The sequence below is a fragment of the Pseudophryne corroboree genome, chromosome 9, assembly GCF_028390025.1.
Source record: "Pseudophryne corroboree isolate aPseCor3 chromosome 9, aPseCor3.hap2, whole genome shotgun sequence".
NCBI lineage: Eukaryota > Metazoa > Chordata > Amphibia > Anura > Myobatrachidae > Pseudophryne > Pseudophryne corroboree.
Window position 1 is genome coordinate 163,325,811 of NC_086452.1, and position 144,179 is coordinate 163,469,989.

The following is a 144,179-nucleotide window of genomic DNA, read 5'->3' on the forward strand; positions in this document are numbered from 1 at the left end:
GCCTGGTTGATTCTCTCTATACCAGCCCATCTGCGCAGGTGATGGTTAATAATATTCCCTCCCCTCCTTTTCTCCTTGAAAGAGGGACTAGACAGGGATGCCCTCTTTCTCCCCTTCTTTTTAACATTGCTCTAGAACCCTTCATACGATATATTCTCAACTTACCCACCTTTCGAGGCATTAAAATTGGCAACAGGGAGATTAAGCTCATGGCGTTTGCAGATGACATACTTCTGCTCACCTCCAACACACGACAATCGGTTCTGGCGTTACAAGATGCCATTGACCGCTTTTCCTCCTTCTCCGGTTTCTCTGTTAACTTTGACAAATCGGAAGCACTAGCCATATTTCCACAGATCACCGTAGGCTGGGATCCTCCCTTCCCATTCCGCTGGGCCCCCACCCACATCACTTATCTTGGAGTCCATCTTCCTTCTGACCCTACCAGTTTATACTCTGACAATGTCCACCCCATTCTCAGTAAAATTCAGACAGAACTGACGCTGTGGCAAACTTTACCCCTTAATCTGTTAGGACGTTGCAATCTAGTAAAGATGGTTAGTTTCCCTAGGCTGCTCTATGTGCTGCAGATGATACCCATCATGCTTTCAAAGTCTGATGTCTCTCTCCTCAACTCCTCGATCTCGAAATTTATTTGGGCTAATAAACGACCCAGGATACGTTTTTTTAAACTATCCCAAACAATAGAACGGGGGAGTGAATCTGCCGGATATAGAGCAGTATAACCGTGCTTGCCTTCTCCGTTTCGCCATGGACTGGCTTCATGGTACGTCTATCTTCACTGACTCATTGATTGACTCCCAACTTTGTGCCCCTCTATCTCTTAGTTACATTCTCCATGCAAACAAGTCTGATATGTCTACCCTCCGCCTAGACAACATTCTCCTGACCTCTACTATCACGGCGTGGAGGCTATTCCGCAAATCTCTCAAGCTACAACATACCCACTCACTGTTTCTCCCTTTCGTTGGTAACCTACGATTTCAAAAAGGGCAGGCCCTTATCCCCTTTACTAATTGGCGTGCTTCGGGCATTACATGCATTGGGGATCTCCTTGATTCTAACAAAAAAATACTTACCTTCACAGAGGTGTCAGCTAAATATGGAGTTAAACCCTGCCACGACTTTTATTTTTTCAGGCATCACATTATATACAATTAATTCTTTCACACCTCACTGCCTCGGACTTTGTTAATTCCCTGGACGCACTTTTACGCTCGGGGACTTGTTCCATCTCAACTATATACGCCCGCATACGCACAGAACACATACCCACCACAGATCTAGCTCAAGTACGAACATGGTCCACCCAAATCCCCTCTATGTCCCCTGAGGCCGTGATGGATAGCTTCGCGGCTTCCCTCAAACTTATCCCAGCTAGCTTATACCAGGAAATGTCCTATAAGATATTACACAGAGCCTATATATCACCAGAGAGGAGCCATTTGATGGGCCTGTCCGACTCTGCAAAATGTATTAAATGCTCTTCACCAGTGGCCGATCTTATGCACTGCTTTTGGCACTGGCGCCACATCCAAAAATTCTGGGCTGAGCTACACGCCTACGGAACTGCCGAGTTGGGCTTGCACTTCCAATGCACCGCCTCTTGGGCTCTTTTCGGTTTTGTTTGTGATCAACGTGACCTCCCCTCTCAGGATCGAAATTAGTTGTAATCCTCTCAGCGGTGGGCAGGAAAGCTATTCTTCAGCAATGGATATCTGATACCTCCCCCACATTACCTTTAGCTACCTCTAGACTGCTATTTCTATTTACGATGGACTGGCTGGAGACTTCCCTTAACAAGGAAATATTAACCCCCACTTTGTTTCACTGCTGGCGACGATTCATCAACACACTACCTACTCCGACAAAAATGGCTATTAAACAAAGCTTTCATTGCACCACCTGGTATGGACATCAAATTCTTGCAGACAACCCCCCCATCTCTTTCCCATAACTGCCCCCCTTCTCCTTCCTCTCTGTTCTCCCTCTCTCTCTTCTTTCTACCACCTTGATCTCAAATGCCTACACCAGACCACTGCGCCCTTTTACCTTCCTTCTCCTACTACTTGATTCTGGATCTCTATCGTCTACCTACCTTTTCTTGCTATGTTGATGTCTCCGTGGATGGGTCGGCGGTCCCCTAGCCCTGGCAGGTACTACTATTGTTGTTGTTTTTATTGTTATTATTTTTCTGTTGGTTTGTTATTTTTGGATTCAGCGCCCCCCAAAGGGGGAGGCGCATTAGTATGTTTTATTGTTTTTTCAAATTTTCTCCATATCAGGAACACGCTTGTTGCTCTACTATACCACCGGTTTTATTCATTTTTTCATTTGTTGTGTATTACCTTGTTACATGTATCTAGATGTTCTTATATAGAAAATGAAAAATATGAGGTTTTTTTTTTTTTTTTCTTCTATTGGATCCCTACCTTTTTGTATATGTCTGTCTAGATGACCAATATGATCCTACATACAGTTGGACTATATGTCCCTACTTGTCGTTGTTTATTGTATTTTCTGGACCTCAATAAAAAATATTTTGGGGGAAAAAAACAATCACAAAAAAAGTAAAAAATAAAACTTTTTTTAAAAACAAAACCAAAAAAACAATTGACACACACACCCTGGCTTGTTACTAACCTGACCAAAGGAAGTTTGCAGAGTATGCTGAGACTGTCACGGCTGCGGCAGCTCCAGCAGCCACTGGGTTCCCGCTGCGCTTGGTACATCCAGCAGAGGGTCCTTGTTTGGGCACCAATTTGTAACAAGTGACCTTCCACCAGACAAGATGCTGACACAGTTGTAGGGAAAAGCAGTCTGTTTACTTCCACAGCACAGAAAACAGGTCTTTATCACAGCAAGTTTACTGGTTACCTTAACCAGGTACCGGTTCACAAACAGCATATACACAAATCTCAGGCTCCCTGTCTCTAACCTACTGACCAGCCCTGTATCGCCTGGCCACTTGTTGGCATCAGGAGCCCTGATCCCTTGCCCTAATGAGCTTTATGAAAGTATGGCACAGGTGTACCTGATTGCTGGGAGCACTTGCTTCAAAACCTGTACCGGATCTGCATGGATGGGATCCCGACCAATCTCTCTCCCATCCAAACCCCAGGGATCCAAAACCGGCTGTGCTATGGCCGAATAACAACCTGCTTTGTCCTAACACCTCCCTGTGGCTTCCTCTTGGTCCTGTCCTAAACCCAGGTCACTTTAGCCCGGTGCACCCGACCTGTTGTGCTCTGTTCTTCAAATACCCGGGGTGGCCTCTGGACTGGACTGCCACATTTGATTTTATAAAATCTCACAAATTTGGGATCACGATGGTATCATCTGCAACAAGAGGTTTCACTTTGGACAGTTTGTTAGAATAGTGAAAATGAGAACTATATATGCCTGTTCATTACTTTTATTTATCTCCTTAAACAAACCATTTGATTTCTATTATGTACAATGTCACAGGATCTGATTTATGTTTGTACATAAATAATAAAGCAAGCAACTGAGCAAAACCATGCTGTCCAGCAGGTGAGTTAGATGTAATATTTAGACTTGGGTTGGGTGTGTACAAACTGAAATCTAAATTGCAGTATAAAAATAAAGCTGCCAAGTATTTGTGGGCTACATGCAAAAGCAGCCAGTATTTACCTTACACAGAAAAAATATAACCCATCCAAATTTAGATCTCTCTGCACATGTTACATCTGCCCCACCTGCAGTGCAACATGGTTTAGCCCAGTCGCTTGCTTTTTACTGTACTTATAAACATGAATCATACCCACAGTATATTAATATTACATCAAAACAAGAAAATTAATTCATGAACCACATTAAAGAAAACCTAAAAGATTCAGAATTTGCAGTTACTCTTTATGTTGCTGAGAACTACTCATCTGTCACGCAGGATGGCCCAGAGCTATCATTGGACCAGTGCTCAAGCTAGAATTCTGCCATTTGCAGTGCATTACAAGGGAGAAACAAAACTTGGCATCTTAGCTATGTTGTTATTTCAGACTGTCGAGAACACAACACAGTCTTAAATGTCTTTGAGAAACCAGCAAAAAAGATTTTCTACTTCTCCGATGGGTCAGCCGCACAAATTAAGTACAAGAAAAACTTTGCCAACTTATTCTCTCACAATGATGATTTTAGTATAGAAGCAGAGTGGCATTTTTCAGTGACTGCTCATGGTGTAGGTGGCACAATGAAGAGGTTATAATTGCATAACCCGTCACAAATACCGGAACATCAAAGAGTTTTTCCATCTGCGCCAAGTCATCCACAATTCTGCTAATGCAACAGTCTGGAAGTGATCATCGCTGAGTTCAGAGATCCACCTGAAAAACGCCTTGGCATGCCTGGGTTTTCACAAACAAACACACAAAACACCATGTTTTCCCTCCTAAAGGCTGGCTTCCTGTCAATCAAAATACGACTGCATTGTAGAACAATGCATTCACAGGATAAATCACACATTGTGGTTGCACACGTGCATGTGAACGCTGCACATGCACAGTCGTTTGACAATCGTCCGGATTGCATGTTCTCAATTTTGCGATCCGTGCTGAATAAGGTCCTATGGCAACAAATGGTGTACTTATCAGCCTAACATTTGGGGGTATTCTTTACACCCATGGCAACAGTTATTATACTAAATGTAATTGATTTTAGAGATTGAAAGGTAGAATTTTTTGGGAAATTGTGTTGATTTGATATAGAATGACCCAGTCATAAAAAAATGGCTGTTTAACAGGAATGGGAGGCAAAAGCTGAAGCCCAAACCAGACAGAGGAGGGGGCAATCGGAGGCGCATGCGTGGCTGGCCAGTGTGAGAATATAGTAAATGTGTCTGTTGCTGCTTCAACATGTCTCTGTTTGAGGAGCTCTTTAATTAAAATTTTAAAATTGTATTATCATTATGTCAATATGGAAAGTGAATATAGTTTGTAGAACATCGGACGCTAAAAGAATTAGTTTATCCTGCAATAAAGAAACTGACCAAGAAAGAGAATCTCAATTGTCACAGAGAAAGAATGGCTTTACAAAGATTTCTCCTATGCAAAGCCAGGGCGGGTCGCTAGTATAATATAAACACTCCAGCTAATTCTTGAGTGTTATTCAGCTCAGTAATACACATACTAAATTCATACTTGCCTACTCTTCCAGACATTGTGGGAGACTCACAATTTATTCCCCACTCCCCCAGGAGTAGACATATCTCCCACATCACGCCCGTTTCCTAATGAAGTGGGCAAGATGAGGAGATTGCGATGCTGTATAGTGGGGGTATGGCTAAATGACGCGAATCACATAATTTTAGCTCCATCCCTTACCCACAGACCCACAAATCAAAGCATTTTCCATGATGGGGGCAGAGCATCGAACTGTCCCCAACCCCAGAAGCGACCTTCCGGAGAAGAGACCCCCAAAAGTTAGTAAGTTTAACTAAATTTATATTAAATACAGGAATTATTTATTCTTTAAAGTTAATTGGCTCATCATTAACACTTAAATTCACAGATATTTGATTACTGGTTCATCTAACAAACCATTGAAATTTGTTATTTTACAGATTTTTGATCATGCAAAACGAACTTGGTTGAGCTTTGTAAAGAATACAATAATCAGTAATATGGAAATCACAGTGTACCATATGTCTAGTGCTAAATTCTCTTATTTGAATTTGTTATAAGTAGAGGTAGTTTTAGATAATGGAAAGATTATAGAGACTGAGTATTTAGCTATTGATTTGTTCATAGAGTCTTCCCATATTGTTTGTATATAGAAATCATAATAATTTAAAATATATGTAGTTTGAACTCCCAATCAGCAAATATCCTTAGGTAAATAACAGTCTTCCTTAGCTGTGTCACAACATTCACATTTTACCATATGAATCCCATATTTTAAATGCACAGTTCAGGGACCTCACGAACACCAGGTGCATAGTATACAGCGTAAGTGGTGCCCGGAATTATCAAATCAGAGGTCGTTATAATTGGGTCCACTGGGCCAACAAGGAAGATTCAAAAGATAAAACAAATCTCATTGCTAGATAATTTTCACAAATCTGTTAATTTATTTGTCTTTAAATCTGTGTCCAATTCCCCTTTCTACTACATGACTTGGGGGAAATGAGTTTTCCCTAAAAGATGGTATTTGCTAGCTTTCATGTCTGCATGTAGATTTTATCCTTGCATACACATGTATACGTGTAGAAAAACAGGGCATTAAATCAGCTAATTACAGAGTATTAGGGCTATAGCTTTGTTCAGATGTTTGGACAAAATATCTCTGACATGGCAATGTCTCTTTGTTATACAGTCCCTGTGGTTCTCTGTTGCTGTTATAACCATATGTGACATTTTAAGTAGAGATCATGAGCAAAACATTGCAACCAAAGTGGCTCTTAAGGGAGGAACTGGAGGAACTGTTAATTGTTTTTATTGGGAGATGCAAACTTCTGCCAAATTCCAAAACACTTTTAACTGGTGCCATCTTCTTAGATTAGGCTCTTGCCATGAATTAAATGCTAATGTGCCAGAGTCCTTAGGAGTCAGGTTTGTTGATGGCCACTGTATATATTTACCTGCATAAGATACAGTTTCTTTTTCTACATGATTTTTATGTTTTGTTCCAAGCCGGCAACTGATTGTACAATCAGCTGAGTGGGAAAAAAAATCAATTAAAAGTTTGTTTTAATATCCTCACGTATTATTTTTAGTTGAAGTAACACTAGATGATATTAATTATGTTTCCTTTTTCTATCACTTTCTTTTATTACTTAAAACTTTTCAATTAAATGATTTAATTACCGTGTATTTAACTTTCACCAGATTCTTTTCTTTGTAGCTTTGAGTTTGCACTACGCTCTTAAAAGAACTAATAATTATCCAGATGAGGGGGTAAATCCTGTTAATGAACAAATTAAAGTTCAAACAGTTAGCCGGGTTCCCTTATTAATGCTCCTTTCATAACAGTAATAATGTATACTTTCTCTATAAATCCCCCAGCTCTTGTTATTAAGCTTTTCAATGAGACCTTACAACTTTCAACCTCTTGTCATTTCAAGGCAGAAAAAAAAGAAAGACTTCATAAGCCACTGAATTGTTCTTAAGCTTTTGCATTTGTGTTTCTAAAGGGAGAGGAAAACTTAATGTGCAAAATACTCATTGGTCAAAAAAGTCCTTAAGTCCCAATACATAACATGATCAGAGGTCTCACATCTACCCACTTCTAAAAATACCCACATATACTCATGCCTACTTCTATCACTTCATTCATGGGGTTGATGTATCTAGCAGTCAAAAGAGTGGAGAAGTAGATCAGTGGAAAAGTTGCCCATAGCAACCACTAAGCTTCTACCTATTTTTTTTAAAGAATGTACATGATAAATGCAACCTCAAAGCTGATTGGTTGCTGTGGTTTACTTCTTCACTGGTCCAGTTCTTGATATATCAACTCCTGGACCCTCTTGTCATTTGGCTGTGTCGGGGACTTGGGTTCTTGTCTAGCCAAACCTTACATTAGGGTCTCTATTGATGGTTGGACCTAAATATTCTGGTGCCGACATGCCCCTCCATCCTTCAGCACAGGTAATGCTGATACTGTCTTTCTATATGTGCAAAGACAATGCTGGAGGCAAGACAGAGAAGTTTGTCTCCCTCAGCAGTTACCTGCAAAATAACCTATTGTGTAAGTGTGGTGGTGGAGTATTAATGTACCATACTGGGGAGTATTAATACAATGTGCTGGGGTATTAGTTTAATGTGAGGGGTATTATTATAATGTAGTGGGCGCTGATAATATGCTGTGGGGTCTGATGGGAATATTAAATGAATGTGGTGCTGTTTTGGACTAGTAACAAAATATATAGGACTATACATGTGTTGTAGTTGAGGATGAGGACTATTTATTTAATAGACATTTTCTTTTTATTAAACGTAGAGGCTATTAATATAATGTGTGTGGGGGGAGGTGGGAAGAATGTCTGTTTTTTAAATTGTAAATGCTTTTAATGTAATGTTCAATAGTAAAGCGCAACAGGATATGCTGACACTATGTAAATACATTTTCATCAAATGTGAGTTTTTTTTTAATTATTAAATGTGAGTGTTGTTGATTTAGCATTGGACATTATATGTAGGAGTATAGGCTAAGATACCAGTGTGAGCAGCAAGTACTGTAGTTAAAGCTGCAAGAAAACCATCTGCCAATTGTCCCTATTCTGCTGATTTGGCACAATAGGAATAAGGGAGAGTGGAGGCCATATGTCACAATGGCAAGAAACGTGGGGGGCATATCTTGCGAGGTCAGAGTAGGGGGCATATGAGAGAAGGCAAGTATGTGGAGTACTGCCATTTAAACAACCACTGGGTATGATGACTTGTATACAGTGAATAAAGACAAAGGGATCTGTATAAAGAATTGCCAATGCTAGATCAGTTTCAATACAAAGGGGCATATGCCTAAAAAAATATATGCAGGTTGTTTTCAGGGTGTACCCATAAATTTTACGTGCCACCCAGTTGTATGTAAATGGAAACTGTGACCCTCTGGTTTCGGTTGTAGGTTTCTATGGAAGCTTCTAAAATGCCACATTTTCCAGGCTCCTGAATGTGAAGCATTTCAGGGCTTGTCCCCTTGTAGCTTATGGGCTACAGTTTGAAAAATGACCAGGAGAGGCTCTCCTTGGCAATGGGTGCTTTCACATTTACAGTCTTATGACCTTGCAGGTGCAGGATTGCGGTGTAGTCCTGAACACATAAGTAAAGTGACTTCATTAACAATCACTTTACCTTTACACGCTGCAGCAACAGTGTGTCTCAGTATGTGGCAGGAGTGTTAACAAGCATCTACAATTTATTTCACAATATTAAAGTCACTAAATCTTCTGGGGGCCTGCAAGCTTCTAACTATACACTTCAAAGGGGAGGTGGGGGGGGGATTGTAGGAGGAGCAAAAAATGAAACAGGAGGGCCAAGTCTAGCTGAGGCAAATAGATGTTATTGTAAGATCTTAGATGATAGGCTGCCAATGAGATGATCAGATAAAGTGAGTGTGGACATTATTATGTGAGTACCAGGGTTCACAAACCTTCTCAAAGTATTTAGAGGAATTTCAGATGATACTTAAATTCCAAAGTTTCCACTAGGCAATGACTTGACATGTGACAATTGAATGTGTTGAATCAATTTGTTTTGCTGACAAGTATCAGAGGTACATTAAGCAGCAGAAGAAAATATCTAAATATCTAAAGCAGAATATTGAAGTTCACAAGCCTCAGTATCAGACTACTAATTTCTCGCCAAAGGGCAAGAGCCAAGGGCACTACCATCATATGTGAATGTGCTATCAGCGCAGCATTCCCCCCAACATCTTAATTCCAAGATAGCTCATGAGGGTCTTTGTAAGCCAGACCAATGGAATGCAAGTTAGGTAATTTAAATATATATTGCCATTTGCAAGCATTGGGGAAAACTCCAAATATTTAAAAACTGGGGGAAAGTTTGGATTGAATAGGATAACAATTGGGCTAGAGGATGTTGAGAACCCCTAAAATTAGTTTGAGCCATCCTCAATAGTAAGAGAATGCACACTTACTGGGTAGTTACTAATTTAGATCTGGAACTGCATGGGAGCCAAAAAAATGAGCAAGTATTGGTGTCTCTCAATCTTCTCAAGATCATGAGAACCAGACTCTGTTGGAAGTTGGATTATTATTTGAATTTAGTGGAAATATGTTAAATAAATGTAAAAAGGTTAAGTGGAATCTGAATTACAATGTTTGTTAGAGATAGAGTAGCTCATCTCAATATTTTACCAATTAATTACAATCCATAAGATGTAATATTGCTTACAATTTCTATGTCTGCTTCAAACTGAGAAAGCGATTATGGGAAGCTATTATTTATTTATTTATTTATTAACAGATTCTTATATAGTGCAGCAAATTCCGTTGCGCTTTATAATTGGAAATAACAATGATATAACAAAACTGGGTAATAACAAACAGTCATAGAGGTAGGATGGCCCTGCTCGCAAGCTTTCAATCTATAGGGAAATAGGCATGGATACACAAGGATAGGTGCTATCTATTGCACAGTTGTCCACCAGATTGCAAAGGTTCTGTATGATATGGTCATACAGCAATGATGAACCAGGGTTGAGAGGTAGAATGATAAGACGTGAGGATATGTGTGGACTGTGCAGAATGGATGCAATTTGATAGGAAAGTTTATGAAAGTTATGTGGGCAGTTCTGGAATATGATATGCTTGCCTGTAGAGGTGAGTTTTCAGGGAACGCTTGAAGGTTTGGAGACTAGAGGAGAGTCTTATTGTACGTGGTAGGGCATGCCACAGAGTGGGTGCAGCCCGATGAAAGTCCTGCAATCGTGAGTGGGAGCGAGTAATGAGTGTGGATGAGAGACGCAGATCTTGTGAAGAGCGAAGAGGTCGGGTTGGGAGATATTTTGAGATAAGCGAAGTGCTGTACATTGGTGTAGTTTGGTTAATGGCTTTGTGTGTGAGTAAAAGTATTTTATATTGAATACGGTAGAATACAGGTAACCAATGGAGGGACTGACAGAGTGGATCTGCAGACGATGAACGTCTAGCGAGGAAGATTAGCTTGCAGCTACATTCAGAATGGATTGTAGTGGTAGTCTAGTTTTGGGAAGACCAGTTAGGAGACTACTGCAATAATCAATGCAGGAGATAATGAGAGCATGGATTAGAGTTTTAGCAGTGTCTTGTGTACAGTGTGGTCGTATTTTGGATATGTTTTTTAGATGCATGTAACATGATTTTGAGACAGATTGAATGTGGGGAACAAAAGTCAGATCAGAGTTAAGGATGACACCTAGGCAGCGAGCTTGTGGGGTAGAGTAGATTGTCGAGTTTTCAACAGTGATAGAGATATCAGGTTGGTACCTACTATTGGCAGGTGGAAATATAATTTACTCTGTTTTTTAAATATTAAGTTTGAGGTGGCGAGATGTCGTCCAAGATGAAATGGCAGAAAGGCATTCAGTGACACGGCCCAGTGCAGATAGGGACAAATTAGGGGAGGATAGGTAGATTTGAGTATCATCTGCGTACAGATGATACTGAAATCCAAAAGAGCTGTTTAGTTTACCAAGAGATGAGGTATAGATAGAGAAAAGCAGAGGACCTAAGACTGAGCCTTGTGGTACTCCAACTGAAAGAGGTAGCGAAGAGGAGGTAGATTCTGAGAAGCGAACACTGAAGGAGCGATTAGATAAGTAAGACAGGAACCAAGAAAGCGCTGTGTCTTTAAGACCTAGGGATTGTAGTGTTTGTATGAGAAGAGAGTGGTCAACAGTGTCAAAGGCAGCAGATCTAGAAGAATAAGGAGTAATGGCCTTTAGACTTAGTAGCAACCAAATCATTAACAACTTTAATAAGTGCTGTCTCTGTGGAGTGTTGGGAACGGAAGCCTGACTGAAGTGGGTAAAATAAATTGTGCAAGTTAAGAAAGTGTGTGAGTCGAGTGTAGGCAAGTCTCTCAAGTAGCTTAGAGAGACAAGGGAGCTGAGAGATAGGGCGGTAGTTTGAGAGTTAGGGTCAGAACTTAGTGTTTTTTCAAAATGAGAGTAATCACTGTATGCTTGAAGAGTGAAGGAAAAATACCAGTAGAGAGAAATAGATTACAGTTGTTAGTTAAGGTAGGGATGAGCACCAGAGACAGAGCTTTACTTATTTGTGAGGGTAAAGGATCAAGAGGAGAGGTAGTAAAGAAGCAGGATGAGAAGAGTGGGATCAAATAAAGAGAGAGTGCCAGAGGGTTCAGGTAAAGAACTAAGCAGGTCACAGGCTGGCGAAGAGCATACCATTTCATCTCAGATCTTATCAATCTTCTCCTTGAAGTAGGAAGCAAGATCTTGTGCCTTGATAGTGGCTGGTGGGGTAGCTGAGGGAGGATTAGGAAGTGATTTATGTTACGTTCCTGGTGCTCAGAACTAGAGAGATGTTGCGTAGGGAGTCCAGAGCACCAGGACGTGACGCTGAAATAAGGTGTGGTACGGAAATAGCCCCTAGCACCCTACCTCCGTTGTTTCACCCGTGTGGTCAGTTCACGCCTGAGTGACTATGGTTTCTTGGGCCCACGGCAGCCGCGTTTGAAGGGCGGATTAGGTCTGCCCAACTCCGATGCCCCCAGGTCTTAGATTGAGACAAGGCGTGAACCGAGACAGGATAATAACAAGGGGACCTCTAACTAAAGCAAACAGAAAGCTAGGGGCTACTAACTACCCTAAAACTAAATATATGTGCGGCACGCCGCCAAAGGAAAAGAACAACAAAAGATACCACTGTCCACACCCCCACACGGCACCGTCGTGTACCGGGGAGGACAGTGAAAAGCGGAAACCTCTGCAAAACCACCAGAACAAAATAAACACAAGGACTAAGCGGCCTAGGCCGCAACACGTGGCAGAAGCCGCTACTCACGAAACCGGGAGAGAACCCCAATAAGCGAGAACCCCCAGATGACTGCAACAGGTTCACTTGGACTGGAAGGATTCCCAGGACCGGCTTCAGAACTCCAGGACTCGGGAGCAGGATCGACCAGATACAGCTGACCAGAAACAACCGTTGCAAGGCAGGAACAGCATACAGGAAGCTATCACCGGCGAGGCTGCAGTGTGCTGGCTCCCATAAAAACGCCCTGCTGGCCAATGACAGGAGGGCCAGCAAGACCAGCCCCCAGACCCTAATTTTTAGTTGCCGTGCAGCTGCCCTGCTGCACGAACAACTAATAAATCTTATCTGGCAACGGGGAACGCGGTCCGCCAATGGCGTCTCCGTTGCCATGGACCCAGCGGCTGTGGACGCCCGGCGTCCTAGCATTGCCAGGGACCCGGCAGCTACAGTACGCACGGCATCCTGGCGTTGCTAGGCGCCGGGCGGGCAGGGAGGGAGGTGCAGCGGCCGTGAGCGTCGCTCGGAAGCAGACCGAGCAGCGCCGCGGACCGCGGCACTTAACAGTACCCCCCCTTGAGGAGGGGTTAGAGAACCCCTAAAGCCGGGTTTCTGAGGAAATTCCTGAAAGAATAATCTCTTAAATTTAGGGGCATGTAAATTGTTATCCAGGACCCAAGACCTTTCTTCCGGGCCATAGCCTTTCCAGTGAACCAAAAAATAAAGCCGGCCCGAGAAACTTTGGAATCTAAAACCTTCTCTACCAGGAACTCTTGTTGCCCCTGAACATCCACCGGAGGTCTACCCTGGGAAGTCTTCCGAGGGAATCTCATGGAAGAAATATATTGCTTCAGAAGGGAACAGTGAAAAGTATTGCCAATATTGAGTGATTTAGGCAAACGTAGCCGAAAAGCAACTGGATTGACCTTCTTAACGATAAGGAACGGTCCAATAAATTTGGGTGCCAATCTAGCCGAGGGTTGTCGGAGCTTGATGTTGCGGGTTGACAACCACACCTTATCTCCCACCTTGAAAGTGCATGGGCGTCGGAACCTATCAGAATTTTTTTTTTCTCGGAAGGCAGCCTTCTTAAGGGCAAGGTGCACTTTTTTCCAAATCATTCTGAGATGGGAAGTTAAGGTCACCGAAGAGACTGGAAAATGAGGGTAAAAAGAATTGGCTCTAGGGTGAAAGTCCAAGACCGAAAAGAATGGGGACTCCTTGGTGGAAGAATGACAAGAGTTATTATAGGCAAACTCGGCCAAAGGAAGAAATTCAGACCAATCATTCTGAAGTTTGGCCGAATATAGCCGTAAATACTGTTTTAACGACTGATTAACACGTTCAGTTTGTCCGTTAGACTGTGGATGGTACCCAGATGTTAAAGAGAGTTTCATTTTTAATGAGGCACAAAAACGTTTCCAGAAACGGGCAATGAATTGTGGTCCCCGATCAGAGACAGTATCCATGGGTAAACCATGGAGCCTGAAAACATGTTGGAGAAACAAAACTGCCAACCCTTGAGCAGAGGGTAATCGGGGGAGAGCAATGAAGTGGGCCATCTTGCTAAAACGGTCTACTACCACCCAAGTGACTCGAAACCCAGCTGGAAGAGGAAGGTCCAACACGAAATCCATGGATATATGTGACCATGGCCTGAGAGGAACGGCTAGAGGCATGAGTTGCCCGACCGGCAACGATCGAGATACCTTGTACTGAGCACAAACCTGACAGGAACGGACAAATTCCCTTACATCTTTAGAAAGATTAGGCCACCACACTGAGCGAGAGATTAACTCCAAGGTCTTAGTGATACCCGGATGACCAGAAACCTTATTATCATGAAACTCAGCTAGAACAGTGCCTCTCAGAAATTCAGGGACGAAGAGACGATCTGCAGGAGTGACATTGGGAGCCTGCTGCTTAAGCTGGACTAGCTGTGTAAATAAATCCTGTGTGAGGCCAGCCCGGATGACAGACGATGGGACTATGGGGGTAGTAGCCGGGTGGTTATTGTGAACCGGAAGAAAACAACGTGACAGGGCATCGGCTTTCGTATTCTTGGAACCGGGCCTGAAGGGGATGATAAACCTGAAACGAGTAAAAAACAGCGCCCAACGTGCCTGTCGAGCATTAAGCCGTTTAGCTGACTCAATATACTGCAGGTTCTTGTGGTCAGTAAACACAGTAATGGTATGCCTTGCTCCTTCCAGCCAGTGCCTCCACTCCTCGAAAGCCCATTTAACTGCCAACAATTCTCAATTACCAACATCATAGTTGGATTCTGCGGAGGAGAATTTTCTGGACATGAAGGCACATGGGTGTAATTCCCAAGACTCCGGGTCTTCCTGAGAGAGGATAGCCCCCACTCCAACCTCTGAGGCATCTACCTCGACAATAAAGGGAAGATCCGGGTTAGGGTGTCTGAGTACTGGAGATGACACAAAGGCCTGTTTCAAGGCCAGGAAGGCAGACTTGGCTTTAGGCGACCAATTGGAGGGGTCCGCTCCTTTTTTAGTCAATGCCACAATAGGAGCAACCAAATCTGAGAAGGTATGAATAAAACGCCTATAATAATTTGCAAACCCTAAAAAGCGCTGAATTGCTTTTAAGTTCGTGGGTTGTGCCCAATTTAAGATGGCCTGGAGTTTTTTTGGTTCCATGAAAAACCCCTTTGGAGAAATAATATACCCCAGGAAGGACACTTCTGTGATGTGGAAATCACATTTCTCCAGTTTGGCGTACAAATGATTTTCCCGTAACTTCTGAAGGACCAGTCGCACATGGGTAATATGTTGTTCAAAGGACTCAGAGTAAATCAAAATGTCGTCTAAATAAACGACTACGAACTTTCCTAGAAAGTCGCGAAGGACGTCGTTAATGAGATCTTGAAATACAGCAGGAGCATTAGACAGCCCAAACGGCATCACCAGGTATTCATAATGTCCCGACTGTGTGCTGAAAGCCGTCTTCCACTCATCCCCAGATTTAATTCGGATGAGATTGTAAGCCCCTCTAAGATCGATTTTGGAAAAGATAACGGCAGTACGTAGCTGATCAAATAGTACAGAAATCAGTGGCAAGGGGTTGGTGTTTTTAACAGAAATTTTATTCAGAGCCCGATAATCTATACATGGTCTGAGCGACCCATCTTTTCTCTCAACAAAAAAGAACCCTGCACTCAATGGAGATTTCGAGGGCCTAATGAAGCCCTTCTTCAGGCTTTCCTGTACATAATCATTCATTGCCGTAGTTTCCGGCCCAGACAGGGCATATAGTCTCCCTTTAGGCAAAGAGGCACCGGGAACTAAGTCAATGGCGCAGTCATAGGACCGATGAGGGGGTAGAATATCCGCATTACCCTTGGAGAAAACATCGGCAAAGTCCTGATATTCCAAAGGAATAAGTTCTGGGGTGACAGCCGCAACCCGGACTGGACGGGAAATACATTCCTTAACACAAAAGGGACCCCATCGGGAAATCTCCCCAGACCGCCAATCTATGGTGGGATTATGAAAGGCAAGCCAGGGGTGACCCAAAACTACGGGGACAGCTGGACAATGGGTAAGGAAAAACTCGATTTTCTCCTAATGTAAGGCCCCCACTGTGAGCTGTACTGGAGGTGTGCGGTGAGTGATTACCCCATTAGAAAGCGGACCACCATCCAAGCCATGCATGGTGATACGTTTATCCAAAGGTATCTGTGGAACGCCCAAAGCCTGAGCCCAAGCAAGATCCATGAAATTTCCCGCAGCTCCACTGTCGACGAAGGCCGACACCAACGAACTGAGACTACCAAAGGAAATTTTTACAGGAACTAATAAGTAATCATTAGAGGAGATCAATTGCAGACCTAAGTGAACCCCCTCACAATTCACTTGGTCAGAGCATTTCCCTGCTTATTCAGGCAATTACGCGCGATATGTCCCTTGCCACCACAATACAAGCAGAGACCAGAATTTTGCCTTCTGGTTCTTTCCTCTGGGGTCAGCCGGGAGAAACCATTTGCATGGGCTCCTCGACGTCCCCAGGGAAAGTATACACACATGGACTAGGCCTGAAACTAGCTCCTCTTTCAGCCCTCCGCTCCCGGAGACGACGATCAATTTTAATAGCAAGCTCCATGAGTTTGTCTAAAGTCTCTGGAGCGGGGTACTGAAGGAGACTGTCTTTAATAACTTCAGACAAACCGAGGCGAAACTGACTGCGCAGGGCCGGGTCATTCCAGCCACAGTCGTTCGACCAACGGCGAAACTCGGTACAATACGCCTCTGCTGGATTTTTCCCTTGTTTAAGTGCACGCAGGTGGCTCTCAGCCGATTCTTCTCTATCAGGGTCATCGTACAAAAGGCCTAAGGACTTAAAAAAGGCATCTACAGATAGCAAGGCTACATCATGGCTTTTAGCCCAAAAGCCCAGGTTTGCGGATCGCCTTGTAGTAATGACATCACAATCCCGACCCGTTGAGACTCAGTACCAGAGGATCGGGGCCTTAAACGAAAATAAAGCTTACAAGCTTCCTTGAAATTAAAAAAATCCTTTCGGTTACCTGAAAAACGGTCAGGAAGATGCATCTTTGGTTCTGGAATCATACTCGGGGAGGCTCGCAAAAGATCTTTCTGCGATCTCACCCGAAGAGTAAGACCCTGAACCATCTGAGTGAGTTCCTGAATCTGGTTGGCCAAAAGCTGGCTGGGATTCGGTCCTAATACTGCCGGATTCATGAGGCCGAATTTCAAGGCCCACCAGATACAAATAACTCTTTTTTTTTTTGTGTGGCCGGTGATAATGTTACGTTCCTGGTGCTCAGAACTAGAGAGATGTTGCATAGGGAGTCCAGAGCACCAGGACGTGACGCTGAAATAAGGTGTGGTATGGAAATAGCCCCTAGCACCCTACCTCCGTTGTTTCACCTGTGTGGTCAGTTCATGCCTGAGTGACTATGGTTTCTTGTGCCCACGGCAGCCGCGTTTGAAGGGCGAATTAGGTCTGCCCAACTCCGATGCCCCCAGGTCTTAGAGTGAGACAAGGCATGAACCGAGACAGGATAATAACAAGGGGACCTCTAACTAAAGCAAACAGAAAGCTAGGGGCTACTAACTACCCTAAAACTAAATATATGTGCGGCACGCGGCAAAAGGAAAAGAACAACAAAAGATACCACTGTCCACACCCCCACACGGCACCGTCGTGTACCGGGGAGGACAGTGAAAAGCGGAAACCTCCGCATAACCACCAGAACAAAATAAACACAAGGACTAAGCGGCCTAGGCCGCAACACGCGGCAGAAGCCGCTACTCACAAAACCGGGAGAGAACCCCAATAAGCGAGAACCCCCAGATGACTGCAACAGGTTCACTTGGACTGGAAGGATTCCCAGGACCGGCTTCAGAACTCCAGGACTCGGGAGCACAGGGAGCAGGATCGACCAGATACAGCTGACCAGAAACAACCGTTGCAAGGCAGGAACAGCATACAGGAAGCTATCACCGGCGAGGCTGCAGTGTGCTGGCTCCCATAAAAACGCCCTGCTGGCCAATGACAGGAGGGCCAGCAAGACCAGCCCCCAGACCCTAATTACTAGTTGCCGTGCAGCTGCCCTGCTGCACAAACAACTAATAAATCTTATCTGGCAACGGGGAACGCGGTCCGCCAATGGCGTCCCCGTTGCCATGGACCCAGCGGCTGTGGACGCCCGGCGTCCTAGCGTTGCCAGGGACCCGGCGGCTACAGTACGCACGGCGTCCTGGCGTTGCTAGGCGCCGGGCAGGCAGGGAGGGAGGTGCAGCGGCCGTGAGCGTTGCTCGGAAGCAGACCGAGCGGCGCCGCGGACCGCGGCACCTAACAATTTAACTGTATTAAAGAGTAATTTGGGGTTAGAGGCTTGAGCAGAGATAAGAGTTTGGAAATATGTTTGCTTGGCAGTATCCAGGGCATTTCTATAAGAGTGGTAGACAGTCTTATATGTGAGGAAGTCACTTGAAATACGAGATTTGCGCCACTGACGTTCAAGTTTACGTGTGAGTTTTTGTAGTTGTCTTGTTAATTTAGAGTGCCATGGTTGACATCTAGGCCTACGTGGAGTGTGATGGGTAGCTGAAGCCACTTCATCAAGGGAGAGTTCTAGAGTCTCGTTCAGGTGTAATACAGCCATCTCAGGAGAGGTGAATGCAGAATTAGGTGAAAGCAGTTGTTGGAGTGAGGTGGAAAGTTCTTGAAGATTAATTGTGTTGATATTTCCGCGGGTTTGAGGAGGATTGGAGGACTTCAGCAACACAGAGTTTGAATTAACGGAGGAGAGCATGCAGGTGATAAGGTTGTGATCTGAGAGGTGGAAAGGAGTGTGAGTTCAGAAACGTGGCATAGTCTGGTGAATACTAGATCAAGGCAGTGGCCCTCCCGATGAGTAGAGGAGTCAGTCCATTGGGAGAGGCCGAGAGAAGAGGTTAGAGAGAGTAGTTTGGAGGCGTGAACAGCAGATTTTGGCAATCAATAGCAATATCGAAATCACCCATGATGATGGTGGAGATGTCAGAGGATAGGAAGTGAGGGAGCCAGGCAGAAAAATCTTCCAGAAATTGTTTGGGATGTCCAGGTGGGCGATAGCTGCAACACGCAGAGAGAAAGGAGAGTAAACCCTGATGGAATGTACTTCAAATGATGTAAATGTAAGTGATGGAACCTGTTGTAGAAGTGTATGTGAAAGAATGGGAAAGCAATAGTCCAACTCCTCCTCCTTTATGGTTACCAGGCCTGGAGGTGTGTGTAAAGTGGAGACCACCATGTGCTAGTGCTGCAGGGGAAGCTGTGTCTGATTGTGTGAGCCAGGTTTCTGTTATAGCCACATATTGAAGTTGTTAGATATGAAGAGGTCATGGATGGATGTTAATTTGTTACAAACAGAGCATGCATTCCATAAGGCACATTTTAGTGATCTGGTGAGTAATGGAAGACATGTAATGTTTATGAGGTTAGCTGGATTTCTATGTTGCTGTGAATCAGGTGAATGTGAGTGATGCAAGTGGTTGGGTCCTGGATTTGGTGAAATGTCACCAGCTATCAGAAGCAGAAGAGAGAGAGATAAATGTGGGTGTCAGAGGTTTGTGAAGGTTTTTTATGGTTAAAGGTTGTAGATGTTATTGTCAATGAGTATAGGGAAGTAAAAAAGCAAGGAGGGTTAATAAGAGGGGGAGTGAATACTTGAACGGGCAACATGTACGGAGGGGTGAGTTGCTGGGAGACTGAATGATGCAATGGCCTTTATGAATACTCCATGAAGAGCAATGCAGAAAATCTATTTTTGGTACATAGTTCGTTTGAGATTAAATCAAAGTTATCTAGGCTGAGAGTGTAAGGTTTCACTTATTAGAGTTAAAAGTTCAGGTGCCTATTTACTGGTGTTGGTCTGCTGTATGTTAACTGAGCATGACAGAGCAAAATGACAAACAGGTATGTACAGTCACATGCAAATCACAATGTAACTGGTTTTATACAAAATTGGTTGCATTGTGTTCTTAGAGGTCATGAGGATTATAGTTATAAAGATATATACATACGCTTAAATGCACAGGTGATTTTGATTGAGGATGAAAGTAAGGGTGGTTGTTTTGGTGCAACGTTGGTTGGATGTTTCCATCTGTTTTCGTCCTGCTGAAGACCTGGGTATGTCTATATTGTAATATTTTCTTAACCATTTTAAAACAACCCTTCTAAGGCAACCCTGTTCAGCCAAGCATCCTTTCTTATGAATGGTAAGTAACCATGTGTGTCTGATAGTTGCAATCAAGGCCTAACACCCCACCCCCAGTTACAGAGTATGCCATAAAACTCAACTAAAACAAACACTGAGATAGGAGTTTACCAACTATTTCAAAGTTGAAATAAAGAATCATCCTGAGATACAATATAGCTTATGATATAAAAATTGACAGTGTAGATTACCTAATATAATAAAAATATCACTGCAGCATGTATATTATAAGCAGACCCAAACTCCAAATGATGAGTGTAGATTACCTAATATAATAAAAATATCACTGCAGCATGTATATTCTAAGCAGAGCCAAACTCCAAATGATGAGTGTAGATTACCTGCAGAGAAAGGAGAGCAATTGTCACATTGGTCCAGCACAGCCCTTCAATATATGGCAAAGATACAGCCACTATGCAAGTCCTGGGTAAGTCTATATTGTAATACTTTCTTAACCCTTTTAAAACAACCCTTCTAAGACAACCCTGTTCAGTCTAGCATCTTTCCTTATGAAGCTAGCCTGAAACAGCAGGAGGTAATCTCTAGTAATTTGAATACCTAAATATTTAATGTTCTTTAAGTGCCAATTAAAAGTACTGTTTCAAACAAGCTCTCATCATAGTATCAATGTAAAAATATATTTTAGTTTTTTGAGGATTCATATATATCTCATGTGGAGTTAATATTGATTCATTTCTGTTTAAAGATTTGGTGGAAAAATTGTCTATTTCATCAATATGAGAATATGAGAATAACATTCAGCATAGATGGCAATTTTATTCTAATCATCCCTACTCTGATTCAGGAATTGCTAACATTTTGCCAGAGTCAATAAGGAGAACAAAAATCAGAGGGGAAAGGGCATCCCTGTGTTGTGCCATTAGAGTTTTTAAATGGAGCAAATTTACTCCATTAGCCAATACGATCTCTAAAGGGAATCAAAATAATGCTAGAGCAGCATCAAGAAACTTCCTGATCATGAAGGTGTCATGACTGTGGTTTTGTGAACCCGGTGTTAGTGAAGTCTGTGCGGGCGACTGGAGGACTATGTGAATACTTTCACTGACCTGGTTTGGGAGTGTTGTGGGCTCGGGGTCTCTTCCGGTGACCGGGAAGAGGAACCGCAGCAGAGATGGCCGAATCTAGGTTTTCCTCATGCAGGATTTGGTCGGCAGACAGGAAGCACGTATGGATGCTGGAGGTCTCCTGAAAGACAGAACTTGAAAAGGTGCTGAGGAATGAATTAAGGAGTACCGGATGCTGGAGACACCAACTACGCTTGTGAGCACTGGGTGTTTGGAGGCACTGAGGTGCTTGGAGGCACTGAGGTGCTTGGAGGTGCAGAAGTGCCTGGAGGCACTGAGGTGTTTGGAGGCACTGAGGTGTTTGGAGGCACTGAGGTGCTTGTAGGTGCAGAAGTGCCTGGAGACACTGAGGTGCTTGGAGGCACGGAAGTGCTGAGGCACGGAGGTGCTAAGGCATGGTGGTACTGAGGCGCGGAGATGCTAAGGCACGGAGGTGCTGAGGCGCGGAGGTGCTGAGGCACGGAGATGCTGAGGCACGGAGGTGCTGAGGCACGGAGATGCTGAGGCACGGAGGTGCTGAGGCACGGAGATGCTGAGGCACGGAGGTGCTGATGCACGGAGATGCTGAGGCACGGAGGTGCTGAGGCACGGTGGTGCCGAGGCACGGAGATGCTGAGGCACGGAGGTGCTGAGGCACGGAGATGCTGAGACACGGAGGTTCTTGGAGGCACGGAAGCCACAGGGATACGGGAGCTCTGGAGATCACAACTACAACAGCAGTAAAGATGAAACACGGCAGCTGTGGTTTTCAGTTGAGACTATGGAATACAGTACTGTGCCTTTAAGATGAACCACTGCAGCTGTGCCTTTACATTGAGACTCGTGGAAATAGTGAATATCAGTGGCAACACAAAAGTAAACCAAACGGGGTAACAAGGGAACAGAGTTTTCACAGGAACTAAAGTACAAAGGTTACCTTTAGGGAGCTCAGCTTCAAGGCTCACACAGAGCTGTGTGTTACACGAGGAACTGGCCCAGTATCCAACTCAGCCTCCCGACTTATACTTCCTGGTCCTTGGTGATTGGTGAGCAGGATTAGGTGATGCAGAGAGTCTCAGGCTGGCTTTTAGGCCTAAACTTCAGATTACTGAATTCTGCCTTACACAGGAGATCACCACAGGTGGAGCTAATTAACTATTACCTTTCAGGCAGAGAACTCAGGAAAACTCATAGTGCTGACAAGCTGTTTAACTCAGTGAGTAAAAAGACACAGGATCCGGGACAGATGGCAGGGGTAAGTCACCAAATATGAAACCTACAGTCAGGATTGTGACAGTACCCCCCTCTTCAAGGGTGGACTCCGGACACCCATCTTGAATCTTAGAGGAACTTGAGAAATTCATACAAAAGAATTTAGGACCTTCGTTGATGCCTCTTCTTCTTACGGGAACATTTGGTTTTGACCAAGGAGAGCGGAATCTCCTGTAAAGAAAAACCTTCCTTAGTAAACATGGGACCTCCCATGAAAAGAGTAGCATCATGAACTGGATCAAATTCAGAGTCTGAGTAGTCCAAGTCTAATGGAAGATATGAATCCCCCTTAGATACACAGTTTGCAGATGAAAAGGAGGTGCACTGGAGTTGTAAATTCTCTGGGCTAGGAGAGACTCCTACATGAGCAATTTTAATGGTCGGATTCTTATCGAAGGAGATTCTTAGATTATCCCTGGGAGGACAGCACAAACTTCCTTCTGCATTCCCTTTAGAGCACGATTCTTTTACCGAGTCAGATTCCAAAGGTTTAGGACTAAATTCTTTAACCACAGCATTACTAAAAGTCTGTAAGTCATGGAACACAGGATTATTACTCTCAAAAAGCATGTTGGCCCACTCCAAAGCTCTTCCTATGAATGCCAGGAACAGATATTGAGTAACGTTGGAAGGAGTTACTGCACCTGAAGGATCAGACTCCATCAGAGAGAGAAATTGTTCAACCAGAGCGGCATATTGCAATAAATCTCCATCAAAGTAAATAGGTGGTAAACCATCAGACGAAAGCTTAGAGGCTGAAACTGGAGAAATCTTTGGCTGGACGAGTAGGACTGGATTGGATCCGAGGATACTTGAATTGGCTGGAGCCAACGGAGACTGACCAGGCTGGTCCTGGAGTATTGCTGGACCGGATGGAACCGGGACGGACTGACCAGGCAGGGCCTGGAGTATTGCTGGACCGGCTGGAACCGGGATGGACTAACCAGGCGGAGCCTGGAATATTGCTGGACCGGCAGGAGCCCCCTCTTCACGGGGCTGGGCTGAGGCAGGAGCCCCCTCTTCATGAGGCTGGGCTGAGGCAAGAGCCCCCTCTTCACCGGGCTGGGCTGAGGCAAGAGCCCCCTCTTCACGGGGCTGGGCTGAGGCAAGAGCCCCCTCTTCACAGGGCTGGGCTGAGGCAAGAGCCCTCACTTCACGGGGCTGAGGCAAGAGCCCCCACTTCACAGGGCTGGGCTGAGGCAAGAGCCCCCACTTCACGGGGCTGGGCTGAGGCAAGAGCCCCCATTTCACGGGGCTGGGCTGCGCTCTGAAGACTCTCTGGCTGGGCAGCGCTCTGAAGACTCTCTGGCTGGGCAGCGCTCTGAAGACTCCCTGGGGCTGGACCCTCTTAACCCCTCACTGGGGCTGGACGCTCTGAACCCCTCACTGGGGCTGAAGACACGGACGCCCCTCCTTGGGCTGTAGACACGGATGCCCCTCCTTGGGCTGTAAACACGGACGCCCCTCCTTGGGCTGTAGACACGGACGCCCCTCCTTGGGCTGTAGACATGGACGCCCCTTCTTGGGCTGTAGACACGGACGCCCCTCCTTGGGCTGTAGACACGGACTCCTCTGTGACTCTAAATGGCTTGAACATTCTTCTCTGGACAACCAACTTGGGATAAGGTCTTTTAATCACCGGACCCCAGTCACAAATTTGAGTCTCTTTCAGAGTAGCCATCTTGATACCCCTGTCAGCAGTAGCAGGATCGGCTACTGTGGATGACTTGTAGACATGAGCACTGTGATACTGAGATTTGTCACCATTCCCTGGCTTACGAAGAATGCAGTCTTTAACAAAATGACCGGAATTTCCACAGTAAAGACAGAGGTGTAGCTCCCTACGCCGCTGACGTTCAGCTTCAGAGAGTTTGGGCCGTGGATAGCTCTGATGAACAACTTTTCCTTGCACAGAGGAAGAGACTCTATTAACTGGATGGGACAAAACAGGATCAACAACGTTGGTAGTATTCCTGAAGAGATCAGGCATCACAGAAAGAATACTAGACAAAAGTTCTTGTAACTGTAATAACATCTGGTAGAAAATCTGCAGTTGGTCAGGAGTCTTAGTGCAGAAGGTCAGAGAATCTCTGGAGAACGAATTCCGCTGCAGACACTGTGCCAATTGATGCTGAGTCGACTCCAGACCTTCCAAGCGTCCTGCAATATTGTTTAGGAGGTCCTGCGTCAGACAAACACTTTCGGCCGGGTCCATGTGGCCAGTTCCTACTGTCATGACTGTGGTTTTGTGAACCCGGTGTTAGTGAAGTCTGTGCGGGCGACTGGAGGACTTTGTGAATACTTTAACTGACCTGGTTTGGGAGTGTTGTGGGCTCGGGGTCTCTTCCGGTGACCGGGAAGAGGAACCGCAGCAGAGATGGCCGAATCTAGGTTTTCCTCATGCAGGATTTGGTCGGCAGACAGGAAGCACGTATGGATGCTGGAGGTCTCCTGAAAGACAGAACTTGAAAAGGTGCGGAGGAATGAATTAAGGAGTACCGGATGCTGGAGACACCAACTACGCTTGTAAGCACTGGGTGTTTGGAGGCACTGAGGTGCTTGGAGGCACTGAGGTGCAGAAGTGCCTGGAGACACTGAGGTGTTTGGAGGCACTGAGGTGCTTGGAGGCACTGAGGTGCTTGTAGGTGCAGAAGTGCCTGGAGACACTGAGGTGCTTGGAGGCACGGAGGTGCTAAGGCACGGTGGTGCTGAGGCACGGAGATGCTAAGGCACGGAGGTGCTGAGGCGCGGAGGTGCTGAGGCACGGAGATGCTGAGGCACAGAGGTGCTGAGGCACGGAGGTGCTGAGGCACGGAGATGCTGAGGCACGGTGGTGCTGAGGCACGGAGATGCTGAGGCACGGAGGTGCTGAGGCACGGTGGTGCTGAGATCACAACTACAACAGCAAAGATGAAACACGGCAGCTGTGGTTTTCAGTTGAGACTATGGAATACAGTACTGTGCCTTTAAGATGAACCACTGCAGCTGTGCCTTTACATTGAGACTCGTGGAAATAGTGAATATCAGTGGCAACACAAAAGTAAACCAAACGGGGTAACAAGGGAACAGAGTTTTCACAGGAACTAAAGTACAAAGGTTACCTTTAGGGAGCTCAGCTTCAAGGCTCACACAGAGCTGTGTGTTACACGAGGAACTGGCCCAGTATCCAACTCAGCCTCCCGACTTATACTTCCTGGTCCTTGGTGATTGGTGAGCAGGATTAGGTGATGCAGAGAGTCTCAGGCTGGCTTTTAGGCCTAAACTTCAGATTACTGAATTCTGCCTTACACAGGAGATCACCACAGGTGGAGCTAATTAACTATTACCTTTCAGGCAGAGAACTCAGGAAAACTCATAGTGCTGACAAGCTGTTTAACTCAGTGAGTAAAAAGACACAGATCCGGGACAGATGGCAGGGGTAAGTCACCAAATATGAAACCTACAGTCAGGATTGTGACAGAAGGTACATGAGATTATTTCAAATGTGGTTCATCTTGTGTTATCTGTGACACATTCCTGTACTACTTAATTGTGGATTGTGGATTTTGCTTCTATCTTCTGCCCTGTCCTTAGCTTGTTAACTGGACTTTACTCTTACATGATACCAGCCCTAACCTCAGATTGTTAACCGGATTTTGCTCTTGGACGCTGCTTGTCTCAGCCTTGGTCTGCTGCAGGACATCCTCTTTCAGCTATCTACTCTTGAACTTGTTTACTAACCTTGTTTCGACCACTGCCAGCCACTTACTTACTCTCTTACTAATTGCACTCTGCTGTTATCCACTACCTGCCCTGACCTTGGCCTGCAAACTAGATGTTGCACTTTATCACAGTCAGCCCTGTACCTGGTTTATCTGAACACTGTACCTGGTGCATCAATACCACATTAACTACTACTGTCAGTCTGCCTTGGTCAATGTTTTGTCAACTAAGCTTTTTCCCACAATAAACTGAGATACTAAGTTCCTACTATCTGTAGCATCCAAGAACCTGTAAGTAAATTGAACTGTATCAGAAAGGTGTCTTGGTTTATTTGAAGATTTTGTGATGCGGTTTTAGGATATGTATTATTCCTTCACAAGTTTTTCTCCAACAATTCTGGGCTTACTTGTGTCTAGATGGAGCAAGGGAGAAATTGATCTCATTATGATGTTGCCTGTGTGTTCATTTAACTGCTAATATAGTCTGCCACATAATGGGCCTATTCTACAACAGAAAGGAACAACAGTACATTTACCCATTATGACATACAAATGACCATTCAAATCCATACACTTTTCTGTTAAAAAAGGTGAGTTGTCCCGAAATACAGTTTTCCTATGTTACAAGTCTACTTACAGGCTTCTTGCTATTTGAAGATGCTCATAAATTCCATGTGCTGTTTATCCAAATCTTTTTCATTAGAACAAGAATGTCAAATAGGTTCAACAATGTTTCAGTCAATACAATCATACTCAGGCCTGGTTGATCACATGGGAACCGGATCAATATGTATTGGAGCTTAAATTGATATATTTTTACAGTTTTGTACTATACAGCCATATTGTTATACAGGAACTGGAGGAGGTAAGGTCTACTTGCCAAATGCAATCTTATTGAAAGCTTGTGTTGGAAATGCTGTGTGTACAGGTGTTGATATTGCAGAGTTATATAGGCACACCAGCAGATGACTCAAACTATGAACAGCCCAGCAACTTTATCAGTGGTGTTGGTTTTATTGATAGATAGCAGGTACAGCCATACTCACTGTTATACACAGTTAGATGGAGCAGAGCTTGAGTGGAGCCAGGTGTTTTACAGCTCATCAGTTGGTGAGTATATGTAGGCACTGGATAGTGGTACAGGAGCACTGGAATAATTGTGTATTGCAAGTAATCGTAGGTCTCTCTGGAGCTAAGTAGGAGACTTCAGTCTCCCATAGAGTCACACTACACAGTTTCACACAGTATCAAGATGGCTCTGCACATGCTCAATAGAGATCTAGGCTAGGGCAGGAAGCCTCCCTGGAGAACAGGAAGACTGGAATCTGTGCAGTAGCGCTCTCCTCTTTTCAAACCTCACCTCTAACTATAAGCTTCCCCATGTTTACACAAACATTTTATTTACATTTTTCTGTAGTGACCTGTAAAATAAATTGGGTTAAACATGAAAAAGCATCAATTTATCAAGTGACTTTAGTTTGGCTTTATTGGAAGATAAATTACAAAAAGTTCCTTTACATAGGCCATAACAGTCTCTCAACTCACAAACTTGTGACTGCTGTCACTATCATGATTCTTGATGGTTTTCACACTTGTGGTTTTTAAATCTTGCAAAGTCCTTTTCCCTATCCTGGACTTCCTTTCACTTCAATCAGATTTTGGCTTCAGGATGTCTTGAGACTCACTGACATTGACACTGACTGATGTTTACAAATTCTTCATCATGCCTCTCAAGTGTTTTTTCAATATTTGACCCTATAGAAGACCTTTTATGTGGTTGAACTTCCATGCTAATAGTCTCTGGCTAAGCTGTATCTTCAGCCGCTGGCATGTCCACTTACACATATTTGTCCTGCATCCAACAGCTTCCAAGTTCTCTTCAGCTTGTACTGTTTCTTTATTGATAACATCTCATCTTTAAATGCAGCTTTCATCTTCTTTCTTTTGGTATATGGACATACTATAGGTAATACTTCCAAAATGTCTGAGATTTTTTACACTTGGTTTTCTCTTTGACTGCACTTCAATAGATGTCATGTCAATTGTAGGAGACTGGTTCTTGAGACAGACTGCTGTGGAAACACACAAAACTGCTTGTCTAGGTCTGCGTCCTTTAGGATGCATCTTACTCTCTTCTCTAGCCATTCACTGACACAGCTTTGCTCAGTAGTATAGGAAATGGTCAAATTATGTTCCATTCCATATTTTCTTAAGAATTGTTCCACCGCTCTGTTGAGATATTCTCCACCATTATCAGATCTCACGCCCTATTTGGCTGCTTCCAATGGAATAACTAATTTATATGGAACTGTTTAACAAAACTTTGGGCCTAATTCAGACCTGATCGCAGCAGCAAATTTGTTAACGAATGGCAAAACCATGTGCACTGCAGGGGGGTGGGTGGGGGGGCAGATATAACATGTGCAGAGAGAGTTAGATTTGGGTGGGTTATTTTGTTGCTGTGCAGAGTTAATACTGTCTGCTTTATTTTTACACTGCAATTTAGATTTCAGTTTGAACACACCCAAATCTAACTCTCTCTGCACATGTTATATCAGCACCCCCCCCCCCCCCCCTCCCCGGCTGTGCACATGGTTTTTCCCATTAGCTAATGAAATTTGCTGCTGTGATCATATCTGAATTAGGCCCATAGTTTTGAATCAAAAGCAAGACCTAAAAGCTACTTTCAGCTACAACAGAGAGGCTCTATAACGTGCCATTTTTTCCCCATGTCTAAAAAGTGCCTAGAAAGTAATATCAATGGGTTTATGCAACTCAAGCATAACTGCTTGAAAATTGAGTGCATGGAAATAAATAAATATATATTCCGAGTTGTACACATTCTATCCATACGCTTTATTTGTTATCTGTAACCATTACCACTGCTTTTACATCAGCCTTACACTGGGTAAAAAGATATGTCTGAAGAGTGAAACACCCACTCTGTAGATACACCCACTCTGAGATTGCCTACATTACAGTCCAGTTACGCTCCTTGAATTGCAAGTTAGGAAGCGTCTGGAATGCGTACAATGCTGCATCGCCCCTATTTGGGTATGCTTGGTTCCAGGTCATTAGCAGTGTGAAAACATTCATAATAGACTGCACAGATAGGCAGGGCTGGCATCAGAAATTGTGGAGTCCGCAACTGACAAATAGGCCGGCCCCCCGTCGTGATTCCAGTGCGTGTGTATGTGTTTGGAGGGGGAGGGGAGCGAGGATAGGGAGAGCAATAGAGGTAAATGGTAGGGTGAAACAGAAGTAAGAGGCGGGAGAGAGAGAGGAGGAATGGGGTGAGATGTGAGAGAGATAAGGAAGGAATAAGGGCAGACAGGAGAGAAAAGAAGAGAACAGGGGCAGATGGGAGTGAGAGAGAGGAGGAATAGGGTGAGACAGGTGAGAAAGCGAGGAGGTATAGGGCAGGTTGGAGATAGAGGAAGAATAGTAACATATTTAATGAGGTTGAAAAGAGGCAAAATGCCCATCGGGTTCAACCTGTATTCTGTATTAGCTGAGTTCATTATAATGTCCCTGCTGAAGTAATGTTTAACAACTATAATTCATGTTCCTCCCAGATTATCAATGACAATATTTTAAATGCTATAACCTTGGTTTTCTTTTTCAGTCAGAAATGTATCCAATCCATTTTTAAATGCATTTACAGAGTCCATCATTACCACCTTCTCTGGCAGGGAATTCCAAATTCTTATTGCCCTAACAGTGAAGAACCCTTTCCTACGTTGCGTATGGAATTTTCTCTCCTCTAGCCTCAGCGGATGCCTTAGTGTCCTATACAGAGTTCTTTTGATAAACAATTCCTCTGATAACTCTTTGTAATGTCCCTTTACATATCTGAAGATATTAATGATGTCTCCTCTTAGACGCCTCTTTTCCAGTGTATACATATTCAACCTAGTAAGCCTTTCTTCATAATCCAGTCCCTCTAGCCCTTTAATCAATTTACTAGCTCGACTTTGAACCCTTTTGAGTTCACAAATATCTTTTTTATAATGTGGTGCCCAAAATTGAACACAATATTCCAGGTGTGGACATACCAATGATTTGTACAGCGGCAGGATTACACTCTCATCCCCTGTCTCAATTCCCTGTTTTATGCATGCTAGAACCTTACTTGCCTTCTTTGCTGCACTTTGACATTGTATACGGTTATTAAGCCTATTATCAATGAGTACCCCAAATCTTTTTCTAATACTGTTACCCCTAGATTTTCCCCATTTAATGTGTAGGATGCAAGTTTGTTTTTAGTTCCAAAGTGCATAACTTTGCATTTTTCTATATTGAACCTCTTTCTCCATTTAGACGCCCAGATTTCAAGTTTAGATAAGTCATTCTGTAGAGACTTCACATCTATTTCCGAATTAATTACCCTACACAGTTTAGTATCATCTGCAAAGATTAACACTGTGCTTTCCAGGCCTATTTCTATGTCATTGATAAATATGTTGAACAGTAGTGGCCCGAGTACGGACCCTTGCGGTTTTCCGCTGACTACTGGTGCCCAGCTAGAGGACATCCCATTGACCACTACTCACTGTACCCTGTTATCCAGCCAGTTACTTATCCATATACAAATAGTTTTTCCTAGGCCAAGCTCCTCTAATTTGATGATCATTCCTCTGTGAAGAACTGTATCGAAGGCTTTTGCAAAATCTAAATAAACCACATCCACTTCTTTTCCCTGGTCAAGATTGTCACTCACTTCCTCATAGAAGCTAACTAAGTTAGTTTGACATGATCTGTCTCTCATAAACCCATGCTAGTTCCTGCTAATAATCTTAGCGGTCTGCAGATACTCCTGTATGCTATCCCTTATAATTCCTTCCAATATTTTCTCCACTATAGATGTCAAACTAACCGGTCTGTAGTTACCTGGATGATTTTTAGCTCCTTTTTTAAATAATGGTACTACCTCAGCTATTCACCCATATTTCGGTACCATGGCCTGATCTAATTGAATTATTGAATATCACGTATAGAGGTCTTGCTAGTTGTGACCTAATCTCCATAAGAACCCTCGGGTGAAGTCCATCTGGGCCAGGTGATTTATTAAACTTAATTTTGCTTAGTCTCTCCCAGACTACTTCTTCACTTAAACAAGTATCTAGCCATGAATCATTACTGTCACTATTGTTATGCACTACTCCCACCATCAGTTCTTCTCTGGTGAACACTGATGAAAAAAATGTGTTCAGTATTTCCGCTTTTATTTCATCATCATTTATCAATACTCTAAATTCATCTTTTATTGGACCTATGTTTTCCTTTTTAACCCTGTACTGTTTATGTATTTTAAAAACTTTTTAGGATTGGTTTTACTCTCTATAGAGATTTGCTTTTCGATTTCAATTTTAGCTGCTCTTATTACTTTTTTGCCTCTTTTATTGCATTCCTTGTAGTACTGGAATGACTCCTCCTTTCCATTAGATGCTTTGAAAGCACGCTTCTTTTATCCATTTCTTCCTTGACCACCTTATTAAGCCACATCGGTTTGAGTTTATTACTCCATTTACTGCCCATGGGAATGAATTTGTGAATATTGCTATTCTAGCAACCCTTTATTTTTTTAAGTTTTTTATTGACAGGTGGAAACAGTAACAGACATTATATGTATGCAGTACACAGTAACATGAATAAATGAATATATCAGCGGTACTCTACATTGATCAATGAAAGAGGTAAGGGGTTATACATGAAGCTAGGTAATCATATAGTGACATATCAGAAAGTATTCTTGGAACTACATATGTATCAGATACTGATGTAGGCCTGAATGAAATGAATCAAAAGGGGGCGCCAGAGTCAAGAATCTCTAAATTATACCATTTGGTATCCTGAAAACATTTCCGTAAAGCTTTCTTAATTAATGAGGGAAGAGTTAGAACATATGGCAATCAAATATTAAAGTGTTTTTCCGTTAACTTTTCTTTTTGTAATGTGGTGTTAGTCCAATCTTTGTGAAAAAGATATGAAATCCTAGGGTGTAGTAATGAAATAGGGACAGGGTTAGTAGAGATCCACTGGGAGAAGATCGTTTTTTTAGCGGTAGCGGCTAATTTGATTAATAATATGCGATTTCCTTTAGATAATATGGTGGAAGGGGATTTCGGATAAATGCCCCAAAATGCCCAGGTTTTATTCACGATAAATGGTATCTTCAGATCCTTTGTAATATACAATTGAAGTGCCTGCCATAGAACTTGTAATTTAGGACAAGACCATAGGCAATGAACAAGGTCGGCATCTGGTGAAGCACATTTAAAACAATGAGATGAAGGGGCAGCCCCAATGAGATGTCTTAATTTAGGGGTGACATATGCTCTATGCAGGATTTTCTGATGCATCTAGCAACCCTTTTAAAGCATCCCACATTTCCATAGTGTTCTTGCCATGAAACAAAACTTCTCAGTCAATGTCATTTAGTGCACATCTTAGCATACTAAAGTTAGCTTTTCTAAAGTTAAATGTTTTGGTTGATCCCTTATAGCTATGCTTCTTGACTAGGGGCAGATGGGAGAGGGTAAGAGAGAATAGGGGGAAATGGTAGAGAGTGTGGGGATCAGTATGAATTACCGGCGGCTGGTCGTCAATCTACTAACAGTGGCATCCCAGCCACAAGTATGCTGGCAGCGGGGTGAGCGCAACGAGTCTCCTTGTGGGCTCGCTGTGCTTGCCACAGGTTCTATTCCCACTCTGGCTGTTGTGGACACCCACGGGTGGGAATAGTCCTGTTGCGCCGGTATTCTGGCTGCCGGCATTGCCAGCTGTCAGGATTCCGGAGTCAGTATCCTGACCGCTGGGATCCAGACAGCTGGCAAATGAAACTAATATCAGAGTGTATGTGTGTGTGTGTGTGTGTGTGTATATGAGAGAAAGAGAGAGAATGAACAGAGGGAAAGGGAGAGACTGTGTGTGTGTGTGTGTGTGTGTGTGTGTGTGTGTGTGTGAGTGTGTGTGTGTAAGAGAGATAGAGAGAGGGGATAGGGGGGAATGGAAGAGAGAGTAAGAGAGAGAGAAGGCATAGGTTGGAAATGGGAGAGTGAGTGCATGTGTGTGAGAGAGATGGGTTAGGTGTAAATGGGGGAGAGAATGTGTTTGTGTGGGAGGGAGAGAGAGAGAGAAGGAATAGTTGGAAATGGCAGAGAGAGTGTGTTTGTGAGGGAGGGAAAGAGCGAGAGAAGGAATAGGTGGAAATGGGAAAGTGTGTTTGCATGTGAGAGAGAGATGGGGTGAGAGAGAAGGCTAGGAGAAAATGAGAGAGTGAGAAGGAAAAAAAAGAAGAGAGTGTCTTGACTCATGACTCAGCCCTGACTAGAATACAGCAGACAAGTACTCACATTGGTTGGAGCGGGGGTGGGGGGTTGGGGCGGTAAGAGGGTGGTCCTGGCTGCACTGTTTTCCTTTTTCCATGAATACCCTCTTTGGATTTGTGCATCACGTAGGGTCTTCCTCCTGCTTCACAAAGACAGATTGCAGGGTCTGGTAAGACAGGAGGAGGGCCTATTGTTTTTCACGCTATTAGTTGTAGGTACAGGGCCGGGCCCCCTTCCCCGACTCCAGGTCCAACAGTCCCTCCTTGATGGCGGGCCTGCAGAATGGTGTATATTCATTATTCATCTCTGCATCAGCCCCAGACTTTTATGTTTATTTTTTTCAAGTCATAAATCTACATTCAAAAAAATCCAACATTTTAAATTAAAGTGCAAGTTCTCTCCAGGCATTTACATATATGAATTTTGATTCTAGATATAAAATTATCCCAAACAGAGCACGCTGGGAGGTTTAGGTGCTCCATCTGACATGTTGATGCTGCAAAGTTTATTGTCCTTTTGACTGTTCCACTGCATATACCAGTATTATCAAATTAAAAGCTTCTGTCCCCTCATGAACTGAAACAACATTATTGATTGCTTTTTTCTTTCAAAGTTCTAAGTTAATAATTTAATTAATTCTCTTAATCATTGTGGTCAGCTCTAACATTTGCACTTTCCTTTATCTATCCACTGGTTACATGAAAAGCTTCAGAAACTCAGAAAATAAGAGATGAAATGGGCAACGCTAAATGTAAGTTCTCCCTGATTTGGGTGTTCTAGTTTTCAAAGGCAAGCTTAAAATGTTTTGACTGGCAAAGCAAATTAAATTATAGAACTTAATGGAACTAGTGGTCAAGGCCTAGATGACTACTAGCTTTTAGTCTGCCTGCAAAGAGGAGTTCGTGACCTTCCCCAGTAGCACAATATTGGGGGACTGGCTACTCAACAGCCTGGTTAGAAGGTGGTTAATTGCCCTGCCTTGTTTTCTTTGAGTGAGAGTTGCAGTGAGGTCTTTTTCGTATTCAACGCTGATTCCTTCCAGCCATCCACAGTGCGGTTTGATATAATCACCATGACAACCAGAATCTTTGAGCATACAAATAATAGAGACAGCGTAGACAAAAGATTAGCATGCAATGAGAAGTACAATAAGTTTCTTATTTAGCATTTAGATAACTGTCTTTCCTTCGGAGCAGGCTTCAAAGTTGAACCCAGTTTAGACCAAGAGGATTAATTCTTTCCCCCACATGCTTCATTGAATCTCTCATTACCAAACTTTGTCTGTATTGATGTAAGATTTGATTGAAGATTAGAACATTTAGCAGATTTTGCTTTTTTGAATGTATCAGGCCTTTTCAAGCACAGACCGCAGTGCCCAGTGGTCAATACCCTGACTTTTATCTAATGTCTGCTTCATTTAAACTTAATCAACTCCATCAATGAACTGGAACAGGGAATCATTCTTTGCAGTAGAATGATGATCTTTTTTTTTCCCTTAAGATAATTCTCTGCTCCTACTAGCAATCCCTCTGCATTAAACCTAAAACTGCAGAAAGGATGATACATTTCCTCTTTTATTTTTAATAAATATGATAATCAAAAGTGGGTTTGATTTTATTTAAAGTAGGATAACAGTATCACCATCAATAAAATGTATGCTTTTATCGCTTCATTGCAGTTTGTGTAAATGTATTTGGATTTTTGTTGCATGTTTTTTTTTTTTTTTGTTGTGTGTATTTTTCTCACCCTTACTGACATTAAATATTGTTCATGCCGCAAAATGATGCATCTTTGTAGAAAGGGCTCATATGTCATATCCACAGAGTGAAGCAGACCGATTGGCTTTATGAATTATCTGCCTTGTTGCAGTGAATTATTTGCACTGTTTCCCTACCAGTCAACAAGTTTCACAGGTATAGTGCAGATCAATCAAAGATGACAGAGCATGTGTGAAGCTTTTACTGTGTAAGTCTGGACCGCTTGTCCTTGCTTCTTGGCTCCGGCATCTGTATATCATTTTTATACTGCTACCAGTAGAGCAATTTCAAAAGTATTTGCAAGGAAAATGTATGTCCCCATCTGTTCGTACAATCATAAATGTGCCACCTTCAGAGGCTCTCCATTGGTAATCATATCTTTAATGATCAGCAAACTTGTGATATATAACTGTCCTCCGAAACGGGGGTTTTTGTTCTTTATTGTGATTGGCTGGAATAAATGGCTTTTCCATATGTTAGGGAGATAAAACATAAGATTAGCAGTAGCCGTTTCTTTTATTAGTAAACAAAGGAACAGTGCATTCAAATGGAGTCTTTACGTAAAATAACCTTTAATAAACCCAGTAACAATGCAATAACACTGGCACAGTGAGATGCAGAACATCATTCTTACCTGACAACCCTATTAGGTTTTTTTCTTCTCCTAGAGTAACAATGCAGAGATATTTGACAATCGTCTGCGGTTTAAGATCTGATAATTAGGAAGCTTTGTAGGTTCTATGTTTCATTGTTTTTATGTTTGTAAACTGTGTATGCTTTGAATTTGTTGCCAAAAATATTTGAAATTGTTTCATCGCTTTGTGTTTTAATGTAAACTTATGTAGTTTACATGAATTTTTTTCTTTTATGTGACCAATCCATTAAAGAGTTTAACACCTGGTTACTAGAAGGACATTTACACATAGAACAGGGGTCTCTGTTCTATTACAGCAATTGAGTAGAATATGATTTAATGTGACAATTACAGGCGCCATAAGAAATCTTACCCACCGCCTTTGTTCCTGCTGATCTCTGTGGACTGTCACAAAGCCTGCTGGGTAATAATCACCTTGAGACATTTCAAGAAGGTGTCACTTAGTTCCAGCATGTATGTGTACAGTATGTCTCTGTGCCACTGGAAAGTGAATTTGTTTCCGTGCTCACAGGGAGTTTTGGACAAGGATGTGAATAGTCCTGGAAATTGAGCTGTTACATTCTGACTGTCCGCTCACTAGCTATAATAATAAGATACATGTATTTACTCAATTCCTCCAGGAAAACACTGCCTTGGTCCTCTGCATCTCCATATCCTCCACACACATTGCAGGAAAATTACAAATTAAATACAGATTTCCGTGAAATGAGAGAAGGTTTTGTAACTGTTACTGTACTCAGGCATATAAATCATTATTATTACTACGACTACTACTATGATAATGTAATTGCACACCCAGCTTTCATTAGCATCTGGATAAAAACAAGGCAGGAGAAAGATAAAAATATCAGGCTGCTAATTACAGGGTGCCTTTATTGTCTCAAAACAAATCACGTGCCACCATATCTGGACCAGGGCGCCCAGTTATAAATTCTCTCCTAGGCCTATTATTGACAAAAAAATGTCAACTACTAATGGCAAAGATCTATTCATGCAGATTACATTAATATGGGAGGTCATTTTACTTTGTTCTACTCCCTCTTTTAATTAAATTAATTTTGGGTGGTGGACAAAGATGACACTAGTGCTGACCAAGCATTTCAGTTAATTTAGCAACAGTGACAAATGACATAAAAAGACACCCGAATCACAATTCTCGTATATATTTATTATCATAACACATTATTTAGAACTCTCTCGAGCTGTAAATAATGATGATCCCATGGTATGATGAGAGATAAGGAAATAAACTACCATTTCTATGAGAGCCATGACAAAAAGAACAGCGTACCATTGGCAGTACAGATGGGCAAATCAATTTGCTTGCTAATTAATTTGTGACTGTTTGCCCCAAAATATCTCAAAAAATAAATTCCCACTGGAAAGGCAGATGTTATAAAAAGTAAATTAGCAAGTGTCAATGAATGTCACATGGTACAGTAATAGGTACACTAATATTCTACAGACTTGGAAACCTTCACCAAATAGACCAAACAAATGGCTGTCCACAGTACATGGGATGTGAGAAATATTTTTTAGAAGAATGATAAAGTGGGCAGTAGAATAGAATAAACTGGTGGAAAGTAAAAACTTATGGCCAAGCTAAGTAGTAAAAGTAAAGGAATGCAAAGTAGAGTGATGATGGCTGGCATAAAAATAAGAATTTACTCACTGGTAATTCTATTTCTCATAGTCCGTAGTGGATGCTGGGGACTCCGTAAGGACCATGGGGATTAGCGGCTCCGCAGGAGACTGGGCACAACTATAAAGAAAGCTTTTAGACTACTGGTGTGCACTGGCTCCTCCCACTAAGACCCTCCTCCAGACCTCAGTTAGGATACTGTGCCCGGAAGAGCTGACACAATTAGGAAGGATTTTGAATCCCGGGTAAGACTCATACCAGCCACACCAATCACACCGTATAACTCGTGATACAATACCCAGTTAACAGCATGATAACAACTGAGCCTCTCAACAGATGGCTCAACAATAACCCTTTAGTTAAGCAATAACTATATACAAGTATTGCAGACAATCCGCACTTGGGACGGGCGCCCAGCATCCACTACGGACTATGAGAAATAGAATTACCGGTGAGTAAATTCTTATTTTCTCTAACGTCCTAAGTGGATGCTGGGGACTCCGTAAGGACCATGGGGATTATACCAAAGCTCCCAAACGGGCGGGAGAGTACGGATGACATTGCAGCACCGAATGAGAGAACTCAAGGTCCTCCTCAGCCAGGGTATCAAATTTGTAGAATTTTGCAAACGTGTTTGCCCCTGACCAAGTTGCAGCTCGGCAAAGTTGAAGAGCCGAGACCCCTCGGGCAGCCGCCCAAGAAGAGCCCACTTTCCTCGTGGAATGGGCTTTCACTGATTTAGGATGCGGCAGTCCAGCCGCAGAATGTGCAAGCTGAATCGTACTACAGATCCAGCTAGCAATAGTCTGCTTAGAAGCAGGTGCACCCAACTTGTTGGGCGCATACAGGATAAAGAGCGAGTCAGTCTTCCTGACTCCAGCTGTCCTGGAAACATAGATTTTCAGGGCCCTGACTACATCCAACAACTTGGAAGCCTCCAAGTCATTTGTAGCCGCAGGCATTACGATAGGTTGGTTCAGATGAAAAGCTGATACCACTTTGGGGAGAAACTGGGGACGAGTCCTCAATTCTGCCCTATCCATATGGAAAATCAGATAAGGGCTTTTACATGACAAAGCCGCCAATTCTGAAACACGCCTGGCCGAAGCCAAGGCCAACAACATGACCACTTTCCACGTGAGATATTTCAAATCCACGTTTTCAGTGGCTCAAACCAATGTGACTTTAGGAAATCCAACACCACGTTGAGATCCCAAGGTGCCACTGGAGGCACAAAAGGGGGCTGGATATGCAGCACTCCCTTAACAAAAGTCTGAACTTCAGGTAGTGAAGCCAATTCTCTCTGGAAGAAAATCGATAGAGCCGAAATCTGGACCTTAATGGAACCCAATTTAAGGCCCATAGTCACCCCTGACTGTAGGAAGTGCAGGAATCGGCCCAGCTGAAATTCTTCCGTTGGAGCCTTCCTGGCCTCACACCACGCAACATATTTTCACCATATGCGGTGATAATGGTTTGCGGTTACTTCTTTCCTAGCTTTTATCAGCGTAGGAATGACTTCCTCCGGAATGCCCTTTTCCTTCAGGATCCGGTGTTCAACCGCCATGCCGTCAAACGCAGCCGCGGTAAGTCTTGGAACAGACAGGGCCCCTGCTGCAGCAGGTCCTGTCTGAGCGGAAGAGGCCATGGGTCCTCTGACATCATTTCTTGAAGTTCCGGGTACCAAGCTCTTCTTGGCCAATCCGGAACAATGAGTATAGTTCTTACTCCTCTTCTCCTTATTATCCTCAGTACCTTTGGTATGAGAGGAAGAGGAGGGAACACATAAACCGATCGGTACACCCACGGTGTTACCAGAGCGTCCACAGCTATCGCCTGCGGGTCTCTCGACCTGGCGCAATATTTTTCTAGCTTTTTGTTTAGGCGGGACGCCATCATGTCCACCTGTGGTTTTTCCCACTGGTTTACAATCATTTGAAAGACTTCTGGATGAAGTACCCACTCTCCCGGGTGGAGGTCGTGCCTGCTGAGGAAGTCTGCTTCCCAGTTGTCCACTCCCGGAATGAACACTGCTGACAGTGCTAACACGTGATTTTCCGCCCATCAGAGAATCCTTGTGGCTTCTGCCATCGCCGTCCTGCTTCTCGTGCCGCCCTGCCGATTTACATGGGCGACCGCCGTGATGTTGTCTGACTGGATCAGTACCGGCTGGTTTTGAAGCAGGGGTTTTGCCTGACTTAGGGCATTGTAAATGGCCCTTAGTTCCAGAATATTTATGTGCAGGGAAGTCTCCTGACTTGACCATAGTCCTTGGAAGTTTCTTCCCTGTGTGACTGCTCCCCAGCCTCGAAGGCTGGCATCCGTGGTCACCAGGACCCAGTCCTGTATGCCGAATCTGCGGCCCTCCTGAAGATGAGCACTCTGCAGCCACCACAGCAGAGACACCCTTGTCCTTGGAGACAGGGTTATCAGATGATGCATCTGAAGATGCGATCCGGACCACTTGTCCAACAGGTCCCACTGAAAAGTTCTTGCATGAAACCTGCCGAATGGAATCGCTTCGTAGGAAGCTACCATTTTTCCCAGGATCCGCGTGCAATGATGCACCGACACCTGTTTTGGTTTTAGGAGGCCTCTGACTAGAGATGACAGCTCCTTGGCCTTTTCCTCCGGGAGAAACACTTTTCTCTGTTCTGTGTCCAGAACCATCCCTAGGAATTGCAGGCGTGTCGTAGGGACCAGCTGTGACTTTGGAATGTTTAGAATCCAGCCGTGCTGTTGTAGCACTTCCCGAGATAGTGCTACCCCTACCAACAACTGCTCTCTGGACCTCGCCTTTATCAGGAGATCGTCCAAGTACGGGATAATTAAAACTTCCTTCCTTCGAAGGAGTATCATCATTTCCGCCATTACCTTGGTAAAGACCCTATGAGCCGTGGAGAGACCGAACGGCAACGTCTGGAATTGGTAATGACAATCTTGTACCACAAACCTGAGGTACTCCTGGTGAGGATGGTAAATGGGGACATGTAGGTAAGCATCCTTGATGTCCAGCGATACCATGTAATCTCCCTCGTCCAGGCTTGCAATAACCGCCCTGAGCGATTCCATCTTGAACTTGAATTTTTTTATATATGTGTTCAAGGATTTCAAATTTAAAATGGGTCTCACCGAACCGTCCGGTTTCGGTACCACAAACATTGTGGAATAGTAACCCCTTCCTTGTTGAAGTAGGGGTACCTTTACTATCACTTGTTGTGAATACAGCTTTTGAATTGCCTGTAACACTGCCTCCCTGCCTGAGGGAGTGGTTGGCAAGGCAGATTTGAGGAAACGGCGGGAGGGAGACGTCTCGAATTCCAGTTTGTACCCCTGAGATACTACTTGAAGGATCCAGGGATCCACCTGTGAGCGAGCCCACTGATTGCTGAAATGTTTGAGACGGGCCCCCACCGCACCTGACTCCGCCTGTGGAGCCCCAGCGTCATGCTGTGGACTTAGAGGAAGCGGGGGAGGACTTTTGCTCCTGGGAACTGGCTGTATGCTGCAGCTTTTTCCCTCTACCTCTGCCTCTGGGCAGAAAGGACGCGCCTTTAACCCGCTTGCCCCTATTGGGCCGAAAGGACTGTACCTGATAATACGGTGCTTTCTTTGGTTGTGAGGGAACATGGGGTAAAAATGTAGACTTCCCAGCTGTTGCTGTGGAAACGAGGTCCGAGAGACCATCCCCGAACAATTCCTCACCCTTATAAGGCAGAACTTCCATGTGTCGTTTGGAATCTGCATCACCTGTCCATTGCCGAGTCCATAACCCTCTCCTGGCAGAAATGGACATTGCACTAATTTTGGATGCCAGCCGGCAAATATCCCTCTGTGCATCCCTCATGTATAAAAGTGCGTCTTTAATTTGCTCTACGTTTAGCAAAATAGTGTCCCTGTCTAGGGTATCTATATTTTCTGACAGGGAATCCGACCACGCAGCAGCAGCACTGCACATCCAGGCTGAAGCTATAGCCGGTCTCAGTATAACACCTGTGTTTGTATATATAGATTTCAGGATAGCCTCCTGTTTTCTATCAGCAGATTCCTTCAGGGCGGCCGTATCCGGAGACGGTAGTGCCACCTTCTTTGACAAGCATGTGAGCGCTTTATCCACCCTAGGGGATATTTCCCAGCGTGACCTATCCTCTGGCGGGAAAGGGTACGCCATTAGTAACCTCTTAGAAATTACCAGCTTTTTATCAGGGGAAGCCCACGCTTCTTCACACACTTAATTTAATATTTCAGATGGAGGAAAAGCTACTGGTAATTTTTTCTCTCCAAACATTATACCCTTTTTTGTGGTACCGGGGGTAACATCAGAAATGTGCAACACATTTTTCATTGCCTCAATCATGTAACGTGTGGCCCTACTGGAAGTTACATTAGTCTCATCGTCGTCGACACTGGAGTCAGTATCCATGTCGACATCTGTGTCAACCATCTGAGGTAGCGGGCGTTTCAGAGCCCCTGATGGTTTTTGAGACGCTTGGGCAGGCACAGGCTGAGAAGCCGGCTGTCCCACATTTGGTATGTCGTCAAACCTTTTATGTAAGGAGTCGACACTATCACGTACTTCCTTCCACAGCACCATCCACTCAGGTGTCGACCCCGCAGGGGGTGACATCACATTTACAGGCATCTGCTCCGCCTCCACATAAGCCTCCTCATCAAACATGTCGACACAGCCGTACCAACACACCGCAAACACACAGGGAATGCTCTGACAGAGGACAGGACCCCACAAAGCCCTTTGGAGAGACAGAGAGAGAGAGTATGCCAGCACACACCAGAGCGCTATATAACACTGGGATCCCACTATCAATGAGTGTTTTCCCTATAGCTGCTTATAATATCTATATTGCGCCTAAAATTAGTGCCCACCCTCTCTTTTTTACCCTTCTGTAGTATTCAGACTGCAGGGGAGAGCCAGGGAGCTTCCTTCCAGCGGAACTGTGAGGGAAAAATGGCGCCAGTGTGCTGAGGAAGAAGCCCCGCCCCCTTTTCGGCGGACTTTCTCCCGCTTTTTCTGTAATACTGGCAGGGGTAATTTTACATCTATATAGCCTCTAGGACTATATATGATGTATATTTTGCCAGCCAAGGTGTTATTTATTGCCCTCAGGGCGCCCCCCCCCCCAGCGCCCTGCACCCATCAGTGACCGAAGTGTGAGGTGTACATGAGGAGCAATGGCGCACAGCTGCAGTGCTGTGCGCTACCTTGGTGAAGACCGAAGTCTTCTGCCGCCGATTTTCCGGACCTGCTTCGTGTTTCTGGCTCTGTAAGGGGGACGGCGGCGCGGCTCCGGGAACGAACACCAACGTCGGGTCCTGCGGTCGATCCCTCTGGAGCTAATGGTGTCCAGTAGCCTAAGAAGCCCAAACTACCACCTGTTAGGTAGGTTCGCTTCGTCTCCCCTTAGTCCCTCGCTGCAGTGAGTCTGTTGCCAGCAGATCTCACTGAAAATAAAAAACCTAAATATACTTTCTTTCTAGGTGCTCAGGAGAGCCCCTAGTGTGCATCCAGCTCAGCCGGGCACAAGAATCTAACTGAGGTCTGGAGGAGGGTCTTAGTGGGAGGAGCCAGTGCACACCAGTAGTCTAAAAGCTTTCTTTATAGTTGTGCCCAGTCTCCTGCGGAGCCGCTAATCCCCATGGTCCTTACGGAGTCCCCAGCATCCACTTAGGACGTTAGAGAAATAAAATTGTTTACCAGAGGTACTCAAACGTGGTCCTCGATGCACCCCAACAGTCCAGGTTTTAAGTATATCCATGCTTGGCCACAGGTGACTTAATTGGTACTTCAGTCAATTTGATTTAACCATCTGTGCTGAGCCTTGTATATACTGTACTTAGAACCTCGACTGTTGAAGTGCCTTGAGGACCGCATTTGAGAACCTCTGTTGTATACAAACACATGTAATAACCTTGAGAATAATATAGACAGATATATATGTGGATTGTAAAGGTTGACTAAAGAGGAAAGGTATAGTAGAGGTAGAGTAGTAAAATATAGATGCAAATGTAAATGAAATAAGCTAAACTATATTGGATATGATGCCATATGTAAATGGCTACTGGACTTTCTGTCAGATCATCCACAGTCAGTTAGATTGGGTTCTGGTCTATCCTCAGAACTGTTATTAAATATTGGAGTTCCTCAGGGTTGTGTCCTAAGACCATTTTTATATTCCTTATATACTTCCGATTGCAAGTTAAATTCGGAATCCAACTCCATAATAAAGTTTGTAGATGATACTACAGAGGTGGGTCTGATAAGTAAGGGAGATGAGGACAGTTATAGGGAGGAAGTGAGAAGGCTGGCAGTGTGGGGAGAAAAAAAATAACCTGCTGCTAAATAGCAAAAAAACAAAGGAGGTGGTGATAGAATTTAGATAGTCCAAGAGTTCCACCATTTGGCCATTGTTATTAAATGTTGAGGAGGTGGACAGGGTTAGTGGGGTGAAATTCTTAGAAATTAATTTTACGGATAATATATCATGGTCTTCACATGGTCAGTGGTTGGAAAGGCTCAGCAACGCCTTTTCTTCTTGTGGAAACTTCGAGTAGCAGGCTTACAGAAACCTATTCTTATTAACTTTTACCGCTGTGTAATTGAGAGTTTTCTGACCTATGCAATCACGGTGTGGTATGGTAATGCCAAATGCTCTGATCGTGTTGCTTTGGATAGAGTGATCAAATCTGTGGAGAGGACAATTGGCCAATCCTTGCCTAAGCTGGCTGACGTATTCGCTGCAAGGAGTCTGTCTAAAGCAAATAAGATGATTGGAGATATTAGTCATCCATGTAATGTGTTTTTCTCTCTCTCTTACCATCCAGGAAACGTTTTAGATGTTTAGGATGTCGAACCCGTAGGTTGAGGAATAGTTTCTTCACTTCTGTAGTTATTAGGTTGAATTCTTAATTGTGCTGTTTTTACTGGTGTACTATGATATGAGTGAACTGTATGTAATTTTGCTCTACATGTCCAATGTTGTAGTGACAATAGATACTTTACTTACTTACTTCAATAAAACCACTCCTCTGGTTAAGTACTTGGACTGTTCTTAGTTGTAAGGCATCAGCTGGTATCTACAGGAGCACTACTACATCCTCAAGCCTGGACACACATATTTCTAACACCTATCACCATCTTGTGTCAGCATCCCCTTTAGATAATAAAGTAAACTCTCATGAGCAGAGCCTCCTTCTTTTTGTATTCTTACTGATGTGTCCTCATATACACTGTGGCTCAAGTCACACAAGACAGTCCTTCTCAGCACTATAGGTCCTTGGTGACTCAGCCGTACACAATAAAACTAATGAAGTAACACAGCTGTTTTGCATGCAGACAACTGTGATTTGCAATGTTTGTACATCTGTGTGAGTCTGAATCTGTACAAAAAGAGCTTCGAGCTTTCCTCATGCCAAGTTCCATTGTGCTTAACCTGCAACTTGGTGTAAGACCAATTTATGAGGGTCATTCAGATGTGGTTGGAGTAGCTATCACTGCTGCTTCCTTAGATGCAGCAGTGATAGCTCTGCATGGTAATGCAGCAGGAGACGTCTATTACATATACATGCCGCTTGCTGCAGTAGTCATCCGACCTGCATCTTAAGCATGGGATCACTCTCACACCTTTGGGCAACTTATGGCACCCAGGGGGATGTGTAAGCCGCCCATCGCAGAGGCCAGGAAATCTCTGTGTAACAACGGAGATCATTGGCCTCTTTCCACTCCCTAAAAGCCAGCAACACACCTCCATTTTAACAAACAGAGGATGCCATCCCTACATCCTGTGTCGCATTACCCATTTGCACGTCCTGTACATACGTAAAGTACTGAACTGTGCGCATCAGGGAACACATCCAACAGGACCTGAATGAGGTCCTATGTGCGGATAAAGTCACAGCCTAAAGTTTTCAATATACTGTGAGCAACTTTTTGCTGACTCTGTAATGTGAATAAGCAGGGCCGGCAACAGGGGGGTCAAAGGGGACAACTGTACCGGGTCCCAAGGATCAGAGGGGCCCCAAGTATATGCCACTTAGTACACAGCAGGTATGTGAGCAGTCTTGTGCAAATAGGACAGAGAGCTGTAGGTGGTGCGGGTGCAGCCTCAGAGTGACAGGAGCCCCAAACACACAGTGACTGTGCGGCACGAGTGTGCGTTCGCTCTTCCAGTTCCAGCTCGGTTGTGGGCAGTTACGGGACATGGCAGCAGCCCCGCTGGCCAGGATTCCCATGCCCTGCGCTGGCCTCTTCTGCTAGGGTTTGAGGGCCACATGGTACCTGCTGTGTGGTGTTCGGGTCTGAGGAGTGGGGAGTACAGCGCAGGTGAGTCTCTCCCTGGGATAAGAGTGGATTGGTGATGGGAAACAGGGCTTTGGGATGGGGTGGGGGAGCTGGGAATGCAGCATGGAGTCATTCGGGAGAGACAGACTGTGGGGTGTGTGGGAGGAAGGAGAGATATACATATTAATATATTTGTATAAATATATATATATATATATATATATATTTAATAACCGTTTGTGAGGGGGCCCCAGAGATATCACTGTACGGGGCCCCAAGATTTCTGTTGCCGGCCTTGTGAATAAGAGGCAAAATGTAAAGAAAAATACGATGCACTACTCTTTTTGGTTCTGCTGGGAGCATAGATGTGCACAGCTAATTTTATTAGGGGGTGCACTGCAGTTGGGGCATGACTAGCACCACCTTTTGGGCGTGTCTAGCACAACCTTTTGGACGTGTCTAGCACTATTTTACATTCATTCAGTAAAATAACATAATTTAATGTCACTTCTCCCTAGTTCCTAATAAGAAAGTAGATTTAATATACCCCAAAGAAATAAAATGAAACATAATGGTGCGACCCCCGGCTGGTACTGACTGTCCACTACTGCATAACCCTGAGTCCTAGCTGCCGCTGCACCCTGCCGCTGCTTACACTTCCCCAACCGATCCTAAATAAAACCTTTCCAAGAAGATAGAGAAGGGGACAGTAAAGGCTAATATACACGGGAGAGATGTGTGCTGAGCGAACCGCTCAGCACACATCTCTCCCACCGCTCAGCACAGTGTGATGTGTGCTGAGCGATGCTGGGAGGAGGACGGGGGGGGGGGTTAATTTCACCAAGCGGGTGAAATGAGCAACGTGGTAGATTGGCCTGCATGCAGGCCAATCTAGCACCAGCGATAGCGATGCGCGGAGCTGCGCATCGCTATCGCTGTAGGGGGTACACACATAGGCGCGCGCAGCACATTTTATTAGGGGGTGCACCGTCGGAGTGGTGTGTCTAGCACCGCCTTTTGGGTATGTCTAGCACCATCTATTGACGGTCAATACAATATATATATCCACCCTTGTACCAATCCTAATAAAGCAGGTACATTGTCAGATGTTGTGGTGTGCACCAAACAAACACCCCTGATGGCACTCACTGCAATTACACTGCTCCTCCTCAGCCTGGTCTGGCTCCCCCTCTCTTTCCCCTGCAAGCTGCAGCAGCTTACTTACAAGTCAGCCACTCACTGACACTGACAGTCACAGACTAGTACTGCCGCTGCTGGAAAAACGAGTGACATGTCAATGGTGCTGCCGACCGCCTGCCAGTATTGAATTTGTCTTCCTAAAATGAACACTGGCTGCATGCTGATCCTCATCAGTGGCTGGCGTTGGCATAGCATAGAAGGAGAGAGGTGGGCGTGTGGCGGGTGTCACAGGTGGGCGTGTGAGCAGCATGACGTCATCACATCGCATCACGCTGTTTTAGTACATGGAAGTGGAGCCAGGAGTTTGAAAGCCGGTGGCAGTGGCACCCTTGATTAACCCAGGCGTCCGGTCAGTAATGCAGTCCTGACAGGGTGCAGCGCAGAGGGGACAGTAATCAGCCTGCTCGGCGATCGCTGCATCAGGCATGTGAGATCGGGGTGCCAGACATTAGGGGGTGCCTGTACGCACCAGGCACCCCCCCTGCGCACGCCTATGGGTACACACGAGTGATCTGTGCTTAAAATCTAAGCAATCTAATCAGATTGCTTAGATTTTAAGCATGGATCTCTCCGTGAGTACCCCCCTTAAGGCTATGCAGACTGGATTCCCTGCATCTGCTGCATTTCCAGCATATCCAGATTCCCTGCATCTGCCTACATATCCAGGCTATCTGTATCTCCTGTACTTGTTTAAGCATCTCTAGTGTCTATGCATATCTGGATTGCTTACATCTGCTACATCTCCAGTTATCCTGCACCTGGAAACATCTCCAGTATATCTGCATATCTTGCTTCAGCAAGTGTCTTCAGTATATCTGCATTTCCTGTACCTGCAATCATCTTCAGTATATCTGCATATCCTACATATGCTACATCTCTAGTATATCTGGATATCCTGCATCTGCCAGCTTTCAGTGAACTTCATTACCTGTGTGTAACATCTACCAGCACTGCGATTTACATGCTGCACACAGACTTGCTTCCAACACTCCATGTCCAGTCCGGCCAGTGTACCTACGGTTCATCTCATCTGCTGCTGTACTCACGTCAGAGCAGGATTAAGGATATAACTTCTCCAAGCTCTTTTCTTGTTACATAAAACTCAGATTCCTGATTTGGTTTCTGGTTCAATTCTGCCAGTACTATACTGCTTTGAATTCTAGGGGTTGCCTTGCTTCTAGTGTGGGTCTCTGGTCTGATTGGACTATTATTTATCATTAGGTTTGAGGTCGCCCGGTGACCTGGTGGCTCTTGGTTCCATTTCAGTATCCTTTCATATCACCAGTCCGTGCTTCCTAGGTGTCACTAGTGTGCTTAAGCTCCTGTAAAACCTATGAGCCTTTGACCATCAAGCCTCATTCAGAATCACTCCATGAGCACACCCATATTACTTCTGCATCACGTCACTCATACGCTTATATCAGCAAGGCTCTGATACAGAATACAGACTATCTTATTCCATGACACTAACTAACTGCACCACAGCAGAGGACCCACAGGAGCCAAGAGAGTCTTTACAGCAGGAGCGGGAGAAGATCAAAGGACAAATGGCACTAGCTGGATGTGTAAGTAAGTAAAATTTACTCACTGTATGTAATGGCACAAGAAGTCATGCCAGCAAGATGGCAGCCATGCAGAGCTCTGTGTCTTTCAGACAGGAGTCCCGCCAGTCAACTCCAGGCCCTGAAGGCAGACAGACAAGAAGAAGATCAGCCATCACCATCCAATCACAATCACTGCCCCAGAAGACACCTGGTCCAGTAAGATCCCAATTGCTGGAGAAGGAGAACACAGGCCCAGGCAGGAAGCGGAGCAGAGTGGTGAAGACAACACCATGAAAACATCGCAGTGGATGAGCCCAGAGAAGCACCAGGCAGTACAGAGGACCATCAGCAAGCCAAGTCTGCTAAGCAGGGAAAATGCAGATGGGCACAATTTAAGGTACAGGAGTAAAAGACTGGAGAGTGCAGTTACATGCAACCTACTCCATGCCAGTCTAGGCGACAATCAAAGAATCAAATGCTGTAATAAGTAGCTTATAAAATTGCAATATATATTAAAAACAGTACTGATGTTCCATCAAAGATATGGTTAATTTGAACTATAATTAAAAGTAAAACTGAGTAGAGAAAAACTGGACATTTTGTTTTTACATTGGCGTTATGTATTGAGATTTGTCTGCCTCTATGCCTATATAGATGAACTTATAGATTGTAGAGGTTTGTAGTACACATTGGAAGTACACTGTAAATGGCCCTGTCACACTTGTACTTCAATTTGTTTGTGGAACTGGGTTTGAGTTTCGGGCTGGAATGAAGTCTAATGCTGATGATCGTAAACTTGATGGTCTTACTTAAGTTCTGTTCCAGAACTGGATTCACAGGTACTCTGTAAAACAGATGATGCTCTGTGTGCTGGAAGGTGCCTAGTGCAGGCTGGGACTGTACAATAGAATCAATGGAACAGCAATTAGGTTTGTGGTTGATGCTGTATGCCGTGGGTGCAGCAGAACTACAGCTAAGCAACGGACTGACACTGGTGATTCTGGACTGTAATCAGGCTTGAGCTGAACTGAAGTGGATGTGGGGCTTGGACTGAACCAGTTGGATCCAGGCTTGAGCTCAACTGTAGTGGATCCGGGCTTGGACTGAACCATACTGAATCTGGGCTTGAGCTGAACCAGACTGGATCCGGGCTTGGCTGAACCAGATTGGATACAAAGATACTAGATCTGAATGGAACTGACAATGCACTTTGGAAGGTAATTGTACTTGTATGTACTAGATACGGTTCCGGTATGAATGGTCTACGATGTTATGGTCGACAGTCATTAGGTCGACCACTATTGGTCGACATTGACATGGTCGACATGGACGACACATGAAAATGGTCGACACATGAAAGGTCGACACATGAAAAGGTCGACATGAGTTTTTTAACTTTTTTTGGTGTCGTTTTTTGCGTAAAGTGACTGGGAACCCCAATTAGTGCACCGCGTCCCCTCGCATGGCTCGCTTCGCTCGCCATGCTTCGGGCATGGTGCCTTCGCTCCGCTACCGCTTCGCTTGGCACACTTTACCGTTCCAATCGTAGTCCATGTGAATCGTAAAGTATGGAAAAGTTCCCCAAAAGAAAAAAAAGTTAAAAAACTCATGTCGACCTTTTCACGTGTCGACCTTTCATGTGTCGACCATTTTCATGTGTCGACCACGTGTCCATGTCGACCATGTCAATGTCGACCAATAGTGGTCGACCTAATGACTGTCGACCATAACATGGTCGACCATGTGAACGGATACCACTAGATACTGAGGGGTAAATTTACAAAGATGGGAGTTCTATTTAAGATAGGATGTTGCACATAGCAAACAATCAGATTCTACTGCTCATTTATCTAGCACCTTCTAAAACATAATACCTGGAATCTGATTGGTTGCTGTGGGCAATATCCCATCTTAAATAGAACTCCCATTTTAGTAAATTTACCCCTGAGTGTAGTGCTGTAGAGATTAGTTATTACAGAAAAAAGTAAGAACTGTGTTAAGGGCCCTACACATCTTGCGATCCGCCGTCGAGCTGCCCGACGGCGGATACGTCTGACGGGCAACCCGGCGGCAGGGGGGCAGTGACGGGGGGGAGTGAAGTTTCACAGTGTCAGTCACATTGCCCCACAGTGCCAGATACAATGCCCCACAGTGCCAGATACATTGCCCCATAGTGCCAGTTACATTGCCCCACAGTGCCATATTCATGCCCCACAGTGCCAGTTACATTGCCCCACAGTGCCAGATACAATGCCCCACAGTGCCAGATACAATGCCCCACAGTGCCAGTTACATTGCCCCACAGTGCCAGTTACATTGCCCCACAGTGCCAGATACATGCCCCACAGTTCCAGTTACATTGCCCCACAGTGCCAGATACAATGCCCCACAGTGCCAGATACATGCCCCACAGTGCCAGTTACATTGCCCCACAGTGCCAGATACATGCCCCACAGTGCCGGATACATGCCCCACAGTGCCAGATACATTGCCCCACAGTGCCAGATACATTGCCCCACAGTGCCAGATACAATGCCCCACTCAGTGCCAGTTACATGCCCCACTCGGTGCCAGATACATGCCCCACTCAGTGCCAGTTACATGCCCCACTCGGTGCCAGTTACATGCCCCACTCGGTGCCAGATACATGCCCCACTCAGTGCCAGTTACATGCCCCACTCAGTGCCAGTTACATGCCCCACTCAGTGCCAGTTACATGCCCAATTTAGTGCCAGTTACATGCCCCACTCAGTGCCAGTTACATGCCCTACTCAGTGCCAGTTACATTCCCCATTTAGTTCAAGTTACATGCCCCACTCAGTGCCAGTTACATGCCCCATTTGGTGCCAGACACATGCCCCACTGTGCGCCCCCCCCCCCCCCCCGGGTCACTCACCGCTTGTTGATGATATGTGAGGGGAGGAGAGCGCAGCGCCTCTCCTTCCCCTCACCACTCCAGGTCCCAGGCGGCTGTCTGGCGCTGGTTCGCTAGCCAATCAGAGCTCGCGGACCGGCAGCCAATTAGGAGCCGGTCCGCAAGCTCTGATTGGCTAACGCCGCCGGAGACTGGACACAGCAGCTGCTAGTTCTGAAGCGGCGGTGAGGGGTGGGAGAGACGCTGCGCTCTCCTCCCCTCACATTTCGGCTTGACGGGGGCGAGTGGGGCATGATGCTCTGGCCGCCAGCGGCGCCCCCCTCTCCTTGGCCTGCCAAGGCGCCCAGGGCACGTGCCCTACTCACCCTACCCTAGATACGCCTCTATCTCTGGTAGATAATTATTCTGGAGTGAGGTTTAGCAGTCAGAGACACAGACATTTGCTAAGGCTGTAGACCAGTGATGGCTATCCTTGACACTCCAGCTGTTGTTGAACTACATATCCCAGTATGCCCTGCTACAGTTTTGTTATTTGGTCATGCTAAAACTGATGCAGGGCATGCTGGGATGTGTAGTTCAACAACAGCTGGCGTGTCAAGGTTAGCCATCACTGCTGTAGACTATAAACTAGGGCGCTCAGCAGATTTCTGTAGTCAGAGATCAAAGGCCGAAGACTCTATACAATTACTATAGCTGAAGCTGAGTGGAACTGTAATCAGCTGCCTTTACAGAAGAGGAACTCAGTGAAGCAGGATTCTTTAGTAACCAGAAAACTATAGGACTACACTCTGGAGCCAGGGATTGCCGAATAGCTTGCTGTAAGAAAAAGCTTGGATAGGATATATCTCAGGGAAGAGACATGTTGCTCTCACGTTGGACTAATGCAGGACTTGCAGAAAACATGACCTGCGGGACAGGAAGAAAAGGTAAGTCCTATGGCAAATACTTCAAACATGAGGTCTGAAAGTCAGGATCATGACAGGCCCTAAGTGGATGCAGTCACCCAGTAGGCTGAGCAAAATATCATGACAAATAACCCTGTCAATTGTTAAGACCATATGAGATTAGGTGGGACAATGCACAAAGTGCCTTATTCCTTAATAATTTCCCTAGCTCATTGTGGTCTTATACCCTGGTATTCTTTGTGTGCATAAAATAGGCCAATTGTAGTGTTGATGGTTACAGTGAGATTGGTGCAATTATTTCGTGGGTAAAAACAAATGTTGCCATGCCAACTTACAAGGAACTAGGGACATTATTGAGGAATAAGGTACTCATTGGGCACACCAGTTATGGTCCATCATGATCATTGTTAATCAATGAAAGTCCTGCATTGGCTACAAAGCTGATTTTCATAATTAGTGGATATCTTGATTTGCATAATCAAGGAACAAGTATTAAGTACAAGAAAAATAACCTAGTAACGTTAAGTTATATGTTAACATTAAGTGTTAGTTACTTTTAAGAAAGAATACTATAATTAATGAGCAGTAAAGTATCAATAATACAGGTTAACTATCTTATGCCATACTTACCTACTGGAAACTCATGATTTTTTGGGTGGATCCCCAATATTCTGCCCACTTCCTAGTGAAGTGGGTAGGATGCAGAAGAAAATACTGCCTATTGCAGTGCATAGGGTTATGATAGATCCTGGTGTAGATCTAAGCCCATATGATGTAGAAGGAGTCATGGGCAATATTCGTTTGAGTATGGAGCAACATGGGTACTCTATTATACATGAGAAGATGTCAGCTTAAGACATGGGGACAGTACTACAGGCAGCATACCAGGATGGAGGTCTCATGAGCTGAATACATTTAAGACTTGTATTGTATAATGCAAACTTGAGTGAATGCAGTAGTATGAGTGATTACAAAAACAAAATTATGTCAGTCTCTTAGCAACAAACATCTGATGGAGTACAAGTAAATGATGAAGAGATTGCTGCAGTGATGTTACAGGACTTTAAGCTTGGGTTCGACTTCTTAGTTGTGGCATTGGAAGCAAACACAGCAAAGCTCACCACTGACATACTCAGAACAAAGTTATTACAGATTATAGTGCATACAAACAGTGAAAAGTTCTGCAAATTAAAGTTCCACAATTGTCACAATAGGTCAAAAAAGCAGAAGAATGGGAACCTTATGCCAAGCAAGAAATGCAACAGCAAAGATGAATCAGCTCTGAGTGTTACAGATAGCATCATAAGTAATTGTTGGTATATTGATTTGGGCACAACAAAGCATTTTAGCTGCAATGAGGAATGGGTTCACCATGTGACCCCATTGTGACCTTATCACAATCAAAAACTTACAGCTACCAAAGTTGGAACAATTAAAGCTCGCTTAAAAATTGGAATAAGAACAAAAGTCACAGAAATCCAAGACGTGCTTTATGTACAAGAGATGGGAACAAATTACTGTCCTAGAACAGAGAGGCCACAGCACTGAGTTCACTTCACTAAATGAAAGTGCATTGTGAGAAACAGAAAAAGGACATTCATGGCTACAGGCACAAGATGTCAGCAATACTATGTTCTTGATACACAGCACTGTTACGCTATGATGACAACTGAGTCACAGTCACTGGAAGTAGAAGATTTGGTCACCTTGGATATGACAATGTTCAAAAGCTATAGAACATTATGAACACAAGAATGTCTGTGACTAATCCAGGGTAACCCTTATGTGAGAGCTGCATTTAGGAAATCAAAGCCATCAGACATTTCCCAAGTCAGTAAAGAGAGCTACAAAACTACTTGAGATAGTACATAGAAATGTGTGTGGTCCAATGAAGTAAAGTCAGTAAGTGGATACAGATGCTTTGTAATGTTTATAGATGACTTCACAAGTATGACACAGGTTTACTTTACCAGAAAGAAATCTGAAGTAGCAAAGAAAAATGAAGATTTTTTTAGACTACTTGCAGAAAATCAAACCAGTAACCCCTAACATACTAATGACCCTGATATCTGATAGTAGAGGAGAATACCTAAACAGAGAGGTGGAACAATTCTAAAGAAATTATGGAATAGAGCATCAGTTGACCATTGCATATACTCCTGAGCAAAATGGTGTCAGTGAATGGGGAAAGATGAATGCTAATGGGCGCAGACCTAGACAAGCAATTTGGGCAGAAGCCATGTCCATCGCAGTTTACAAAAAAAACTAAACATTCTCCTACAGTTGCTCTAAAGCACATAAATCCTATTGAAGTGTGGTCAAAGAGAAACCCAAGTGTAAGACTTTTTTTAGAACTTTTGGAAGTAGTCTTTGTACATATAGCAATAGAGAAAAGATGAAATCTGGATTTAAAATCTGTAAATTTATCATACTTGGCTACTGCTAAGAAAGCAAAGGCTTCATATAACAGAATTCAAATACCAAAAAACTTGTCAAATCTAGAGATTTTATCTTCACGGAAACAACACAAATTGAAGAAAAGCTGGATATGCCAGGAACTGGAGCTGTATTTGAACCAGAGACTACTAGCGTGGAAGTTCAGCCACAAAAAAAGGTATTTTGCAAGATCCAATATCAGCAAGCCACCTACGAGGTATGTAAACATTTAATTCATTGAACCTCGTGACATCGAGAAGCCAAAGTCAAGATCTGAATCATGTGGATGGAAGCCCAAGAAAGAGAAAAGGATATTGCAAGATTTAAAGGCCACTAGAGTGAGAAAAATCATGATAGTGAACAAAATATTTTCAGTAGTGGTGCACAATAACCCCCCCCCCCCCCCCAAAAAAAAATGCAGCTAGTTATGTGTACCAGAGTAATACATCTAATTTTCTCAAGAAATAACGGATAGATAGAAAGAAGGTAGATACACACACACCTCCTAGCACTGGAGTGTGTGTATCTACCTTCTTTCTATCTAAAAATCATGAGAGTGACAGCAGTCCCAAGTCCATGAGTCAAGAGAGTGTTGCCATGGTCCACACTGTCATTGAGGGGACACTTACTGATTTTTTTGCCAAGACCAGTCACATGATATGATGATGATTTATCATGTGTTTAACCCAATGTATCTTAGTTCACTACAGCAAAGCTGAAATTAAATGTTTGTGTAACATAGAGAAATTTGTAGTGAGGGGATGTTGAAAGAGGAGTGTATTACTGCGCATACTCTTCATTCCGTATCCCAAGTTGGCAACTGAGATCTCTACTGGGCAGGTGCTTGGGCCATCTTATTCTTTAATGTGCATGAGAGCATCTCAGTTGAAGAGATGTCTTCCACTTAGCTCCAGGGAGACCTGTAGTAATCTGTAATCCAGAACGATTCCAGTGTTCCTGGACTACCACCCAGTTCCTACATACACTCACCGACTGGTGAGCTGTATGACACCCCACTGAAGCTCCAGTCCATGAGAACCACTGTAGCTGAACCTATCTTTCAATAAAGCAACGTCACTGGTTAAGTAACTGGACTGTTCATAGTTTGAGTCATCCGCTGGTGTCTGCCTATATAATTCTGCAATATCAACACCCGCATACACATCATTTCCAACAAGGACAACGGCATGCAGAATTGTCAAAAGAGCTGAGTCATGAGCACATTAAAAGCAAACAGACTTGGGGGGAGATGTATGAAGCAGTGCAAAAGGTGGAGTGAGCCAGTGGAGAAGGTGCCCAAGGCAACCAATCAGCTGATACTTAGAATTTTATAGAATGCACTTGATAAATATTACCTGATAAATGTTAACTCAATGTTGAATGGTTGCCATGGGCAGGGGTGTAGCGAGGGTGGCTCCGGTGGAGCGTGAGCTCCAGATGCCAGAAATGTTAGAGGGCGCACCACTGCCTGCCCCCTACCTCTGACTACTATACCATGGGCCGTTGTACAGGCAGCCGCAGAGCAGGAGGAGGAGAAGCAGAGGGGGCACGCCACACACTGACTTAGATTTGGAGACTAGGTAGGGAACAGGGCAGGAGACACTGACAGCTGGCACATGCCACAGCTCTGCCCGCCCTCTTTATATGTCTCACTGTCTGTTTGTAGCTGTGGAGCAGGGGGTTACTTCTGTCCTGCTACACCACTCTCTGCCCCAGCTGCTGCATCACCTCTTTTTGCCACAGCTGCTGCAGAACCACTCTCTGTCCCAGCTGCTGCAGCACCTCTCTCTGTCCCAGCTGCTGCAGCAACCCTCTCTGTCCCAGCTGCTGCAGCAGCAACTCTTTCTGCCCCAGCTGCTGCAGCACCTCTTTCTGACCTGGCTGCTACAGCACTTCTCTCCACTTTGATACTGCAACATCTCTTTCTGCTCCAGCTGCTGCTGCTGCAGCACCTCTCTCTGCATTAGAAGCTGCAGAGTAACATGTATAAGCGGCTATACTGTAGCATAACGTGTATAAGGAGCTCTACTGTGTGGCATAAAGTATATAACCGGCTCTACTGTGGCATAAAGTGTATAGGGGTACTACTGTGTGGTGTAATGTGAATAACAGACACTACTGTGTGGTGTAATGTGAATTGGTACTATTCTGTGGCCACACCCCTCTACCATGAAGCCATGTACCTATATTTTTGGTGCACGCCTTTGTTGCACACTGTCCCTATTTTAAGCATGGGGGAGGCCAAAGGAAACTTTCACCCTGACCTCCACAAGGTCTAGAACGAGCCCTGTCACCAATTTAGTATTTTAAAATATTTTTTTCTTTTCAAATGTAACATGCCCCCAATTCAGTACAGGGGAGGGGGCGCCAAAAAATACCCTTGCCCCAGGCACCATGGCACCTAGCTACACCTCTGGCCATGGTTAACTTCTCCACTGGCACACTTTCCACTCTTTACACTGCTTTATACATCTCCCACTGAATACAAAAACTAACATGTGAGTGACACTAAACACCTTTGTCCAATCACCTATCCCCAATAAGCACTGCAATATCAACAATGATAGACATACTCCTCAACAGTGTTATGATCGACAGTCATTATGTCAACACCAAATTGTCTACATGCATTACAGTACTATAGGTCAAAATGTACAAAAGGTCAACAGGTACAAAAGGTTGACAGATGAAAGGTTGATAGTGCTTAAGATTGACAGGGTCAAAAGGTAGACTAGAATATTGTTGACACACAAATGGGTGACCCAGTGTTTTAGGGGGTTTTGTGGACCATATCTTGTATATTTCATGTTATGTGACCACCAGGTTCACTTGCCACAGGTTACTATTCCCAATAGATGCCCATGTAGATAGTAAATCAAGCAACTGTTGAGAAAAGATGTGAACAACCCAATAAACTTGTGTCGACCATTTATGTGTCGACCATTGTCATGTTGACCTTTTGTACCTGTCGTCCTTTTGTACCTCACCAATTGAGGAGTAGTGAAAGTATTCAGGACCTGGTTCAGGTTTGTTAGCAGAGCAAAAAAGCACACAGCAGGGAAAAACCATGTTACACTGCAGGTGGGGCAAATGTAACATGTGCAGAGAGATTTAGATTTTGGGGTGTGGGATGGGGGTGTTTTCTTTGGAGTATAGTTGTTCCTATCCCTGACCCTGACATTACTCCTGACACTCACTCATCATTCTTCTCTCTCTATTATCATTGGATCATTCTTGTGTCTCATGTTGATCCTTGCTGATGAATATGAATCAGATATTTCTCTTGTCCGTTAATACCAGTGAATAAACTAACTGTGGTGCATTTACTAATACAGTATTGCATTTAGCTCCACAATTTGTACTTAATCACTGCACCCTATCAATCTTTTGCTTTCATTGTATAAAGTGAGCAAAACAGATAAAAACTAATTGCTGATTTGTTGTTGTTACTGTTGTTGTAAAGCACAAATTGGTTATGCTAATTAGTAAAAGAGCTCTAATCACTACACTTAATTTTTTTTTAATGTTATATAATTTCACTTGCACGGCATATAGTAACATCGTATAACATTTGTGCTCATAGTAAGGCCTCAGAAATCCTTATAGAATCACTGATATATTACTAAACTAATATATTTTGTTTATTTTTAAATCCACCAAGTTTTTCATTTGCAAGCACTGAAATGGGATCATAAAGGGCTTAAAAAAATAAATATAAATGGCAATATCAATAGCTTAGTAAAGAATATTTGCACAATACATCAAACATCACCCCATGTTATTAATATCCTTACAGCTGTTCATAAGGGATGAAAATTAGAAAATATGTCATGTATGTATTTAGGTTGTTTGTGACAAGTAACAAAATCAGCGGTTTCAAATCGGGAGACCTGGATGCAGCTTGACAGCTATGTCATACTTGCAGAGCCAAGTGGACAGTTACTAAATACAAGGTGACAAAAATCTTAACAGCTATATGCTGTTTTATTGGGGAAGGAAGTAATGCTCTACGGTGACCATTATCCTCGTGGTCTCCGGGCTCAGAATGAACAAATGGCTTAGGGACCCAACTGAATGACTGCATTGTGATTTTGTTTCAGAAAATAACAATACTTGTTGATTACGGAAGAATAAAATAACACACACACACACACACACACACACACACACACACACACACTGGCGTAAGTTCGTCACACTCGCCCGGAGGCAAGATAAATATTGGTGCCCCCCTATTTCCTATATTAAGATAAATATATGTATGTTTGTGTGCGTGTGTATGTATATGCAGTGTTCTGCAAAATAATTATATACTGTATTTATACATTTAATTGTCTTTTATTTTAAATCACAAATTTCTTAGCAGTCATACCCAGGATTAGAACCCATGACCTGTTACACTGACAGCAGACACTTTACTGATGGAGTTATTTGCTCCTGTAGAGGAAGCATGAGAATTCTAACTATATAAAGTTACGTGTAATTGTCAGAGAAGTATCTTCATATAGTTAAAATTCTCATATTTCCTATACAGGAGCAAACAGCTTCATCAGTAAGGTGTCTGCTTCCAGTGTAATAGGGTGTTGTTTCTAATCCTGGGTGTGATACTTGTAAAATGTGTATATTCAGTATAATAAAGAGGGTGTGATTTGTAAGGTGCAGGGACCTGTGAGGAAGTCGGCCACTGAAAAGACAGCAACAGCTATCAATTAACTTAATTCAATGGTGTCACAGAATGGGAGGAGAGGTGCCACCCAATTTATTTGTGTATTCTTGCGGAAAATAAATATTTGGACAATCAAAAAGTTTGATGGCGTGTACAGTTAGTGTAGATTGTAAGGTGAAAGTCACCTTGCGATTCCAATTCGATGCCGATGCACGGTCCCGCGCGGTCGGCATCGCAAGAATAGATAGACTGTGCAGGAAAGTAAATTTTGACTATCTCTATAGAAGAGATAGTCAAAGTTGACACTTATACCCCTTTTCCACCTGTAGCACGGGTCGCAGCCGGGAGCCTGACACGGCTGCGACCCATGCTACAGCCCCCTTTCCCACAGCATATTGCCGGGTTGGTGACGCTGCTGCTGACGCGGCAGGGGCGGCGCTGGGAGATCACATGATCTCCCAATGCCGCCCTTCCATACACTGTGAACGGGAGTCATGTTGCCTCGACACGGCTCCCGTTCACACTACACAGCTTACTGGGTTGAACACGTGTTCAACCCAGCAAGCTACCCTGGTAGGATTCCTGGATCACTTGATCCTGGAATTTGCCGGGGAAGCCGTTTCCACTAGGAAAAAACACGGGTAATTGCGCGCCCCCGCACATTTACCCATGTTTTTAAAGGAAGTGGAAAAGGGGTATCAGCCAAAATCGCACATAGTCAGTATCGCAAGCACATACTGAGTGTGCTTGCGATACTGACTATGTGCCGACCTGGCCCCTGTCGCATAGTGAGAATCGGGCATAGCCCGAATCTCACTGTGTGTATGGGCCATAACTCAATACTTTGTAATATAACCTCGGTTGCCAGAGGTCAAATGTTTCCTGTAGTTCTTGACGAGGTTTGCACACACTGTAGCAGGTATTTTGTCCCACTCTTCCATGCAGATCTTCTCTAGATCTGTCATGTTTTGGGGCTGTCTTCGGGCAACACAGACTTTCAACTCCCTCCACAGATTTACTATTGGGTTGAGGTCTGGAGACTGGCTAGGCCACTCCAGGACCTTGAAATGCTTCTTACGGAGCCACTCCTTAGTTACCTGGGCGGTGTGTTTGGGGTCATTGTCATGCTGGAAGACCCAGCCACGTCCCATCTTCAATGCTCTTACTGAGGAAGGAGGTTTTTGCCCAAAATCTCACGATACATGGCCCCCTTCATCCGCTCCTTAATACGGATCAGTCGTCCTGTCGTCCTTTGCAGAAAAGCAGCCCCGAAGCATGATGTTTCCACCCCCATGCTTCACAGTGGGTATGGTGTTCTGGGTCTGGGACTCCAGGTCGACAACAAAAAGGTCGACACACCTTAGGTAACCGTCAATTGGTCGACACACCTTAGGTTGGCGTGGACAAAAGGTAGACATGGACAAAAGGTCGACCTGAACAAGGTCGACATGGAAAACGATCAACATGAGTTTTTAATGTTTTTTTGGTGTCGTTTTCTTCGTAGAGTGACTGGGACCCCCAATTAGTGCACAGTGTCCCCTCGCATGGCTCGCTATACTCGCCATGCTTTGGGCAAGGCAGATTACCATTCCAATCGTAATCCACATGGATCGTTAAGTATGAAAAGGTTCCAAAAAAGAAAAAAATCGTGAAAAACTCATGCTGACCTTATTCACGTCGACCCTTTGTCCATGTCGACCATTTGTCAATGTCTATCTAAGGTGTGTTGACCAATTGGTGTCGACCTAAGGTGTGTCAATCTTTTTGTTGTCGACCTGGAGTCGGATACCGGTGTTCTTGGGATGCCATTCATCATTCTTTTCCCTCCAAACACGGCGAGTGGAGTTTATACCAAAAAGTTCAATTTTGCGCTCATCTAACCATATTACATTCTCCCAATCCTCCTCTGGATCATCCAGATGGTCACTGGCAAACTTTAGACGGGCCTGGACATGTGCTGGCTTAAGCAGGGGGACCTGTCAGGCGCTGCAGGATTTCAATCCATGAGGACGTAGTGTGTTACTAATGGTAACCTTTGTGACTGTGGTCCCAGCTCTCTTGAGGTCATTGACCAGGTCCCCCCGTGTAGTTCTGGGCTGATTCCGCACCGTTCTCAAGATGATTGATATGCTACGAGATGAGAGCTTGCATGGAGCCCCAGGTTGAGGGAGATTGTCAGTGATCTTGTATTTCTTCCATTTTTTAATCATTGCGCCAACAGTTGATCTCTACTCACCAAGCTGCTTGCCTATTGTCGAGTACCTCATCCCAGCCTTGTGCAGCTCTACAATTTTATCCCTGGTGTCCTTAGACAGCTCTCTGGTCTTGGCTATGGTGGAGAGGTAGCAGTCTGACTGTTTGAGGGTGTGGAGAGGTGTCTTTTATACAGATAACCAGTTCAAACAGGTGCCATTAATACAGGTAACGAGTGGAGGATAGAAGAGCTTCTTAAAGAAGAAGTAACAGGTCTGTGAGAGCCAGAAATCTTGCTGCTTGGTAGGTGTCCAAATATTTATTTTCTACAAGAATATACAAGTAAATTATTTAAAAATCTTACAATGTGATTTCCTGTTTTTTTTTTTTTTTTTCAGATTCTCTCTCACAGTTGAAGTGTGCCTATGATGGAAATTACAGACCTCTCATCTTTTTAAGTGGGTCAACTTGCACAATCGGTGGCTGCCCAAATACTTTTTTGCCCCACTGTAACTGAAGGGGAAACAGTCAGCTTACTGACGAACAGGATCCTGGCATTAATATACCGACGCCGGGATCCAGATGGAGGACTTAATCCCTGCATCAATATACCAACGCCAAACGGGATGATGGCATCAAAATACCAACAGACGGCATCCCATATGTTCTGACAGTGGGATGCACTGCTGTCAGGTTAGGTTCATGCTGAAGGCAGGTTAGGCTTAGGGTACACACATGGGAACATTAGGGTTAGGGACTGGGGAGGGAGGGTTAGGCACATACAGATGGAGGTTAGGGTTAGGCACCTAGCGGGGAGGGTTAGATTTAGGCAGCGAGGAAGGGAGGGTTAGGGTTAGGCACCTAGCGGGGAGGGTTAGGGTTAGGCACCACTGGGGAGGGTTAGACACCCACAAGGGAGGGTTAGGGTAGGGAAAACATGAGGGTTAGGGGGATAAATGGGGGGCTGTCAGGATTATGATGACGGGATGCCGCTATCGGTATATTGACAGCCGGCATCCCGTCCATCAGTATATCATACTGAACCCAACTGGAGATGTGGATGACTGCTGCAAGGTTCCTTTGGGGAACATATATTGAAAACAAAGATATGCAACCAGGAACAACAGAAGCCTTTCAACAGGGCCCCTTAGGACCCCTACAAACAGTTCCAGGAGACATCTACATTGTTCATGCAACCACCGTAGGACAGTAGTGAGAGTCTGTCCACCGCCTAACACTTCGTGACACAAGGTGAGTTTGTACAGTAAGTACTCACTTGCAAACTCAAGTACTAGTGCGTTACACACTATAACTGCACTTTTGTCTTCCACATATTTTCTGGCTATTTGAGCACATTATTGGAAGAACGTATCAGAAGGAATCTAAACATCCTGTTATTAGCCTATATTTTCCCATCTCAATTTATTCTGTTTTATCTGTTGGAAGTTTTATCTATTGAAAAATGTGTTGATATCAGTGAGGTGCGGTGTGGTTAATGATTGAGGAGGGACCAATCATGTTCCGTCTATCAATTTCTAGGATGCAATAGAGAAATGATAGACAGAATCTGATTGGTTGCTATGGGCAACATCGCCAATTTTCACTTTTAGAACCTTTATTAAATTTACCCTGTGAAGGCTTTTTCCTCATCTATTACTGTATATGAAAAGTTAGCTTCCTTTCACACTTCCTGAGAGAACTTCTGACGTAGGTTATCAGTATATCAACAGTGTTAAAGAGGTCTGTTAATCACAGCACAATTTCACCTGATAGGATGCTGATTTTTTTTGTGTTATTACAACCTGCTATTCATTAAGATGCTTGTATAGCCAGGGCCGAAACAAGGATTTTGGGCACCCGGGGCAAGGCAGTCATTTGGTGCACCCATGCACACAAACAAAGTAATAACAAACACCGTCAGGATGCATCCAGCACACATTCCCTAGGAAATTGGATAGGAACACAAGAAAACTAACATGCACCTCAGATACAGTATTGTGGGGGACTCTGACTAGCCAACTGCTGTAGGACCACAAAGCCCAGTATGTCAGTTAGGACCTAGGACCAATTAAAGAGGAGGAGTACCAACATTCTGGGGAGGGGACACACACAATGTGGGTTATCCTGGCTGCAGATAGGAATCCCTAGTACTGACTGGCGTTATATACCTGATATAAGCCATGCAATCACTGTATCACACACACTGGGGGGAGGACCAACTGCTGTAGGACTACAAAGCCCTGTGCGCAAGTTGGACCTAGAACCACACTTTGGGAGGCAGCAGCTGTCCTGTCATATAGAGATCTCACCTCAGTGTCCAGACTAATTATCGGCTGCTGCTGCTTCCTCTTGCCCTGTCCTCATCTGGTGGAGCTCACATGCAGGAAGGGGCCGGGGGCAGACATAGTTTACACAGGCAGTGTGTGAACGGCTACCCCCGCCCCATTCATAAGTGTTCTAGATGCTGGGGAAGGGGGGGGGGGGGGGAGTTTGGTTTCCCAGGACTCCACATTGGTGGTACTGGGGAGCGGGGATCTGCAGCAAGGGTTCTGGGACCCAGCAGCAGGTAGCCCCTTAGGGACCTGCCCTCCTCTGGTGGTGCTGCATGCGGGAAGGGGGAGGCACTGGGGAACAGGCCTGGGGCAGACATCGCTTACACAGGCACAGGAGTGTGTGAGCGGGCATGGACCAGCACTTGGGAAATGAAACGGGGTAGCTGGAGAGTCCTTGGTCACCGCCCCTGCCCCTTTCATTAGCGTTCTAGTTGCTGGGGAGGGGGGAGTTTCATTAATGGTGCTGGAGAACGGGTACCTGCAGTGAGGGTTCTTGGACCTGGCAGAAGGTAGCCCCTTAGGGCTGAGAGGAAGGAGGAGAGGCAGAGTACCCATCTCTGCGCCCTCTCAGATTCTGCATCCGGGGCACATGCGCCCTTAAGGCCCCTCCCCAAGTTGTGGCCATGGTATAGCTACTTCTTGTTCTCTGCAATTCCCTCCTTCTTTGTAATCTCCCTAAACATGTTTTGTTCTAGATTAAGTATCTGTTATTTGTCACAGAGGTCAATAGTATTTTTTATTGTCAGATGCACTGGCATATCTATAATGGGTGCAGTGTGTGAGGTGAACATGGGCCCCAAGGGTCCAGGGGGCCCACACCGCACACCCTGCTCCCATTTTCCTCAATACTTGACCTCTGGAGTCCCGCATCAGCAGCAGCAACATTGCAGAAACCACAGGTAGCGGTGGCTATTTTCCCTTTGTTTCAAGGAGGTGCAGTAAGAAAATCACTGGGAAACAGGCCGCCGCGCTGTTTTCCTGGAGACCTGCGCATATGCACTAGACTCTTGTGCATGACTAATCAGCCACATATTTAAGCACTATCATATGTGACCCCTCCTCTCTTGCTGGCAGAGCAATAGAGGAGGGGTCACATATGATAGTGCTTAAATATGTGGCTGATTAGTCATGCACAATAACACTCAGTTAAGAGACAGCTTGTAACACTCAGTTAAGAGACAACATTAACCATTACAGCCCAGATTTAGCAAGTCTTGGAGAGTGATAAATTGCATGGTGATAAAGTACCAGCCAATCAGCTCCTGTCATTTTTCCAACACAGACTGTAACATGACAGGAGCTGGTTGGTTGGTTCTTTATCACTGTACAATTTATCACTCTCCAGGGCGTTTATTTACTAAAGTCCCGATTTTGTCCGATTGTTGTTGTTTTTTTCTAAGTTGCAACACGGGAATTTATTAAGCACAAATCTCGGCAGTGTTTGGGCTATTCGTAATGGTTTTGACGGCAAAGTTCAGAAATACGAATGAATAGACCATCTGTCAAACACGGCTGTTATTTCATACAACACGGAAATTTACTATTCATTCGTATTTGGGTGTTTGTCTCTGAATGGTCAATTGCGGGGGTATTTTTTTGCGATTCGTTAAAAAAAGCAGCAAAAAAATAGACCTGCTTTTTCCTGGCGAGTTTAGATAATCATGCACGGATCAGTGAGATCTGTGCATGCTTATCTATGGGAAAAGGTCTGTTTAGCTTAAAATGTTAAAAACTTTTTTGCGTGGGGTCCCCCCACCTAAGCATAACCAGCCTCGGGCTCTTTGAGCCGGTTCTGGTTGTAAAAATACAGGGGAAAAAATGAATAGGGTCCCCCCATATTTAAACAACCAGCACCGAGCTCTGCGCCTGTTCCTGGTGCCAAAAATACGGGGGACAAAAAACGTAGGGGTCCCCCGTATTTTTACCACCAGCACCGGGCTCCACTAGTCAGAGAGATAATGCCACAGACGGGGGACAATTTTATATTGGTCCCTGCGGCACTGGCATTAAATACCCAACTAGTCACCCCTGGCTGGGGTACCCTGGAGGAGTGGGGACCCCTTAAATCAAGGGTTCCCACCCCTCCAGCCACCTAAGGACCAGGGGTGAAACCCGAGGCTGTCCCCTCCATCCGTGGGCGGTGGATGGGAGGCTGATAGTCTTTTGTGTAAAAAGAAAGAATATTGTTTTTTGTAGCAGAACTACAAGTCCCAGCAAGTCTCCCCCACAAGCTGGTACTTGGCGAACCACAAGTACCAGCATGCGAGGAAAAAATGGGCCCGCTGGTACCTGTAGTTCTACTACAAAAAAATACCCAAATAAAAACAAAACACACACACCGTGACAGTAAAACTTTAATGTACATACATGCACACTTACATACACACATACTTACCTATGTTGACCCGAAGCACTCGGTCCTCTTGTCCACTAGAATCCAGGGGTACCTGTAAATAAAATTATACTTACAAAGAATCCGGTGTAGATCGGTCCTCTTCTTAAAAGTTATAATCCATGGACTTGGCAAAAAAACAAACCGCTCACCCGACCCACGAACTGAAAGGGGATCCATGTTTACACATGGATCCCCTTTCCCCGAATGTCGGGACACCCCCCGTGACTCCTGTCAAAGAGGGTCCCTTCAGCCAATCAGGGAGCGCCACGTCATGGCACTCTCCTGATTGGCTATGCGCGTCTGCACTGTCAGTCAGGCTGTGCACTGTGGATACAATGTAGCGGCGCTACATTATATCCAATGGTGGGAACTTTGCGGTCTGCGGTAGACCGCAAGGTTAAGTGTCTACCGCACACCGTAAAGTTCCCACCATTTGATATAATGTAGCGCCGGTACGGGATGGAGTGCACCCAGAGAAACTGATCCCTGTTCTTTTTCCTTACTTGTTTGTATTTAGGATCAGTGGGTAGCACCAGTACGTTATTATGTATGTGGACTTCACATAGTGAAACAATTAAGCGCATCCCTTATATTACCATTGATTACCAAAACAGTTCTGGTGCGGGACCTCCTCTTTTTCTCATGAACTATGGTGTGTGCGGCCAGCACCTTCTGCGGAAACCGACAACCGCCACGTCGGAGAGAAATGCGTCAATGGTTTCCAGCTGCATCACTAACAGCCCTGTCTGGCCGCACATACCATAGTACAGCTGCAACGCTGATCTTCTACACCGCCGTCAGCCGCGTTCTCCCTCCCCGGGGCTTGCATCATCTTTACCGCCGCTCCCACTATTGCCGCATCGTCCCTGCCTCTTGGGGCACGGCATCAACGAACTCTGCAGTGAGCAACGCTGTCAATAGGTGGCACAGGGGGGGTGGGGGGGGGAGTTGTCGTAGCATAACGTTGGCTTTGAGGTGGACGCCAAATCACCTCTGGGCGGTAAATCTCCAAGCTTACCAGCACCGTTTGCTTTATCTTTGAAGAGGAAATAAAGATTCCAGTATTTATTACCCACCACCACAGTTAATTACAACGGATACATGAGTAAGACTCTCAATAACTTTTAATCTCTCTCCTCGCATTTGGAATATGTATATGCACTCTCTTTTACTATCTATATATTATAGACCATCTTAGTTTATTTTGGGATATCAGAATACCCCATGAGAGCTGCAACCTATATCATCAATTATATTGCCTTTTTTTGGTTGTATACACTAGAGATGAGCGGGTTCGGTTCTCTGAGAACCGAACCCCCCCGAACTCCACGTGGTTTACACGGGTCCGAGGCAGCCTCGGTTCTTCCCGCCTTACTCAGAAAACCCGAACAAGGCAAAACGTCATCATCCCGCTGTCGGATTCTCGTGAGATTCGGATTCCATATAAAGAGCCGTGCGTCGCCGCCATTTTCACTCGTGCATTGTAGATTGAGCGGAGAGGACGTGGCTACGTTCTCTGAGTGGAAAGCTCAATATCAGCTCAATATCTGTGCTCAGTATCAGTGCTGCATTGTGGTGACCAGTATACTATAGTACAATAGTCCATTGCTGCATCTTGCTGCTCCATGTCAGTTCTAGTATCCTCCTCTGTGCTCAGTATCAGTGCTGCATTGTGGTGACCAGTATATAATACTACTACAGTACAATAGTCCATTGCTGCATCTTGCTGCTCCGTGTCAGTTCTAGTATCCTCATCAGTGCTCAATATTTGTGCTCAGTATCAGTGCTGCTTTGTGGTGACCAGCATATAATACTACTACAGTACAATAGTCCATTGCTGCATCTTGCTGCTCCGTGTCAGTTCTAGTATCCTCATCAGTGCTCAATATCTGTGCTCAGTATCAGTGCTGCATTGTGGTGACCAGTATATAATACTACAGTACAATAGTCCATTGCTGCATCTTGCTGCTCCGTGTCAGTTCTAGTGTCCTCATCAGTGCTCAATATCTGTGCTCAGTATCAGTGCTGCATTGTGGTGACCAGTATATAATACTACTACAGTACAATAGTCCATTGCTGCATCTTGCTGCTCCGTGTCAGTTCTAGTATCCTCATCAGTGCTCAATATCTGTGCTCAGTATCAGTGCTGCATTGTGGTGACCAGTATATAATACTAGTACAATAGTCCATTGCTGCATCTTGCTGCTCCGTGTCAGTTCTAGTATCCTCATCAGTGCTCAATATCTGTGCTCAGTATCAGTGCTGCATTGTGACCAGTATATAACACTAGTACAATAGTCCATTGCTGCATCTTGCTGCTCCGTGTCAGTTCTAGTATCCTCAACAGTGCTCAATATCTGTGCTCAGTATCAGTGCTGCATTGTGGTGACCAGTATATAATACTACAGTACAATAGTCCATTGCTGCATCTTGCTGCTCCGTGTCTGTTCAAGTATCCTCATCAGTGCTCAATATCTGTGCTCAGTATCAGTGCTGCATTGTGGTGACCAGTATATAATATCAGTACAATAATCCATTGCTGCATCTTGCTGCTCCGTGTCAGTTCTAGTATCCTCATCAGTGCTCAATATCTGTGCTCAGTATCAGTGCTGCATTGTGGTGGCCAGTATATAATACTACTACAGTACAATAGTCGGGATAAGTACTAAATGCCGCCGGCCGGAATCCCGGCGGTCGAAATACCGACGCCGGAATCCCGACCACACAACCCGACAGGGATGGCGAGCGGAACGCAGGCCCTTGCAGGCTCGCTTCGCTTGCCACGCTGCGGGCACGGTGCCTCGCTACGCTCGGCACACTATTATATTCTCCCTCTATGGGTGTCGTGGACACCCACGGAGGGAGAATATGTCGGGATTCCGGCGTCGGTATTTCGACCGCCGGGATTCCGGCCGGCGGCATCTTGGCCGCATCCCCAATAGTCTATTGCTGCAGCTTGCTGCTCCGGGTCAGTTCTAGTATCCTCATCAGTGCTCAATATCTGTGCTCAGTATCAGTGCTGCATTGTGGTGACCAGTATACTACAGTACATTACTAAAAGTCCAGTGTCTTGTGCTGCATCTTGCTGCTGTAGGGTGCTGTGGTAGTGTCCTGTCACTGTGCATAGGTCATCATCATTCCAGTCACAGTGGTATCTGGTATCTATCTAGTGGTATCTAATTCCAGACATTACTGCCGTCTAATTCCAGATATATTACTGGCATATAATTCCACACATTAAAAAATGGAGAACAAAAATTTGGAGGGTAAAATAGGGAAAGATCAAGATCCACTTCCACCTAGTGCTGAAGCTGCTGCCACTAGTCATGGCCGAGATGATTAAATGCCATCAACGTCGTCTGCCAAGGCCGATGCCCAATGTCATAGTAGAGAGCATGTAAAATCCAAAAAACAAAAGTTCAGGAAAATGACCCAAAAATCTAAATTAAAATCGTCTGAGGTGAAGCGTAATCTTGCCAATATGCCATTTACGACACGGAGTGGCAAGGAACGGCTGAGGCCCTGGCCTATGTTCATGGCTAGTGGTTCAGCTTCACATGAGGATGGTAGCACTCATCCTCCCGCTTGAAAAATGAAAAGAGTTAAGCTGGCAAAAGCACAGCAAAGAACTGTGCGTTTTTCAAAATCACAAATCCCCAAGGAGAGTCCAATTGTGTCAGTTGCGATGCCTGACCTTCCCAACACTGGATGGGAAGAGGTGGCTCCTTCCACCATTTGCACGCCCCCTGCTAGTGCTGGAAGGAGCACCCACAGTCCAGTCCCTGATAGTCAAATTGAAGATGGCACTGATATGGGTGTTGCTGGCGCTGAGGAGGAAATTGACAAGGAGGATTCTGATGGTGAGGTGGTTTGTTTAAGTCAGTCAGACAGTCTTTTGCGAGGAAAATAAAATATCACAGCAGTCATCCTGTTGCAAAGCAGATAACTCAGGCCTTGACAACTATGTTGGTGTTAGACGTGCATCCGGTATCTGCCGTTAGTTCACAGGGACTTAGAGAATTGCTTGAGGTAGTGTGTCCCCGGTACCAAATACCATCTAGGTTCCACTTCTCTAGGCAGGTGATACCGAGCATGTACACAGATGTCAGAAAAAAGAGTCACCAGTGTCCACTTAACTACGGACATGTGGACAAGTGGAGCAGGGCAGACTAAGGATTATATGACTGTGACAGCCCATTGGGTAGATGTATTGCATCCTGCAGCAACAACAGCAGCAGCGGCAACAGTAGCAGCATCTCGCAAACGCCAACTCGTTCCTAGGCAGGCTACGCTTTGTATCACTCCTTTCCATAAGAGGCACACAGCTGACAACCTCTTACGGAAACTGAGGAACATCATCGCAGATTGGCTTACCCCGATTGGACTCTCCTGGGGATTTGTGACATCGGACAACGCCAGCAATATTGTGCATGCATTACATGTGGGCAAATTCCAGCACGTCCCATGTTTTGCACATACAATGAATTTGGTGGTGCAGAATATTTTAAAAATGACAGGGGTGTAATGGAGATGCTGTCGGTGGTACGAAGAATTGTGGGTCCACTTTCGGCATTCCGCCACTGCGTGCCGAAGACTGGATCACCAGCAAACACTCCTGAACATGTCCTGCCATCAGCTGAAGCAAGAGGTGGTAACGAGGTGGCATTCAACCCTCTATATGCTTCAGAGGATGGAGGAGCAGCAAAAGGCCATTCAAGCCTATACATCAGCCTACGATATAGGCAAAGGAGGGGGAATGCACCTGACTCAAGCGCAGTGGAGAATGACTTCAATGTTGTGCAAGGTTCTCCAACCCTTTGAACTTGCCACACGTGAAGTCAGTTCAGAAACTGCCAGCCTAAGTCAGGTCATTCCCCTCAACAGGCTTTTGCAGAAGCAGCTGGAGAGATTGAAGGAGGAGCTAAAATTGAGCGATTCCGCTAGGCATGTGGGACTTGTGGATGGAGCCCTTCAATCGCTTAACCAGGACTCACGGGTGGTCAATCTGTTGAAATCAGAGCACTACATTTTGGCCACCGTGCTCAATCCTAGGTTTAAAGCCTACGTTGTATCTCTCTTTCCAGCAGACACAGGTCTGCAGATGTTCAAAGACCTGCTGGTGAGACAATTGTCAAGTCAAGCGGAACGTGACCCATCAACAGCTCCTCCTTCATTTTCTCACACCACTGGAGCTTCCAGGAAAAGGTTAAAATTTCCAAAACCACCCGCTGGCGGTGATGCAGGGAAGTCAGGAGCGATGGCTGACATCTGGTCCGGACTGAAGGACCTGCCAACGATTACTGACATGTCGTCTACTGTCACTGCATATGGTTCTGTCACCATTGAAAGAAGGGTGGAGGATTATATGAGTGACAGCATCCAAGTAGGCATGTCAGTCTGTACGTATACTGGCAGGAAAAAGAGGCAATTTGGAGGCCCTTGCACAAACTGGCTTTATTTTACCTAAGTTGCCCCCCCTCCAGTGTGTACTCCAAACGAGTGTTTAGTGCAGCCGGTAACCTTGTCAGCGATCGGCGTAGGAGGTTACTTCCAGAAAATGTGGAGAAGATGATGTTCATAAAAATGAATTATAATAAATTCCTCTGTGGAGACATTTACCAGCAAATGCCTCCAGAAAGTACACAGGGACCTGTGATGGTGGATTCCAGTGGGGATGAATTAATAATCTGTGAGAAGGGGGATGCACACAGTGAAAGGGGTGAGGGATCGGAGGATGAGGTCAACATATTGCCTCTGTAGAGGCAGTTTGTGCAAGGAGAGATTGATTGCTTCTTTTTTGGTGGGGGCCCATACCAACCAATCATTTCAGCCACAGTCGTGTGGCAGACCCTGTTGCTGAAATGATGGGTATGTTAAAGTGTGCATGTCCTGTTTATACAACATAAGAGTGGGTGGGAGGGCCCAAGTACAATTCCATCTTGCACCTCTTTTTTTTTAATTTATCTTTGCATCATGTGCTGTTTGGGAACTATTTTTTTTAAGTGCCATCCTGTCTGACACTGCAGTGCCACTCCTAGATGGGCCAGGTGTTTGTGCCGCCCACTTGGGTCACCTAGCTTAGTCATCCAGCGACCTCGGTGCAAATTTTAGGACTAAAAATAATATTGTGAGGTGTTCAGAATAGACTGGAAATTAGTGGAAATTATGGTTATTGAGGTTAATAGTGCTATAGGATCAAAATCACCCTCAAATTTTATGATTTAAGCTGTTTTTGAGGGTTTTTTGAAAAAAAAAACCACCTGAATGCAAAGCGCACCCGAATCCGACAAAAATTCTAAAGGGAGGTTTGGCCAAAACGCGTCCGAATCCAAAACACGACCGCAGAACCGAATCAAAAACTAAAACACAAAACCCGAAAAATGCCCGCTGCACATCTCTACTATACACTAAAGCGCCTGATTAAATTTTCTTTATTAAGGAATTATCATTATTTGCTTTATTTTTACATTGCAATTTAGATTTCAGTTTGAACACACCCCACCCAAATTTAACTCTCTCTGCACATGTTGTATCTGCTCCCCCTGCAGTGCACATGGTTTTGGCCAACTGCTAACAAATTTGCTGCTGCGATCAACTATAAATTACCCCCCATAGACTGGTCACAGAAGAGTATTCATACCTTTATACTTATGCTACAATTTCTGCAGAATTTGGTTTAATAATCTTTTTTATGGAAAAGTTCAAGAAAGGGTAAAAGGTGAGGTAGTTGATTCAGGTGTTCAAAATAAAATAATTGTTCACTATTGTTTAAGATATTTTGCTAAGAATCTATATATATATATATATATATATGTTTTTCAATGATATTTTGGGGTGGCCATTAATTTGTGTTGAACATATTATTATTAATTTATATAGCTTGCTAAGTACTGCAAATGTGCCATAAAAGGAGATTCTCTGTATGCAGTAGAACATTTACCCAAGTCTTATTATTTCTCAAAACTAATATGAAACTAAAGCTTAATTACTATAAGAGATGTGTGCAGACTCCTAAATTTTCGGTTTTGGTTCTAATTCATTATAATCATGTTTTGGTTTTGGCAAAACCGCCATGAAGTGTTTTGGTTCGGATTCGGATTTCAGTTCGGTTTAAAATGGCTAAAAAAATATATAATCATTGCTCAAAATCAATAAAAACAGCTAAAATCATGTAATTCATACTAACCAAAACACGAAATTCAGATTTAAAATCAGAATGCCAAACAGTGTGAAGATCCGAACCAGGACTCAGTTTAGTTTGAATCTCCTTGGGTGATTCGGACCGGGTTTTGGTTCAGTTCAGAGCCACAAAATTCAGGTGAATTTGGAATTCCGGAGAACCAAACCACATATCTCTAATTACTAATTGGTCATACTATATCTTTAAAAAGAGAAAAAAGAATTACTGGATTTACGTGTATTTGGATTGGTTTTTTTCTGCCTAATCTTATGATCACTCATTGGCTCTGAGTCAAAGTCACATGCAAAGTGGCTGTTGCTGCAGGTAGCCAATAGAGCATGATTTGCTAATGCAAGTATAAGAAAAAGAGCAGGTGCACACTCTAAGTACTGAGCACTGCTAATCATAATAATTCTAATAAACTGTGCAATATAACAGAGTAAAATTGAGGTGTCTAGCATCATTTTGGCCAAAAATATGGGCCCACCAACCACGACCAGGTGACCTCATATGGAGGATCCTTAACATTCCTAAGTTTCAAGTCCAGAGCATAGGGTCCCCAGGCCAGCACAAGCCAACTTCCCTAATGCATCACACTAGTGAGATATATCAGCTTAAGTGTTAAAAGATATTACATTAGTACAAAGCAGAAGCTATGTGTTAAGAGAGTGTTATATAGGTAATAATTAAAGTGTTAAAAAGTGTTACACTGGTAAAAAAAAATGCTAATGCAAGTTTCCAGTCATTTAATGTGAGGATTTGTGCTCGTGCAAGTGGAAACCCATTGATTTTATGACAGCTGCCACAACTGTAATAATTAGTAGCTGTGGGGTCTAAGGAAATGTGTGGTGCCTTTTTATAAACCACTGCTGCCTCTTACCAACACCAGCTGATTTATCCCAAAAGATCTTCACTTGCACCATCCCCATGCTAGGCTTAAAAGATATATCTGAAACAGACTTCCCTAACCCATACTCAGGACTCACAGAGAGTCTTTTATATATGCCCACAAGACTCCTATGGCACTGCATTAAGTCAGGGTGGTTACATGAGACTGCGCGGTTACCTCCAAGGTCCCTCCCTGAAATGCCCCGGTTCACGCTAAAGATCCAGCCACGTTCCATAGGACTCAGAATAAGTTGTACATATGCAAATATGCGTACATTCGTATCTGCGCATGAGCTATATCTGTAAGCAACAACTCGCCATATGCTTCTGTTAACAGAGATCCATGCTACTTAGAATCCGCACCACTCAAAGTGAATATGTTTAGTCCTCATCTGCACTCAAAACTTCTGTAAGCAAATGACCATCAGTGGATGGGAAACTACAGGTCCCAGCAGGACATGCCAGCCAGAGAACCACAAGTTGCTTAAGCCTGCTCTGATGAACATGAGCTAAGTTTGGACCTACCCATCAATGGAGCTGATGAGATTACAGAGACGATGACTCTATCAAGACATGCTTGAACGTACTGTGCTTTAAGACAAATGTTACATTTACATAATCATTTCCAATATTGAATCCACAAACACATTTCAAATTTTAGTTACAAAACTTTTCCTAGATTTCTACAAGGACTACACAATTTCATTTCATAATCAGACTGCTACCTGTGCTTTCCCATAATTAGTTTTATTGATGCCACCGAAGGAATGGAAACACTTTACATTCTAAGATTTATCAAGCTACTCCGGGGAAATAAAAACAGCAATATCTATACTATGGAACATGTAGTCATTACATGTGGGAAGAAAGTTTGTTTATCTTTCAAAGCCCTGTGTCTAAGAAATATGTGACTATTCCATAGGGTTTGGGTCCATTGTTTTTTTAATAACTTTGTATTATTGCCTTTTTTTAAATTGTGCAAATAAATGCAAAAATAAATATGATTTTATCTAACTCAAACGGTAGCTCTATGAATGAGGCCTGCGTGCAAGAGCCGTGATTGCGTCTCACACATGTGACAAGCCAGAATGTGGGGGAACATATGTAACAAGGGCAAGGTACTGTAAGCATATCTGACCCCTTATTCAAAAGTACTGTAGTTTCCTATAGAGGAGGGCTTTGGTTTTCACAGCACCTCCCATCGCTGCTTGTCTCTGTATGACTCTGTGTGATCTCCATTGATGTTGTCATGATGTTCTCACCCCATGGAGCAGCAGCATTTCAGTGCTTTGACAGTTCCACTTTCAGGACAGTCCTGACTGCAATACAGTGACTGTCCTGTTAGAATCAGGGCAGTTGACAGACTGTGCTGCTCTCTCCTATCTGTTCCTGCAGCTTTGCTTGACTGATACTGATAATGATGATTTAAGCTACTGCTGCTTATCCAGATCCTGGGTGTTGGGGCCTGACTTTGAAAAATAATATGTGCTATTCAAGTCTCATGTACTATGGTGGCTGATCCCACAGGAGATTCCAGCTACCTGAAAGGATACTTTTGTCAGGTGTGGTCCCCTTTTGGCCATGTCCACACCAATAATCCCAGTGCCTGCCAGACAAGGCCATCGTTAATCCTCTCCATATTGAAATACCCATAGTGCAGGATGACTAAATACATACTTGCCAGGGTAGCCAGTTCGGCGCAGGAGTGGGGAGTGGCACAGCACAGGGGGGCATGACAGGGAAAATATGATCCTCTTTAATATGAAGCCGCCGCTACACTATACCGAGATTACTGGCAGTGGCATAGTAGAGGAGGTGGGGCCATGATGATGCGATTCATCACAAATTTAATCATTGGCTCCCCCGCTGCGGGGGAGAGATGTGTGCTGCCCCTGGGAGTGCGGGGCTTGACTGACAGCTGAGAGACTTGACAAAGTTTCCGACTGGCTATGAGCATCACTCAATTTTAGGGAGCATCCGGCCATTCTGGGAGAGTAGGCAAGCATAGTATGACTAACAACAGTAAGTCACAGGGTGAGCGCTGTCTCTTAACCTTGTGTCCATGGTGAATACAAGCTCACATTTATATACTGAAATATTCATGTTCCATTTAAATCACTTTTTTTGTCACCAAAAATTACTTGAAAGGGGGGACCGTAAATATAGCTTATCTAGACTTTAGTAAGGCTTTTGACACTGTCTCACATCACAGACTGCTAAATAAACTCAAAAACATGGGATTGGATACTAAAATGGTTGAATGGATAAGATCTTGATTGCAGGATAGAAAACAGAGGGGTACATTTACTAAAGCTTCTAAAACAGAGAATTGGTGATGTTGCCAGTAGCAACCAATCAGATGCTGTCTATCATTTTCTAAAAGGCAATGGAGAAATGATAGACAGCAACTGATTGGTTGTTATGGGTAACATCAATTATCTGTTTTAGAAGCTGTAGTAAATCTACCCCTTAGAGTTATAGTAAATGGAGTATATTCACAGGAGGGAAATGTTACCATTGAAGTACCCCAGGGATCTGTACTTGGACCACTGATTTTTTTAAAATCTTTCTTGGTGACTTTGCAAATGGCATTAAAGGGAAAGCATGCCTTTTTCCAGATGACACAAAGGTATGCAACAGGGTAGTGACACCGGGAGGGGTAAAACAAATGATTGAGGCTCTAGGTAGACTAGAGGAATGGTCAAGAGAGTGACAATTACAGTTTAATGCCAAAAAATACAAAATCATGCACTTGGGTCTCAAAAATCCAAAGGCTAACTATAGCATTAATGCTACTATACTGGAAACTACTGAGGAGGAAAGGGATCTAGAAGTTACTATTTCAGATGACTTAAAAGGAGGCAAGCAATGTAAAAAAGCAATGAGGAAGGCTAGTCAGATGCTTGGTTGCGAAGGGAGAGAAATCAGCAGCAGAAAAAAAAGTAATAATGCGACTGTATAGGTCATTGGTACGGCCTCATCTAGAATACTGTGTTCAATTCTGGAGGCCATATCTTCAGAAGAATATTAATACATTAGAGTCTGTACAAAGAAGAAGGGGAACTAAAATGGTGCAGGGCCTTCATCACTAAACATACCCACAAAGACTAAAAAAAATCTCAATATGTATAATTTGGAGCAGAGAAGGGAAAAGCGGGACATGATAGAATCTTTCAAATATATCAAGAGTTTTAACAAAGTCCAGGAGGGAAATGTTCTTCAAATGAAGAGAAATACTAGAACATGCACTGAAACTGGAGGGAGGAAGATACAGTGGACATTTGAGGAAAAATTACTTAAAAGAAAAGGTAGTGGACAAGTGGAATAGCTTCCCATCAGAGGTGGTAGAGGCTGAGACAGTAGAGCAATTTAAAAATGCATGGGATAGACATAAGGATATCCTTACAAAGAAATATGGACCAAATAAGGTTTGAGATAACAATATGGTAAAAGAAGGGGCAGACTAGATGGGCCAAGTGGTTCTTATCTGCCATCAAATTCTATGTTTCTGTGTTAAAAATGTTTGTACATATCAGAACATTTATTTGAATGGCTGATAACATCCCAAATTGTCAGAGAATGTTGAGTAACTATATTGCACACTTTTACAATTTTTACTTTTATCGAGCGAGTCTATATTGAGCAAATGTAATAATTAAATACTAAAATGCAAAACAGGGAGAAGAAAATTGATCTGGAAATGAAGGCTCTTTATTCTATTACCTGAGCATGATTATGTGTGAAATAATGTGCGTGAGCTCAGTACTTACATTAATACAATCTTTTCTTCTAAGAAATGAGCCGTGTGCTACGCTGTTGTAGGCCGTAATTGGTATCAGATATTCAGTAGTTAATGATGAAGAGTTGGAGGTAATGTGGAATTCTGTCATTTGGTGTTGTATATGTATTAAAGATAGTGAGACAAATCATGTATCTCTGCTTATTAAGCCTGCCCAGCCTTGACACTCTAAGACAGCACTGAGATCTTTATGAGGGCCACAAATGATAGAAGTGATATGATCAAATGCAAATGGTCATGGAGTGTGATGTTTTTTTTACCTTTACATGCATGGTAGTGTCAAACTCATATTCATAGTAATGTGACAGAGAAGAAGGGTGATAAAAATAACAATGAATCATTTCTGAAAAAATAAATAAAAAAATCCTAAACAAAAATGAGAATAACAAGAGAAAAATAACGACTAGTCCTGGCGGATGTTGTGAAACCTAATGCTTGCAAACCATCACGATTGCCATCACCGTTGCCTGTTCAATAACTAGACAACTTGTGCAGCTAATGCAACCCAACATCCAGGACAGTCATCAGAAATTGTGGGGTTCTACAGCCAACATCTGTCACACCAAGGTCTCTTGTCTGTATAATACACCAGCTCCTCTGAACCAAAGAGAAAACTGTACCAAATAGGTCTGAGAGCTGTAAAATATATAAAAAAAATATATATATATATGAAATGTAGAAGTTGAATTTTTTTAAATAAATGTGGTTAGGATTACCTGGAAATTGAGGTGGAGAAAGTGATAATGTTGGACAGGTTCCCTGGATAGACCATCATGGGAAAAATAAGAATTTACTCACCGGTAATTCTATTTCTCGTAGTCCGTAGTGGATGCTGGGGACTCCGTAAGGACCATGGGGATTAGCGGCTCCGCAGGAGACTGGGCACAACTATAAAGAAAGCTTTAGACTACTGGTGTGCACTAGCTCCTCCCACTAAGACCCTCCTCCAGACTTCAGTTAGGATACTGTGCGCGGAAGAGCTGACACAATAAGGAAGGATTTTGAATCCCGGGTAAGACTCATACCAGCCACACCAATCACACCGTATAACTGTGATACAATACCCAGTTAACAGTATGATAACAACTGAGCCTCTCAACAGATGGCTCAACAATAACCCTTTAGTTAAGCAATAACTATATACAAGTATTGCAGACAATCCGCACTTGGGATGGGCGCCCAGCATCCACTACGGACTACGAGAAATAGAATTACCGGTGAGTAAATTCTTATTTTCTCTAACGTCCTAGTGGATGCTGGGGACTCCGTAAGGACCATGGGGATTATACCAAAGTTCCCAAACGGGTGGGAGAGTGTGGATGACTCTGCAGCACCGAATGGGCAAACTCTAGGTCCTCCTCAGCCAGGGTGTCAAACTTGTAGAATTTAGCAAACGTGTTTGACCCCGACCAAGTAGCTGCTCGGCAAAGTTGAAGAGCCGTGACCCCTCGGGCAGCCGCCCAAGAAGAGCCCACCTTCCTCGTGGAATGGGCTTTCACTGATTTAGGATGCGGCAGGCCAGCCGCAGAATGTGCAAGCTGAATCGTACTACAGATCCAGCGAGCAATAGTCTGCTTTGAAGCAGGTGCACCCAACTTGTTGGGTGCATACAGGATAAAGAGTCTTTCTGACTCCAGCTGTCCTGGAAAACATAGATTTTCAGGGCCCTGACTACGTCCAACAACTTGGAAGCCTCCAAGTCATTTGTAGCCACAGGCACCACGATAGGTTGGTTCAGATGAAAAGCTGATACCACTTTGGGGAGAAACTGGGGACGAGTCCTCAATTCTGCCCTATCCATATGGAAAATCAGATAAGGGCTTTTACATGACAAAGCCGCCAATTCTGATACACGCCTGGCCGAAGCCAAGGCCAACAACATGACCACTTTCCACGTGAGATATTTCAAATCCACGGTTTTCGGTGGCTCAAACCAATGTGACTTTAGGAAATCCAACACCACGTTGAGATCCCAAGGTGCCACTGGAGGCACAAAAGGGGGCTGAATATGCAGCACTCCCTTAAAAAAGTCTGAACTTCAGGTAGTGAAGCCAGTTCTCTCTGGAAGAAAATCGATAGAGCCGAAATCTGGACCTTAATGGAACCCAATTTAAGGCCCATAGTCACCCCTGACTGTAGGAAGTGCAGGAAACGGCCCAGCTGAAATTCCTCCGTTGGGGCCTTCCTGGCCTCACACCACGCAACATATTTTCGCCATATGCGGTGATAATGGTTTGCGGTTACTTCTTTTCTATCTTTAATCAGCGTAGGAATGACTTCCTCCGGAATGCCCTTTTCCTTCAGGATCCGGTGTTCAACCGCCATGCCGTCAAACGCAGCCGCGGTAAGTCTTGGAACAGACAGGGCCCCTGCTGCAGCAGGTCTTGTCTGAGTGGTAGAGGCCATGGGTCCTCTGACATCATTTCTTGAAGTTCCGGGTACCAAGCTCTTCTTGGCCAATCCGGAACAATGAGTATAGTTCTTAGCCTCTTCTCCTTATTATCCTCAGTACCTTTGGTATGAGAGGAAGAGGAGGGAACACATAAACCGACCGGTACACCCACGGTGTCACTAGAGCATCCACAGCTATCACCTGCGGGTCTCTCGACCTGGCGCAATACTTTTCTAGCTTTTTGTTTAGGCGGGACGCCATCATGTCCCCCTGTGGCCTTTTCCAACGGTTTACAATCATTTGAAAGACTTCTGGATGAAGTCCCCACTCTCCCGGGTGGAGGTCGTGCCTGCTGAGGAAGTCTGCTTCCCAGTTGTCCACTCCCGGAATGAACACTGCTGACAGTGCTAACACGTGATTTTCCGCCCATCGGAGAATCCTTGTGGCTTCTGCCATTGCCGTCCTGCTTCTCGTGCCGCCCTGTCGATTTACATGGGCGACCGCCGTGATGTTGTCTGACTGGATCAGTACCGGCTGGTTTTGAAGCAGGGGTTTTGCCTGACTTAGGGCATTGTAAATGGCCCTCAGTTCCAGAATATTTATGTGCAGGGAAGTCTCCTGACTTGACCATAGTCCTTGGAAGTTTCTTCCCTGTGTGACTGCCCCCCAGCCTCGAAGGCTGGCATCCGTGGTCACCAGGACCCAGTCCTGTATGCCGAATCTGCGGCCCTCTTGAAGATGAGCTTTTTGCAGCCACCACAGCAGAGACACTCTTGTCCTTGGAGACAGGGTTATCAGCCGATGCATCTGAAGATGCGATCCGGACTACTTGTCCAGCAGGTCCCACTGAGAGGTTCTTGCATGAAACCTGCCAAATGGAATCTACCATCTTTCCCAGGATCCGCGTGCAGTGATGCACCGACACCTGTTTTGGTTTTAGGAGGCCTCTGACTAGAGATGACAGCTCCTTGGCCTTCTCCTCCGGGAGAAACACTTTTTTCTGTTCTGTGTCCAGAACCATCCCCAGGAACAGTAGACGTGTCGTAGGGACCAGCTGTGACTTTGGAATGTTTAGAATCCAGCCGTGCTGTAGTAGCACCTCCCGAGATAGTGCTACCCCGACCAACAACTGCTCTCTTGACCTCGCCTTTATCAGGAGATCGTCCAAGTACGGTATATTTAAAACACCCTTCTTTCGAAGGAGTATCATCATTTCGGCCATTACCTTGGTAAAGACCCTCGGAGCCGTGGATAGACCGAACGGCAACGTCTGGAATTGGTAATGACAATCCTGTACCACAAATCTGAGGTAGTCCTGGTGAGGATGGTAAATGGGGACATGCAGGTAAGCATCCTTGATGTCCAGTGATACCATGTAATCCCCCTCGTCCAGGCTTGCAATAACCGCCCTGAGCGATTCCATCTTGAACTTGAATTTTTTTTATATATGTGTTCAAGGATTTCAAATTTAAATTGGGTCTCACCGAACCGTCCGGTTTCGGTACCACAAACATTGTGGAATAGTAACCCCGTCCTTGTTGAAGTAGGGGTACCTTTACTATCACCTGTTGTGAATACAGCTTGTGAATTGCCTGTAACACTGCCTCCCTGCCTGAGGGAGTGGTTGGCAAGGCAGATTTGAGGAAACGGCGGGTGGGAGACGTCTCGAATTCCAGCTTGTACCCCTGAGATACTATCTGAAAAATCCAGGGATCCACCCGTGAGCGAGCCCACCGGTTGCTGAAATATTTGAGACGGGCCCCCACCGTACCTGGCTCTGCCTGTGGAGCCCCAGCGTCATGCTGTGGACTTAGAGGAAGCGGGGGAGGACTTTTGCTCCTGGGAACTGGCTGTATGCTGCAGCTTTTTTTCCCTACCTCTGCCTCTGGGCAGAAAGGACGCGCCTTTAACCCGCTTGCCCCTATTGGGCCGAAAGGAATGTACCTGATAATACGGTACTTTCTTTGGCTGTGAGGGAACATGGGGTAAAAATGTAGACTTCCCAGCTGTTGCTGTGGAAACGAGGTCCGAGAGACCATCCCCGAACAACTCCTCACCCTTATAAGGCAGAACTTCCATGTGCCTTTTGGAATCTGCATCACCTGTCCACTGCCGAGTCCATAACCCTCTCCTGGCAGAAATGGACATTGCACTAATTTTGGATGCCAGCCGGCAAATATCCCTCTGTGCATCCCTCATGTATAAAAGTGCATCTTTTATATGCTCTACGGTTAGCAATATAGTGTCCCTGTCTAGGGTATCAATATTTTCTGACAGGGAATCTGACCATGCAGCTGCCGCACTGCACATCCATGCTGAAGCAATAGCTGGTCTCAGTATAACACCTGTGTGTGTATATATAGATTTCAGGATAGCCTCCTGCTTTCTATCAGCAGATTCCTTCAGGGCGGCCGTATCCGGAGACGGTAGTGCCACCTTCTTTGACAAGCGTGTGAGCGCTTTATCCACTCTAGGGGATGTTTCCCAACGTGACCTATCCTCTGGCGTACCGCCATTAGTAACCTCTTAGAAATTACCAGCTTCTTATCAGGGGAAGCCCACGCTTCTTCACACACTTCATTTAACTCCTCAGATGGAGGAAAAGCTACTGGTAGTTTTTTCTCTCCAAACATAATACCCTTTTTTGTGGTACCGGGGGTAACATCAGAAATGTGTAACACATTTTTCATTGCCTCAATCATGTAACGTGTGGCCCTACTGGAAGTTACATTAGTCTCATCGTCGTCGACACTGGAGTCAGTATCCGTGTCGACATCTGTGTCTGCCATCTGAGGTAGCGGGCGTTTTAGAGCCCCTGATGGCTTTTGAGACGCCTGGGCAGGCACAGGCTGAGAAGCCGGCTGTCCCACATTTGGTATGTCGTCAAACCTCTTATGCAAGGAGTCGACACTGTCGCGTAATTCCTTCCACAGCACCATCCACTCAGGTGTCGACCCCGCAGGGGGTGACATCACATTTACAGGCATCTGCTCCGCCTCCACATAAGCCTCATCAAACATGTCGACACAGCCGTACCGACACACCGCAAACACACAGGGAATGCTCTGACAGAGGACAGGACCCCACAAAGCCCTTTGGGGAGACAGAGAGAGAGTATGCCAGCACACACCAGAGCGCTATATAACACAGGGATCCCACTATAAATGAGAGTTTTCCCTTATAGCTGCTTTTTATATATATATATATATATATATATATATATCTATCCTGCGCCTAAATTTAGTGCCCCCCCTCTCTTTTTTACCCTTCTGTAGCTTGCAGACTGCAGGGGAGAGCCAGGGAGCTTCCTTCCAGCGGAGCTGTGAGGGAAAAATGGCACCAGCGTGCTGAGGGAGATGGCCCCGCCCCTTTTCCGGCGGACTTCTCCCGCTTTTTCTGGAATACTGGCAGGGGTATTTTTACATCTATATAGCCTCTAGGACTATATATGATGTAGATTTGCCAGCCAAGGTGTCATATATTGCCCTCAGGGCGCCCCCCCCCCCCCCCCAGCGCCCGGCACCCATCAGTGACCGGAGTGTGAGGTGTACATGAGGAGCAATGGCGCACAGCTGCAGTGCTGTGCGCTACCTTGGTGAAGACCGAAGTCTTCTGCCGCCGATTTTCCGGACCTCTTCACTCTTCTGGCTCTGTAAGGGGGACGGCGGCGCGGCTCCAGGAACGAACACCAAGGTCGGGTCGATCCCTCTGGAGCTAATGGTGTCCAGTAGCCTAAGAAGCCCAAACTACCACCTGTTAGGTAGGTTCGCTTCTTCTCCCCTTAGTCCCTCGCTGCAGTGAGTCTGTTGCCAGCAGATCTCACTGTAAAATAAAAAACCTAAATATACTTTCTTTCTAGGAGCTCAGGAGAGCCCCTAGTGTGCATCCAGCTCAGCCGGGCACAAGAATCTAACTGAAGTCTGGAGGAGGGTCTTAGTGGGAGGAGCCAGTGCACACCAGTAGTCTAAAGCTTTCTTTATAGTTGTGCCCAGTCTCCTGCGGAGCCGCTAATCCCCATGGTCCTTACGGAGTCCCCAGCATCCACTAGGACGTTAGAGAAAACAGAAGGCATTTCTAAAATCAACATGAATACCTGCTTACTATTTGTATAGGATAGAATTAGTAATGTGACCAGAAGCATTTTAAGAATTTAGTGCACAACAATAGTACAACAGTAGTGGGGGGAGGTTCAGGGACCATGGACGCAAGGGAAGAATGGTGGGGAACATATGGGACTAGGGAAAAGAGAGGAGGGCATATTTAACTTATACCCTCCCAATTCTTCCCTTGTCACATAACAGTATGCGTATCCAATTTTCCCCAAGTTTGCTAGCTTAAAGGTGGACTCTCAGGCCCCTGGGTCTCATGGACCCAGGGGCCTGTGTGCACTGCACACATTGCATCCATTATAGAAATGCCAGTGATTGTCTGCCTCCTGGAAAGTTGCTAAATTAGCAAACACTGTAGATCTTGCTTCACACAACCAATCCCAGCATTTGATAAACAACACCTTCATTAAATAAATGGTCTTCCTTCACCCAACCAATCTGCTTTAGGTTAACAGACAAGGTGAGGGGATTAAATTGTGCCACGTGCCACCTGCTGGCCATCTTTAGTAATGTGCATCTATCAGAGCGTCCATTAGCTGTGGCAGTTAAATTTTTTCACATGGGCATTCTGTGTCAAAGTGAGCCCATACCACACACCCTGCAACAATAGACTATACATCGCTTTACACCGAAGCCACAGAAATCACAAAGAAAATGGCACCGGTGCTATTTTCTCTGTGATTTCTGAGGCCTGCGCAGTGCCACAGTCTACTCAATGCATGCACTGGCAAGAGAGGGGAAGCCCGCATTGAGGGCCTAATTCTGAGTTGATCGCAGCAGCAAATATGTTAGCAGTTGGGCAAAACCATGTGCACTGCAGGGGAGGCAGATATAACATGTGCAGAGAGAGTTAGATTTGGGTGGGGTGTATTCAAACTGAAATCTAACTTGCAGTGTAAAAATAAAGCAGCCATTATTTACCCTGCACAGAAACAATATAACCCACCCAAATCTAACTCTCTGTGCCCCCCCTGCAGTGCAGATGGTTTTGCCCAATTGCTAACAAACTTGCTGCTGCGATCAACTCAGAATTACCCCCTGAGACTGCACATGCATGGGCCCCTTCTTCTCTTAAACCACCACCTCTACTTTAAAAAAAAAAAAAAAGTCCGCCCTATATGCACCTTAAACCAACTCCTGTATCTACTATCAAATGACGTAACTATCTCAACCTAAAGTGTCTACCCTCCACATTCACCTTCTGACTACAACATTTGTACATTACATGGACAACACTCTCCTACACTCTACAGTAGATCAGCTCTGCTTTAACTCTCTGAACATTCCCCAATTTCCATTCTCTCTCACTCTATCATCCTCTTCCTACTTGTATTTTTCTGTTCGCTGTATTTTCCTTGTCCACTCCTCCATATATTTATTTAAGCCTCTTCTTTCTCTTCTCCTCACTCCTCTACTTTTGTCCTAAGGTCTATATCTCAGCTCTTACCGCACAGCTACCACCTACATCTACACCCTACATCTACACACACACACACACACACACACACACACACACACACACACACACACACACACACACACACACACACACACATTCTAATAATCTATTATTCCATTACTTTAGTCTCATTTATTTATATTTTCTAATTATTTACATTTTCTTATAGGTTATTTCAGAACTTTCATCTAATGCTGTATCATTCCTATTAGCAGTCAACACATCCACCTTTTTAATCGTACTCCATTCTACGTGCCACATCTATTCAGCAATAGAGATTCAGAATACCAATGTGACACTACAATGCAATGGACAGATAAATATATTTTTCCAAGGTTTACTAGATGAAGGGCCCCATCAGGCTGATGCAGAGTGGAAAGCATTGCATGCATGAAACTAAATACATATTTTTGCTCATGTGCAGAGTCCAATACATTGAAGCAGCCGAACCACCCTGTCTCTGTGCCTGGTTTGATAGATGTCATCATTGTCATAGCGTACTTGTACCAACCATATTCTTAGTGCAAAAGATACGCCTGAAAAGGCGTATCTAAACTACCACCCAACACATTATAGACCGCAATTCTGCCAATACTCCCTGACTGAGCATAGCATATGTGAGAGCACCCTGTTACAGCCTAGTTATGCCTACTCAGAGTGGAAACTGAAATGAGTATGACTCTGTATCACCCATAGCTGCATATACGGGATGTAGTTATGTGACTGGCAGGAGACTGCCGGTCACAATACCGACCACTATATCCCGAACCCTGAAAATCCCGACAGTCGGCATGCCAACTAACAGGGACTATTCCCACTCGTGGGAATACCACCCATAGAGTGGGAATAGAACCAGTGGGGAGCACAGCTCGCCACCGAGCCCCGAAAGGGGTTTCAATGAGCTCGCCAACTCCGCCAGCATTCTGTGGCCGGGATCTCTGTGTTGGGTTGCTGACCGCTGGGATTTTGGACGCCGGTAACATGGCCCCAACCCGCATATACAGAACTTGTGAAGCATGCACAGTGTGCAGACATGCAAATAAACTTGCGTCCAACTCTGCATCAGCCTCTATCTGTGCAGTGTATAAACATACACTCTCTCATAAAAGAGTTTTCTAAGTATTACTCAAAGGGGATAAAGACAAAGAGGCAATGCTTAAATTTAAAGAGATGTGACCCGACATTCACATTTTTAAAACTGGAAACTTTGGGCCTTATTTAAAGTTTTTGGGTAAAGGCACGGCCGCTGCTTCCTCGTATGGAGCAGCGGCACTAAAACATGCAAAAGCTGCAGGAGGCATCTTAAGTAAAAAGCACTGCATGCTTCTATTCCTGCATGCTGCTGTCATCCGCTTGCTGTGTCTGCATGAGCAGCACCGGAAACTCTGCGCCAATATTAGACAGTTAAGTAACTCAGAGGTTACTCAGGATGTTTGACAAATCGCTGCAGCCAGGGCCAGTGAAACTGCATTGGATGATAAAGTCACTGGCTTTAACATGCACAGAAAATGGGGCTGAAGCTGGTCCACATCCATGGCTATAAATTGGCAGTCACCTAATGTCTGCATCCAACATCGCGTTCCCGGGTTCTGCATGCGCGCAGTGTGGTTCCTGTACATTTGCTGATCATTAAATATTGGAGATCTGCAAAAATAATTACATAAATCTCTGAATCAGGCCCTTAGCATAAAAAGCGACATGGACCAGATTAACTTACTTCCTCCCATTTCAAGGTACCCATAGAAGGGTCGGACTGTCGGACTGGCCTACTGGCACTTCTGGCAAATGGCAGAAGGGCTGATGTTCTTAAGGGCCAGTCTGACCTAAAAGCTGAGCAACTCCGCCTCACGACACTTTGCTCAGCTGTCCGGCACACTGAGACAGGGGCTGGCCGCGCAGCTCCACCTCTCAGCGCTCTGCTCGTCCGCCTAGCATGCAGAGACATGGGAGCACGCAGTCACTGGAATGCCAAGGCTCTAACAGAGCCCCAGTCTGTCCCTGATCCAAAGTCAATTTTAAATACAGTACTCACACAAACCCTCATTACATGCCTGTCCATGTGTCACCCTCCCTCACAAGTCGCAGAGGGGCATTTCTCATGCTTATGCTAAAGGACTATTACAATTATTAGGACAAAATCTATACATTTTTCATCACAACAATAGAGTGCAGGTTGTTTATATGCACCACCCATAACACATGAATCTCTCTTTTCTATCTTGTAGTTTTATTTCTTCACCCCCACCTTGTCAACCCAGCAAGGTATTTGCACTACACCTGTCTCTTCCGGACATGCATTTATTTGCTGCTGTATTTTATGTTTAAACTGTGCAAATGATGCCTTGTAAAATTAACACCACCCTAAGCTAAGTGCTGTGTTAATTGTGAATGATACATGTTAACTTTCAAGGACGATGCTGTAAATGATTGTATATGGTAATTCTCATTAGCAATTTTGTTGCGAGGATGGTACTTCTGTTCACACCATGCCATGTCATTCTGAGAATCACAGTTATTACCATCAATTTATTTTGACTGAATGTTCATGGTGTATGTAATTATTAAACATACACTGAGTCTATCACTGTTTATCGCTGGCACGCTGAGAAGGACTTATTGCACTAATGATCTGCTACATTTAAAGAATTATGTCTGTGTCCTTCCTCATCCTCTCAAGCGTAAAGGTGTTACCGCATTAACTGATTTGCTTTAATAAGCTTCCAATTGTACCCATTGGGATAATCAATAAACTTTAATTATTGCAATCAACTCCTATTGGCCTTTTTTAAGTGAACTGAAAACACATAATCTACAAGTCAGAGCTCAATAGAGCAGAATGAAAGAGTCTATTGTCTTTGTCAGACTCAAGCCATTTCCATTGTGCAGACCCCCGTTCTACTTACTGTGTTGCACCCCATACATTTATACCATAGTCAAGCACAGCGATTCAGAGCTAATTTAAAACAACAAAATAGATTATCATTTAAAGAGCAGACCCAGCTAAGTGTCATAATAATTGTCAGACAATAGAGGACAAGAACCAAAAAAACTACTGCTCATTATCTAGAGAAGCCCTCCAAAATCACATCTGTATATGTGCAGGTGGAGTAGAATGTGTTGTAGTGAATGGTGCACTATGGCACAGATCACTTTTGATATAAGCTTGAACAGCCAGAGCTATTCACAGATAAACTAATCATCAATATGTTGCAATACAAGACAGAGAGGGGTATGTACAGATGGAGCCTTTTTTATCCCACCCTGTCTAATCGCAGGCGTGCACTCCCAGCGTGACTAGGCGATCTGTCCATCTAGTCACACCGGGAGTGCACAAACCGCTTTCCATTCAGAGCATCTCTGTCCGGGCACGCGGACGGAGACACTCTCCATTAAAGTGAACGGGAAGCCTCTCTGTCTGGGCGCGCGTGCCTGTCCAGACAGAGACGCTCACAGTGACTAGGTGCGCCCAGGCGGGCACGCCTAATCACATAGAGAGTCAATATAAAGGAGGCTCCATCTGTATCAAACATTCTAAAGAGGAGAAATTGAGAAGTTGCTCATATCAAAAATAAGCTTCTAGCTAGCATTAATGATGTACATTCTGTAAAAATGATAGCTAGAAGATGATTGGTTGCCATAAACAACTTCCGGACCCATATTGCCACAAGAGTCTCCATTTAATCATCAGCAATGGTGCACTATGTACTACAATAATCTCTGCTCTATTTGTATGTTCTGCTAGATATAAGGGGACATGGGGTCAGCAAATGTATGTGATTAATTAACTTGGGGAGAAGACTTATTACTAGTTCGAGCACGGCTTCCGAATGTCTGTTTTTTTTTTTTTTACTAGAGTACTCCTCTAAAGTTTCTGTAATTAACATATTTTGCTATTTTTATTTGTGTTTGTTGCCATGGCTTTCGGTCCAAAGGTTGGAATACATTTTCAGAAGTAGATGGACAGGTTCAGAAGTAGATGGGTAGATTCAGAACTAGATGTGCTCTTATTTCATAGGTAGTATGTACCTATTCAGAACCCGCATAATAAATTTGTACTCCTCTTCCGACACCTTCTTTAAAGCAAAGTGTTTGTATAGACCTGAACAGTCTACCAGGTGGGATCTTCCATTTAGTAATTTGATCCTTGATTGATATGAATATCTGGTGCTTATTTGAAAACTGGTAACTTAACAATCGGGCCATAAACAAGTAAGTGGCCCATAGTACAGCATAAGTACTCCACATGTTAGCAATAAAAGCCATTACATTAAAATGCAGACTTCAGTTGAGATGTACTAAGCTTTGGAGAGAGATAAGGTACTAACCAATCAGCTCTAACTGTCATTTTTCAAACACAACATGGCAGTTAGGAGCTGATTGACTAGTGCTTCATCTCTCTGTACTTTATTACTCTCCAAGGCTTAGTACATCTCCCCCAACTGATCATATATGTTGTGATATTGCAGCCGATATTGGGCAACTGGACTGATACTGAAGGGATCTTGAAAGGAGCGTGGTCCCAAAATGAACACAATGCCAAATTATAATTCTATTGAAATCAAATGATTATTATTGGGCATGATACCGAAAGTAATCTACTTTCAGCTTGAGTCATATTCCCACAACTCTACCAAGCTGGAGTGGAGCCAAAAGTGATATGGGCACAGATTTATCAAAGCATGGAGATAGATATAGAACTAATCAATCAGTTTAAAAAATGACATTTATGAGCTGATTGGTTGGTTCTTTATTTATCTGCAATATATTATAAATCTCCCCATGGAATCTCTTACTGAGTTCTACCCCAATTTACTAATCCATGCATCAAATTGAGACCAAATTGCTGATGATCCTGTTGCATGGCTGGTTCATTTGGACAATGTCTTGGAACCATTACAAACTCATAGTGAGTCAACATCTGATTTTGCTTGAGATACAGTAAAGACTTCACTATACCAATTCTACATCTGAAACTTGAAGAAATACAGTATGTTGTACAACCTTTGGTATTTGCCTGTAAATAGTTACATAGACACATAGAACATTGGTGGTCATTCCGAGTTGATCGCTAGCTGCATTCGTTCGCCGTGCAGCGATGAGGTAAAAAAAACTGCACTTCTGCGCATGCGGCGCAATGCACACGCGCGACGTACTATTACAACGAACGATGTAGTTTCACACAGGGTCTAGCAAAGCTTTTCAGTCGCACTGCTGGCCGCAGAGTGATTGACATGAAGTGGGAGTTTCTGGGTGTCAACTGACCATTTTCAGGGAGTGTTCGAAAAAATGCAGCCACTCTAAAACTGCACAAAAAAACGTTGCCGCCGCTCTGCGATCCTTTCGTTTGCACTTCTGCTAAGCTAAAATACACTCCCAGTGAGAGGCGGCATAGCGTTTGCACGGCTGTTAAAAACTTCTAGCGAGCGAACAACTCGGAATGACCACCATTGTTGGATAGTTCTGCTAAATTTTTTGGGGAAATACCCCATATGTACAGTGTCTACATGCCTACATGTAATCAAGCCAGACAACAATAACAAAACAATAACTTTTTCTGCAAAACGGGTTTGATATTCTTAATTATACTTGTGTATTCTTTGTAAATGCTTTATGAACAGTGCTATAACTTAAAAACGTAACCACGTGGCATCACTATTTAATACTTATACAAGGAGACATACAGTATATTATATACTTACGATACATCAAATGCATCATATTTTATATTTAGAAATGACTGTATATTATATAAATGTGATTTTTTTAATACCATTTTGGTGAATTCTGTGTCCATTTTATTAATCAACTTTAGAAAAACCAAATTTTATTTGGTCTCTCACTCATTGATCGTCTACTGTCTGTATACTTTTTTTAAACTATAGTTTTATATTTACTCTCATGTCAAATGCAGAGAAAATATACTCTATGGAATCACTGGGATCCATATAAGCCGAGAAGGACTTTAGAGCACTGCTAGCTGACACAGATAAATCGAGGAGGAGGATCAGGAGATAGTAAGGCTACATGAAAGATTTGTTCCCACATGACGTGGGGGAGATTGAAGGCTGACAGAAACAGCTGATGGATGAAGGGGGATATTAAAAAGACTACAGGACAACAATGGCTGCGGTAATAACAGCTGAGAAAGGATCAGCAGATAAGTATGGCCCCACACTAAGATCCTGTATACAAACATGGTGAGAAGGAGTTACTAGCTAGTTAAGTTGCTATCACTAACTTAAGACAGGATTAAGGACAGGGATAAAGCTTTCACGTTGATGGGATCTTTTACAAGCTACCTTAGCTCTACACCATGAACAAAAAAACAAACAAATGTGGTAATCAATAGTATTCCACATAGCGTAAATTACCAGAAGACATTGGGGAAAAACTATTGTTTTTTTTCCTGTGGATAAATCTTATGTACAGTAGCTCTATTACATTGTAGATGAACAGTTTGATTATTTAGGAAGTATCATTTGTTTCCTATTGTCACTGAGATAATAAATATATAATTCATTTTGAAATAACAGGTCTTAAAATGGTATTTATGGTATGGGCCGAAACACAAAGAAAAATCCATGTAAGACATTATTTTCCAGTAGAAAGGTCTGGATGTGGGCAATTTCAACAATTTCTTCTATTTGTTTATTTCTTCTAAAACGTATCACCCCTGTGTCTCTAGTTTCATTAACAGGACCCCACGGAAGCCACCCTGTAGGATCAATCAGACGCAACCAGCCAGACAGTTTTCTTGTACTTTATTAAAGTGTAATCAAACATCGGTTAAGTGGAAAATAAATATCTAGATATAATGAGCAGCTCAGTCAGATCGTGTAAATGCAAATTACAAGCTGGTTCCTATCTCCCCGCCAGGGGATTGAACAAGCCACAGCAATTGCCTCATCCGCTGCGATTGTAAATCAGCTAAAATAATGGGTGGGTAATGACCAGTTTGCGGTTTCAAGCAGATAGAATGATAACAAACTGCATGTTCCTCACCAGCTTTTCATTTAGCATCTCATCATGTAGCGAGAAGCCCAGCTAACAGCTTGCCTGCCTCATTAGCTTGTTGTCTGCAGCTTGTAAATTCACAATGCAGCCAGCAGATTACCTGACAATGTCTCTTGAAAGCAGAACGAGACAATTCAATCGGAGCCATCAAATCCTGCACCAGGATGTAATGTTATTGATATATGGCTTGGAAGGGATATGATAATAATTTGTGTAAACTTCAGGATAGAGAGGTGTGTGCTTACACATGTAGGGGCAGCGATTGTGTTCGTTCATAAGTATCAATACTGTATATACATTCAGTCATGTACATAAAATATAAATATGGTGTTCATGAAAGACTACGCTTGTCATTGTGTGGCAAGTAATATATATTTCTTAAATATAGACTGTTACATCTTATTGTATGCAAGTATATACATATCAAAGAAAGTCTATATAATATATACTTATCACAGTGATTATATATAATATTCACATATAGAATAACGATGGGAATGGCACTCCAAGGCTGACAATTGGTGAACAAACTGGTGTTTAATATCAATATATACATAACAAATATATTATATTTCTATATATGTGTGTGTTTTGTCTATAAAGTTCTATATATAAACACTACTAATGATGGCATAATTCATATACTGATATATGATAAGGTTTCTATACTACGGCTGCCATCATTATTACTGTTATTATAATAAATATAATCATTATGCATGTACTATACAGGCCCATGTTTTCCTCCTTGAGAGATATGTATTTCATGGTTATATCTATCTTATCATTGATTATTTGATAGGTCTATCTGCCATCTATATATCTAATTTATTGTCCATTGGTATACGCTCATGTATACACATATATGTATCAGTAACCACAGCCATGCTTAAAATGGATTTTTGCTTATGTTGATTTAGCTGCTAATTGGTGACAGAAATTGTCAAATATGTGTCAGATTCAGACTGCAGAAGCTTCCGTTAAGAAAGGTGAGAAAATTCTTTCACGGCTTGAACTGTAGCATTAAGAAAGATGGCTTACTAAATTTCTCCATGATATTTATTGCCATCATTAAAGGAAGAGATAAATAATAGTAGTAATAATAATAATAAGATTTGTAGAAAACATTGGATATACATCACACGGACACGTCTCCACTTTATTTAGACTCTGGTTTATTGTGTGTGTGTGTTTGTGTAATATGCAGGATACCAGAGTGCAATTGAACAGTGACTCTCAACCTATTTAAATAGGAGACAGATAAAGGCTTACTTTGGATCTCTAGGGGAGGCTCCAGAACCCTGCTTTGACTTCTCCTTTTCTCAAGAGTATAAAATGAGCAGTAATTAGGCTTTGATACTCTGGCAAATGAACAGTAATTAGAATCTGCTACCTCAAGTCCTTAACTCCACTCCTCATAGAATATTCACATCATTATTGAACATTTAGATGAGGCAGACTCTACTTGCGCAAACATGGCCCGCCACATCCCACAGATGGTAGAGGCAAAGAAGAGAGACGATTCACTGGAGCCTCTGGGCCCACAGAGGGGATTTTCTGGTTATTAGAACCCTACTAGATCAGGGCCAATTATAAAGAAAACTGTCAGTCAAGAGAAAATTGCTACATGATTAGTGAAAAGGACAAAATCAGGTGAAAAGTGTGAATCATTCAGGCAGCTTTGATTTGCTAATCAGGGAAAAGGATAGAACAGGATAGTCCCCAGCTGTATTCCTGGTTTACTCTTTTCATTTTATCCTGACCTTCTTAGCAGTTACTGATATAATCTCAGCACATAAAAAAAGAAAGAAAAAAATAATATATATCTATAACAGAAGCTCTTGTAAGCACAGAGGCTCAGCTCACACTGTGATAAGGAGGTCAGACAGTGTAAATGAGACGGAGGGACCCTGGTTACAATGACTGGTACATGAATAATCAAAGCCTAAGCCTCTGTAGTTACAAGGGCAGGAGATTTCTAATTATGTTAATAGTTTTTAATAGACTTATTCCCAGTGAAAACAAAAAAAGAGACAAAATATCATCTGAAGACATGTCCTTCTCTAGAGAGAAAGAAGATGAGAAGTGAAAAGCTGTTTATTTTTAGTTTTACTTAACTTATTTATTTTTGTGCTTTTTTATTTTTGTACAAAGCTAATTTGCGGCTTTCTTTTGCTACTTGTCAGTGATGGGTGTGGTGAACCTTTTGTCAGAAATGAGTGTGCCGCTGGTTCTCCCACTGAAAAAACAGACAGGTATAGCAACTTAGACATATAATGAAGAACACAGAGCAGAGATTTTGACAGCCCTGGCAGCTGATGCATTGGGCCCATGCTAATTTTGTACGAAGGCATTGATGGATCCCAAAACCTTGACCACACATCCCATTAGCCTCTGTCTGTGACAGTGGAAGAAGGATATTAAAAATCAGTAAAAGAGCAGGAACACAACTGACGGAAAGGTGGGAAGCAGTCAAAGATATGCAATGAAACCTGAAGCCTTTTCAGAATATGCCTCATACATTTCATTTTTGTTGCAGGACATATAATAAAAAAAGAAGTCAAATATTCATTATATAACCTTGGGTACGCTGTTTGTAAATCAAATCCATTTAAAATCTCTGAACTCACTGCTTTCTGAATTTTAGCTTGAATTCCATTATGATTTGGAAGAGTATCTGCTTATTTTTATTTTATGAATTCAAGTATTGCACATCAAAGAGATAACATTGCAAATAGAAAAGTCCTTGCAGACATATTGGGAAACAAATGAGCGATATACCACAAGAGATAGCAATTGTATTGTTCTTTGACAAATTAGTTGCCAGAGACTTGTAGAATAATATGACTAATTTTGTATCCTCATCAAATTAGAAAATAGAAACATGAACAGGGCATTGTTTTCAGTCCCCAAGTGGAATAGACACATTATTAGAGTTTTTTTAGTGACATTTTGCAGAGAACAAAATATATGCTGAAAACCCGTTGCAAACTTGCAACTAATCGGTGGCTAAGTTTTAGCAGACTAGTGCATACCCTCCAACATGACCCGCCCCACTAGGTACAAACTGCTCTGTTTCTGGACTTTCCTCTTTATTTATTATTGCCATCACCTGTAAAGAAACAGCTTTCTTATCATGTAACTAGTTCAACACAGGTGATGGAAATCATAAATTAAGAGGGAAGTCCAGGAACAGAGCATTTTGTACCTAGTGGGGCGGGTCACGTTGGAGGGTCTGCTAGTGTAGTCACACTAATAAAAAATACTAGCTTTTATTTCATTAACTCCTATGGATTGCAACTAGCTGAACTGTATCTTTTAATAAGCCCTCTTGGAAGTCTTATGTATAAAAAGTAGTGTGTATATTAATGGCTAAAAGGGAAATCAGTAAAATAAATTAAACAAGAATATCTTGCTTACCTTTGATGCTTCAACTATGTGTTGTTTCTACTATGTGAACCACACCAGGGGCTAGAACTTTGTAGGCTCATAACAACATTCTGAAGAGCCCCCAAACCTTTTAGGGAGACACTCCTCTCAGTAGTGCTCCATCAGAGTAGGCATGCCTTGGGCTGCCCAGGGGGGCATGCTAACTGGTGCCTATCATTTAAATGTATTAACATGCTCAAGTGTTTTTATCTTCACTTTCCCACATATCACCATCATCTTCATCCATCATAGTCATTACCACATATTATAACATCCAACAACCACTTTCAATGTAATTTGTCAATTTAAAAAAGCAAAGCAGTTTTATGCCCTATAGCAATGCGTGCGTAGTATACCCCACATCAGTTCATTATAATAAGTTCACAGCAGTACCCCAGTCTTTAGTATGCACCCCATCAACCCCCTTGCCCGCCCCGGTTTGGTACACACCTACGCCAGCATCTTCCATTCCCAATTTTTAGCTGGCAACTGAATAAGTCATTAGGACGCTGGTTACTATAGACAACGTCTCCACTGTTTAGAAGGTTTGATACATTTTCTCTAAAGGTCCAGAGCAAAAGCTACAGAGCTGAACGTCCACCAGCTTGTGTAGCAGATCTTGCTGCACTCAGTCAGCTCGTGCTCAGGAAAGGAGCACACGCAAATTTGAACATAAAGAGTAGAAGCATTCCAATCGTATCTGTTCTGAATGGCTGAAGAGGTGGAATTGGGGGGAGGGGGGTCATTACATAGGCAAACTTGGGTAAGAGTGTAATTTTGACACCTGTTAGGAGGTGTATCTTTAGCACCTAGTATAGGGTAAGTGCATGTACACACTGATGATGATGACTAGCAGTACACAAGGTGCAGAGGCAGACACAAAGTGAGATGTGCAAAATATAACCTAATTTTCCATGCACTTTACTTTTAACTAATGTATGTCCATTTACTTCCAGCTATGCATCAACCCCAATATACCCTGCCTTCTTCATATTGATTGCTCAGTTGTTCCATTGCTTCCTACCATTGCCATCTTAACACCACTGTAGGCCCTGGGCAAAGCAGTTCACTGCTGCCCCTACACACCCATTTACGGAACCCCCCCAAAAAAAATCATAACATGCTCCTACTGTGGTCTCACGCTGCCTCTCCACATGATTTCATAAAGTAAAGGGCTGCCACTACTCTGATTGGTGGATAGCTCCAGCCATCTACCAATCAGCATACTGATAGCCATTCACTGTCTGGCGGCAGGCTGGGAGGTAGGTAGATAATGCTTCCTCGTTGCTCTGATTGTGTGACCACCACCCACCCTGCTGGAAGGGCCCTAGAATTGTGAGGCCCTGGGCAGCTGCCCAGTATGCCTATATCAGAGCCAGCGGAACCTGCTCAGCAAAGGGATGCAGTGCATGGAGGCACCAGGCAGGAGAGGCGCTCTCCCTGCTCTGCATCACTGTGCTGTAGCTGCCAGCTGCCACTGCGCCTTTCACTGTACAAGTAGCGGCAGCCAGCAGCCTGGATCGTGGCTCTTCCAGTCCCCACTCCAGCCACGCCGCAGATGTCATCTGCTCCTGTCCTGTGTCAGCGCAGTGACGCTAGCAGGAGAGGAGGTGTGTGGGTGAGATTGACTTCGGGAGCAGAGAGCTGCAGTTACTGCTGACTGCAGTACTGCCAGGAGCCACTAGATGCCCCCATCTCCATTGACGGAGCCATCTCATCACCTGCCAGGACTCAGGAACAATAGAGAGTCTGCCCGGGACCAGTACAGAGGAACTCAGTGAGTTTTCTTTTAATGTGTGATTATCTATCTATCTATCTATCTATCTATCTATCTATCTATCTATCTATCTATCTATCTATCTATCTATCTATCTTTCTGTCTGTCTGTCTGTCTGTCTGTCTGTCTGTCTATCGTATCTATTTATCTGTCTATTATCTATCTATGTGTCTATCTATTTACAGTATGTGTCTATTATCTATCTATTTATCTGTCTATCATCTATTATCTATCTGTCTGTGTCTATCTATCTATCTATCTATCTATCTATCTATCTATCTATCTATCTGTCTGTCTGTCTGTCTGTCTGTCTGTCTGTCAGTCTATCTATCTATCTATCTATCTATCTATCTATCTATCTATCTGGGTGGAACTGCCAGAGACAATGGAGTCTGTTGCCACCGGGTTCCAGCCCAGAAGGGGGCACTTCCTCCATTGTCCCCCATTCCATTTGTACCCATTCTGCAGTTGCTGTAGTAGAGGAGCCACCGAGCGCAGCGTCTATCATCAGCGGCGCTCGCTCCTCCTCTGTGACTGTCTCGGTGCTCTGGCCTGCAGACATCACGTGACATCCGACAGCAACCTAGAGTGAGGACCCGGTGATGTAAGGGTGTCATGGCTAAACCGGAAAGCACCAGGAACACATTGGTGTCCCTTATACATAGGCGCTGCCTGGCTGAGTAGCCTGTGGTCTGGAGGCTGTACACGCGGCCTGCACTGAGCTGGCGTCCCTTCTCCCGGCTGTCGGTGTCTGGGTTCCTGCTTTGTCTGTGCTGTGGTGTGGCCGCATCTCTCGCTCCCTTCACACTCCTGGTGCCACTGAAATGCCTGTGTGAGGCAGTTACTCTTCCTTGCTGCCAACGCCTTCCAGCTGTACAGTAGCTGGAGACCTGAGGGATCGTGCTGAACAGTGAGGAGCCAGCAGGGACACCGTGTGGGTGAGCAGTGTGGGGCTGTCACTGAATGGGGAGTGTGCACGGGAATCCAGTCTGCAGTGTAAAGTGCAAACTCTATTGGGGGGGGAGGAGGGCGAACTTCGGGTACACATTGTCCCTTTACTAAGTATGGGAGGGAGGGCGCAAATTTATAGTTTGCAGGGGGGCGCTGAACACCCTTGCACCGGCCCTGGCCTATACGTTAAGATGGCTCTGCTTTCTACTCAGCCCTAATATAGAAATATTTATAATCATTAATCTGGGAATCCCTTATAATGAATTGATAAAAACCTGAAAGATAAAAAATGGTGAATTACTGCTCTGTGATTATGTTGTACACAGTCAGAAATGATCACCAAGTGTTACTATGAGGAGCTCTGCTTACCTAAATGCCAGGAGTAGCAAATAGAGAAAGAAAGGTTTAATTTTATAGTGTGATTTCAGTATATGTTAGACATAGAGCCTGATTCTTGTTTGGATGCTAACTGCACGTAATGCTGATATGCACACAGTTGACCTATGTATGAAGTTCTGCGCATGCACATCTGTGACAATGGTTACCACATGGAGATGCAGAATGAATTTGGATGCAGGGAGTGTGGATTTTAGATTTTAGTGGGCATTACTGGGACTGGAGTGAGCAGGGGATTGCTAGTCAAAACTCAAGCTTTCATAGGGCTATGGCTAGTTTCAATTGGGCATATAAGGATGCACTGAGACGCAAGTGGGCATCTCACATTACACAAAATCTGGGTCTGCATCCGACTCTTAATAAGAAAAACCCAGAGTCCCAAAAGTTTTGTCCATAATAGATCCCATATATACAGTACATATAGGCCTAGTTCTACAGACTAGTCTGTTACACACAGAAACAAGTTTCCATTACACTGTTGTTGTTTACTATTCCCAGACACATCTGCTGCTGCAAACAGTCCCATCTGAGCTATCATAAAGTCTATCAGAGGTTCTAGTGCTCAATATAAAAGAAAGTATACACAGAATACACTTATACCTTATACTTACAGATAGGACAGTTACTTGTGTGAATTTCAGCAGGCTCAAAGGCCACATAGAGTCCTTTATATTATTATTATTATTAATAATTATTACCAGTTATTTATATAGCGCACACATATTACACAGCGCTTTACAGAGAATATTTGGCCATTCACGTCAGTCCCTGCCCCAGTTGTGCTTACAGTCTATTTTCCCTACCACATATACACGCATCACGCACACACATTCATGTTAATTTAGTGGGAGCCAATTAACCGACCAGTATATTTTTGGATTGTGGAAGGAAACTGGAGTACCCGGAGGAAACTCATGCAAGCATGGGGAGAATATACAAACTCCTCACAGTTAGGGCCATGGTGCAAATCGAACACATGATCTCAATGCTGTGAGGCAGTTATGCTAATCATTATACCATCCTTCCTGCAGCAGTAGATGTATAGGGGATATACACCAGAGAGAAATACTTCGAGCCTATTTCTAAGTCAGACACAGCGGCAGAGTCGTCACAAAGGGGGTGCGGTGGGGTGATAGCAAAATGCTGGCTCCTCTGCAATAACAGGAGCAAGGTGCTGCAGTGTGACATTATCCTGCAGCGCCCGGCTCCGGTCACTGAGGTGTTATAACAACATGAAAAAAAACAACCAAAAATGTGTCAACCATAGGTGGCATAGGGGCAGCCAGAAAGTCAGTAAGTATGTTGTATGGTAGAGTGTAGTGGGACCTATGCTTGTTCCTACTGTGATGTCCATGGAAAAATCCAGCAGATTTTAGCTAAAGGGGCCTACTTATGGGATGTATTAAAATACATCGTTGCCCCTCGCCACCCACCGCAGCGATGCTAATCACATATGTACTAAAATATGCGATTATCATCGCAATGCGGTGACAGAAACCCCCTGCGATACCTGTGAGAAGGATTGCAGGGGGTCTCTGTGGGGTCCGTCACCTCCCAGCCCCAGGAAGTGACGTTTGCTGGGAGTCCCCGGGCTCCTCCTCCTCCCCCCAGCAGCTGGAAGCAGCAATGGCTGTGCTGCGGGGGAGAAGGAGCCGGGGATCGAGGAGTGGAACCTGGTGGGGGGGTCGGCAGGTGCAAAAGAAGCCCATAGGCTTCTATAGGGTATCGCCATCTTTTGATACACTTGGCAGAGAAAACCCAGTGGCCGAGTCTTAGTACATATGAAAATGTGGTAAAACCCCCAAAAACAGGGGTTTTACCGCATTTTCCCTTTAGTACATCCTGCCCTAAATCACTGCGATTTGCAGCAATCCTAATTTTTGGGAGCAAATTATCATTGCTCCAGCCCAGATAAACAGTTGTCCTGGTGAAGCCAAACGTCTACACTTGAGTCGCTAACAGTGTCTTCCTGTTCTCCAGGGAGGCTTCATGCCAGGGGCATTTTAAGAGAGTAGGAGGCCCATGTGCAGCCTCCTCCATCCGGCCCCCTCCTCTCTGCGGGACATGGTGCAGCAATGTAGAGTCTGGGCACTAGAGGGCTCAGCCTCTAATGCAATGTTCTCATACACTGGGGACATCCTGTCTAGTATGACCGCAGGATATATATATATATGTGGCATTCCCCTGAAGGGCTATGCCCCCGTGAACCCAACACCCCGTAATGTGTATAAACATAAGGGACATTGGTGGGGAAATTGGTATATAGACGGCCTCACAGTGGTGGCAGAGGGACAACAGCTGCAGGGCCGGGGTGCAGCCACGGGTCTGGGACTGTAACCCGTGCGCTGGCTGGAAGTGACTGATGCGGCTCATGGCAGGAGAGCCGTTGGAGATGTCGGTTGGGGAGCCATCTTGAGGACAGAGGAGTGAGCGGAGGGTGTGAGGAGCTTACTGAAGGTGCAGCTGAGATCAGCAGTGGAGAGAAGTGGCAGGTTCCCGGGCCTGGACCGTCAGAGGAGAAGAGAAGCAACTCGCTTCCCGCAGTGGCCCCTGGCCTCCGGCAGCAAGGTTTCAAGCCGGGACTGAAGGAGAAGGAGTGGAGGCGTGTGTATCGCTGTCTCCCCGCCCCTGGGACGGAACTAGGGTGGACGGCCTCAATTCGGGACTCAGCAGCCGGAGGCGGGGTAAGCACATAGCCCCTCCCAGAAAGGCGTCCCCGAAGGCGGTTCTTGGGATCTTGATAGATGGGCCAGCCCCAACCCAGCCTGAGTGATAACTACAGCATCGGAACACTGGCCACGGCTCCAGATCTGACAGGCGGCTCACAGCAGAGATTGGGAACAATAACTCTCGAGGCAGAGACTGGTGAGACCTGCTAAACTATTGCCCCTCATGCCCATTAGTGCCCACTCAGAGCAGACTGTCAGTAGTTAACCCCTTCCTTGCTGCACTAGCTACTAAGTCTCCTAATACTGCAGTCCAGTAGTCCGTGGGCTGAGCGAAGTTGGACAGCGCAGTGATAACTAGTACCCCCATTAGCAACCCCACATTAACCGGCAACCTGTTAACAAGACGCAAAGGAACCCGTGTAAGCAGAATAGAGACAATTTACCTGCTGAAGTTATTTCAGAGACAGGAAGCTATAATCTAGTTCGAACCAGTGGAGTCACACAAATAGCTATTAATTGCAACTGTGAGAAGTAGCTGGTTTCCCTGGCGGAAAGGTCACCGAGGGGCGGGCGACCCCCTATACTCAACGAATCCCTTTCTCCATAGATATAGTGACATCCCTTATCGGAGTAAACTATATCTGGCTAGAACTTTATTGCTCCCTTCAATAGTACTGCATCTAGATAGGAGGATACATCGTAGCAAATGCCCACAGATTACCGTGTAAAGCCCTACGACTAGTTAGGATAAGCTTTTCTTCTACATGTGTGACTTTCGTGTTACAGCTTTCACTAGAGCCCGGATTCAGCGACTGTCGTCAGGAAATTAACTAACCCTAGAAAAGTGCACTATAAATATAAATATATAAAACTTGACTAAACGAAACCGCGGTTAAAAAAGGGGGCCCCCAATTGAACAGTCAGTGTGAATGTATATGACATGGCAGCCCGAGACTTTAGCTTTATAAGTTTGTTGGTTACTCTATGTGGCGCATTGTAATGTTTTTTATGTTCGTAATATATGTGGATTGAACTGCAAACTCCGTTTATAGTTTAACCGCTTCTAAGTTTTCACAGTGAATTAAGTGTTCCAGTTGAATAAAACTCTAATTTTATATGTTGGCATTAATGTTTGTGCAAATGTCATGTTAAGCATTTAGTTGTTTCCCAAATTGTTCTACAACGACTACTGCACCAGCAATCCCGGTAAGTGGTCCAAGTCACAGGTCACACTCCAGGAAATCCGAGGAGTCCGTCATACTTACCCATCAAACGAATACAACGTGTCACCTCCTTGGAAGTGTCACATATATATATATACATACTGTATGATATACAGATTAATAAAATGGATACAATTATGTAAAGAGACTATCAAAATATACACAGTGTCAGTAACTGGAGCCTTACCTCCGGCCGTGGGTCCCGGGGATCGCTGCTTCGACGGGTGGCAGGGCTGCGGCGCCGGGATGGTGCTGCGGTGCGGACCGCAGGTGCGTCCGCCCAGAGTCTGGAGGCTAGGGACCTGAGCGCTGTGACAGGGAGCTGCTGTGGCAGAGGGCTCTGGCGGTGAGCGCAGCTTCCAGGAGGCAGGGAGCCCAGTGAGCTGAATACTGGTTCCCTGTGTGTCCTCCGTGCTGGGGGCCGACATGTTGGAGACCAAGCAGAGCCAATTGGATCCCACTCTGTGTCTAGCCAATCCAGGGCAGGCTTCCCTTACAAAAAGAGGCTGGTTCAGAGTAAGGGTGCCAGTGCTTACTTGTGTAAGGTGCTCTAGCTCTGTGCTCCCAGGTTGCTCGAGGTGCGCTGGTTCCGGTTATTATCTTTTGCTGCAGCATTCCCATTGTCTTCAGTCCGCCTCTACTCGTAGAGTGCTCACTGGAACCCTAAGTCGTAGAGGAATCCCGGGTACTACAGTGACCTCCGGAGTCTTCAGATCTTTAAAGGCGGAGTTCTTCAGCCTTGTTTTTCAAACAACAGTTCACAGGTCTGCAGTTCATTATTTTCAGCCTCGTCTTTCAAGCCACAGTTCACAAGTCCGCTGTTCATTAACTTCAGCCTCATCTTTCAAAACACAGTTCACAAGTCCGCAGTTCTTTATCCTCAGTCTCGTTTTTCTAACTACAACTCACTGACTTCTAGCTCTGTCTACATCCTCCATTGATCTCTTGTCTCATGAGGAGAAACTATATACAGCCCCCTCGTCTTCTTCATCCACTGGCAGTCGCTTCCTTGGGCAAATCTCTGTCACTGGATCCTTAATTCCAGCCGAGTGTGACACACAGCGCCCCACAACACATAATTATAACTGGATGTGGTCAAGATACTGACACTCGGCTTCCCGCCAGTCGGAATGCCGATGCCAGAATACCAAAACTGCTCGGAATGCCAATGCCAGCATCCCGACATAGATCAAAATGCCAGTGCCAGGATCCTGAATGCCGGGATCCCGAGCAAGCCACCTCTGGGAGTCCACAGGGGTAAGCTGCGGGGGGGGGGGGGGGGGGGGGGAAGGGGTGTTTAGGCTTAGGGGGGGAGGGTAAGCTGCAGAGGGGGGTTAGGCTGCGGGGAGGGGGGAGGGTAAGGTTAGGCACACCACAGGCTGAGTTAGGGTCAGGCTGTGGGGGAGGGAGGGTTAGGGTTATGAACCGGGGACAGTCAGGTTTAGGCTGTGGGAGGCTGGGGAGTTTTAAGGTCAAACTGCAAGAAATGAGGGATAGGGTTAGGGGGCTTAGGGATTAGGGTTGGGTTAGCTTTCAGAGGGGTGTTGGGATTTTAAACTCTTGAATGCCACTATCGGTATATTGGTAGCTGGCATCCCAGAGGCCGGGATATCACATGTATTCCAGTTATAACATGCAAAATACACTTGCACTACACACTATAATACACTATAATATCACATTGTTGACTCAATGAAAATATGGGCTTACAAAGCGTTGTGTGATAAGCAGACATTGGGCCGGATGTAATGACGTCCAAGTTGGCCAGATGTGCAGGTTTCCGGCCGTACTTGCCCATTTTTTTAAAGCAGCAATAATTTATAAGTAGAGATGTGCACCGAACATTTTTCGGGTTTTGTGTTTTGGTTTTGGATTCGGTTCCGCGGCCGTGTTTTGGATTCGGACGCGTTTTGGCAAAACCTCCCTTAAGAATTTTTGTCGGATTCGGGTGTGTTTTAGATTCAGGTGTTTGTTTTTTTTAAAAACCCTTTTTTTTTTAGTCCTAAAATTTGCACCGAGGTTGCTGGATGACTAAGCTAAGCGACCCAAGTGGCCGGCACAAACACCTGGCCCATCTAGGAGTGGCACTGCAGTGTCAGACAGGATGGCACTTAAACAAATTGGCCCCAAACATCACATGATGCAAAGATAAATTTAAAAAAAAAGAGGTGCAAGATGATATTGTCCTTGGGCCCTCCCACCTACCCTTATGTTGTATAAACAGGACATGCACACTTTAACAAACCCATCGTTTCAGCGACAGGGTCTGCCACACGACTATGGCTGAAATGACTGGTTGGTTTGGACCCCCACCAAAAAAGAAGCAATCAATCTCTCCTTGCACAAACTTGCTCTACAGAGGCAAGATGTCCACCTCCTCCTCATCGTCCGATTCCTTACCCCTTTCACTGTGTACATCCCCCTCCTCACAGAGTATTAATTCGTCCCCACTGTAATCCACCATCACAGGTCCCTGTGTACTTTCTGGAGGCAATTGCTGGTAAATGTCCCCACGGAGGAATTGATTATAATTCATTTTGGTAAACAACATCTTCTCCACATTTTCTGGAATTAACCTCCTTTGCCGATCGCTGACAAGGTTACCGGCTGCACTAAACACTCTTTCGGAGTACACACTGGAGGGGGCGGCAACTTAGGTAAAATAAAGCCAGTTTGTTCAAGGGCCTCCAAATTGCCTCTTTTTCCTGCCAGTATATGTACGGACTGTGACATGCCTACTTGGATGCTGTCATTCATATAATCCTCCACCATTCTTTCAATGGTGACAGAATCATATGCAGTGACAGTAGACGACATGTCAGTAATCATTGGCAGGTCCTTCAGTCCGGACCAGATGTCAGCTATCGCTCCTGACTGCCCTGCATCACCGCCAGCAGGTGGTTTTGGAAATCTGATCCTTTTCCTGGCAGCTCCAGTGGTGTGAGAAAATGAAGGAGGAGCTGTTGGCGGGTCACGTTCCGCTTGACTTGACAATTGTCTCACCAGCAGGTCTTTGAACATCTGCAGACTTGTGTCTGCCGGAAAGAGAGATACAGCGTAGGCTTTAAACCTAGGTTCGAGCACGGTGGCCAAAATGTAGTGCTCTAATTTCAACAGATTGACCACCCGTGAATCCTGGTTAAGCGAATGAAGGGCTCCATCCACAAGTCCGACATGCCTAGCGGAAACGTTCTGTTTTAGCTCCTCCTTCAATCTCTCCAGCTGCTTCTGCAAAAGCCTGATAAGGGGAATGACCTGACTCAGGCTGGCAGTGTCTGAACTGACTTCACGTGTGGCAAGTTCAAAGGGTTGCAGAACCTTGCACAACGTTGAAATCATTCTCCACTGCGCTTGAGTCAGGTGCATTCCCCCTCCTTTGCCTATATCGTAGGCAGATGTATAGGCTTGAATGGCCTTTTGCTTCTCCTCCATCCTCTGAAGCATATAGAGGGTTGAATTCCACCTCGTTACCACATCTTGCTTCAGCTGATGGCAGGGCATGTTCAGGACTGTTTGCTGGTGCTCCAGTCTTTGGAACGCGGTGGCTGAATGCCAAAAGTGGCACGCAATTCTTCGGGCCACCGAAAGCATCTCTTGCACGTCCCTGTTGCTTTTTTAAAAATTCTGCACCACCAAATTCATTGTATGTGCAAAACATGGGACGTGCTGGAATTTGCCCACATGTAATGCACGCACAATATTGGTGGCGTTGTCCGATGTCACAAATCCCCAGGAGAGTCCAATTGGGGTAAGCCAATCTGCGATGATGTTCCTCAGTTTCCGTAAGAGGTTGTCAGCTGTGTGCCTCTTATGGAAAGCGGTGATACAAAGCGTAGCCTGCCTAGGAACAAGTTGGCGTTTGCGAGATGCTGCTACTGGTGCCACCGCTGCTGTTGTTGCTGCGGGAGGCAATACATCTACCCAGTGGGCTGTCACAGTCATATAGTCCTTAGTCTGCCCTGCTCCACTTGTCCACATGTCCGTGGTTAAGTGGACATTGGGTACAACTGCATTTTTTAGGACACTGGTGACTCTTTTTCTGACATCTGTGTACATTCTCGATATTGCCTGACTAGAGAAGTGGAACCTAGATGGTATTTGGTACCGGGGACACACTACCTCAAGCAATTCTCTAAGTCCCTGTGAACTAACGGCAGATACCGGACGCACGTCTAACACCAACATAGTTGTCAAGGCCTGAGTTATCCGCTTTGCAACAGGATGACTGCTGTGATATTTAATCTTCCTCGCAAAGGACTGTTGGACAGTCAATTGCTAACTGGAAGTAGTACAAGTGGTCTTCCGACTTCCCCTCTGGGATGACGATCGATTCCCAGCAGCAACAACAGCAGCGCCAGCAGCAGTAGGTGTTACACTCAAGGATCCATCGGAGGAATCCCAGTTAGGAGAGGGCTCATCAGCCTTGCCAGTGACATGGCCTGCAGGACTATTGGCGTTCCTGTCTAAGGAGGAAATTGACACTGAGGGAGTTGGTGGTGTGGTTTGCAGGAGCTTGGGTACAAGAGGAAGAAGGGATTTAGTTGTCAGTGGACTGCTTCCGCTGTCACCCAAAGTTTTTGAACTTGTCAATGACTTCTGATGAATGCGCTCCAGGTGACGTATAAGGGAGGATGTTCCTAGGTGGTCAACGTACTTACCCCTACTTATTACAGCTTCACAAAGGCAACACACGGCTTGACACCTGTTGTCCGCATTTCTGTTGAAATAATTCCACACCGAAGAGGTGATTTTTTTTGTATTTTCACCAGGCATGTCAATGGCCTTATTCATCCCACGGACAATAGGTGTCTCCCCGGGTGCCTGACTTAAACAAACCACCTCTCCATCAGAATCCTCCTTGTCAATTTCCTCCTCAGCGCCAGCAACACCCATATCCTCATCCTGGTGAACTTCAACAGTGACATCTTCAATTTGAATATCAGGAACTGGACTGTGGGTGCTCCTTCCAGCACTTGCAGGGGGCGTGCAAATGGTGGAAGGAGCCACCTCTTCCCGTCCAGTGTTGGGGAGGTCAGGCATCGCAACCAACATAATTGGACTCTCCTTGGGGATTTGTGATTTAGAAGAATGCACAGTTCTTTGCTGTGCTTTTGCCAGCTTAACTCTTTTCATTTTTCTAGCGGGAGGATGAGTGCTTCCATCCTCATGTGAACCACTAGTCATGAACATAGGCCAGGGCCTCAGCCATTTCTTGCCACTCCGTGTCGTAAATGGCATAGTGGCAACTTTACGCTTCTCCTCAGACGCTTTTAATTTTGATTTTTGGGTCATTTTACTGAACTTTTGTTTTTTGGATTTTACATGCTCTCTACTATGACATTGGGCATCGGCCTTGGCAGACGACGTTGATGGCATTTCATCGTCTCTGCCATGACTAGTGGCAGCAGCTTCACCACTAGGTGGAAGTGAATCTTGATCTTTCCCTATTTTACTCTCCAAATTTTTGTTCTCCATTTTTTAATGTGTGGAATTATATGCCAGTAATATATCTATAATTAGACGGCAGTAATTTCTGGAATTAGATACCACTAGATAGATACCAGATACAACTGTGACTGGAATGATGATGACCTATGCACAGTGACAGGACACTACCACAGCACCCTACAGCAGCAAGATGCAGCACAAGACACTGGACTTTTAGTCACCACAATGCAGCACTGATACTGAACACAGATATTGAGCACTGTTCAGGATAATAGAACTGACACTGGGCAGCAAAATACAGCAATGGATTACTGTACTTTACTACTATATACTGGTCAGTGGTCACCACAATGCAGCAATGATAATAATGAGCACAGATACTGAGCACTATTCAGGATAATAGAACTGACACTTGGCAGCAAAATACAGCAATGGACTGCTGTACTGTACTACTACATACTGGTCACCACAATGCAGCAATGATAATAATGAGCAGATACTGATCACTGTTCAGGATAATAGAACTGACACTGGGCAGCAAAATACAACAATGGACTACTGTACTGTACTACTATATACTGGTCAGTGGTCACCACAATGCAGCAATGATAATAATGAGCACAGATACTGAGCACTATCCAGGATAATAGAACTGACACTCGGCAGCAAAATACAGCAATGGACTACTGTACTGTAATACCATATACTGGTTACCACAATGCAGCAATGATAATAATGAGCACAGATACTGAGCACTGTTCAGGATAATAGAACTGACACTGGGCAGCAAAATACAGCAATGGACTACTGTACTGTACTACTATATACTGGCCAGTGGTCACTACAATGCAGCAATGATATTAATGAGCACAGATACTGAGCACTATTCAGGGTAAAAGAACTGACACTTGGCAGCAAAATACAGCAATGGAATACTGTACTGTACTACTATATACTGGTCAGTGGTCACCACAATGCAGCAATGATAATAATGAGCAGATACTGAGCACTATTCAGGATAATAGAACTGACACTGGGCAGCAAAATACAGCAATGGACTACTGTACTACTATATACTGGTCAGTGGTCACCACAATGCAGCAATGATAATAATGAAGCACTATTCAGGATAATAGAACTGACACTGGGCAGCAAAATACAGCAATGGACTACTGTACTGTACTACTATATACTGGTCAGTGGTCACCACAATGCAGCAATGATAATAATGAAGCACTATTCAGGATAATAGAACTGACACTGGGCAGCAAAATACAACAATGGACTACTGTACTGTACTACTCTATACTGGTCAGTGGTCACCACAATGCAGCAATGATAATAATGAGCACAGATACTGAGCACTGATCAGGATAATATAACTGACACTGGGCAGCAAAATACAGCAATGGACTACTGTACTGTAATACCATATACTGGTCACCACAATGCAGCAATGATGATAATGAGCACAGATACTGAGCACTCTTCAGGATAGTAGAACTGACACTGGGCAGCAAAATACAGCAATGGACTACTGTACTGTACTACTATATACTGGTCAGTGGTCTCCACAATCCAGCAATAATAATAATGAGCACAGATACTGAACACTATTGAGGATAATAGAACTGACACTGGGCAGCAAAATACAGCAATGGACTACTGTACTGTAATACCATATACTGGTCACCACAATTCAGCAATGATGATAATGAGCACAGATACTGAGCACTCTTCAGGATAATAGAACTGACACCGGGCAACAAAATACAGCAAAGGACTACTGTACTGTACTACTATATACTGGTCAGTGGTCACCACAATGCAGCAATGATAATAATGAAGCACTATTCAGGATAATAGAACTGACACTAGGCAGCAAAATACAGCAATGGACTACTGTACTGTACTACTGTATATATATACTGGTCACCACAATGCATAATACTGAGCACAGATATTGAGCTGAGATTTAGCTGATATTGGGCTATTTAGGCAGAGAACGTAGCCACGTCCACTCGCTATCTCGGCAATGCACGAGTGAAAATTGTGGCGACGCACGGCTCTTTATATGGAATCCGAATCTCGCGAGAATCCGACAGCGGGATGATGACGTTTCCCCCCGTTCGGGTTTTGCGTGTAAGATGGGAAGAACCGAGGCTGCCTCGGACCCGTGTAAACCACGTGAAGTTCGGGGGGGTTCGGATCTCGATGAACCGAACCTGCTCATCTCTATTTATAAGGCAAAACCATGACTTGTAAATGACTGCCACTTTTAAAAAAATCTGAGTTCGGATGGGAACCCGCACCTCTGACCAACTCAGACTTCATTACATCCGGCCCATTATGTCCTTTTCTAATGTGATTTCAGTTATGTGGTTACTATTTATTTATATGATAGTTTCATTAGGATATCATTAATATTAAAAAGTGCAGCACAGAGTATATCAGGAGACAGCAACTCCGGAATTGCTGGAGCAATGTACTCAGCAATTGGTACACATACTGTATGCCTTACAATATGGGAAGAAACACTGTGGGGGTCAGACTCCCCTAGGGATGGGACAGCAGCACAGAGTATGTCAGCAGACAGCATAACTCTGGAATGCCTGCAGCAATTTACAACAAACTTGGTACACATATGACTTACACTCTGGAAACAAACACTGTGGGGGTTAGACAACCCTAGCACAGCACCCCTAGGGGTGGGACAGCAGCACAGAGTATTTCAGGAGACAGCACAACTCCCGAATGCCTGGACCAATTTACAACAAGCTTGGTACACATATGCCTTACAATCTGGGAACAAACACTGTGGGGGTCAGACACCCCTAGTGGTCAGACAGCAGCACAGGGTATGTCAGCGGACAGCATAACTCCCGAATGCCTGGACCTATTTACAACAAACTTGGTACACATATGACTTACAGGCTGGGAACAAACACGGTGGGGGTAAGACACCCCTAGCCCCCTAGGGGTGAGGCAGCAGCACAGAGTTTTTCAGCAGACAGCATAACTCTGAAATGCCTGTAGCAATTTACACCAAGCTTGCTACACAAATGACTTACCCTCTGGGAACAAACACTGTGGGGGTAACACACCTAGCACCCCCAGGAGAGGGACAGCAGCACAGAGTATTTCAGAAGACAGCATAACTCCCGAATGCCTGGACCTATTTACAACAAACTTGGTACACATATGACTTACACTCTGGGAATAAACACTGTGAGGGTAACACACCACTAGTACCCCTAGGGGTGGGCCAGCAGCACAGACTATATCAGGGAATGCAGGTAGCACAAACCCACACACTGAGAGTTATATAGTGGAAGTAGCACGGTCCCACAGCAGCACAGAGTATATCAGGAGATACATAATATGCTGCGCTATATAATAAACTATGAAAAAATCGATGATTTCACAGGGGCACTGATATGATTTGAGGAATGGAGGCAGCAGGAAGCCACAGACTGAGAGTTGTATAGTGGGAAGATCAGGGTCCCTTGGGGGACCAAAAAGGGGTCCGGCCACTACACAAAGTGTGTCAGGGAAGCAAGATATGCCTATATACTAGGTCTCCAACCAACGTAAATTAACGAACAACTATCATTCTAATTTACCATTCTCATCCCGTAGCAAAGCACGGGTATTCAGCTATCTACAATGTTATTTATACTGTGTGTTTAATATTTACATTTATTTTTGTAAACAGACATCCTTAAAATCTCAGGCATCGCCGGGTACTCCAGCTAGTTAAACATAAATGCATTTAGACTTAGGTCCCATTCCCAAGATATCTCATTATTGTATGCAAATATTCCCAAATATGGAAAAATCTGATATTCATAATATTTCCAAGCATTTTGGATATGGAGGCTCAACCTTTATAATTGAGCTGAATACTTACTGTTAATGGATTTAGGTGGAAATTTTACACTGACCAAAGCAGCCAGTATGTATTCAGCGTTTACCCGTCAAGTGTATACATACTATGATTAGTGCAAACTTTGGACCTAAATGTTGTGTTAGTAAACAAGCCGCAGTACAGTATATGCCTTGTAAAATAACATTGTTTTTCTCCAATTTGCAATGTGTGTGCCTTTTCCATAGTCGCTGGTGTGATCTGTCACCTCAACATAACAAATAAACTGAGTTTGCGTTAACATAGAATCCAGGTGTATGAATATTATATTAGGAATATTTTATCTTGTGTAAATTAGGCTAACATTTTTGACACCCAATCCTTAAGAATAAATGACCTACTCTCTGGACAAATAGGTATTCTACTTGGAATGCACAAAACAATAGTCAAGGCAGAAGCTGCAATGCGCAGTTGACAAATAGTACAGCATCTAGCCTTGAAATGGAGAGGTTACCTTGACAGACACCAAGTACAATTATCACACGATGATGAAAGAGCTTCCAGGAGTATGTATTGCACACAGTTAATTACTGTCCTTTCTCTACTGGCTTTTAATGTGAAGAAAAACATGCAATGACAAGTGTGGAAAAGAGCAAGCACTAAATTACTGTCAAAAAAATAAACGTAGTAGCACACTGCAGCACGGTGATTTACGGGGGCAATTAGTCACCACCCCAAGGAGCTGCTGAGGACAGCACAGCAGCAGCAGTGTCACAAAAAGAGCTTCCTCTTGCCTTCCACACAACTTTCTTCAAATTAGGGACCTATTTGTAGCAGCAGAAGTTTGTGGTTGAATTACTGTATGTGCCTTTGTTCATGCTATGAAAACATCACTCAGTCAAGTCCCTTGTCATAGAGAAACTTATTTATATAATCATTAGAGATGAGCTGGTTCGGTTCCTTGAGAACCGAACCCTACCGGTCTTCACTTCCTGAGCCTGGCTCGGGTTTTCCTTTCTGACTCGGAAACCAGAAAGAGGCAAAACGATTCCATATAAGGTGACGCGTGTCGCCGCCATTTTCACTCCGGCATTGGAGAGTGTAGCGAGAGGATGTGTCTACGTCCTCAGTGTCTGTGTGGGAGGGAAAGAGGGGTGGCGATTCCAGTGCTGTCTTGTGCTGCTCAGTCCAGTGTAGTGTTTTATGCTCCATCAGTCCAGTCACAGTGGTAGTGTCCTCTGCGGCCATATGTCCAGTGTAGCTGTATAAATCTAGTGCAGTGGTGCTGTGTTGTCCTGCATCAGTCCAGTGGTGGTGTCTTGTGCTGCATCAGTCCAGTCACAGTGGTGGTGTCCTCTGCTGTGATACGTCCAGTGCTGCTGTATAAGTCCAGTCCATTGCAGCGGCGCTGTGTTGTCCTGCATCAGTCCAGTGGTGGTGTCCCTGTGCTGCTGTATAAGTCCAGTAGTACTGCTTTATATGTCCAGTGATACTGACGTATATGTCCAGTGATACTGCCATATATGTCCAGTGATACTGCCATATAAATCCAGTCCAGTGGTAGTGCCGTATATGTCCAATGGTACTTCCGTATAAATCCAGCCCAGTGACACTGCCATATAAGTCCAGTGGTACTGGCATATAAATCCAGTCCAGTGATTCTGCTGTATAAGTCCAGTCATACTGCCGTATATGTACAGTGGTACTGCCGTATAAATCCAGTGGTACTGGCGTATATGTCCAGTGATACTGCCGTATATGTTCAGTAGTACTGCCATATAGTTCCAGTGATACTGCTGTATATGTCTGATGGTACTGCCGTATAAATCCAGTCCAGCGATACTGCCGTATATGTCCAGTGGTACTGCCATATAAATCTAGAGGTACTGGCGTATAAATCCAGTCCAGTGATACAGACGTATAAGTTCAGTGGTACTGCCGCATAATTCCAGTGATACTGCCATTTAATTCCAGTGGTACTGGCGAATAAGTCCAGTGGTACTGCCATATAAATCCAGTCCAGTGGTACTGCCGTATAAATCCAGTCCAGTGATACTGCCGTATAAATCCAGTCCAGTGGTACTTCCGTATAAATCCAGTGGTACTGCTGTATAATTCCAGTGATACTGCCATATAAATCCAGTAAAACTGCTGTATAATTCCAGTGGTAATGGAGTATAAGTCCTGTAGTACTGTCGTATAAATCCAGTCCAGTGATACTGCCGTATAAGTCCAGTGGTACTGCCGTACAAATCCAGTCCAGTGGTACGGCCGTATAAATCCAGTGGTACTGCTGTATAATTCCAGTGATACTGCCATATAATTCCAGTGATACTGCCGTATAATTCCAGTGGTACTGCCGTATAATTCCAGTGGTACTGCCGTATAAATCCAGTGGTACTGCCATATAAATCCAGTCTAGTGGTACTGCCGTATAAGTCCAGTGGTACTGCTGTATAAGTCCAGTGATACTGTAGTATAAATCCAGTCCATGGTACTGCCATATAAGTCCAGTGATACTGCCGTATTAATCCAGTCCAGTGATACTGCCGTATATGTCCAGTAGTACTGCCACATAATTCCAGTGATACTGCCGTATATGTCCAGTGGTACTGCCGTATATGTTCAGTAGTACTGCCATATAATTCCAGTGATACTGCTGTATATGTCCAGTGGTACTGTCATATAAATCCAGTGGTTCTGCCGTATAAATCCAGTCCAGTGATACTGCCGTATATGTCCAGTGGTACTGCCAAATAATTCCAGTGATACTGCTGTATATGTCCAGTGGTACTGCCGTATAAATCCAGTAAAAATGCCATATATGTCCAGTGGTACTGCTATATAAATCTAGTGGTACTGGTGTATAAATCCAGTCCAGTGATACAGACGTATAAGTCCAGTGATATTGCTGTATAATTCCAGTGGTACTGCTGTATAAATCCAGTCCAGTGATACTGCCTAATAATTCCAGTGATACTGCCGTATAAATTCAGTGGTACTGCCGTATAATTCCAGTGATACTGCCATAAAATTCCAGTGGTACTGGCGTATAAGTCCAGTGGTACTGCCATATAAATCCAGTCCAGTGGTACTGCCGTATAAGTCCAGTGAAACTGCCGTATAAATCCAGTTCAGTGGTACTGCTGTTTAAATCCAGTGGTACTGCTGTATAATTCCCGTGATATTGCTGTATAAGTCCAGTGATACTGTCGTATAATTCCAGTGGTACTGGCATATAAGTCCAGTGGTACTGCCGTATAAATCCAGTCCAGTGATACTGCCGTATAAATCCAGTGATACTGCCGTATAAATCCAGTCCAGTGGTACTGCCATATAATTCCAGTGATACTGCCATATGATTCCAGTGATACTGCCGTATAATTCCAGTGGTACTGCCGTATACGTCCAGTGGTACTGCCGTATAAATCCAGTCCAGTGATACTGCCGTATAAGTCCAGTGATACTGCCGTATAAATCCAGTCCATGGTACTGCCGTATAAATCCAGTAATACTGCCGTATAAATCCAGTCCAGTGGTACTGCCGTATAAATACAGTGATACAGCCATATAAATCCAGTCCAGTGGTAAAGCCGTATAATTCCAGTGATACTGCCTTATAATTCCAGTGATACTGCCGTATAATTCCAGCAGAACTGCCTTATAAATCCAGTGGTACTGCCGTATAATTCCAGTGGAACTGGCATATAAATCCAGTTGTACTGCCGTATAAGTCCAGTGGTACTGGCGTATAAATCCACTCCAGTGATACTGCTGTATAAGTCCAGTGATACTGCCGTATATGTCCAGTGGTACTGGCGGATAAATCCAGTGGTACTGCCGGATAAATCCAGTCCAGTGATACTGCCGTATATGTCCAGTGATACTGCCCTATATGTCCAGTAGTACTGCCACATAATTCCAGTGATACTGCCACTGTCAAAGTCGGAAAAATATCATGCTACACGTTGCCATATATCCACCCCATGCGCGTGCCGCTGCACGTACACATTCTCTCCCGTGCGTGCGCATATTCGCAGTTGCGTGACGGCGCCTCCTCGGCCATACGCTCGAGCGCATGGTATGTGCATTTACGGTAGAGTTTGTGTGCGTCTAGCGGGTGACTCAATCATTACATAGTAAATCCAAATAGTATGTTTTTTAGAGAATGTTCCCCTTAATAATAACTGTAAGTTTGTTTAATGTGACTGGTCCCTGGACAGAGGAATTCCTCTTTGCATGATACGAAGGGTCAGATAGGATTTGAGCAGTGGTGTTTGGTACCTAACTAAAGAACATTTTATTAGAAACAATCCGGTGCTGGTTAGGTAAAGATTAATCGCTCCTGCGTATAGTTATGTCTATAAGTAGTTCCTGGACATTTATTCATTGTCCATGTGTTGGGAATCCTGAGATTCCCTCCCACCTGAGCAGTCTGAAATAGTCACAGCCCACCTGTTCAAACAAACCTATGACCTTTTGTTGTAATATGAAGACAGATTCCTGTGTCCAATGAACAATGAGATGGTAGGGCCCTTTGTAGTGTACTGTATGTAGTGTATATATAAACAGCCAGCCTGGAGCAGCTCAGACTTCTCCCCACAACGGTTTTCATCATTGACTAACCAGGAGCTGGTAACCAGATTGCGCCTGCGATTCATTCCCAGTGTGTAAGTTATTCTCTGTAACCAACTTATTCTCTGTTTGTATTTGCCATACTATCTCCCTCTCTCTGTTATTGTTAAACTGTTGTATATTGTATATGTGTAGTTATTATGTTTAGATATTGATGTTAGCCTGTAGTGTATGAACTGTTAACTGTTTTCCCTTTTTACATAGCTAGATATTGTTAGTAAAGATTTTGGAACCTTAGCAAGGTATTGTGTGTTTATTACATTGCTGAGAGTATTCAGAGCGTCTCAATCGCTCAAGAGGCTTTCATACAATAGAGGTTAATTAGCATTGCATTGTGCTCACATTACAAAACCAAGGTTTACAGTATAGGCTCAGCCTTTCATTGTGTTGCATACAAGGTTTACTGAGTGTCATCCCGTGAGCGTCTGCGCCGCTCGTGTTCCCCTCGTGGTCACGAGCGTCCGCTACGCTGGTAGCGTAGCATTATGGTAGTCGGCCGCCTATAGCGTGCTCGACACCAAGCGTTAAGCTGTGAGCGAGCGTGCCGCATGTGCGTCTCAACCACGGCTAAGCGTCTGCTACACTAAGTGCGTACCCTTACGGTACCCCATACGCCAATTGCGTACTGAGTCTCTTACCCACATATAGTAAATGTTATAAGATAAATATTTAGCTTTATCACCGTATATGTCCAGTGGTACTGCCGTATAAATCCAGTGGTACTGGTGTATAAATCCAGTCCAGTGATACTGTCGTATATGTCCAGTGGTACTGCCATATAATTGCAGTGATACTGCAGTATATGTCCAGTGGTACTGCCGTATAATTCCAGTGAAACTGCCGTAAATGTCCAGTGGTACTGCCATATAATTGCAGTGATACTGCCGTATATGTCCAGTAGTACTGCCACATAATTCCAGTGATACTGCCGTATATGTCCAGTGGTACTGCCGTATAAATCCAGTGGTACTGGTGTATAAATCCAGTCCAGTGATACTGTCGTATATGTCCAGTGGTACTGCCATATAATTGCAGTGATACTGCCGTATATGTCCAGTGGTACTGCCGTATAATTCCAGTGAAACTGCCGTAAATGTCCAGTGGTACTGCCATATAAATCTAGTGGTACTGGTGTATAAATCCAGTCCAGTGATACTGCCGTATAATTCCAGTGGTACTGCTTTTTAAATGCAGTCCAGTGATACTGCCATATAAATCCAGTGGTACTGCTGTATAATTCCAGTGATACTGCCGTATAATTCCAGTGATAATGCCGTATAATTCCAGTGGTACTGGCATATAAATCCAGTGGTACTGCCATATAAATCCAGTCCAGTGGTACTGCCGTATAAGACCAGTGATACTGCCGTATAAGTCCAGTGATACTGCCGGAGTAATTAATTCAGAAGACCAATTGTACTACTTCAACTAAGCAATTGACTGTCCAACAGTCCTTTGCAAGGAAGATGAAATATGGCAGCAGTTATCCTGTTGCAAATCAGATAACTGAGGCCTTGACAGCTACTGTATGTTGGTGTTAGATGTGCATCCGGTATCTGCCATTAGTTCAGTGGGACTTAGAGAATTGATGGAGGGAGTGTGTCCCCGATACCAAATCCCATCTACAGATGTAGCCACCTTTATCTTGACCGATTCTCCGCCTAGACGGACGTTTAGTCACGCTAAGGCGATAGCTTAGCTTGCTGAGTTTAATCACAGGCAGGCGCGTTGAGGCGATTCTAGATGCTCAGCATGCATTACACATCTCCACCACTGGGTGGCTAATGCTCCACTAATCCAGTACTTTTGATCGTATAGTGGCGGATTGATCTACAGCTCTGGCAAATGGTCAGTGACGACTGTAATGTTAATAGATGGTGACCGATGGTCAGACGGTGAGAGTTCTCAATATAAATAAATAGTTTATACAGACACAAACTAACATGTTAAAACACTTGTGTATGCAGACGCAAGATTGTGTATGGAGATGCAAGTAATTGTGTAAAAGGAAGTATGTACAATGCATAAATACCGTGCTTTTGAAATACATGTACAGTATGAGCGTCCGAGTTCCTGTGACATTCACTTTATTAATTATTTTTTTCTTTGTTATACATTCAATGGAAGGGTGCACACAGGTTTCACATAAATCTTGTCTTGTAACCTGATCGGAACTCCCTACCTGTCTACTGCATGAACTGTGCAGGCTGCCAGGGGGGAAGGGGAAAGTGGGATGGGGGTAGGGTGAGGCAGTGGAAAATACTGTGTTCAAAGAATGAAGCCAATGCTGAAGGAGCGTCAGAATCCCCTAGCTAAAATACACAGGGTTGATAGGGATAAGCGAGGTCTTTGCACATAACGATACACCAGACCCCATCGCATCACAAAGTGACAAAATGTCCGAGGCACATGAACCCCCGCCTTGTAGCATTATGTGCATAGACCTCGCTTAACCCTATCGCCCCTGTGCATATTAGCTAGGGGATTCCGACGCTCCTTCAGCACTGCCCCGAAGCCTGCAAAACCTATGCCGTCACTCGCTCCATAGCTGAGTGCTGACACAAGGTGGATGTTCATGTGCCTTGGACATTTTGTCACTTTGTGATGCGATGGGGTCTGGGGTATCGTTAAGTGCATAGACCTCGCTTATCCCTATCGACCCTGTGTATTTTAGCCAGGGGATTCTGACGCTCTTTCAGCATTGCCCCGTGACCTATGATGGTGTAGGAGCTTCCGCAGTATAGCAAATATATTGATTCACGCTTTTTCGCATTTATTAAGATATTTACTGTTAATCACAAAATGGGTTCATGTGTCCTTAAAAATATTGCAGAGCTGGTCAGAATACTATATTTGCTGAATATCTTGTTCTAAAGCATGACTTGTACAAGGACAATGCAACAGTGAATGTATCCAAGGCGGACAAGGCAACACCAGATATATCCAAGGCTGATTGAGAAGAATGTTGAAATAAATCTTTTGAGTTTATGTCCGAAAGACTGATAAACGAAACAATAACCATTTTCAAGGCTGTTCTAGTTGCCACTTGGAACATTGTATGACAATTGATGTACTTCAAGACATACATGGTGTATTCTGATTGGCTAAAATGTATTGGCAAGCGTGATTTTGTTTAAGCTATAAATAATAAAGCTATGACGGCCCCTAGCAGGTCATTTTATGATTTGATTAAGGTTACACATGATCTTGTGTCCTTTTTTCATTTACTGATCTCCAACCGGTTGCTAAAGGAACAGAATTCTGACTGATGACTGCAGAGAGTTTATAGACTAAACCTGAACAGGTTAACATACCCTAACATTTGGGAGCATCTTCCGGGGATATTCCAGCATCTCCTCCACTGGCAACAAATCCTCTGATCTTTCAGGAACCGCTGATAACAAAAACAGGTAAGTGAGATTTAATGTGTAGATTTCTACCTGCTCACTTGGCTCAGCGTTTCTTGAATGCATCTGAGAAAGTCCAGTCGAGAAGATCAGAGAATATCTTAAAGAGCCCAGTATCAGTCAGAAGAAATTTTTTTTTAAGGTAAAATATATATTGTATGTTATATTGTTGAATTGTGGGTAAATATCTTCAGCTAATTTGTCACAAGTGTACAGGGGGAATTAATCAAATATTCAGAAAAATGTTACATTTTTAAAAGGTGGCGTATGGCCAAGGTGTATTCTAATGCTGATTAACAGTTTGTATTGAGAAATAACCAAAGAGGTGTATGCAAATCTTGTACCTGTGTTGTTGTGTTAAGAAAATACAAAGGGTCTGTAGCACCGAGATTGGTGGCAATTACAAGCACTGAAGTCTCATTTGGTTATGTGGAAAATGATGATGAATTTTATTATACAATAGGTTGTCATTTTGAAAAAGGGAATTGTTGGAACATTACATTGAGAATGATTGGTCTAACATCATAACCTGTTGGCCTAGGAACCACATAATCCCAGGTCTAAGACCCATTTGCCCGTGCAGCCTCAAACAGCTGCCGTGCACACAGATAACAGATATAGCATTTACTATTATCCTTGTTTTTGTATCCTTGCACTGTTGTATGTACTCTGTCAATATGCTTTTGAAAAGGTGGGGGGGAGTCGGGGTGTCTGCTGAATAATGAAACCAGTGTCAGTAACTAGATTCTCCTGCACACATTGTACTGTATATATTGTATGTCCCTATTCAAGACAGTTAAGGGGTAGGATTGGGTCAGTAATAAAGAACAGCTACTGTCTGAAAGAGACACAAGGTGAACATATTCCAAGAATAGTGGGGAGTTTACCAAGAACACAAGGAACAACAGCGGTACTGGTACAAGCAGGAGTCTATATAGGCAGGGGGATAGACCCTTGGAGTAACTTAACAATAATATTAGGGACGCATCTCAGTGATCCAGAAGAAATAATCTATTATGCAGGTCTCAATTGGGGAGCAGTACTAATAGATTTTCCACCAATACAGGGAGGAAGGGGCAACACTACTACCCCAGTCATTTGTCCACAGACGAATTTAAGGAGCTCTTTAGGTACAAGGATAGAAAAGATTCTTCAGAGTCAGCGTCTCACAAGGAGATTTTAAGTCCCTCATAAGGAGTTACTAAAATACCACATCAGGAGGGGTTCCGCGCACGTTCACCCAGGCATGGGAGCGCGGTCTGTAAAGATGTCAGGGCCCGACAAACCCGTGGATATTGTTAGTAACAGGGAGGGGAGGAAAGCTTTGAAAGGAATAAGTAAAATTTTCAAAAGAGCAGGTTTTCCGTCAGAAGGGACACTAGACTTAGAGAAATGGGAAAAATTTGCCTCCTGTAACAAGAGTTGGATAATTAAGCATAATTGTAGAGATCAAGTATCCATCTGGATCACTGTAGCACAAGAAAGAGAAAATGAAAAAATAAGAAAAGCCAAAGAAAAGAATGCCATACCGAAGGTAACAGTTCACGTTGTCCAGGAACAAAGCAAGTGGAAAATCAGAAGCCCAACGCAAGGGGCCACAGGAAGGAACTCAAAAGAAGGAACCAAGCAAGATGACAGAAAGTGTTATTTCTGCAAGCAAAAAGGACATTTCAAGAAGAATTGCAAAAAATACAAGGAATGGTGTGAAAACCAGCAAGAAAAACCTAAAGCTTGAAGAAGTGGCTTCCCGAGGTACCTCCCTGCCAAAACACCATCTGAACAAGAAAATGATCAAGTGACCCTTGTACTGCCAACAGGTCACCAATATCAATGCATTATAGACTCGGGAGCAAGCCGAACAATTTTAAAGCAGCAAGAGGTACCAAGTGAATTAATGACCACTGAGACCTAGCCCAGCAACAGCACCTCCACACTATACCCCACCCCTATACCCAGACATGCATGCACACCCAGGTACCCCTAGTATGAACAGAATTGAATCACCTGCAAGCTCACTAACAGTGAAATTGAAAAGAGATGAACCAGGAAAAGAGTGGCGAATAATCAGCCCTATCTTGGAAGGATCTGTGGTTGAAAACCCGAATGATTTACCTGAGCTATGTGTACAGAGTATGCCCCAGTGTCCTGATACTTTATCACAAGAAACCTCAACAAGATCAAAGCAAAGAAACTGGCCACCTAAAGCTCCCCTCATGTTTAAATGAGTGGTGGACACCTGGAATCAAGCTATGAGTCCAGTAAACAATAGTCCACAATCAGGAACTATAGACGAAAGGGTGCGAATCAGGCGGAGAGTAGAAGCAAGGGATCAAGACACAGCCTCTACAGCCTTTCATGCCCAGGTGCATAATGTACAGAATAAACTGACATATTTTCCAGAAAGATTGTGTCCGGTATGTCAGTTTTGCGTTTCAGAAGGATATGAACATTGCCCAAATTGTGGAAACTGGATTTCATCACATGAACCGCCATGCTCATGCACAGACACTCACTGCACCAACAGCCCCAGATTTGAAACAGGAAAAGACTGAGTCCATCAGAACTTACTATGATAAAGTCACTATACGACACACAAGATGATAGAATATGAGGGTGTGCAACTCCTGTGTCGGCAACAGTGTACTCAGTCATCACTGGCAGTTCGATAAAAGTGACTTTACCCACAGGAGACACAAGGGTTTCAAGAGCTGTTTTTATGCACAACCAGATTCCTCTACGTTTACTTACAGATCAGGCCATTGCAACGACTGGATTGGGAGGTTAAGCCCTACCCCTGCAAGAAAGCAAAGATGTAACCTGAAATACAAGCTGCTATACAAGTCTATCTCTCACAGGAAAAGTAAGACAAAGAGGAACAACAACTCCCAGCATGAACATCATTATGTTGAACACCAGCCTGGGTGGACTTGGACTAAGAAGATGACATGCCAGCAGCAGTGAGAAAGAATATGCAAGTAAAGAAAGGACAAAGTATGAAGAATAATGAATGAATCATAAAGAGAGGTGATTGGAAAAAGAAAAGTTGAGAAACAATATGAAGGTCGCATGAAAGTTTGGAGACTAAAGGAAGTCTGCTTTAAGAAGGATAAAGAAAGACATCTGACAAGTGGTCAGTACTACATGGCAAGATTACAGAGATAATGCCATGATTTAAAGCAACAGAAGCTCCGGGGTTTAAAGCAAATAATAAGGAACAAGACAGAAAAAGTTCCAAAAGACAAATAAATGATGCTTCTTCTGCCAATATGAAGTACAAGCTTCTACAGGTGCTCCCCAGTGAACATAATGTCTCCAGAGGAAACAGCAGAAGGTATGATTAACAGTCACCTTGCCCACTGGAGAAATACGTTTGTGCCTAATGAATACTGGAGCCAGCACACGCAGAAGACAGCAGAGGGAGATACCACAAGAACTGATGATATCAGAAATTCTTAAAAGGACAGGAGATGCAAGAACTACAGTCACCAATACCAGCCCAGTTCTTAACCTCGGAGTACATGTCCAGTGACTTTGCTGAAGCACAATGTACTAAAGCTTATCCGAGGAGAATACAGTGCACACCAGCAGAAGTTTAACTTTCTAGCAACTTATCAAAGGAAAGAACAAAAAAGCCATTTAGAAGCAAGTTAGAACAGAAGTTCAGTATTGACTCATTCCCGCAGTACCAGTTGTAGAAGAAAGTAAGCAATACTACTGGACCAGGATAGCCCTGTGGAGGGGCTATATCACCAAGTGATTTATCCACAAAACACACAGCTAAATACAGGATGTGAATGAACTGCTGATTGCCACCACTACTAAAAGAAGTACCAAGAAGGGGCAGTGTCCTTAGTGAAGTTTCTGGAAGAACAAGACTGCAGAGCCTCAGAAGGAGAAATTGCAGCTAGTCAAGCAAGAGTTAATCTTCCTAGGACACTCAAGGTACCCGACATCTAACAAAAGTGAGAAGGAAAAGATTTATACTGCAAGCTAAGATGCCAACTAGTGTCAAGCAAGTCAGATGATCATTCCTTGGGCCTAGTAGGACACTACAGAACATGGATACCTCTAGCACCAGTCTACATGCAAGCATTGTATGACAACACTGAAAGGGAGGAGGGTCCGCATCCTACATACAGCAACAGATGAATTAAGCTATTGAACAATTGGAAACAGCAGTTGCCTCATCTCAAGCCCTAGAACTACCTGACTATTAAAGAAGGAGGCCATACATAGAAGTCCTTATGCAAAATTATGGACTGAGGTGAAGACCAGTGGCCTACAACTCAAGCAAGCTTGACAGCAGTAATCAAAGAGCACCTACCGGCATCAAAGCAGTGATAGCAGCAACAGTCCTAGAAGAGTATAAGAGCACAGACACAGTGCTGAATCAGTAGTCCTAGAAGAGGACAAGAGCACAGGCATAGTGCTGAATCATGAACTTATCATCCAGGGTCCACATGCAGGTACAGAGAAGCTTCAACAAGCAAGAACCAAACACCTGTCAGTGGCAAGGCTGACCATGTATGAAGTAGCACTGCCAAAGTGCGACAAGTAACCATCAGAAGATGTATTACCCTCAACTCAGCAACCCTTTTCTAGCATTAATCAATAAAGGTGTTGAATCTCAAGATTCAAAAGGAGGGAAAAACAGATTATCTACTGATGAATGGGAAAGCCAGAAGTTTCTAACATTCACTCACGAAGGTAAACAATATTGTTGGACACGATTACCCCAAGGGGGAGCAACCAGTCCATTAGATTTCTTAGAGGCAATGGCATTAATCCTGCAGAAATGGAGACCGCACTTTACAGACACCCAGTTAGTTCAATATGTCGATGATCTGCTTATTGCTGCACAGACAGAAGAGAAGTGCAAAAAGGAAACAGCATCACTACTCATCTTTTTGGCAGAAGAAGATTGCAGAGTGTCAAAAAACAAACTACAGCTAGTACAAAAAAAGGTTATCTTTTTAGGACACTGCATATCCCAAGGAACAAGGCATCTTACTGATGAAAGAACAAAAGCAATAACTCAAGCAAAAACCCCAAGAACATTAAAAGAAATCAGAGCTTTCCTGGGCCTTATTGGTTATTGCAGAGAATGGATACCCTCAGCCTCATTACTGATGCATCCCCTATATGAATTAACAAAAAAGGAGGCATCAGCAGAAAACAGGGACACCATTGAAGAAACAGTAAGAAAACAAAAGCAAGCCATAATAACAGCCCCAGCATTGGGATTGCCTGATTACAAAAAGCCTTTTAACCTATTCTGCCATGAAAACAGAGGGCATTCTTTAGGGGTGCTCACCCAGAAATACGGACCAAAACAAAGACCAGTGGCATACTATTCAGCCCATCTGGATCCGATTATCAGAGGAGCACCATCCTGTGTCCGAGCAGTGGCAGCAGCAGCAATACTGAGGGAAAAGGTGACAGACCTTGTGCTTGATCATCCACTGTGTATACAAGTACCGCACGCTGTAACAGAAATACTAAGTCAAGAAAAAAGCAAGCATCTTTCTGCAGCCAGACTTACCAAATATGAAGTAGCACTATTAAGCGCCTCCCATGTCACCATCACAAGATGCACTGTACTAAACCCAGCTACACTCCTTCCCATCAATGATTCAAAAGAGGGGAGGAGAGGGGGAAATGGTAATGATGGTAAATCGTTAGCTGAGGAGGAAAATGCTGATACAGACGCAGAAAATACAACACAACCATTTCCACATGATTGCCTAGCCCTCATGGAATTAGAGACTTTACCTCTTCCTAATGTCCAAGATACACCACTGGACAATCCAGACATGAACCTGTTCGTCGATGGATCAAGATATTATGATAATGGATCCCCAAGGATAGGATATGCAGTAACAACTGAAACTGAAGCCATAGATTCTGGACCAAGCATGTCAGCACAAGAAGCAGAACTCATAGCAATGACCAGAGCCTGCATACATGCTGAAAACATGACAGCTAACATCTACACGGATTCACGCTATGCTTGGGGGGTGTCCCAGGTTTACGCTGTTATTTGGAAAAGTAGGGACTTCAAAGGTGCAAATGGAAAACCCATCAAACATGCCAGTTTGATTATGGAACTCTTCAGGGCATTGGAACTACCTAAAAGGATTGGCATAATCAAGGTACAAGCACATACTAAGAGCCAAACCATGGAAGCTAAAGGAAATGCATTTGCAGATGCAGAAGCCAAGAGAATTGCCTTACAATCAAAAGAACCTGAGCAAGTTTTAGTAGCTCAAGATGTGAAACAAATGCCCAGTGAAGAGGAGTTGATCAAAATTCAACAACAAGCATCACAAGGAGAAAAGGAGAAATGGACACGATTGGGGGCAGAAGAAGATGAACATGGACTTTGGAAGTCAAGAGAATTAAAGTACTATCTACCAGCAGCTCTATTTCCACCTATGTTACAAGTAGCTCATGGACAAGTACATCATTGAAAGGAAGCCATGGTAAATAGAGTACAAGAGCATTGGATAGCTCCAGGCTTCAATAAAGCTGCAACAAACTTTGTAGCTGGATGCTGGATCTGTGGAATCAGCAATCCAGGACAAAGAACCAAGACACCTCTAGGAACTATACCCAAAGCCTCTTACCCATTTCAAAAGACTACAAATCGACTATATACAGTTGCCACAAAGCGGTCCATATGTACTAGTAACAACGGACATGTTTAATCACTGGGCCGAAGCCTGGCCAGTAGGCAAAGCCACAGCAAAAACCACTGCAAAGAAACTGATAGCAGAAGTAGTATGTAGATTTGGGATACCTGAGGTTATAGAATCAGATAGAGGTACACATTTCACAGGAGAAGTCATGCAGCATATAATGAAAGATTTGGGGGTACAGCAGGCCTTCCACGTGCCTTACCGTCCCCAGGCGAGTGGGGAGGGGGAACATCTGAACTTTGACCTTAAGCTAAAACTACAGAAAATTATGACAGAAACCAAAAGAACTTGGCCAGAATGCCTACCTATAGTCTTGTTCAATATTAGGACCACACCTATGAGACCTAGTAAACTGACTCCATATGAAATATTGTTTGGGTCAGCTCCAAGAACAGGTTGTTATTATCCACAACAATTACAACATAATCATGGTGATTTAACAGGTTATGTACAGGAGGTCTGTAAAACATTGACTAACCTCCATTGCCGAGTGTTTTCTTCCATTCCAGACCCAGAAGGATCAGCTACGCATAAGCTAAATCCAGGAGATTGGGTCTATTTAAAGAGACATGTGAGAAAGACCTTTGAACCAAGATATGATGGTCAATATCAAGTGCTGCTAACCATGCCTACCTCAAATTAAGGTGAAAGGTCGTGATACCTGATTACACGCCTCCCACTCGAAGAAGCTGACAGTGACTCTCCAGCCAGAAGAATGAAGTTGCTTATCCTTTGGTTGTTGTTAAGGGTAATCCCCAAGGTTTGGGCTATAAGTCCAGGCAACTGGTTTACTGAAAGGGAATAGTTCAGGCCTAGTGTAGGTAGAATAGGGAGAAAAAGTGGAATCAAAAAGAGGGGAAATGATGGTGTAGGAGCTTCCGCAGTATAGCAAATATATTGATTCATGCTTTTTCGCATTTATTAAGATATTTACTGTTAATCACAAAATGGGTTCATGTGTCCTTAAAAATATTGCAGAGCTGGTCAGAATACTATATTTGCTGAATATCTTGTTCTAAAGCATGACTTGTACAAGGACAATGCAACATTGAATGTATCCAAGGCGGACAAGGCAACACCAGATATATCCAAGGCTGATTGAGAAGAATGTTGAAATAAATCTTTTGAGTTTATGTCCGAAAGACTGATAAATGAAACAATAACCATTTTCAAGGCTGTTCTAGTTGCCACTTGGAACATTGTATGACAATCGATGTATTTCAAGACATACATGGTGTATTCTGATTGGCTAAAATGTATTGGCAAGCGTGATTTTGTTTAAGCTATAAATAATAAAGCTATGACGGCCCCTAGCAGGTCATTTTATGATTTGATTAAGGTTACACATGATCTTGTGTCCTTTTTTCATTTACTGATCTCCAACCGGTTGCTAAAGGAACAGAATTCTGACTGATGACTGCAGAGAGTTTATAGACTAAACCTGAACAGGTTAACATACCCTAACACCTACAAAATCTGTGCTGTTACTTGCTCCATAGCCGAGGGCCTCCATGGGGCAAGGAGTCACAGGCGGTACCCATTTCAATTGAGTCTGCCCTGCTATAGAATTGTATGTGTACCGTATGGTGCATAGAACTTTAACAGTACAACTGGTCCTGCAGCTTTGCCCTAGTTTATGTGAATAACTCCCTCCCTGTCTACTTAATGATCTGTGCAGGCTCCCAGGGGGGAAGGGCGATGGGCTAGCGGGAGGCGGTGGAAAATACCGTGCTTTTGAAATGCAAGTACTGTATGAGTCCGAGTCCCCAGTATGTTCTTCTAGTGTACTAATTAGCACGAACAGCTTGTAACGTACAGTGGCAAGTTTAATCTTTCTATGTATAATGGAGAGATAAATGCTCCTCCCTAAGTTTCTAGATGCCAAATCACCATCCTTAGTATCTCTGAACAGTATGTTCTACTAGTGTACTAATTAGCACGAACAGCTTTTAACTGGATGCCAAATCACCGTACTTAGTATCTCTGTACAGTATGTTCTATTAGGGTACTAATTAGCACGAACAGCTTGTAACGTACAGTGGCAAGTTTAATCTTTCTATGTATAATGGAGAGAGATAAAAGCTCCTCAGTAAGTTCCTGGATGCCAAATCACCGTACTTAGTATCTCTGTACAGTATGCTCTATTAGGGTACTAATTAGCTGTTTGTGCTAATTAGTACCCTAATAGAAAATACTATACAGAGATACTAAGGATGGTGATTTGGCAACCAGAAACTTAGGGAGGAGCTTTTATTTCTCTCCATTATACATAGAAAGATTAAACTTGCCGCTGTACGTTACAAGCTGTTCGTGCCAATTAGTACCCTAATAGAACATACTGTACAGAGATACTAAGTACGGTGATTTGGCATCCAGTTAAAAGCTGTTCGTGCTAATTAGTACACTAGTAGAACATACTGTACAGAGATACTAAGGATGGTGATTTGGCATCCAGGAACTTAGGGAGGAGCTTTTATCTCTCTCCATTGTAATCTTTCTAAGTATAATGGAGAGAGATAAAAACTCCTCCCTAAGTTCCTGGATGCCAAATCACTGCCCGTAGTATCTCTGTACAGTATGTTCTACTAGTGTACTAATTAGCACGAGCAGCTTGTAACATACAGTGGCAGGTTTGATCTTTCTATGTATAATGTAGAGAGATAAAAGCTCCTCCCTAAGTTCCTGGTTGCCAAATCACCGTCCTTAGTATCTCTGTATAGTATTTTCTATTAGGGTACTAATTAGCACGAACAGCTAATAAGTACCCTAATAGAACATACTGTACATAGATACTAAGTACGGTGATTTGGCATCCAGGAACTTACTGAGGAGCTTTTATCTCTCTCCATTATACATAGAAAGATTAAACTTGCCGCTGTACGTTACAAGCTGTTCGTGCTAATTAGTACCCTAATAGAACATACTGTACAGAGATATTAATTACGGTGATTTGGCATCCAGTTAAAAGCTGTTCGTGCTAATTAGTACACTAGTAGAACATACTGTACAGAGATACTAAGGATGGTGATTTGGCATCTAGGTACTTAGGGAGGAGCTTTTATCTCTCCATTATACATAGAAAGATTAAACTTGCCACTGTACGTTACAAGCTGTTCGTGCTAATTAGTACACTAGTCGAACATAGGGGGTAATTCCAAGTTGATCGCAGCAGGATTTTTGTTAGCAATTGGGCAAAACCATGTGCACTGCAGGGGAGGCAGATATAACATGTGCAGAGAGCGTTAGATTTGGGTGGGGTGTGTTCTATCTGCAATCTAATTTGCAGTGTAAAAATAAAGCAGCCAGTATTTACCCTGCACAGAAACAAAATAACCCACCCAAATCTAACTCTTTCTGCACATGTTATATCTGCCTCCCCTGCAGTGCACATGGTTTTGCCCAATTGCTATCAAAAATCCTGCTGCGATCAACTTGGAATTACCCCCATAGAGTACAGAGATACTAAGGACGGTAATTTGGCACCCAGGAATTTAGGGAGGAGCTTTTATCTCTCTCCATTATACTTAGAAAGATTACAATGGAGAGAGATTAAAGCTCCTCCCTAAATTCGTGGATGCCAAATCACTGTCCTTAGTATCTCTGTACAGTATGTTCTACTAGTGTACTAATTAGCGCGAACAGCTTGTAACGTACAGTGGCAAGTGTAATTTTTCTAAGTATAATGGACAGAGATAAAAACTCCTCCATATGTTCCTGGATGTCAAATTACCATGCTTAGCATTTCTGTACAGTATTTCCTATCTAGCCAGAAACCCTGCATCCTGTGCAAGCTAGGCGGACAACTGGAGGGGACCCGATACACGGTTGCTTCCCGTTTCCCTTTCCAGTGTCACATAAACTAGTGGTTGATCTGCCCCAAAAGCCAAGAGTCTCCTCTTTTGTATGGTACCAGTCCTGAGTCTCTGGGACACCCAGAACCAGATATATCAGTATGCAAAGTGGACCCATTTTCCCATAGACTATAATGGGCCCGTTAATTCAGACCCACCATGGGTTCCGATGCTTGCCATGAGCCTTGTGGGGGTCACAGAAATTTGGGGTTGGTACTAGTGATGAGCGGGTTCGGTTTTACTCGGTTTTACTCGGTTTTACTCGGTTCTCAAAACGGCATCTTATTGGCTCACGGATGTCACGTGTTTTGGATAGCCAATAAGATGCCGTTTTGAGAACCGAGTAAAACCGAGTAAAACCGAGTAAAACCGAACCTCGCTCATCACTAGTTGGTACCCTCCGATTGTCTCCCCTTCCATACCAACCTAGTGACAACTTTTTTTTAATATATATATATATATGTTCCCGTGACATTCACTTTATTATTATTTTTTCCTTGTTATACATTCAATGGAAGGGTGCACACAGGTTTCACATAAATCAGAGTGGGCGGGGGATTTTCCTACATACAGTAGTATACTGTTGCACATGTCTTGTAACCTGATCGGAACTCCCTACCTGTCTACTGCATGTACTTTGCAGGCTCCCAGGGTGGAAGGGGAAAGTGAGATGGGGGTAGGGCGAGGCAGTGGAAAATACCGTGTTCAAAGAAAAGGCATAATCAAAACCATGGGGAACTTTGCGGTGTTTCGTTATGTGCATAGACCTCGCTTATCCCTATCACCCTGTGTATTTTAGCTAGGGGATTCTGACGCTCCTTCAGCATTACCCCGTAGCCTGCAAAACCTATGCCGTTGCTCGCTCCATAGCTGAGTGCTGCCACAAGGCAGGGGTTCACGTGCCTCGGACATTTTGTCAGTTTGCGATGTGATGGGGTCTGGTGTATCGCTATGTGCATAGACCTCGCTTATCCCTATCACCCCTGTGTATTTTAGCTAGGGGATTCTGACGCTCCTTCAGCATTGCCCCGTAGCCTGCAAAATCTGTGCTGTTACTTGCTCCATAGCCGAGTGCCTCCATGGAGCTAGGAGTCACAAGCGGTAGCCATTTCAATTGAGTCTGCCCTGCTATAGAATTGTATGTGTACCGTATGGTGCATAGAACCTTAACAGTACAACCAGTTCTGCAGCTTTGCCCTGGTTTATGTGAATAACTCCCTCCCTGTCTACTGCATGACCTGTGCAGGCTCCCAGGGGGGAAGGGCGATGGACTAGGGGGAAAATACCGTGCTTTTGAAATGCAAGTACTGTATGAGTCCGAGTCCCCAGTATGTTCTTCTAGTGTACTAATTAGCACGAACAGCTTGTAACGTACAGTGGCAAGTTTAATCTTTCTATGTATAATGGAGAGATAAAAGCTTCTCCCTAAGTTCCTAGATGCCAAATCACCATCCTTAGTATCTCTGTACAGTATGTTCTACTAGTGTACTAATTAGCCAGAACAGCTTTTAACTGGATGCCAAATCACCGTAATTAGTATCTCTGTACAGTATGTTCTATTAGGGTACTAATTAGCACAAACAGCTTGTAACGTACAGCGGCAAGTTTAATCTTTCTATGTATAATGGAGAGAGATAAAAGCTCCTCAGTAAGTTCCTGGATGCCAAATCACCGTACTTAGTATCTCTGTACAGTATGTTCTACTAGGGTACTAATTAGCTGTTTGTGCTAATTAGTACCCTAATAGAAAATACTATACAGAGATACTAAGGATGGTGATTTGGCAACCAGGAAATTAGGGAGGAGCTTTTATCTCTCTCCATTATACATAGAAAGATTAAACTTGCAGCTGTACGTTACAAGCTGTTCATGCTAATTAGTACCCTAATAGAACATACTGTTCAGAGATACTACGGACGGTGATTTGGCATCCAGTTAAAAGCTGTTCGTTCTAATTAGTACACTAGTAGAACATACTGTACAGAGATACTAAGGATGGTGATTTGGCATCCAGGAACTTAGGGAGTAGCTTTTATCTCTCTCCATTGTAATCTTTCTAAGTATAATGGAGAGAGATAAAAGCTCCTCCCTATGTTCCTGGATGCCAAATCACTGTCCGTAGTATCTCTGTACAGTATGTTCTACTAGTGTACTAATTAGCATGAGCAGCTTGTAACGTACAGTGGCAGGTTTGATCTTTCTATGTATAATGTAGAGAGATAAAAGCTCCTCCCTAAGTTCCTGGTTGCCAAATCACCATCCTTAGTATCTCTGTATAGTATTTTCTATTAGGGTACTAATTAGCACGAACAGCTAATTAGTACCCTAATAGAACATACTGTACAGAGATACTAAGTACGGTGATTTGGCATACAGGAACTTACTGAGGAGCTTTTATCTCTCTCCATTATACATAGAAAGATTAAACTTGCTGCTGTACGTTACAAGCTCTTCGTGCTAATTAGTACCCTAATAGAACATACTGTACAGAGATACTAAGTACGGTGATTTGGCATCCAGTTAAAAGCTGTTCGTGCTAATTAGTACACTAGTAGAACATACTGTAAAGAGATACTAAGGATGGTGATTTGGCATCTAGGTACTTAGGGATGAGCTTTTATCTCTCCATTATACATAGAAAGATTAAACTTGCCACTGTACGTTACAAGCTGTTCGTGCTAATTAGTACACTAGTCGAACATAGAGTACAGAGATACTAAGGACGGTAATTTGGCACCCAGGAATTTAGGGAGGAGCTTTTATCTCTCTCCATTATACTTAGAAAGATTACAATGGAGAGAGATTAAAGCTCCTCCCTAAGTTTGTGGATGCCAAATCACTGTACTTAGTATCTATGTACAGTATGTTCTACTAGTGTACTAAGTAGCACGAACAGCTTGTAACGTACAGTGGCAAGTGCAATTTTTCTAAGTATAATGGAGAGAGATAAAAACTCCTCCCTATGTTCCTGGATGTCAAATTACCATGCTTAGCATTTCTGTACAGTATTTCCTATCTAGCCAGAAACCCTGCATCCTGTGCAAGCTAGGCGGACAACTGGAGGGGACCCGATACACGGTTGCTTTCCGTTTCCTTTTCCAGTGTCACATAAACTAGTGGTTGATCTGCCCCGAAAGCCAAGAGTCTCCTCTTTTATATGGTACCAGTCCTTAGTCTCTGGGACACCCAGAACCAGAGATATCAGTACGCAAATTGGACCCATTTTCCCATAGACTATAATGGGCCCGTTAATTCAGACCCCCCATGGGTTCCGACGCTTGCCATGAGCCTTGTGGGGGTCACAGAAATTTGGGGTTGGTACGTACCCTCCGGTAGCTAATTGTCTCCCCTTCCCTACTAACTAGTGATGAGCGGATTCGGTTTTACTCGGTTTTACTCGGTTTTACTCGGTTCTCAAAACGGCATCTTATTGGCTCACGGATGTCACGTGTTTTGGATAGCCAATAAGATGCCGTTTTGAGAACCGAGTAAAACCGAGTAAAACCGAGTAAAACCGAACCTCGCTCATCACTACTACTAACCTAGTGCCAACCTTTCTTATATATATATATATATATATATATGTATGTTCCCGTGACATTCACTTTATTATTTTTTTTCTTTGTTATACATTCTATGGAAGGGTGCACACGGGTTTCACATAAATCAGAGTGGGCGGGGGATTTTCTTACATACAGTAGTATACTGTTGCACATGTCTTGTAACCTGATCGGAACTCCCTCCCTGTCTACTGCATGTACTTTGCAGGCTCCCAGGGGGGAAGGGGAAAGTGGGATGGGGGCAGGGCGAGGCAGTGGAAAATACCGTGTTCAAAGAAAAGGCATAATCAAAACCATGGGGAACTTTGCGGTGTATCGTTATGTGCATAGACCTCGCTTATCCCTATTACCCCTGTGTATTTTAGCTAGGGGATTCTGACGCTCCTTCAGCATTACCCCGTAGCCTGCAAAACCTATGCCGTTGCTTGCTCCATAGTGCTACCACAAGGCAGGGGTTCACGTGCCTCGGACATTTTGTCACTTTGCAATGCGATAGGGATAAGCGAGGTCTATGCACATAACGATACACTGGACCCTATCGCATTGCAAAGTGACAAAATGTCCGAGGCACGTGAACCCCTGCCTTGTGGTAGCACTATGGAGCAAGCAACGGCATAGGTTTTGCAGGCTATGGCGTAATGCTGAAGGAACGTCAGAATCCCCTAGCTAAAATACACAGGGGTGATAGGGATAAGCGAGATCTATGCACATAACGATACACAGGACCCTATCACCCCTGTGTATTTTAGCTAGGTGATTATGATGCTCCTTCAGCATTGCCCCGTAGCCTGCAAAATCTGTGCTGTTACTTGCTCCATAACCGAGTGCCTCCATGGAGCTAGGAGTCACAGGCGGTAGCCATTTCAATTGAGTCTGCCCTGCTATAGAATTGTATGTGTACCATATGGTGCATAGAACCTTGACAGTACAACCGCTCCTGCAGCTTTGCCCTGGTTTATGTGAATAACTCCCTCCCTGTCTACTGCATGACCTGTGCAGGCTCCCAGTGGGGAAGGGCGATGGGCTAGCGGGAAAATATCGTGCTTTTGGAATGCAAGTACTGTATGAGTCCGAGTCCCCAGTATGTTCTTCTAGTGTACTAATTAGCACGAACAGCTTGTAACGTACAGTGGCAATTTTAATCTTTCTATGTATAATGGAGACAGATAAAAGAGAGATAAAAGCTCCCCAGTTAATTCCTGGATGCCAAATCACTGTACTTAGTATCTCTGTACAGTATGTTTTATTAGGGTACTAATTAGCTGTTCGTGCTAATTAGTACCCTAATAGAAAATACTATACAGAGATACTAAGGATGGTGATTTGGCAACCAGGAACTTAGGGAGGAGCTTTTATCTCTCTATATTATACATAGAAAGATTAAACTTGCCACTGTACGTTACAAGCTGTTCGTGCTAATTAGTACACTAGTAGAACATACTGTACAGACACTACCAGCTTGAGTCAGGTCATTCCCCTCATCAGGTTTTTGCAGAAGCAGCTGGAGAAATAGAAGGAGGAGCTAATACGGAGCAATTCTGCTAAGTATGTGGGACTTGTGGATGGAGCCCTTCATTCACTTTCCCAGGATTCAAGGGTGGTCAATCTGTTGAAATCAGAGCACTACATTTTGGCCACCGTGCTCGATCATAGGCTTAAAGCCTATGTTGTATCTCTCTTTCCAGCAGACACAAGTCTGCAGAGGTTCAAAGATCTGCTGGTGAGAAAATAGTCAACTCAAGTGGAATGTGACCCATCAACAGATCCTCCTTCATTTTCTCCTGCAACTAGGGCTGCGAGGAAAAGGATAAGATTTCCTAGCCCACCTGCAGGCGGTGATGCAGGGCAGTCAGGAGTGAGTGCTGACATCTGGTCCGGACTGAATGACCTGCCAACGATTACTGACACACCTACTGTCACTGCATATGATTCTGTCACCATTGAAAGAATGGTGGAGGATTATATGAGTGACAGCATCCAAGTAGGCATGTCAGACAGTCCGTATGTATACTGGCAGGAAAAAGAGGCAATTTGGATGCCTTGCACAAACTGCCTTTATTTTACCTAAGTTGCCCCCCCCCCCCTCCAGTGTGTACTCCGAAAGAGTGTTTAGTGCAGCCGGTAACTGTCACGATCCGGGTAATTGGACATCATTATTTACCTTCCAAGTGTCCTGAGACTGGCCCAGCGTTACAAAATGGGATTCCATCTGCGCTGTCTGCGTGCAGCGCGCTGTATATCTTTACCTCAAGTCTCTTCCCCGTGATCCCGCAGCGCTGTCATGGCAGCCTTACAGTTTAGTTGCACTGTTTTAAAGAATGGCGTTTCCTGCCATCCGCGGCCTCCGCCGCCATTACTGCTGTTTACCACATGGAATATACAAACAGAATTTCCCTCCAAATGCAAACATGGGCGCAGCCATGTTTTTCCTCATCACGTCATTCTACAACCTATCCGCTGCACTCTGCACTTCCCAGCTGGTATAAATATCCTGCTCCTTGGCTGGATAGTCATCAGTGCTTTGGTTGTCTAACCTATACACATGTCTCTCCTGCTTGTGGATTCTACTGCTTGTTTCTCCAGGTATTCCAGCTCCTGTGATTCAGCTCCACTAAGAAACCCGTAGCTGTTTCCATCCTGCGGTGCAGCCTGACTTCTGCAGTGTTCCAGCATTGCTCCTGATTACTCTCTACGATCAGACACCGGCTTCCTGCTCACAGCGTTGGTCCTGCTTCGCTTCCAGCCTCCAGCGGTGTCCTGGTATCGTTTTCAACTTCTCCTTTCTGCAGCACCGCTCTCCATACTCCAGCTTTCCACAGTGCTCCTGAGTCGCTGGTATTCTGCTAGCGGTGCTCCACAGTTTCTTCAGTTTATTTCAACATTATCAGCGGTATTCCCATATCGCCTGCATCTGTGACCATTCTACCATTGAACCACAGCATCCATCGATGCTCACCATCGGACTCTAAATCTACAGTGGTGAGTTCTACACACCTTTCAATTATACCGCTTTCAACCGGTACTCTCTGCAATTATACCAAGTACCATCTACTTCTGTGCATCTGTGTTGCTCCAGCCTCTGTATACCATCTGCTGGGCAGTACCAGTTCATATCTCTCCTCAGCGGTTAGCTGTGGCATACGGACTTACCATCTCCAGTTCTGGCAAGGACTTTGTAACATTCTGTTCTGCAAGCCACAGCACTAATTACCTCTACGCTTCTGGGAACTGTACTGTAAGTTATCACTGCACATCTACTGTGTTGTTATTGCATATCCAAGGTGTCTAAAGCTGTGTGTTCAATAAAACTGACTTTACCTTTTTACAACTTTGTTATCGTGGTCACGCTTTCGGGCAAATGGTACTAGCTCTCCTGTATGTCTAGGAACCAAATACTACCTTCCCGGTTCACCTACATGCCAGCCCCTACATCTGAGGCTTCCTCAGGTCAGCCTCAGCCCTTAGTTGTGACAGTAACCTTGTCAGAGATCGGCATAGGAGGTTACTTCCACAAAATGTGGAGATGATGTTCATCAAAATTAATTATAAATTCCTCCGGGAAGACCTTGACCAGCAATTGCCTCCAGAAAGTACACAGGGACCTGTGATGGTGGATTCCAGTGGGGATGAATTAATACTCAGTGAGGAGGAGGATGTACACACTGAAAGGGGTGAGGAATCGGAGGATGAGGTCGATATCTTGCCTCTGTAGAGACAGTTTGTGCAAGGAGAGATTGATTGCTTCTTTTTTGGTGGGGGCCCAAACAAACCACTCATTTCAGCCACAGTCGTGTGGCAGACCCTGTCGCCGAAATGATTGGTTTGTTAAAGTGTGCATGTCCTGTTTATACAACATAAGGGGGGGGGGAGAGGGCCCTAGGACAATTCCATCTTGCATCTCTTTTTCTTCTTTGCATCATATGCTGTTTGTGGACTAGTTTTTGACACTGCCGTACAAGTCCAGGGGTACTGCCACATAAGTCCAGGGGTACTGCCGTATAAGTCCAGTACAGTGGTGCTGTCTTGTGCTGCATCAGTCCAGTGGTGCTGTCTTGTGCTGCCATAAGTCCAGTGGTGGTGCCCTGTGCTATATATTATTTACTCCAAATAAAAGGGTTATATACATTACTTATATTATTAGCCAAATAATTTTTACAAGGTTTGCCGTTTGTGTGTGGTATAGGGGTACGCTCGCCTGTGCTGCATATTATTATAATAGCTCCAAATAAAAGGGTTATTATTGTCCAAATTAATTTGACAGGCTTTGCCGTTTGTGTGTGGTTTAGGGGTATGCTCTCCTGTGCCACCAATGTAGTGCGTGTATTACATCTGGGCAAATTCCAGCACGTCCCATGTTGTTTGAAACACGCACTTGTGTCGCTTAGCTTAGCCATCCAGCTACCTCATTGCACTTCTTTTTCTTCTTTGCATCATGTGCTGTTTGGGGCCTAGTTTTTAAATCTGCCATCCTGTCTGCCACTGCAGTGCCACTCCTAGATGGACCAGGTGTTTGTGCCGCACACTTGTGACGCTTAGATTAGTAATACAGCCACCTTGGAGCAAACTTTTGGCCTTTAAACAATATTGTGAGGTGTTCAGAATAGACTGGAAAGGAGTGGAAATGAATGTTATTGAGGTTAATAATACTGTAGGATCAAAATTACCCCCAAATTCTGTCATTTTAGCTGTTTTTATGTTTTTTTCAAAAATCATCCAGATCGAAAACCAAAACACTAAAGGGTAGTTTTGGCAAAACCAATCCAGATCCAAAACACAAGCATGGAACCAGAACCAAAACCACAACACAAAACACGAAAAGTGCCCGCCACACATCTCTAATAATCATTATTTGCATATTTCCACCACCATAACCTATAGTATGGCCAAAGAAAAACAAGACATAGATAAAATATTTTTCACTTGTCATCATAGATGATGAAATGTGGCTATTTAATAAGAACTTTATTTAAACAATGTAATGTTGAGTGGAGTTCACTATATTTATGTGACATCCACTCTCTTGTTTACTTTACTCCTGATGCTCTACTAGCCTGATCTAGCAAGTTCCTCTTAGAGTTTATTTGATTCCCTTCCCATGTATCACAAATTACACATCAATGGCACCGTTACTTATTGACCTGGCAGTTCATATCCCAAAAATCAGTAGACCAAACCCGGCAGATCCTGGTAAATATTTTCACATTTCTCCTACTCATAACCCTTACCCTAACCTCCCCTTACCACAGCCTAACCCTAACCTCCCTCCGCAGCCTAATGCTAACTATCCCTCGCTGCATAACACAAACTGCCCTCCCCAGCCTAGCCCTAACCTACCCCACCCACGTAGCCTAACCCTCCCCCCAGTGCCAAACCCTAACAACAGTACTTACCTCCAGGATCCATTAGGATTTTGGCCTCCGGGATCCCACTGTCAGTCGTCTGAATTGGTATTTTGACTGCATCCCAACAAGCCATATAAGACTTGTATACAAAAGAGCAGCACACAGCCATTGGAGGTTTTGGAGTCTCAGTGGATAGGGTCATTTGTGCATCAGAGGTAACAGACAAGAGTTAATGTTAACACACTGTAGTATACTTTATTACGTACGAGATTTTATGGTTTGGATGTGTAGTACTGTTTGAACTTTCTATTGGCTGTCAGAATACTTTTACTCTCTAATGTTTTGTGTGATGATTTTTTTTTAGAAAATGCAATTTATATGGCGTGCCCTTAGATGCTGGCATCTATTTATTTGCTTTAATTGCCCAGATACAGTAGGTGCACTGGACATAGCAATGCCTATTTCTAGTTAAGACAAGGACAAATGCAAAATGACAAAAAAACATAGTTTTGATTTAACAACTCAAATTATTTTGAAAAACAGTTTAAATAGTTTGTAAACCAAAAAATTGGCCCCTTTACATTGGGTGGAGATGACTATACTATATTTGCTACCTCTGAAACATGTGTTAGGTACACATGTGAAAAAATGTGATTTTGTTAACATGGATGAGATTATTTTCAAAGAGAATTAAACAGTACATTTTGAAGTCCTTTGAGATGGTGGTAATCAAGTAATGACCTATAATTTCAATCAGACACCTTTTACCCAGAATTCAACATTCTAGACACATTTTAGCTAGTGATGTGCACCGGAAATTTTTCGGGTTTTGTGTTTTGGTTTTGGATTCGGTTCCGAGGCCGTGTTTTGGATTCGGACGCGTTTTGGCAAAACCTCCCTAAAAAATTTTTGTCGGATTCGGGTGTGTTTTGGATTCGGGTGTTTTTTTACAAAAAACTAGTGATGTGCACCGGAAATTTTTCGGGTTTTGTGTTTTGGTTTTGGATTCGGTTCCGCGGCCGTGTTTTGGATTCGGACGCGTTTTGGCAAAACCTCCGTGAAAATTTTTTGGCGGATTCGGGTGTGTTTTGGATTCGGGTGTTTTTTTACAAAAAAACCTCAAAAACAGCTTAAATCATAGAATTTGGGGATCATTTTGATCCCATAGTATTATTAACCTCAATAACCATAATTTCCACTCATTTTCAGTCTATTCTGAACACCTCACACCTCACAATATTATTTTTAGTCCTAAAATTTGCACCAAGGTCGCTGGATGACTAAGCTAAGCGACCCAAGTGGCCGACACAAACACCTGGCCCATCTAGGAGTGGCACTGCAGTGTCAGACAGGATGGCACTTCAAAAAAATAGTCCCCAAACAGCACATGATGCAAAGAAAAAAAGAGGCGCAATGAGGTAGCTGTGTGACTAAGCTAAGCGACCCAAGTGGCCGACACAAACACCTGGCCCATCTAGGAGTGGCACTGCAGTGTCAGACAGGATAGCAGATTTAAAAAAAAGTCCCCAAACAGCACATGATGCAAAGAAAAAAAGCGGTGCACCAAGGTCGCTGGATGGCTAAGCTAAGCGACCCAAGTGGCCGACATAAACACCTGGCCCATCTAGGAGTGGCACTGCAGTGTCAGACAGGATGGCAGATTTAAAAAATAGTCCCCAAACAGCACATGATGCAAAGAAAAAAAGAGGTGCACCAAGGTCGCTGGATGGCTAAGCTAAGCGACCCAAGTGGCCGACACAAAAACCTGGCCCATCTAGGAGTGGCACTGCAGTGTCAGACAGGATGGCAGATTAAAAAAATAGTCCCCAAACAGCACATGATGCAAAGAAAAAAAGAGGTTCAAGATGGAAGCTGTGTGACTAAGCTAAGCGACACAAGTGGCCGACACAAACACCTGGCCCATCTAGGAGTGGCACTGCAGTGTCAGACAGGATGGCACTTCAAAAAAATAGTCCCCAAACAGCACATGATGCAAAGAAAAAAAGAGGCGCAATGAGGTAGCTGTGTGACTAAGCTAAGCGACCCAAGTGGCCGACACAAACACCTGGCCCATCTAGGAGTTGCACTGCAGTGTCAGACAGGATGGCACTTCAAAAAAATAGTCCCCAAACAGCACATGATGCAAAGAAAAAAAGAGGCGTAATGAGGTAGCTGTGTGACTAAGCTAAGCGATACAAGTGGCCGACACAAACACCTGGCCCATCTAGGAGTGGCACTGCAGTGTCAGACAGGATGGCACTTCTAAAAATAGTCCCCAAACAGCACATGATGCAAAGAAAAATGAAAGAAAAAAGAGGTGCAGGCATCGCAACCGACACAATTGGACTCTCCTTGGGGATTTGTGATTTAGAAGAACGCACAGTTCTTTGTTGTGCTTTTGCCATCTTAACTCCTTTAAGTTTTCTAGCAGGAGGATGAGTGCTTCCATCCTCATGTGAAGCTGAACCACTAGCCTTGAACATAGGCCAGGCCCTCAGCCGTTCCTTGCCACTCCGTGTCGTAAATGGCACATTGGCAAGTTTACGCTTCTCAGACGATTTTGATTTAGATTTTTGGGTCATTTTACTGAGCTTTATTTTTTGGGATTTTACATGCTCTCTACTATGACATTGGGCATCGGCCTTGGCAGACGACGTTGATGGCATTTCATCGTCACGGCCATGAATAGTGGTAGCAGCTTCAGCACGAGGTGGAAGTGGATCTTGATCTTTCCCTATTTTACCCTCCACATTTTTGTTCTCCATTTTTTAATGTGTGGAATTATATGCCAGTAATATATCAATAGCAATGGCCTACTACTATATATACTGCGCACAACTGAAATGCACCACAGGTATGGATGGATAGTATATTTGACGACACAGAGGTAGGTAGAGCAGTGGCCTACTGTACCGTACTGCTATATAGTATATACTGGTGGTCAGCAAACTGTGCAAAACTGAAATGCACCACAGGTATGGATGGATAGTATACTTGACGACACAGAGGTAGGTAGAGCAGTGGCCTACTGTACCGTACTGCTATATAGTATATACTGGTGGTCAGCAAACTGTGCAAAACTGAAATGCACCACAGGTATGGATGGATAGTATACTTGACGACACAGAGGTAGGTAGAGCAGTGGCCTACTGTACCGTACTGCTATATAGTATATACTGGTGGTCAGCAAACTGTGCAAAATTGAAATGCACCACAGGTATGGATGGATAGTATACTTGACGACACAGAGGTAGGTAGAGCAGTGGCCTACTGTACCGTACTGCTATATAGTATATACTGGTGGTCAGCAAACTGTGCAAAACTGAAATGCACCACAGGTATGGATGGATAGTATACTTGACGACACAGAGGAAGGTAGAGCAGTGGCCTACTGTACCGTACTGCTATATATTATATACTGGTGGTCAGCAAACTGTGCAAAACTGAAATGCACCACAGGTATGGATGGATAGCATACTTGACGACACAGAGGTAGGTAGAGCAGTGGCCTACTGTACCGTACTGCTATATAGTATATACTGGTGGTCAGCAAACTGTGCAAAACTGAAATGCACCACAGGTATGGATGGATAGTATACTTGA